The following is a 144,179-nucleotide window of genomic DNA, read 5'->3' on the forward strand; positions in this document are numbered from 1 at the left end:
TTGCGCCAATAATAAGTACTCAATTCCTGTAAATTCTTAACCAGCTTTTTATAATTGCTCTGCTAGATTTCCCGAAAAACCGATTTTTCCTGGGTGAAAATTCAAAAATTTTGTGTCAGTGAAGTATAGAAAACATGAAGAAATAGTGAAATATAACTAATAATTTTAACGATATTATAGATTTTTTTTGATTTTTAATAAAATCAAAAATCTGCGATAACTGATATTTTATAATTTATGTTTCGAAATAATGTGGTTTAATTTGTTTTTATATTATTTAATATTATTTATACATATAAATGATAATATTATGTACCTACGTACTTTTTGCATTTTAAAAATCTAGTCACCATTCCTTAATATGGCTTTATAGTGACAGATATTCATGAAAAAGTAGGTTATTTACCATCCGAAATTAACACGTGTTTGATTCGCGAGCAAATCCCGTTAAATTATTTCACGCTTCTCGCCAGCACCGCCCCAAATGTTTATTTTTTGAAAATCAAAAAAAAAAAAAATATTTTGCAAATTAGCACGTGATTAGCATGAAACGCACGACATATTCGGAAATTCGCACGTGTTTGGTTCGCGAGTAAACTTTTTCGTGTGTCTCATTAGCACCGTCAGCCATAGAAATTGTATAATTATTATTTTATAATATGTTGTAAAATACATGCTTTTTTTCTGATGGTGCTTAGAACCTGAGAAGGAACTATGTTGCCTATAAGAAGGAAATAATGTAAAATACATGCTATGTTGGATTATGCAATTTAACTGTAGGTTGAATAGTTATTAAATCGATCTAATAAATTATCAGTGGTGAACTTACATGGACCATAACTTAATCTTTACAGTATAAAATTTCACTTCTAAAAAAAAATTGTGACTAGATAAGTATTGATCATATTTTATTTCTGTAAGTAAAACTTATGAGAAACCTTGCATAACATTTTCAAACTATTTTACCATTAATAAATAATCATCAAAACTAACCCATATTTAAACAAATTTGAATTGATTACAATTTTGGTAAAAATACCTAAAAATTAAAAATTAAAAATTAATTTTATTTTATTTTAATTGCATCTAAAAATTTAAAATATAATATGAAAAAAAATCTGAATTGATAAGAAAAAACATGTTGAATTAAAAATCTAAAATTAAAAAATAAAAAGAATAACATCAATAATAACTTAGAATTGCAAGGATAATGGATATAATATTTTCCACAAACCTAACCTAACCTAACCTGTTATATTTATATTTTTTATTTTTGTATCTGTGTGAATTTTATAAAAATATGTAGATAAATATAGTGCTATCGCTCACCGTCACGCCGACTGCGCAAATATTATTTAACACAACCATCGTCCAGTAGTCTTTTCGCCAAAGTCCATAGAGTCGGTGTGTTCCATACAATCGTACAATATTATTACATTCTCAGAGCATATTATTTGTAGGCACTAATTGCCAAGTCATAAGTACTTTTTATATTTTATTTATTGTATTTTTATAAATTGTGAACACAAATTGCCACGTTTGTTAGAAATTATTCGCGATTCGCCACTTTTGTCCATTAAATATTATTACTATTAAAATATATTGTGATTTCTTATTTTTAACCTCTTCTTAACAATTCTTTTATTGTAATTTTCTATTGTGTGTGTGTGTGTACCGCGTTGTTTATTATTATATTTTACATTGTTGTGTTGACATGCACATACCTATATTATTTTGTTATTACAGATCTTATAGATGCCTTAAATTATTATTTTGTTGGCCATAAGAGCTGTGCAGTGTGCATATATACATATTACTTTTTATATCTTGTGTTGATATAATTTATTATATTTGTATTATTAACTATTATTTTAATCATCTATTATGTAGCAACTTAATCACGCCAAATTCGTGTTATCATTTATTTTAGCTTTAAGTCCACAAACCCACGCATATACGCACTTACATAGCCACTACACACTAGCAATATTTAGTTTTGCTCCCCGTCTAATACTATTGAGTCACCATACATACCTACACATTTACACAGGTCAATCAATGTGTGAGTGCAAACATATAAAGCATTTTGGTTATCAAGCATCACGGTCCATTATTGTTTGATACCGGCCCGTACGTATAAAATAAAATTACAGATAGTAAAATATACTTACCTAGTACCTACTATAGTTTAGAATAAATAAAAAAGTTTTAAATTATACTAAAAAGTAAAAACTTATTATATATTTTGACTTTTATAACTCTGTAAATTTCCCAATTCTAGTCCGAGTCCCCCAAAGAAGTTTCATATTTCACTTCCTGAACTCTAAATGAGACTTAAATTTCTCGACATACAACACTGGGTACTTCGAAATTTACATGATTATTTTGGTATAATAATGACGCACAGATTCAAAAAAGTTTGGGAAAGTAACGTATAAAAATTTACCTAAATAATATTATTAACTTTGGTTAAATATATTTACAATGTCATTATATTTGTACCATTTAAAACTTAAGTAATTTATTAAATTATCTTCGTTTTTATATGAGTTAAAATATTATGTAATTCAATTTATGTATTTTATACACTAAAAATAATAAAATTGCACAAGGTATATACATACAACGTTTAATATAATATATGGAGTATGGACGGTTCTTGATTTCTTTGTTTTTTTAAATTTTAGAATCTGAGAGATAGGTGTGTTGATTTTACAATGATGTGTTTTATTATCAGTATTTTTTGTATCTGTTTGCAAGTTTTGGGGTGGTAAAAATGCTTCGATTTTCAACTAGTAGCTTTTCTGATAGAAAATTGAATCTAATTGGCACTTTGAGTGTAACTGTTGTTTGTTTTCAAAAGTGGCAAGAAAAACAGGAATTTTTATGTAAAACCGAGTATTTTTAAAATATTTCAAATCTTTTTAAAGTTATTTATAGACATTTGAAGTTTTTTCTGTTAATTGCAATGCAATTTTATTCATTCACTAAAAAGCTCGAAATTAAATTTAAATTCAATACAAAGCTCATATTATATTCTTACAATGGTATTTAAAAAATAGTAACAGTTTTTAATAAGAATTTATTTTTTGAATTTTAAAAAATAAGTATTTAAAATTGAGATTTTTACAACATTGGATATTTTAATATTTACATGATTTCTCATATACTGATTTTCTTATTTTGTTGTACTTCAATAACGAATTAATGTAGAAACTTGAAATTTACGCCAAATTTTTATTTCATTAATTTCTATATATAATTTATAACATTTTCAAAATATTTATACAATATTTTAAATTATTTATAGAGATTTAAAATTGTCTGTTTTTTTTGTTTTTTATTTTATAAATGACAATGACAATTTATTCATTGGGTCAAAAAACTTTAAATTTAAATTAGTTATTAGTATTAAATTTAAATTAAATTACATACTAATAACCAAGAATAACAATTTTAATTATATTTTTGTGATTTAAAAACATTATTCGTAGATAATTGAAATTTCTAGAATATACTTTATATTCTAATTTTAATAGGAAATAGTTAATGTTGTTGATGACTTACAATTTATAATAATATGAATAATTTTGAATTTATTTTATAGGTACCTACTTGTTTTTTGAAATAATAACAATTTATTTAATATAGTATAAAATATTCTTGACTATCAGACGTCTCAGAATCGTTTGTTGTTTACAACGATATTATACCAATAAATTCGAATACCATCAATAACAGTAACACACTTGTAACCTAGCTAATACTTTACATCAGAGTGATATCCATGTACCCGCTTTTTCACTTTCAAAATACTATAAATAAAACATCTTAATAAATATTATCATGTATTCAACAAACAACTCTATTTTCGTTTAATTTATTGATTGGAAAATACAATGATAAATATTATTTTATATCAATAGAGCATTAGAGCGAATACTCACGACAGTGGTGTACCTAAAATGCCTATCCAGAACGCCGTTACACGTAACATTATTATAGTTATTCTTAGATAACTTCTTTACTTATAAAGTTATAATTCAGAGAAATTAAAAATAATATAAATAGGTTTATGTTATTTCAGTGCACTGAAGTTTAGTAGGTACACAAATTTTTATTTAAATTAAAAATATACATAAATATGAAAAAAAAAAATGTATTGTGTCATTGAATTTTGATTTTATCTTTTAGGTTGTTAAAACATAATATTGTATCATAATATGACATATAATTATTGTTTTAATCAAACTTCAGAAGTCTTGAATGTTGTAAAAAAGTTATATTAGATAAGGTTAAGTCAAGTAATATCTTTCACGAATTCAGGAATCTAGTAATCTACGAGTACGTATGGTAACTCCCACGGATTTGGAATTTTCAATCTTAATCTTGATTTATGTATCTTATCTACATTATTATAGGTATAAATTTAAATAAAGTATGAGCTAATACAAATTATCAATATCATATATACGTTTAGCATTAATTTTAATTTTAATATGGAGTTGTCAAATATAATTATAATTATTGTAACCTGCAGTCTACATATTTACTGTCGTAAATAGTTCATTTAAATTCAAAAAGTTGTACGATTACAAAATCGAAATTCATTATTTTCAAAAATTAATTCATTAACATACTATTTAGTATACTAATTAGTATGTTTTTACTTAACAGAAAATCATTTAATCCCTGGGGAAGAAAAATAATGTCTTGCTTGTTTGTAGGAAAAATATAAAAAATTTTATTTATCATCTGTATAATTAGGTTTTTTATGTTGAATTTAAAAAAAAAAACATTAATTTATCCTCCATATATCATCTCAAAATTTTATCTTTTAAATCTTTAATGATGTGTCATTAGTTTATATTATTCTATACTACTAATTTAAAATATTTTGATAATTTTTAAGGTATATTCTAACCATATGATCTTATCCACACTGTTACAGTGTTACATATGCGGTAAGTAGTTATTAACTTCTATTTAAAATATAACTATAATAAGTAAAAATGATTATAGAGATGTTTGTGACGAAATTATAACATAACTCTAATAACATAGTACTACTTTTAGTAATATAATTCTTAACATTCTAACACCAGAACGATATTGTCAGCGTTTAAATATATCTTACATTTCGTTTAAGCTATTTGCTTGTAATATGTAATGCCCTGGTTTCACAAGTGATTCTTTTGTTCAATACTCTCATACGTAATATTATTAGGTTTACAAATACTTTTTATCCCAACACAGAAGTAACTAATTTTGGAAGTTTTACTCACCTTAGTAGAATAATGTAAAAACAAAGACGAAAAATTGATTCATTTATTTCACCAAACTTTGATTAATTTAAAATATTTTATAATTTTATACTTGTTAATTCATATAACTATATGTATTTTATGCCGTGTGTATACATGTTTCTTAATTTTTTATTTATTTTTCACGAGTAATTTATTGTTATTATTATCTAATTTATGTGATTGTGCTAAACCTATTCAAAACATTAATAAATAAATGATTAAATAATCTACTTACAAATAGAGTCGTAAGAAAAAAAGTAAAGAACATTATTTATAGTATGGTAATTATCAATAACATTAGATAAGTAAATTTAAGTTAATTAATTAATACGTAACAAATAATATTATGCTTTTTAATTTTATTTAAAAATATTCCAGATACACAGAATGGAAGGATGCTAATAGATCTAAACAATTTTATATTCTTATTCGTCAGTTAAATAGGTTGATGTCTTCTACTGATTTAACATATATTGAATCCAAACCTTAAATTTTTTTCTGAAAAAACGTATACTTGTTTTTAATAACTTAACGAACAATATGATATTATTAAAAATTATTGTGATACCTAACATTGGATCCTAGTACTGATCAAAACGCTTTAACGCTTGATCGTGTCCAAAATAAATTTTTAAAATATGCCAGGCATGTAATTAAGATTGAATGTCCTCCTCATAATTATTTACCAGTACTTGAGCAGTGAGCACCTATCTCAAACTAGATTCGCTAGCGAATAGTAGGCGTGCTGCTAACCTCACATTTTTATCCAAGTTATTAAATGGACAAAATGACTCACCGCACCTCCTCTCTCTAATTCCTTTAAATGTCCCTCCACGCTTCACCCGCCAACACACCTCTTTCAATTTACCTACCGCCTCCACAAATTATGGTTTAAATGAACCACTTCGACGCTGTATGTCTATTGCTAATTCAGACCCCTTCTTTTCTATTTCATAACCTAACCAAGTATTTATGTATCTCTATATTTCACTGTTATCACATTATTGTAATTGTTATATTAATATTATATGAAATTGGACTCACGCTCGTATTGTATACTAAATAAATTAATTAAAATAAGAAAATAGAGAATAACAAATTCACTAAGATCTATCATAAGTTATTTTACAATAATTTTAGAAGAATAATAATAAAAAAATTTCTTTAAAATGTATTAGAAAAGATAATAATATCATAAACTATTGTTCTATGTTCTTTTATTTCGATTCTGTACATGCTTAAATTGAAAAAAATGTTACTTAAATAATATACAGGAATATTCTATATATTTAAAATGCACTTAACGTATCCAAAGATATTCTTTAATAGATTTGGATACCTTTAAAATCACTCTTCCACCATTTACGACAGATGTTCGTAAACTTAATTTTTTATGTAGATACTAAAAATCATGATGGAAACTGATATATTATTAAGTGTTTAAATTGTTTTTCTTAAATTTTAATACACGTTTAATTACGCTTAAGTTCAAGGATTTTCACAGTCTTAATTATTTCATACGCATAATGATGGGACTATAATTAGGGCTACATCTTAGTCCTGAAGACATTTTATGTGTTTATGATTTTATAATACTCTCTCTTTGTTGCAGCTCTATGATATAATGTTTGTATTACACTATTCATAATGTTTGTATTATACTATTCATAATGTTCATTATTATACTATTCATAATGTTCATACTCAAGGTAAATTATACGCAATACATATTAAAATCGTTTAGAAATGCCATAAACACGGACAGTGAGTCTATATAAATGGGGCCTTGACGGATAATCCCAATAATGACCATATTATGAGTCCGGTTTGTATTGTAACTCGTGAGTAAGACCTGCTACAGTATTACACCACAAGAGTTTATATGAACGCTGCTCTTTTTTTTCCGAAATCGTCTTTATAGCCGTTTTGTTTACAGTTCCGTGTTCAATATATGACTTTGGGATAAATCACTACAAGTAAGTTGTTTTATAATACTCTTATCTTCCTACATATGTCATTATATATACAGTAACATCAGTGGCGTAATTTGGCCATGTTTGGGGGGGGGGGGGGAGGATAAAATATTTTAAAATACCTATACGGCTATACCCCCCCTCCCATAAAAAAAAAATAAAAAGTATTTATTATAAGCACCTTTCAGAATTCAGAGTAATATATTTATGTACACATGAGACATGGAATAAATTCCGATTAAGTGTACAAATCGATAAGTTATTTTAGTTCAATAGGACTACGGAAAAATATTATTAGGATAGGATAAGATAGGACAGATATGACAATAGTCTTTCGATCGTCGTCGATCCACGATAAAATAATATTTTACTGCTCGGTAGTTTATTTTTGTACCACTACACAATGCATAAACAAACTCAATACATATTCATATTGCAATAGTGATACTTATAAACTTGCGTGGCTGCATTTAAAACGAACTAGGTACGAAGTATTTATGTACAACTAGCATAAAGGATTTGTTTTTTTTTTATTATTTCTATAAAGTATAAAATATAGGCTATTTATAATAATATTAATTCGCCGAAGTATTTGATTTCAATATATACATTACATTTATATATAAAAAAAAAATAATATTATTAGATAAAGAAGTACATAGGTATGTAGTTAATCAATCTTAAAAAAAAAGTCATGGGGGGATACGACACCCAAATCCCCCCCCCCCCCCCGTAATTACGCCACTGAGTAACATTCTGCTAGATGTAATCATTGCTTAATAGAATAAACTTCGTTTATAGGAATACAAAAAAAAAAAAAAACTATAACCAATATTATATAATACATATACTTGCAATGTCACATTTGCCTTTTTATTCGAATCATTAGCTAGTGGTCAATAAATTTAGTTGAATTATTTTTATCGATCTAATGACTTTGAATGGTAGTCAACGTTCAAGCTGATTATAATCAATATATAACTATAACCGGAAATCAGGTACATCATTAGGAAGTCTAACAAGTTAAATTTTATAAATACTTCAAAATAAAAAAGATGTCCATTTAGATTTTCACAAACAACATTATTAAAAATAAACAATAAATTTCTATTACAAAATTATTTTTACATTGAGTAAGTATTCAAATTGGAAAAATTGAAAAATTCTTTTGTTCTATAGAACATAAAACATTTTCGATTTAAATACTTAAGGTTTGTCATTTTTTATGCTAAGGTTTTCAAGTGGGGTTTTGATAAATACTTATAAAAATATGCATTAAGCTACATTTTACTATGTTCTATCAAAATTCATGAAAAGTTGATATTTAATATAATGTATATCAAATGATATTTGTTAATTTGTTGTAATTCTAAAAAACAAAACATTCCATTATTATCAACATTTTTAAATTCTATTGATTATATTATTATTATTTTATATTATAAATATTTATAACTTGACATTTTTAAATCTGTTTATTTTTATTTTTTCAGTATTATTGAGATTTGAAAACTAAAACTGTTAAATCATGTTCCTTAGAGTTCTCTTAACAGTATTTAAAAATATTAAAAATACATTTTTGGGTGACTATTTTAATTTTATAACGTTAGAATGTGTCAGAATCATTTATTCGTATTCAGTAGCTGGCCATATAAGTCAATCCTACAATTATTAAAATTTAAGATTTATAGTTTGCTTTTGCTTGTATCAAAATAATAGTTTATTCTCTATGACTTGTTAAAATATACAAATTGATAGTGATTAGCACTAGGTAGTTAGAGTTACTATTGGATTGAGGTTTGCATCCAGGATGTTTTATTCGAGTGTGTAATTATTTATGAAATACTTTGTATAAGGTTTTCAAAATGTAGTCTTGTTCATTAAATTTTTAATTACAAAATGATTTGAAAAATTTCGTGGATTTTGACGAATTTTGTAATATTTTTAAGTTAGAAATTTAAATAAAAACTTTCAAAGAACTTATTAAATTTGTTTTAGCACTAAATTTTGGGAATAATTTTAAATCTCTGGGGTTTTTTTTATTTTGAATTAGGAACAACAAAAAAACAAATCAAAGAAAGTATATATTTGGTGAAAATTCCAGTTTTCCCTAACTTGTTTAAGTTTAATTTTTTTTGTTTTTACAATTCTTAGATAAAAGTCTATCAAAAATCAAACTCAAAAATATAGATCGAAGACTTTCGCTATAAAACACGTACTCTAAAAATAAATTATAAATTTAATTTATTACAGAAAATGTATTGCCTTTTATAAGTCTTATATCTTAATATAATCTGTAATTACTGTTTGAGATTGAAGTACCAAATGAAACTATTTAAAACTTCGTTTATTTTAATGTGAATTCAGCTGTTAGTTTCAACTAACATTATAGGTATAAAACTATAATATAATATTGCCATATTACCTTTGCATACAGATTTCGTTAGATTTGACGCTTTCATGTTAGATCCAAAAACAATTTTAAGAAGTTTTGTAATAAATATGTATACATAATAATAAGTAATAATATGTTAGGCAAAAGGTTACAAATATACAAGATTGTATAATATAATTGAACGGGGTCTCTAATGACTATAATTCATAAATTTTATTTTAGGCTGTTTTCATTTTTTTTTAAATATTTTTTTTCCGATTTTTTTCTATCATTTAGGAAGTCAATTACGCTTAAGATGGTGTGGTGAGTTGTAAGAAAGTTTAAGGGAGGAGAGGTATGAGGTAAAATGATTTGAGTGGTAGAATGTGTTTTTATGAAATGGTATATAATAGTGGAAGTATATCGATTAAATAGTTGTGAACTTGAGGTTGGGATGATAGGAGATATTATTGACATACAAAGGGCCAAAGGGTCATTTGTAGAATGAAAAGAAGGCTAATTTTCTAGAACAATTGGAATATTTTAATATTTTAACCGTATGTTTGAATTCCGTAGGTCAGTGCTTCTCAGCCTTGGGGCCGTGGCTATATGGCTGGAGCGCCTTGAAATATTTAATTTATTTAAACTATATTCGGTTATTTAGTTGTATTATAACCGACCATATAATTAATCATTGAAAATAAATTCTAATTTTAGATTATTGTTATTAAATAATAATAAAATTGTAAGGAGGGCCTTGACAGTTTTATATTAAATTTAGGGGGCCCTATAAAAAAAAAAAGGTTGAGAAGCATTGCCGTAGGTCATCGATGGTTGATATTTTATTTGTAGATTAAAAGTTTGATATTGAAGAGGCTAGTTGATACAAAGTGTATATCTACTCTACTAATTATAATATACATGATTTCTCTCAAGAGGTTAAATTGTTTACCTAAATTTCCAATAATTTTATTTTGGCTGCTCATCTGTAAATATTGTTTTATCTCACGACCATAAGTAATCATCTCCAAAATAATTAGTAAACTGGTATCTACTAAAATACTAAAACTTTAATTACAGCACAGCGAGTTACCTAGTTCAATTAAATACTTATATAAAACTATCAGAATTTTATGTTAAAGTGATACACCAATAAGAAGTCAAAGCCTATTAAAATAAAAATAGTTTTATCTCTATATGTCTTTATGGAATTCCGATCTCTCATTCCTCTTTCCCAAAAATTTAACTACTTATGACTTATGAGATCGTATAACGTATTACTTAACCTGGGTTCATAACTAAATTTATTTTCCTTCGTTTAAATATCCAATTTCCTGGTCCAGATAAAATTCCTGAAATTGACCTTAAATCATGTAAATATGCTCTATCAATGCCAATGCGCATCGTTTTCTACTGGTCTCTACCTAGTGGATTATATCCTTTATCTTAGAAATGTAGTTACATTATGCCTGTACACAAGCCTGGCCCTAAAAATAATATATCTAATTTCAGACCGATCTCCAAATTTTCTTCCTCACCTAAACTCTTCGAAAAACTGTAAGAACCCATCTTATCCCTGTCATTTAAAAATCTATTCAGTTCTAATCAACATGGTTTTAGATCTGGATGGTCTACTGAGAATAATCTATTCTGATTTAGTTGGAAGGTTGAAAAAGGTCTTCAGGTTGACGTAATTACACTGACTTTCAGAAAGCATTTGACACTGTAAACCAAGAAATTCTAATACAAAAATTAAAACAAATTGGTCTTTTTGGAAACTGGAAATGGTTTGAATCTTATCTATTTAATCGTCATCAACAAATTAAAGTAAATGGTTATATATCATCTAAATGCAATGTAACTCCAGGTGTCCCTCAAGGTGGGCATTTATCCCCTTAGTTATTTTTAATATTCTTATTCGATATCGACACATATTTCAAATCTTGTCAACTTAAACTTTTTGCTAATGACTTGAAACTTTATCATAATAATATAGCCTGTGTAAATGGCTGTTTGACACTTCAAGAAGACTTAAATAGACTTCTTGATTGGTGTATTGTAAATAAATTAAAGGTCAATGTCTCTAAAATATGTTCAAAAATTACGTTTTGTCGCACAAAAAATAAAAATTAACTTTAATAAATTATTCAACCAATGAGGTTACACTACCTAATGTTACTACTATCCGTGATCATGGTATTACATTCCAATGTGACTTATTATTTTCCACCCATATTGACCAAATTTGTTTAAAAGTTCTAAAAACTCTTGGATTTGTAATTAGATCTACTTCATCTTTTACTGATATTTATTGTCTAAAAATCTTTTCTGTTCTCTGATCCAATCAATATTGGAGTAAGGGTCTATTGTGTGGTGACCATTCTCGACATGCTATATTAAAAAAAATCGAGCGGATTTAAAGAAGATTTTTGTGATTTATTTGTTTTAAAAAAATATTAAATAATGAAAATTACCATAATATAAATTATATTCAAAATATCCTTAATCTCAGTCCTTTATCTATACGTCGTAAAAATGCCGATATTTCCTTCCTCTCAAAATTAATTAATGGTAAAATTACATGACGTTCCTCTCTCCTAAAACGTATTTCTATAAATGTTTATCAATATTACTCTCGTAATTGCTCTACTTTCTATATTAAAACCCACCGTATGGATTATGGATATAATAATCCTTTAGAAAGAATTCCGAGGGTGGGAAATGAATCCGGAATTGATTTTTTTAGTTTGTAAGTATCCATCGAATATTTATAAGTTAACTTTTATCCAAATTCTTATTTATTATATCTTCTGAATTGTATTATAACTAATCCTATAATAAGTTACAATTTTTATAAGTTTGGAATGTATGTCATATCATGTTGTTGTATTTATTAATATTGATATGTTAATATATATATTACTTAAGCCATATTTGGCGTTTATTTATCCAAATAAATAAATAAATTTCGACGATTTAACAGAGGTGTTAAATTTATATATTGAGTGATCTTAAATTATTAAAACGTTATTTCGGGTTATTATACAACTTATTCTTCTGCTGCTTGATTCGAAATCACTGTTTGTAGATAACTTTAAATTACTTTTATTATTGTATGAAATCATGAACTGTTGTATTATGGTGTCTGAATTGTTTGAGAGAAACATTTAATTATTTAATGGTTGACTAAAAATTCAAAAAATAAAAAATACTTAATACTCTAAACATTCTAAGCTACGGTTTAACTTAAAGTTTAAATAAAACACATTTATCGATGAAATGTACTTTTCATTAATTTAAAAATAATCATTCAAAATTTCAAATTGTTTATCTATTTATTTATATATATATATATTAATCTCTCATTATTACATAATTATGCCAAGGTTTTAGAAAACATCAAGTTATAGAAGATTATATAATTTAAAAAACCCAATCTCAGCTACCTTATGTAAAATTTGCTAGAAGTACCTACTAATAGTAACAAAATTTAATAAAAAAAAAAAGTTATTAATTTGTTTAATAGGTACATCAAAGTTTCCTAACGCAAAACATTTGTTTAGTCAAATGTTATTGAATATTTTAAGCACATCATATTTTTAATACTCTCATGTTTCTAGTTTTACCAAGTTATTTATAGTTATATGAATTTTAATTATTATTTTATCGCAAAATGTGATTTATTTTTATGTTTTTTATAAATCTTGTAGATCATATAATATTTGAAAAAACAAATAATAAATAAATATATTATGTGAATAGATAATATCAATAATATCATATTATTAGTTAATCAATGTCCTCGTAAAGTTAATTTTTAATTTTTTTTTTTTACTAATTCATTAAATGAATTACTTTTATATAAAATTTTTTCAGCAAGGTATTTGTTAATTTTGTTCACACGTGTCTAACGTATTTTAAAAGACATTATTAACATATTTTTTTTTTTGTATATACTTTTATCGTAATAAAATCCGATGGCCATAATTTATAATATTGATATCAATGTGTAACTAGTAAATATTTGGATAAACATATCTACCAACATAAGGTTATGGAAATTATTTATGATTTTAATTTCTGCAATAAGACTTAATATAATATTACAAGCTAACAATATTTAGCTATACTAGTTTATTCAATTGTTTTGGAATGTTTATGTGTGGAAATACTCTGAAAAAATCTGATTTTAAATGATTTTGAGAAAAGACAATCTGATAGCCTATAATAATAATAATGTTAATAGATAAGTATATTTTATAATATTAATATTATTGTAAGTGTTAAGTAATTTATTTTACAGTTATTTCTACAGTAGGTTAATTAACTTTTGCCAGAAAATTTGTATATTTGAAGTATTTTAATATCATTTAGAAGTTTCAAAAACCCACGAATAATATTTTTAAATCATAATAAAATATTGAAAAACGTTTATTTTTATGTTTAAATATCTTATTTCGTCCAAATCCGAATTTGAAATGTCTAAATAAAAGACTGTGTTTATATATTACTTTAGCTATAATATGAACAACTTATGAGTAACTTTATTTTACTTTTTCAATACTTTCACAAATTAAATAAACAAATAATAATTAAACAAATCAAAAAAATCTTGATTAGGTATTTTTGTATTTTTCAGCCACTATTATAAAAACGTATGTGTCATATCGAACTATAATTTAAATTATTTTGTTCAACGAAAATTTTTTTATTCATATTCATAAAAAAACCATAAAAATTTAAAATGCCTATAAATAGTTCAGAACAAGTCATAATATTTTGAATATTTTATCATATTGTATAGGAAATGATAATATAAATAGGTACTTGTTTTGTTAACAATTTCAAATATATTATATGGTTATTTTTTTGAATTACAAAAAATTAAGAAAATCATTCTATGAGATATCAAGTGAATATTTAATTTCTCAAAAACTTTTACATGGATTCCACATACAAGTTAAATTGAATTTCCGTTGATATTTTTTTGTTTTTATATAAAAAGTTAGGATTATTTTAAAATATTTTATATTTTATTATTATTAGTTATATTATATTTATTATATAATATATTAATATTAATAAACATGATTGCTTATAAGTATAAGGAATCGTGTATTACATTTTGAAACCTTATAGTTAAATAAAATCATTTCTTATGAATTTCTAACTGTATATAATTCGCAAATTTTCAAATTTTCATTAAGCTCAACACTCATGTTTTGTTTTATACTCAAGAACTTGATTGAGGTGTGAATGGTGCAAACATGATTAATAGAATTTACATTAATGCAAGTACCTACACTAAAACATTCAAATTGAGATAAAATCAATGAAAATTTATCAATTTACTTATAAAAAAAATTAAATTGAAACATACTGAGTTATATAATTTTTACTATAGACAGCACTACACTTCAAAAACTAACTTCCTATATATATATATATATATCGATTTTAATTTAATTTATATTTTATAGTTGCAACAATTTTTATTTATTTTGCGTGTGTGTGCCTAATCATAATATTTTATCAATACGTTTATTTGTTCTTACAATATTAATTAAAAATGAATCTATAAAAAATACACTTATACATTTGTTTACTTTTACGATCTTTTATATATGACTATTGTATTAAGCTAAGTTCCAATCTCCTATAAAAAAGTCTACGGATGTACCTGCAAGAAAACCTAAAGGTAGTTATTTTTAAATATTAGTGAGGCTATTAACAGTGTACCTATATTAATTTACCAATTTACCATTTTACCATTTTACCATTTGCTAACATATTTATACTGTCAGAAGAACAAAAACACATGTAATAATGAACAAAATAGTCGTAAATTAAAAGCTAATAAGCATAGAAAACATTTTCTATTACTAGGACTAAATGCTAGATGAAAAAATCAAGCAAGAGATAACCAATACTACCACAGCCTTCCCCTCGATTTAAAAACCGAAATATTAGCTACAAAATACTATTTCTGATTTCCTTAAAAGCTATTAACACATCCAAACCTTTGAATTTCCACAATCGAGTAATATTTCATCCATGCAAATCCAATATACCGCTTGAAACGTCAATGTTTTATACTGAAGAGACTATTACTACAATAAAAATATAACAAAATAAAAATCCCGTTGGTTCATTTGTATTAGTGAGATGGGTTTCCTTCCTTCATCGTGTGTTTCTATAATGTGTTATTATTATTTGTACAATAGAATTATTTACTTATTGTGTTTGTAATACGGATTGTATATTTTATATTATGTATAATATTTTACATATTGCATTTTGCGTCATCGTTTGTGTAAAAAGTAAAATAATTGTTACGTAAATGTACTTGCATATGATGGAAAAAAGTCTATTGACATTAAACATAATAAGCTATTATAATAGTATTTATAATATACGCTAATGCACAACGGTAGGTGTAAGTACAGTTAAAGTCAAATTGTTGAAAACTGAATCTCATTAAGGTATTGTTCTATGACCGTATAGTAGGCACGAGTCACTATCAAGACAACAAGACAACCTTAAAAATTGAATACAGCACATTATTCATATATTGTGTACAGTTCGATTTGGTTTCGTACAATACCACTCAGCAGATCTCTGATCAACATGATAAGATGAAGATTGTTCGCTATGAAAAAAAAAAAAAAAAAAAACGATTGTCGCTAACTCGCTTACGATATGTAAACAATTGCCATTCAAAACACTCAGGCAGATAATGTCACGCCGCCTTCGACCATTGCCTCGGTGGTATTATATAAGGTTATACATATTATAGCTATGACAGCAACAGGTGTCGATGTCATCTTATTATATTATTATTATAGGTTAGGTTATGTCATTGTTTCCACTGATGCGGTGTTATACACGTGAGTTTATGATATGATGTTTTGCAACGGTATAACATAATAACTGATATAAAATGACAATTTTAAATAATTATATTATAATATACGCATTCGCATTCGCATACTCTGACTCGAGAACCAAACAACGCAATCACGCACGTACACGGAAAATCATATATTTTTTTTTTGTGGATGGAGGGGTTGATTGATCTACCGAATTCTCTTTTTCGTGTGTACGTGCTCGATCACAATAATCCATTTTCTCATAATTATACATGCCGAACAATCATCGTTAATTGTATTCCAATCAACTCAAATCAACCGTTATTTTTATTGCTGAAATATGGTAGCATAGCGCACACGAATCGTGTACAAATAATAACTGTGTTGAACATAATAATATCACAGTATAATTACTAAATTATTATTATAGTAAAGGATTTCTATGTCATTGAAATCGCGGAAATAAAGGATAGATGTCGGATGGATGACAATGCATAAGGCAAACCACAATTCCACTCGTATATTCATATTAAATACAACGCATATTGTACACAACTAATAGTACTTAAGATTATCACAATAATATTATATTATTATATATAACATTTAATATTAAACATTATACACAAATAAAATCTAAAATGTATTATAATAAATAGATAAATAATATTTGTTCTGTGCCTAAAACATCTTTGTAAACAAGTATAATGTTATAACCTTATAACCATACTACTACTAGTTACGAAGAAACAGTTGTCTGTTAATTTAAAAAAAGTCGTGCAGATTTGCAATCAACTATAAGGTATCTACTTTTTCTGCCAAATATAAGATAAGATATTTTAATAATATGCATAAGTACTAGGTAGGTAGGTATACTAATACTTAACTTATATGGAATTAATTTCATGTAAACACAATCTTTTAATATTATAATAATTTATTACCTAACAATAGTTTTACTAAAATTTTATTGTTGGCCAAAAAAAAGAATATTTTCGTACATGTCGATTTTTCACGTAATCAATGGCGTGCACGGTTCAGTTATAGAATTTTAATTGATTATCTATTTCGTATGACAAAAATGTGTACATAAATCCAAAAATCGTAAAATTACAATATATTATAACAAATCATTAATAGAATAGTGTGCTGAACGTTTAGAACTTGAATTTCTTTAAACATAAATCAGGTGTAATATTTTTTATCTTAAAATATGAATATGAAATATTTTTTTAAAACGATATTTTACATGAACCAAAAAAATAAAATTTATATATCATATTGAAATAAAAAATAAAATTTAATGAATATTTTTATTTTCAACAAAACATTGTTCCTTTAATCGGCTGTAGCCCATAAGCGCAAAAATAAATATTCCATAAGTGCAAAAAATATTACCTTTTTAACAACCCATAAGCACAAATTAATTTTATTAAAAAAAGTGTATTTTATTAAAATCATATAGTTAAAAACATATAATTAAAATCATACAGTTATTTCGTGATTATAAAATGTGTATTTAAATATAAAAATATATAAATAACTATAGCTATAATAGTTGTTTCTAAAAGCTAATAAAAAAAAAAAAAAAAAAACTATAAAAATTGTATTTAATTTAATAGCAACAACTAATAGATGTTTTGTTTAAGATCAATAAAAAAAAATAAATAAATAAATAAGTATCTTAATAATAAATTTGAAATTTGAAGCCCACAGTTTTTAAGTAATCTAATCTTCAAATATTTTTTATCGTAATTTGTTACGATAAAATTCGATAGTACTAAATACTAAATTAAACTGAAATAATACTATTATAATTTTAAAATGAAACCTAAAGTGTAATGGGTACAATATTGTATCAGGTAATACAGTTTTGTGCTTTTATACCATTACTAAGGTACAAAAGCACAAATTTGATTCGCGCTTTTGATTTATCGAAAAAATTTGACCTTTTGCGCTTTTGGGATTCACTGCTTTAATAATTTATAAATGGAATAATTCAATTGAAACTGGAACTGATTAATTTTTTACTGCAGATTATAATGAATGGTAATATATATATATATATATATATATATATATATATATATATATATATATATATGGAATAATTTTAATTTTGGTTTGAATTAATAGCTCTATTATATAAATTATTATCAACTATCACACAATATAAACTATTTATTTAACTTCATCGTATAACTATTTTTTTACTTTTTTAATTTTCAGTTTAAAAAAATGTATCCACAACTATTGCTATTGAATTAATTGAAATTATATTGACCTTTTGAAAGTAGCTATAAAAACTAAAGGATGAATTTGCGTCATATAAATTTGATCAAAACACCTTAGAAATATTAATTTTTGTAATGTATATTTTTATTAGTGTTATTCGTCCGTTTTATGCACGCCAAACATTTTTTTTTTTTTTTTAACACAGACGGGCTTTTCAATCTTAAATACATCAATATTTAAATATTAACATTATCGTATAATTAATAAAAATTAGTAAAAAAAATATATTATCTAGAGATGGACAACATTTTTGATATCAAAAGCCGAAAAATAAATAAAACATATTCACAGGCTGCAATCTAAATATAACTTATTTCATCTTAAATGAAAATGCATAATCTTATCAATCTTAGTTTATTTAAATTCATTACCAGGGCTAGGATTTGTATGCAACAGCATGTTTTTTTTGCGACTTCTGATTGTTGATTTTATCAGTAATGTCCACGAATCACCTCATGATGAGATAAATGGTGGTGTTTTTATTTTGCATGTTTTTGATTATCTTGGATAAAATGCATATATTGAATAAAATTAATATTATTGCATATTTCCATTATAAGAATGCGAAAAATGCGAAAAATGCATGTTTTTATAGTATATTATTTCGTAATTAATATTTATAATTTAATATTAACACTTCGTATTTAATTCTAGCTCAGCTGATTAAAGTATTAAACTTGATTTTTTTGTCAAACACAAATTTTATTTTTATAAATACAATCCTATGGTACAATAGGTATGCGATTAAAGATTGAAAAGTTTGACGGAGAAAGATAAACACAATTAATAAAAGTATGTCGGTCAATATAAAATCTAAGATAGAAATTAAAATGCATACTTTTGCATATTTTGGTAAATAAAATGCATATTTTACAATTTTTTATTGCATACAAATCGTAGCGTTGTTCATTACTATTAAGTTGTTCATAAATTTAATAAGATATCTAAAAACAAATAACTTTATAATCCGCAGATCCCAGTCTATACAATCTTAGTTTGTAATTTATATAAATTATAAATGTTAGTCACTGGTCCTAAACATTTTTATGAGCGGCAAAATTCGATCTGCGGCCCTTGAGGGCCTACCCTAGCACTAGTGTATTGTAAAGAATTCTATTTAACTATAAGAAACTATTTATGATTTAAAATAGTAAATTTTTTAGATTCTACACTACCTAATGTACTTAAAGTAAATTTCACAGTTTTCAATCATTTTTCATAATTTTCAAAAAAGGTTCAATAATGATAACCACTTAAAATACTACTCCTTTGTCCAATAGTTTTAAGCAGTAAAAAGAAGCAGATCTTGCGTAATTAATAGACTGTTGGAAAAGCAATAGCTCTACTTAGAATATAAAATACTAGTGGCAATTTAAATACTTGACAATGAAATTAATGTAAATATAATTATTTTTCTCATGAAAAACTAGCTTAATATTCTTAATCTAGTTAATTGAGTTTTTAACTTGAATTGATTAAAAAAATATATGAACACAAGAATTAATGTGTTTTTTTAATTACGATAGTTATTGGTAATTAATTTATAAAGTTAAAACGAGAGTAATTTTGAAATTGCAAGATTTTAAAATAACTCAATATTAACTTTATATTTTGGTTTAATAATCTCTGCATGTCATTCATAAATTTGAAACGATATTTGACCACACTTACCCACAAGTCTTATTCGTATTACATATTATATTATTAGCAACTTATAAGTAATGTTGATCTCCAATCTCCCATCTAGTAATTTAATACTCACATACTAAATAAATTGTGATATTAAAAAATTTCTACAAAAAGCATGTCTCGTTTTGAGGACAATCGTTGCAATCGACAAATATTGAAAAACGTTTTAAATGTAGGTAAGCAAATGGTTCGTCTTATAACTTTTTTACACGTTTTGTCCATCGATATCATATCGTAATCCAATCATGTCTTCAAAATTACAGCACTGCTCTCAGTTAATTAGCATTGTAAATAGGCTTTCCCATTGGTTAAGATTCACTAAATGCAACAACTCTGTAGTAAGCAACTATATATATTATATATTCAAATTCTGTAGATACCTATCAAAAGTAAATTATTTTAAAAACTATTTTTTTTTACTTATCAAATTTCAATTAAATGGAAACATTTAAATAGAATTGTAAAATATATAGTTAGTGGCATTATCTTAATCTTTGATTCAGTAAACTAACCTAATCTATACGAAAATAAATATTGTCATAGAACAGTAATTTATTCATTATTGCATATAAAAATTAAATTTTGAATAGGAGCGTATCAGTAATGAATCAATAATACAATCGATAAGAATAATTTAAACTATTTAAACATTAGGTGATTAACATTTAAATCAATATACGTATATTTATACCAAGAAATTAAACCAAGAGATCATTTGCACATGAAAATAAATTATTTAAATCAGTAGTGAAACTTTTTTTTATTTTTATTAAAAAATAAAGACTCTTCAACTCTGAAAATTGATTCGACAGAAGCTTAAGTTATTACTTTATTTTAGAATTCTATGCTGTTTAAAAAACAGACGCTTAAATATTTTTACCGATTGAAATGTGTGTACTTATCGTAAAATGAACTATACTTATACTTAGTCTTATATTCTAAAACTATTTATAGGATAAACCGTTTAAGTAAAATTGACTATGAAAAGAATCTAAAGAATATTACTCTACTCTGTAGAGTTAAACAGTATTAAGTTGTGATCGTATTTGATTTTTAAATAACAATTAATTATTGTTACATTAGAATTATAGAGTTTAAATATAAATTTAAATGATGCTTCATGTATCATATTCGACTTAACAGTATACTAAGATATGGCAAATTTAAAATATAAACGAATTTACGAAAGTAAACCAAAATATTTCAAATGGATTTCAGAATAAAAAACTCCCAAATACGACATTATTTCGTTATGTTACCGTTGTGCTCTTTAAAAAAAAAATAAAAACTAATTGTTTGTTCTGGGTGAGTTGTTGCAAAAATAATCCCTCCAAAAGGTCTACCCTATATCAATATTACTATCATTTAACGTTGTTGACATAGCAGAGCTGATTTTAGATTTTGATAGATACTTCATTTTTTCGACTTCAATTAAAACTAAAGAAAACCAAAAATAAAATAAAGCATACGTAATCTTAACACTATTAAACTGTCAACGTTCGTTTTTTGGCTCATCTTCTTGTAGTATCCACTTGAAAGCTTCGAAAAAAGACATACCATGATCAAGGTTCGAGTCATAATAACATTTACAAATTAATTTTGATAAACTTTATTTTAAAATTTAGGTAAAATAAGGTTCGAAATAAATTTTATTCATGAATCTCAAACATAAAATGTGAAAACTTAATGCAAATATTTTTTTTACATTTCATAAATAATCATACAAAACAATTGTTGACTTTTAGTTTAGCTAGTTTATTTACAAGGCTGGGCATTAAAAAATTGAAAATTTAAGTTACTTTTAACCAAGTAAGAATTACTTTATTTTACTTCTAGCGTAATTAATTTTTGTTCTTTACTTTATTAGCTAGTTAATTTTATTGTCACATTAATTTTTTTTCCTAAAATCAAATCAGAGGTTGTTTAAATTAATTTTACATAAAAAAATAATAATAATTAATATCGGAAAAATCGAATATTACTATTGGTTTCAAAATTTAATATTTAATACCTAACTAACAACATATAAAATTGGCTATCGTACATAAAATATATTGAAAATAATGTAAACAGAAAGGTGATAAAGGTAATTACGTCATTTAAAAAATAAAAATAAAATATTTACTCAGTATTTAAAAAATATGTTTGTTTACTCGTTAATTTAGTCGATGTAAATAGAAATATTTATTGCCTATTATTATATTTATATTCATTTGTAGAATAATATTTAATTTTATAAAATGTGTAGATAATTAGTTATAATTTAGTTTTTTTATGGTCATAAGTAGGTAAACAAACACATAAAAATAATTAATTTTTTTTGTATTCAGTAATTTAAGTATATTTACAGCAATTCATTTTTATACATGCATTTATTTAAAGCTATATGACCTCTATTAAATTATAATTGTATTTGTTAGAATCAAAAAAGGTTGAATTTTAAATTTTTGTATAAAATAATTTAACTGGTTTTTAACTAAGTTAAGTTACTTATACTTTCTAGTAGCTAACTAGTAACTTTTTAAAGTTAAGAAAAATAAAAGTTGAAATATAAACCTAACTTACATTTTTCTATATTAAATTAAACTTAATAAATTAAATTTAAAATAACTCGCCCTGTCTTGCCTTGCTTTTTTTTGTTTTGCATTTCAAATAAAATTTAAGACATTTTAATAAATAATTAGATAGAACTAAAAACAATAACAAATTGGAATTCATATTATGTTCATAATGTGTTTATTACTTCTAGTCGTAAATTTGTACGACATGTTATTTATATTCAATAATTAAATTTTTACTTTTCAAATTACAAACATAATATATTCCTATATAAATATTGTATTTCAAGTCTACTACAAAATTCTCGTATTTATTATTTAAATTGTCTCATATTTACTAAAAATAAAATTACTAAAAAAAATGTTACCAGGTATCTGTCATTATGCTTATTTTAATGGTTTTAAGACTGGTACAACATAAGCACTTAAAAATATGATTCCCGAACCCTGATCATAATACTTTTTGGCCATAGGTCTTATAACCGGCCAGACACGTTTGTCGTGTCTATTCCCTCAACAGTGGAGTTTTTGGTCTTCTCGCTGTAGCCATTTTAGTCGGCTTCGGTGTCGGCGGTGGCGCAAAGGCGACAAATAAAAAAAAAATAGATAAAATACAAAAAATACCACCAGACGACGATCCTGTACTGGACTGTCTGTCCAAATCGGTTTACGGCGCTCAGTTGAAATAAATCAGACTTTTCATTGCAAAAAACTTTTCACGCTGTACTGGGATACATGTACACAAGAAATATCAATAAGACGTTAGAGTTTTGACTGGAGAAAAAAAAATATTAAAAGTTAAGAATCGGTGTTGGATTATTTTTATTTTTTTGTCGTGCTGCTTTGTATTGAATATACATAAATAGAACATCACGAGATATTATATTATAGTTTATCGTCCACACAAAGCTAACGGAATCATTCTGACGTTGGTGCATAGAAATTAATTTACATGTGAATAATATAACAATTATTTATATTCCTCAATGGTGTCAATGTATACAAGTACAAGCGACGCGTCAGTTCGTAGTTTGATTAAAAAACCATTGATAGTAATGATAATGTTAGTGATTCTAAAATATTTTATCATAATACAAAATATTATGAGTGCTATACTCCTCGAGTCGAACGTTTCGGCGTTTAACTATTGTTATTTTATCATTCTTGAGTTTTTGTTATTTAATGATAATCGATTTTCTATATTAATGTAAGATCGTGTCATTATAATATAATAATAAGAATATTACCTATACTACTAAAAGCCAAGAGGTTACATATTTGGCGGTTGCCCTATAATAATAATGACGACAAACGAACAAGGCACAACCGCCAATGTGCGCTTGGAGTTAACCATTTGCAAACTTAAAGTTAAGGTAGGTAGACATAAAAGCTCGTAAATACAACTTTGAAGATTCACTCGACTCGACGAGTTGCTTGTATATCATATCATGTCACGGTTAATCGTGAACCGTTTGCGAAACTCTGCCGTTCGTCGTGCTCGATAAGCGATATAATATTAGTATCAATATTGGGACACGCCACGCTGGTCAGAAGTGCTATACTACGTGTCTACGCTATGACATTGTATTGTGCAGCTGTTGCACATTAAATTATAGTATTTAAGATTAAATCGAATGTATAGGCTTAGAATCAAAACAAATAAACATTTTGGTTTTCGGTAATAAAATTTTACATCGGTTCCATGTTGTTAGGCACATGGTATTTAAGCACAATGGAGAAAGCGCAAGTATTTTGGAGCCTTTTTCTGAGAAATTGCCGATATTTAAAATAATTATTAAGAGAAAATCGTGCGTCCTGATACATTCGTCCGACGATAAAATGCGTAAAATGCTTGAAAATCGATTTGATCACCTAAATCGAGCCAATGTACACAGGTAAGTAAAATTAGTAATTTATTAAGCATGCGTTTAATAAATATAGTCAGTGTTGAATGAATCATTAACTATATGCATGTAAGTCATAATAGTTGTATTTAACTCGCATTCTTGACAATTATTAGTATAATTATGATTGTAATCATCATCGAACAATATTGGTCCTCGCGTGTCGGAATTCACACCGGTCACGAGATTATATAATACTTAAGCTTAGATTTTCTCTGTATACGTGTGTATAAAATATTATTCTTATATTATGCATTATAAAACTGTAAAAATGACTCAACGAGTGTGTAGGTTAAAAAAGAACATCTTACCCATTGTAGAATATCCAAACGCTTATCACACAATATCAACTCCAGTGGTTTATTTTTGTTCATCTCAATGTATGCACCATTAAATAATCCTTTTTTGTAGTCCTTCATTGCTATACTCAAGGCGGCGATCAATGGCGGCCTGCTAAGACAATAAAACATATTGATACTATAATTATATGTTGCCTGCAATATTTGTTTACCACCAACAGTGGGTATATAATTGTTATTACAATTATAATCACTGCCAACGGTATAATGACATGTTTGTTTATTAGGCAAGTGTATAAAATCATATAAAAATCGAACTACCTATAATTTTTCCTGCTCAATGAGTACAGTTAAGTTACTAATTAATAAATCAGACATTATGAGCTGTAACAACTACCAAATACCTACTAATAATAATAATAATACAACTACTGAACTAAATCTGACCTGTTTAATGAATAATTATTGTCAAAAACTACTCAAACAGGTTTACTTATTCAAAAATAAAAATAATATTTATATATTATACTGACTTAAAACGATTGTATTTAAAATTTCGCTCAAATAAGTCTTATAAAGAAGAATTTTAATAGTATTTAAAAATACTACTCAAAATATTTAAAAAAAAAAAAAACTTTTTACAACATTGTTCCTGCTTCACCATACCTGATAGGTTAACGTATTAATTGATAATATTATTATTTTCACCTCCAATTGTTTAAACCAACTTCGATTTGTGCGATCACGCGTAACTAACTAAATTTTATCATAATTTTAAATAGTTGCAAGACAACGGATCAGAATTCTCTTTTTTCCAGTTAATTTAATTAAAGACTATATGAGTATCGGGTACGAGTCGCGAACATAATTATTATTTATAAGATTATTTGATTAAATAACTCATTTTAAACTTATAAAAACTTTTAACTATAAACACAAGACGTTAAACCCCTTCCTCTCCACTTGGACTCTCTGCTTTTATATTTTTATTAAATTTAATTTTGCTAATATTTTTTTCCCGCTATATAAACAGAGTACTCTTCTATATTCGTATACCACATGTACATATTTTAACTTCTCATTTTTCGTTAGAATATAAAGCTCGCCTCACTTTAATTTATATTGTTATTACTAAGTTAGATTTAATTTTATTATTTTCAGTTTGAAATACACTTAACAGTTCGGAAATGCCTCGGCAATACGCCCAATACCCATGTGGATAAAGAATAAGAGGTTAATGAAATAGCCGGAAATCCCGAGGATTAGATATTATGTGTAATATATTGAACAAAATAAAAAATTTGAAAATTAGAAATTTCAACACAAGAACCAACGTAATTTGTCTGACGCTCATGTTTTTTAATGTGATATCGACCCCCGGAAGGAAATCATTAGCCACAAATGTATAATGGATGTCTCAAATTTAAATTCAATGATGTTTCATTATTTTATTTAAGAAACTATTTTGAGGGGAGACAGTGTGTCATGTATCAGGTCGTCTTAAGATATTTTATATTATATTAAATATTGCTATTAGTACAAATCAATTAATATAGAATAGCAGTCATCAGGTACCTAATACTTATGTTATAATTATTTATTTTCTTATAGTTTCATATTATGATTAGGTAAATTTAAAAAGAGATAACGTTTTATATGAGAAAGTGCTTATTATGTATACGTACAAAATACCTAAATATATTTTCAACACTACACAAATTACGTTAAATGATTGTATGTTGCCTATACACTAAACCTTGCACACAAGATTATAAATTTTTTTAAATATATAACAAAAAAAAAACTGACAAGCCAATGTTGTGTGTATTTTTATTAATAATAACTTATTATAATACCATTCCGAATACGGTATGATAGATCATCGTGATAAAAAAAAAAAAAAAAAACCAACAATAATCAGTGGCTTTAATGTCTTCCTCCAAAATGGTTAATATTAATTTATTGATGCAATTTTATGATCATCATTCATCATATTACACGTTTCGAAGTGTTGCAATTTTCATTTTTTATATTCGATAATTTAATATCTTGAAAGCTTCAGTTAAATGTCTAAAGTACATTAATTATTTTTATAGGTTTTAAAAAATAAAACCATTGTTATGAATTTCTATAAAAACGTCACTGCACTAAACTCGTTGAACATGCTAATAGTCTCAGTACGAGCTTATCAAAAACAAAAGTTGATGAAAGTTTAACTATAACATGGGTAACATGGTTCTCAATGACCATATCATCGCATAACGATAAATTTTATGAAGGAATTATTATATAGATGAATTGTTTTTATATATAAAACTTGATTTGTCGATTATTAAGGCGTCGCAATTATTAGGTACTGCTAGGTATACTGCAGTTTGGTATCCAACGAGTTTTCAAAACTTGTGAAAATCAAAAAAAAAATTTAATTAATAACCGTCACGTTTTGTAATGATAAACATATTATGAATTTCCGCGAAAAAAATATAATTACCCACCAGCATAGTTATATAATAGACTTATAGTAAATATTTTTTTCTTGGTCTAGTCCTCATCGATACACGGATTGTAGTCTGTTAAAATTAATAATAATATTATTATGTATATTATAATATTACATTCAATGCTTGAATTTGAGTGAGACGTGAGAGGATAGTGTAATACTACTTTTAAAAATTGTTATTGATGAAACTCCTTAAAATTATATTCTAATCAAAAAAATAAAATAAAATGAAATAAAATTTGTGTACTTATTTTTATAGTTTTGTATCCCTTTTTTATTTTTATTTTATTCAAGTATATACTCGTATTACGGATACCAATGACATTATCTAACTGTCGAATAATATACCTCCTATATAGTATTCATTTGTGTATATTTGAACTTATTTTTATGTCTGATTTTTTAAATTTTTCATAAAATTACGTTATAATATATATACGAGGTACCAATGTTATATTTACGGGATTTCTAACAGTAGACGATGAGTGTTTCGACACGTCAAGCTTTACGAACTACCCGCTGAGTTGACTGATGTTTTGACCTTGAACTCTAAAATTCTTAATCTATATCTTATTTTATTTGGTTAGGTAAAAATCGGATAAATTAAATAATAATAAAATTATGTTTTTCATTTGTACACAATAATGAAGTCACACAACATAATACAATTTAAAACGGCGATTCTTCTCTCCTTAAATTTCTTCATATCTCTAAAGCTCTAGTCTAAACAATTTTTTTCCGTGATGCCAAAGTATATTTTAAATTCAACCCACAGTAAAAGAATTGTTGGAGACCATTTAATGTTCTAGATGAAAAGATTATTTAAACATTCTCGTCAAAAATAAAAAAATTATAGCTATACCTGAAAAACTGAAAATGGCAAAGAAAGCTTTTACCTAGCGGACGCGTCAATTTTGGTCTAAATCACAATAACACCACGACACTAGCTTTTTGGTCGGTTGAATGGAGCGAGACGAGTGACCGCGACGAAAACCGTGGCTAGAAGGCAGTGAGTTTCTGAGTTTTAAATTATGCGTTTTATTTCCATTTTCGTGTTATTAAAATAATAATATAACGTAGGTATCTCATATACTTATTTAACACTCTTCGTTACTTTCTACTCTGTCCCACATAATATTAATCCCCCCGAGTGACGGTAACTATGATAATAATAATAATAATATATTATAATGATTTAATAATATTATAGTATTATACTGAAAACTGACTCGATAAAGGCACGATATCGTTATTGTTGAGTTGTCAATCAGTTCATTTTCATTGTGTACAGGTATGATTTTTGAACGAGCGTAAAAGATTATGCTTATCATTAATATATATGCAGACGTAAAATCTTACTATTACTCATCTCAATATTTTTTTGCTTATTGCTGCATTCGAAAATTCGTATACGCGCGTTTGAATCGACTTAAACACTTAACGACATTTGAACGGGTTTCCAGAGGTTGAATAGCCCCAAGTTGAAAATGCCACCTCTACAAAGGTTTTTAGTTCTGTTTTTCAAAATATGTATTTTGTATTTATTTAAACATTATTATGTTATAATATATATTATGGTATTATACGTGTAGTATTGTAATATACTAATGTGTTAAAGTGTAGGTGTTCTTGATAAAAAAAAAGCTATTTATTTTTAAATTGTCATGGACCACCTCTCCCTCATCTATAAAAAATATATCTGAGGACACGCAAATGCATAGTTACCCACAGACCCACGTTGAGTCATATTATAAAAGTGTAAAACCGCATAAAATGTTTATCTTCAATACCCTATGTGCCATGTCATTCCTGACACGTATTTTGTCGTCACTAAATTTATGAATACTAATTGCAGCTAGCCGTATCATATATGATTTTATACTAATGACAGTATCAATGGGAATACGTTATTATACTTACGGTTTTACTCCAACCTCTTTAGAGAAGTTTAACGCTATATTTAATTTAGTCATTCTCGTGCAGTTTATCGAATTCTTTTGATAATAGCAATTTGGTTTTCCACTGCATGGAAATAAATCATAGATGGATGTCGAAAATACCGTTTTGGAGACACCATTATTGGTAACGCTGACTGTTAACTCTTGGCATGCATATGACACGATCTAAACAATATATATGCAAACAAAATAAGCATTGATTAAACATGGCATGTGATGCAGTACGCAACATCGTATGCGGCAGTAGAGGATTTGATGTAATTTCAAACGTGTACAGAAGCGACAAATGATAGTAAGAAGGAACCATAGAAAAAACAGTAAATAAAAAAACTGTTTTCTCCCTCCTACTAAAACTGTCATCCAAGCGCATTTATATTTATATCAGATGTAATTGATATTTCTTTAAAACTTTTTCAATATTTAGTGTCCATCATTATATTATCGTCATATTTAGGGGTTTTTTATTATTATTATTATTATTAATATTTACATTAAAAAAATAATGGCCTATGGCGGGGGGGGGGGGGGGCGTCGTATCGATTGTACATAGTCAGTTTAATAAATCGGTTAGTCACCAATTCTCTCGATTCGAGTGTTTGACATTTCCATGGTGATATTATGACAATAAAATAATAATATTGTTATGAAACGTCGTATAAGAAACAATAAATTATTTTAATTACGTGTCATAATACTTGGTGTGTTTACCTTATGACCTTATAGGAACCATTGCTACATTTATTTAGTATTTAGCTATGATCGGAACAAGGTACTAGTATACTTAGCATAATATGTAATGACTAATGACTGTGTTGTATAATTGGTGTTGTATAGAATCAACATTTTTTTTATTAGGCTATCCGTTATATAAATCTAAAAACTAATAGGTAAGCTTATTTGCTAATAATAAATAAAATAAAACAATGATATGAAAACAAAGTAGAGAAGCCACCCAATTGAGGTTTTTAACATTAAACATGCCAGGAGCATATAGCTATATTATATCATTATTGTTGTTGTGGTAAATACGTGAATATTGTTTTTGTAAAATTGCATCACATCAGTGCATTGCGCTGCATGGTTAACATGTTCGCTTTATTTCAGGGAAACACGATTTAAAACGAAATAGTTAACTATAGTCCACTAATCACTACTATTCCGCCATGAAGTGCTATTATCGAATAGCTTCTTCATTCATTCATAACCATGACCTATCATGTACCCCTCCATTATACTTATTGTAAATATTTCTTTTATAGATTGACAAATTAAATAAATATGTAAAAAAAAAAAAAAACGAAATAAAGGGCAAAGGGGTAAGTGGATTTGGCTCTACTGTTCAGTAGCTTACAAATGGGTGTTATTAAATATTTTTAATTCAATGATATAATATCATTGTATATTATACAAAAAACAATTCTGAGCAGAAACGATAGGTCAGTCTACGATATTTTATACTATATTAATTAAATTTAAAAAATATATATGTAATCTATGAAGGTATCTATAAAAAAATTCTAAATTAATCAAATCAGATTGATTATGTACCCGAATCACTCAAATATTAATGATATTAACTATTAAAATTGGAATATAAAGTACACTCTAGAACTTTCAAATATCCATGAATAATATTTTTAAATTACAAAAATATAGCTTTAATTATTATCCTTGGTTATTTAATATTTAATTTCATTCAAATTTGAACTTAAAATAACTATAAACAAAACTATATTTGTATAGTTTTTAGATTTTTTTTGCAGCAGAATTGACTAATTACATGGAACCAGGTTTTAAATTTTTCAATCCTCAGCTATTAAAGTTAACCATTTTATAAATTTTAACAGTTAAAAATTAAATTTTTAAATTTTAAATTAAATAAATTTTATCAAAATTTGAACTTTAAACGTTATAAAAAAAAAAACATGCTGTGTATTTTTAATATTTTCCAACTGCTATTAAATCAACTTATGGGGAATCTTTTATTAAATTTTCAAGTTTTTTGACCCAATAAATAAAATTGTATTGACATTAATAGAATAAAAAAACAAAAAAAATGCAAAATTTCAAATGTCTATAAATATTTTTTTTTTTAATTGGAATATTTTGAAAATTTTGAAATTTTACCAAGTATAGGAATTGGTAAAATAAACATTTGGTGTAAATTTCATATTTCTACAATTATTCGTTTTTGAATTACAACAAAATAGTAATAAAATGTATACTTAAAAGAATAAAAATACTAAAAATATATAAAAAAAAAATTATTTTACTAATGGCCTAGTTGTCGATGTACTTTGATCAATAAAAAAAATAAGAATATCGGTACAAGAGATATTGAGTGCACATCCAATGTTGTAATTCAAAAAATACTCATAAAAATTCCTGTTTTTCCTTAATTTCTGTTTTATTTTCCCTGGTGCTTTTGAAATCTACTGAGGATTTCAAAATTTGACCTCCCCAATGCACCAACTAGATTCAAAAGCTACTGAAATAAAAAATCGAAGCATTATTTCGACAACATATCGTGTACGCAGTCACAAAAAAAACACACACATTATACATTCAGAGCGCCACTCAGAATCTTATAGAGAAACACATCGTAATTACGGGTTAGACCGCGTCGGGTAATTATGGGTAGAACGTTTAAATAAAGATATAGAAAGACCATACGCCGTTTATACATTACGCAATACACGATTCATGTGGATATCGAACTAAATTTGAAAATCGGAACGGTTAGCGTATGTACTCTGCAAAATATTTTACGAGGATATTATTATGTAATTAACAAAATAGTAACGATTATTAAATTATTATTTATATATTATATACTAAATTATACCTAATAATATTATACAGGAAGTTTTTGATATTTTTTCCGTAGTTTGATTTTTTCTAGGATGGACTTTTTCACGGTGCCTATATTGTTGTTGTCATAAGTTATAGATTAATTAACTTATGTTTAGACGTTTAGTTATACATTTATTATGATATTATTATTGTTATTATTATTATCATGATTTTAATTAGAAATTTATTTTTTCTACATTATTTGATTATTTTTTTTCTTTCTTAACTTTTAAAAATGTGTGAAATTTATTTTTGAGAGTGACCCGAAAATCCACAATACAAGTCTGTGCTTGATTAAAATGAAAAATTCTGAGGACATAGAAAATATTACTATAATCGCAGTTATTATCTCTTTTTAATAATCCTCATGAGGCTAAAAATTTATCGCAAGCAGTAAAATAAAAACAAACACAAGTTCTTACCTTCATCATAACTATTATCAGGAAGAATATCAAACATATGATTTTGCATTGAAACCGATTGGCAACTACACTGTTTCTTTTTACTAAAATCATTTTGGATGACTGAAAAAAAAAGAAAATATTAATTATAGTAATAATAGATAAATTGATAATTTTTTTTTTTTATTTATTTATTTAGAAAACACCATCTTAAAACATTTTCAATGTATTTTAATATCACAAAAATCCATCGAGTGACAAATAATAATTATAATTTATTTAAAACATTCAACACAATATTATTAATTTACGAATTATTATGATAACGCTGTGTGATGTATACATCGGTTATATAATTCATTTGATATCCAAATCAATATTTTAATTATATACAATAATACAACTAATAATAACAATAATAATAAATTATCGTGATGTCAGATTATTGTTTCATAGCCGAACGGTTCGATCCGTTTATAGCGACGGTGTTCGGGCGTCGTCATCGGCTGTGACCGTCAACGACAATCGATGCCATAACGATTTAGGACTTTGAACTTGAACCGTGGTTTCTCGTGTACGCCTGACACGGATAATATATAATATCGTATTATATATTTCGCGCGTACTTTCACGGCCGACTTTCTTCAGGCGTCGATGACCGGCCCGTACAACGTTTTCTCCGTAACGTCGTTTACGTAAAGAGAGAGAGAGAGAGAGAGAATGAGAAATTATTGAAGAAAAAAACCGTCTGCGCCGGCGGTGAGTTCCGACAATATAATGTTTTATAATATTATGCGAACGAACGTGGCAAACTCAGGTCGACGAACCGGTAATAGATATCTAGTCCGCGAAATCAAATGATGACGCGCGTGATGGTCCCTCCGCGATCCGTACGCGCGCGTTATGAATGTAATGATATATATTGATGACGATGATGATGATGATGATGATGCAAACGAGTAATAACGCGATAATAATAATAATATGATAAATACTTATTATGCTAATGTGCGACATCTGTCGATATAATGTAATTATATCTACGAGAGACAGAGACCGTAATGAGAGTTAAAGTAACTGATGCATACGATATATTTTACGATTTTTCGGTCACTTAATAATATTATAAAATAAGATAATGATAATAATACACAACACAAAAGTATACTCCGTATACAGTCCGAGCGAGTGGCGATTATTATTTTCTGTCGTATTTCACACAATGCGATTGGGACGTAGGTACCTATTATACCTGGTTGTAATTTTGTGGACAACGATTATAATATAATATATGGTCGAGTCTCAATAGCATACATTTATTTCTTGTCTCTTGAATAGTTATTTCTTGTCGTCTTGTTATATCATGAGTTTTGGGTGTCAGATTCTCAAACGATTTTTAGATGTGTAGTGTGTTACGGTTTCAGGTCAATTTTGGTGCATGTAAAGCCCCAACTATGATAACATAATATCACGCATTTTTATAAATTATTGTCAAGTTTTAACAGGAATACTTCGCATGAGTCGAACGCAGAAAAAAATTCACTAACCCACAATGTTATTTGCACTCAATTTTGTCCAGTACGGAGGTGACAAGTAATAATGATTTAACCTACGAAATGGGTTCTACGCGCTGTTTACCGTTGATACGACGTGTTTATTTATATATAGGGTGTCCCGTGAGGATTTACCCATTGCGATATATCCCGAAATAATGGAGATTTCAAAATTCTCGTTTTGTTATAAGACTCGACGGGAAAAGAACTACAACTATTTAATTTGAATGTTTCTAGTTTTGAAGGAATAAAATATTATTAAAAAATATCACACTGAAATAATAAAATTCGCAATTTTTCTCGAAACTAAAAAAAAAAAAATCAAAAATCAGGAAATTAATGGAAATACAATTTTGAAACATCAATATTTTCAGAAAAATTAACTCTGCATAATGGCTGTAGTGATTTTTTTGGAAATATTTAAATAAAAAAATATATTTTTTAAAATTTTTTACTAAAGCATTAAATTAAATCAAAATGTGAAATGATCGCAGTTCTTATCCCGCTGTGTATCTTATTAAAAAACCAGAATTTTTAAATCTCCATTATTTCGAGAGATATCGCAATGGGTAAATCCTCGCTGGACACTCTGTATAATATGCATACCGAATACCGATTAACCACGTCATGTCATAACCTACATCATAATATCATTAGATCGTAATATTAATTATATTATAGTAAGTTAAAGCTGTTGGCAGAGAAAATTCGTCGCAAGGACTTAAAAATCGATTCAGAACCACATGGCGGCGACCGAATGATGATCCGTCTCCGATCCACGAAGGATGTGGCTGGTGTGTCGTAAACAGCACATTACACGTTTAGGGACATCGAGACGGTGTTTTACTGTATGCGCAAATACATGTGATAATGTGACGACAGCAACAATACACACATTGCCGTTTCCGACAGGTTGAAAACGGTCTCGTGTGGGATATAATATAACATAATAATAATATATAATATCTGCACATAATATTATGTGCATTGTTATAGTACCTACGCGAACGGAGCACAATTATGTGGCTCGCGTATTGTGTTCCGGTTGTGCATATTTTTTACCGCTTCTCTTCCTCCTTCTCATCATCTATTCCTCGTCGCTCTTTGACTTCCATTTCTTCCACTTCTACTTCTTCTCCTTCACCTTATTCTCTTCCTTCTCCTTCTCATCATCCTACTCCTCCTGGTCGTGTTTCTCGTTCTCCACCTCCCCAGGTACACGGCTTCTCTCCCCCGAAACGAGGTCAATCACGGTTCGGATCGGTTGCACGCCGCCCCGCCCGAGAGAAAGACGGTCAACGACCTTAACCGGGAACGGCGGTGAGTTCACGAAACGCTATTATTAGGTGTGTGTATGTGTGTGTGTGTGTGTGTGTGTTTTGTGTACTGGCCGCCGCCGCCGACAACGAGTATCGTAATACTTTCACCGGAGTAGGTGAAATTTCTTATATTCTATTTTTTTGCAGACAACTATTTTTTTTTTAAATCTTTATTTTCCTTAGGAACGAACGCGCACGTTACACTTTTACGTCCCCACCACCAACGCCGTGTTCGATGACGACAACAAAAATATATCGCAGAAATACGTAAAATATCTTTAACGACGAACCGTGTACTACACGAGAGATCATGTGTTATACCATTCTACTCGTACATACGTCATAACTCATAACCGGCGAAAACCAGTTCGTCGCGGTCACGAAAATATGTAAAATAATAATCATTACAATATTATTGTAATGTATTATTATATAGTGATAAATATTACTCTGCCGACGTTGTACGATTCACTTCCTGCTCGAGGTCGTGTTTTTTTTTTTTTTGAATTTTGGGTTTGGTTTTGTACCAGTATTTTTTTTTACTCGCTGTCGAATAGATACTTACATCAGCCAATTATTATGAGTGTAATGTACACGACATCGACGTGTCAAGGCGTAAATATTCCAAATTATTTGCGTTCTCGAAAACCTATAACGACCAGAATGCCGTTTCTGTCTGTGGGTTAGGTCGATGTCGGTGGTCAATTTATATGAAACGATTAAGAATAAAGTAATGACATAGTACGTATAGTCGTTTTCAAAGTTACATTATATTATATCATATTATATGGGTACCTAATAGTCATTAGTCAGTATAGGTACCGTTATTGGTGTATTATATATAGGTTATTAAATGTTTAGCAACCATGAAATTATACATGGGAAAAATATTGCTTTACACAAATGTTTACTCGATTTAATAACATCAAATACTTACATATATAACTCGATAGCTGCAGAGTCGGACAACATGAACAATTTATAGTTATTACAATCGGATAAAATAATAACTTGACCTACAGTCGAGGAATAAAAACTATAAAAATTAAATAATAATAGCTTATACCATGGTAAAATAACTTTTCGACACTTGAGTGAACTGACAGAATTCCTCGTATCTGTACTAATTATAATATATAGGCACATCATTAACTACCAGTCAGAAAACGTTATACGCAAATAATAATATATTAAACGTAACACACTATAAAATGCACACATAGTAAATCGCCCCGAGGACGAGGTTGTTAATAATCTGTTTATAAACTATTACAACGAGCCATCGGTCAATGTACTTAATCATTTCATTATTGTATTGAAGACTGGAATTTGACGCAATGTCATTTTATTTCTGGTATTTTAGAGCATTATTTATAGGTCCGTAAGCGGAAATGTTTTTAAGGTACTAAATACTGACAATTTACGTACAATTTTAATTTTGCATTTTTAAAAATGACATGTAAATAATATTGACCGAACATTAATTACAATATAATAATAGCATTATCAATGCATAGTACAACACGTTTACCGAGATTCCAGCTAATTCAAGGATTTACTTGCCGGAAAGTTAAACATGAACAACAACAAGACCAATCTATGTAATTGACACATTAGTATTATATAACTTATAATATATAGCACGGATCACAGGTACTATGTAGGACGTAGGTATTCTCTAATCATCGCGGTACAACATATTGTACTATAACACTATATACATTATAATAATCTGAGTAATCGCTTCGGTGTTCTAAATTTTTAAATTATAATGCTCTCGGAGGATTAAAAAGTAACGTCGTGGTACAGTTTCACAGATAGATTGTTTTGGCTCTGTTTTAAACAATGCACCATCGATATTATAGTTTATAAGGAGAACGAACACAAAATGTATACAAAACAATATATCGACGTATCATCAGTTGAGTTATTTTGACCTGCTCAATTATTTAGAACGCGTCGAAATTGATGGGACAATGCGGAAAAAAAACAACATATTATCTCGTATTATGCCCGACCAGAATATTCGGCTAACCGCCTTATGAGTTATGAGTCATAACTTATGACATTAGTGAATATTATATTTTGTAAACTCCGAATGAGTAGGTTTACTATCATAATCATCGTACAACGCATGGGATTACAAGATATAATAATAATATTTTAAATGGTAAATATTTTGTATCCAGAAAAATATTAATTTTTTAGAAATATTTTTTCTCGTAAAACGGAAGATAACATTACTAAACAACATTTTTAAAAATATGTTTTATTTTACTTTTTCCTTCATTGAACGCAGCATATGTTTTAAGTATACTGAGAATTCAATCAATATTAAAATGTATAAAAATCGAATTTCAAGCAAGTATAATTATTATAACTATATGTATGTAGACATAGGTAAGTAGACAATATATGGTTGGTCCATTATCACACTTCTCAAAACTTATGATACTGATTATAATCCATACCTAATATCTAGGATTTTAAATTAGATTTAATATTTGCTTCCCTCACGCAATAGTTCCATAGTTCCGACTCTCAGGCCAACCACATCATTTTTTTGTCCCTGGAACAAAACTAAATCCAGGCTGCTCTTAAATAACAATTAATTTTCAAACATTTTTCTAATATTTAATGAACTAATTATTTGCATGAACGACAACCCCTCTGTTACAATGTTAGGTTTTCTCTTGGTATTATTCTTATTATTTTGGTACTATTCCATCTCTTGACGACTTTAAACTCATTTTATGGTTTAAAAACAAGTTATTGTAAGTAACGGGTATTGAGTAATCATAATGTTAAATACCATTAAGAACCTACATAAGAGTTTATTTATAAAACGATGCTAAAAGTAGTTTAACTAAAATCGGGTAAGTTGTAAATGTGTTTTTGCTGTACAGTAGGTTACAAGTGGGTAACTGTAATGGATGGAATTAAATGTGAATCCAATGATATTATATCATTGTATACGAAAAACAATTCTGAGCGGAGACAGTTTATCTGTCTAGGATATATTATAGATTATTAAAAATGTTCAAATCTTAGATTTAAAAAAAAAAAAAAAACTGAAATATTTTGATATTTTTACCATGTCTAGGTAATGCTAATATAAGTAAACAACCCAAATTCAAAGTTTTTACGAATGTTTTTAACCGAATTACAACAAAAAAACTCCCAAAATTAAAATGTCTAAAAATAGCTCAAAAATTGTTAAAATTTACCGACCTTTAAACCGTAAGGAACAAAATCCAAAATACAATAAAAAAGATCACTTGTCATTTATTTTTCATTTAAAGTAATATTTCTTAATAAATATTTTTTATTCATATTTTATATTTGGTAAACAATAAACAATAATTAATAACCAACAAACGATTTATAACATTTATTAAATTAAATTACTGTGATAACATAAACTATACGTCAACATAATATTAACTATATTATAGGTACAACAAGAAAAAACTAAAATAAATGAAGAAATTTCAGTTTTGAGAAAAAAGATTTTAATATTGGTATATGTTAAATATATTACATTCTTTCTTAATTCAAAAAGATTCAAAGAATTTTACTGTCGGATTATTTAGGATGAGAATAAAATGTACTCCCCCCCTCCCCCCCCAAAAAAAAAAAATAAATAAATAAAAAATAAACCACTGATTATTGCTGTATGTCATAATAATAATAATTATTATTATTATTAATGATACTGTATAATATAATATTATTATTATTTTATTCGAATTATCGAATTATATTAAATAATATGTTTTATAATTCTTCGTGCGAATTGGCTTCGTGCCATAATAAATAATTAACAACTAACCAACTACCTATACTATTAATTTTTCAAAATTTGATTTTCAAATATTTAAATCGTCAAAAGATATTCTTTTTAGAATAGGAAATAAAATGTAGGTATATGCTGTTCAAGGTGATCAACGATGACGATAAATCAAACTATACAAATATAATAAATTTATTCAATAGTAGTTTAATAACGACTTCAAATTATGTAAAAAGTTTTTCCAAAAACGTAGCCTAAGAATGTTTGATAAAATTAGCGTTTAGTTTTAAAAGAATCACCTTGTATGAATATAATATGATACCACTGATACCAGTTATAGGTTTACTAAATTTATGACGTGTGCGTTCTGAATAATGTGGAATTAATGAGGTTATTGTCAAATAACGAAAATGTTTTGCACCCGAATCCCAAACACTCACGACGAGCGTTTCTGGGTCGAAGGTATGAACATAATATAAATATTATAATACTTGTTTACGAATCATTTACGATTTGTATACGAAACGTCATACTCAAACAATAATATTGTATTTGTATAGACATATAAAATTATGTATATAATATGAAATTGTTTGAGACATCCACGGATGACGTGAAGAAGCGCACTTAGCATCATTATTATTGCGCTCGTTTTCACAAAATTCTACGGATTATTTACAAAGTATTTTACAACAAAAGAATGTTAAGCTCTGAACTCTGAAATACCTGATCCTCAAAAGTTGTTCTGATGTTTACAAGTCCCGAGTATTATTGCAAAGAATTAGATCGGAATTTGCATTAGGACAGCGAACAATCGCATTGCGCTTTTCTCAACGCTATTTCGTACACATTTTTGAATTTTTCCGAATAATTGTGTCAAATAAAGGCTACGGGAATGCATACAAATAATTACTTAACGTTATAATATAAAATCCAACGGGTACGATTTACAATTTGAATTCTGACGTTTCATTTCATTAAATCTTACGATTTCAGCAAACAACATAGGAGACATCCACTTGCTTACCCACTTTTTTAAATTACATGACTGAAGATTATGGCTCTTATTTTATTATTAGACAAACAAAACAGTTTATCTGAGTTATTCGTGATTTGATTTATTAACTTCACTCAATCAGTTTAAAACTCCCTTGAAATTAATATAATACATTTAATAGCACACTTGATACTAATTTTAACGAAGTAAAATAATATTATGCTGCAAGTGTCTACCCTAAATCCTAATACCTGCCTAATTGTTTTACTAATTACACATTTAAATTATAAATATTGTATATAAATATATAACACTTATTAGTTATTAGGTAGTAGTTACTACGTAATTACACACTGGTGTTAAATAAAAATCACCAAATTTATTTTATTTTTAAGTACTTGATTAATCTCTATACACGTTTGTAGATAGACAATTTATTAAATTTTAAATTGTTTGTTTTTACAGTATTGTTCGTTTCATACAGTGTATTAATAGTTATGACTCGATTCTTGAGTTATATATATTGTATACATTACATCGTTATAATTATAACTAATAGATAGGTATACACTGTGATTGATTTGCTTGACAACCCGTTAACTCAAAACAAATGAATGTGATTGTGAAAATGAACTTGACTTATCAAAGGGGTAATTTTAACGACACTATTGTCAAAGTTTGACGTTTAACCCCATGACTATTGAAATTCTTTTATTCTAAAAAAACACTTGGCCCAAAAGCAATGTTAAAATATCTTTGCAATTGCGTGATATTTTTGATTTCTTATCAAATATTTATTTTTAGGCGTTCGAAATAGGCAAAATAACATCAGTTTCTACGTGTGACTTTTAAAATTATATTTACAAACCTTATTACCTCAAAATTTATTAAGCTAAGGCTCACTGCGATTACCTGATTAATGATTAGGTTTATGGGTACTGCACTCAAACGTGACATATTAACTGAGTTTATAGTTACTTAAATAATATTAATTAACTTATTGGATTCATAAAACAATAAATTAACACACAAAAAAAATCAGTATTTATCACTACAAATATTGTAACTAAAATAAATCTGGCAGACAAAAATTCATACAAATGATAAATCATATGTATATAATATTTTTTTTTTTTATTTAAAATTAAGCCACAACAACATAGATTATTGGCTGAATATGTATATAATATATTACATTATAATACGAGTATATTTGTTTTTTCTTTTCTTATATAAAATAACTAAAAATCTCAAAATCCACCACTGTTATAGACATCGAATATGAGAATAACAACTTTGAGATTTAGGTTGAATAACATAATAGCATATGTACCTAATCAAACATCGAAATCAAAATAATCAGATAAACTTAAGAAAATGCAAATAGGATAAATATCAAAAGCTGGACGGGCGTGATGGTGAATCACTCTGTATACAAACTCAACAAATAATCTAAGTTATAACACAGTTGTTTAATGATAAAATTAAAGCTGTTTTATATATATTACACTATTGTTTATCTAGTTTTATAGTTTTATAGATATACATTATATGGTAATTAAGAAAGAAAGAGGACGCTTGTGGTTTAGAATCGAAGACTTTTTAAAATGTACTATAATGGTCGTATCTACAATATTTTTGTTTCGTTTTGTTTTATTTATTAACGCCAAGTGGTGGTTTTCTTAGTAGATAGTAAATAACATAATTATTAATTAAACTTCAGATAATATAATTTAACAATTAAAGTGCAATTTTAAAGTTCCTATAACAATTTTACTAAAATAAATTGAATACATAATTAAATACCTAGTACGTTTATAGAACAAGTATTGTGCAAGGGCTCGTTATTAATGGAACGAGACATACGGTTATGACCATAATAACAAGTGAAATTTTGAGGATATAATTACATAAAAAAGGGAATCGCTTTTAGATTGATCGTGGAAGGAACACGCTACAATGTTCAATACAATATCGTAACTAGGTACATCCCACAAACCATTGAGCTCATGAAAGACAATAGTATAATATTATTGACATTGTGCACAAAATCGTTTTTGAGACGCATGATACGTTGGTATCGATTCTCGCTAAAAGTGTAAAACGTCGAGCAAAAATGTATGACGTATACACTAGCTGCTGCTACTGTGAGTATGGAATGTTCATAAATTTGGCGTTGTAGGTAAAAACACTAAAACTAAAATAGTTTATTGTTTAGTATAATATGATATCGCGGGTATTTGGCACTCGCTCGGTCACGCGAAAACATCAATAGGAGTGCTGTGAAATTCCGATATGCGCGATGGATGGAACGCGGGTTCAAACGATTCCGTTGCATAGAGCAAACAACACTGAAATAAAATGATAAATGCTTAAAAAAAAAAAGAAGTAATGGAATATTGTTTAAAAAAATCTAGTCACACCGGTGCACGAGTGAAGTCTGCAGCTGATTGTCTGTATAGTATTGAACACGTTAATGCGTGATTGACCGCTCGCGCCAAAGTGCCTATTTTTAAATCGCTTAGATAATATTAATAACATGAACGCACGCGTCACTTTAATACTTAGATATATTATTATATAAAGTAGGTATATTTATTATAATTTGAAGAAAGAACGAAAAAAATATATCGTCAGCAAACGATATAATACCTATGTCAATATGGGTACCTGGTGCTATTTACAATAATAAATTATTACAAGTATTACGATGATGCAATCCGATTGGAAGTTAAAAGAACATCGCACCCGTGCGTGTTGTCTCCACCTTTCACATATATACGACATACCGCCACATTTTCGTTCACCAGTTTTATTAGTGTGCAGCTGATATTGATATTAGAGTAAATTTACCAGCTATTATCAGAATTTTAGGCAATAAAATATCATGTTCCTCAGTTGGCTTTTTTACGATATTTTAATTTTTAAGTGAATTATGACCATTTTCAAATAATAATACCTCACATACTCATAACTCACTAAAAAATTTAAATATCTAAAAAAAACCAAAGATAAAACACTGATAATGTTTTCGTCTAAAATTTTGATATTAGGTTAATTCACTCTAATATCAAAACTAACTGCACACTATTAAAACTAGCGAATGGAAATTTACTGTCGTATGTGTGTAAAACGGAAATAACACATATGGATATGATGTCCTCTTCATATTTTAAGAAAAATCGTGATCTGTAATATGATTAATATTATTTTTATTATCATGTCCCAAAACATACGAATAATTGGCTGGTTTAATTTTTTTTTTTTTTGCAGTCAGCTGAACTGATGCCATTCATTTCGTTTTGAACAGTTTATTTTTTAATTTTATAAAATAAAAATTAACTTCAATCATAATACAATATAATAGTAGTATACAATAAAATATTACGCATTTTACTAATGTTGTATTACAAAAATTTAATACATAGATATTTCATCGTTCATTGTAAATAGGTAGGTATAAGTACTCATAATCAGAGATTATAATCATCAAATATATACCTATAACATAATATAAATTTTTTTTTAAAGTTTTTATCTCACGCTATTGATAGCCCTACCCTACTCTCTCAGTTATGTTTCAAAGTTCCAGCACGTCCGACTAGATCTTCTCCTCCATTTTTAATTCTATTTTCTTCTTCTAAATACTTAGGTAATTCACCTATAAACCGTCTTATGCGTATTGCTAATGAAGACCCCACTTTCAATTTTCCTTAAATACTGTTAAACTGGGTCTTTGTTAATACTATTTCAAATTCTATTAATTTTAATTTTCGTTGATTAATTGTTTATTTATTATATTTGTAATTCATTCATTTAATTTACTATATTTAATTACTATTATATTACTCTTTGTTTTGGGCTTAGGCCTGTACCTTAAAAATAAAATAAAATAAAATAAAAATAATATACAAAGTGAGTAGATTCTACTAAGTTTTAACTATCAAGAAATTGCATATAAATATTGACTACTGCAGCTAACACTTTAACTTTTCAAAATAATTAAACACATTTAGAGTTATTATAATAATTATTTTTAATTTAACAGATAAATATTTTTATCATGGCATTAATAATCTAAAGTAAAAATGGGTTTGATTAAAAATATAATATTAAATTTAACGTTTTAACAACGATAAAAATAAAATGTTCTAATAATTGAACAACTGTTTTGATAGATATGTTTAAGAGAATATAAAATAATAGCAATTAGTAGCTGATTTTATATATAATTTAAACAGATAAGGAACATGGTTTAGCGATAATTAAATTTTTAGTTTTTAATTATTATTATAATATTGTAATGAAAAAAACAGTAATATTAAAATTTATAACTTATGAACATAATATCTAACTTTTTTTTTTAATTCAATATAATTAAGAAATTCATTAATAAATTTAAATAATTTATAATATGTTTATAAACACCAGTCGTTGGTTTATGGCGGGCAATAAAATATTAAAATGACTTACATTATTTACATATAGTAAATAGATTAGAGCCCCGTGTTATTGAATCGTATACAATCGAATGTGCAGTCAGAAAAATGAAATAATGACGAAATATTGTCGAATTTTCAATAATACCAGTCAATTAAAATATAGTATAGAGTGATGACAATTATTTTATTCATGTTCGATTTTAAAAACAAACATCTTGTGATATTTGAATAGAATTCATATCAAAATCAAAGTGAATTATGAAATAATATTATGTTTATTATTATTTGATTTCACTTGGCCGTCAAAAGCTCAACTCTGAACTCTGCAGTAGCTGCAGCTTACGTCGTCAAAAATCATAATTAATTGAGATGTAAACACAATTTATCGAACTTTGGAGAGCGGAATAAAAGTAATTGATAAATTATTAATCGAAACCGATATTTAAATTAGAACCTTATTATCAAAAGATACATAATAATAATATATTACAGTATTATTATCAATCGGTTTCGTACATAATATTATAATATAATATGTACCAACACGTAACACGAATTTCAGTTGTTTACAATTGTTTCTTTTTATTTAAAAGAATAAACCACTATCTATATGCATTTTTATCTGTTATTTTTCAATTATTAGACTTGAAGGTTGAAATATATGTGATTTTGATTTGGACATGCTCAATATTTGAGATTCGAAATTGTGCCTAATCGTTTTGACTTTGAGCGATACCGATTATAATACCAGAGTGATGATAAGGTCGTCCGTGTAATGGCTCATCGTACCCTGGAATACTGCATACTAAAATTATGTATATTTTTAATTCCACTGAGCCCTGATACTAAACCCTCCAAACCGTGATGCGTGCACAGATGGTATCAAATATTATTGGTATACATACCAAGCTAACCTGTACAAACAAAGTCCGAGATGGGCAAATTTCTCGAGTACCATATTAATAATCCACGGACTGTTCGTGATTATATACTCATACAGTAGTAAGCAATATGTAAGTTCAGCAACAACAGTCACAGATGACCTCGTGCAATACGAAAACAAAATAACAGAGTCGTGTTGGCGATTTAAAACGCTGAGAAAGCTCTTCAGAATAAATTATATCATATTTTATTTTATATTATATTATATCGCAGTATGATATAAATATATATATATATAGTATAGTTATATATGTATAATAGGTATATTGTATTATATATTATATTTAAGTAGAATGCACGCATGATAGGTGTTATGGAAGAAAATAAATACGCAAAAAAAAACGTGATGCTCGAGATTTCGTCGAGTGGATTTTCGGTCATATATATTATATTACATTGTAGGTACACGTCATATAGAGAGACAATTACAACGACTCCGATACGAGCAGCCTTTATTGAAGCGTTATTATTATAAAGGTATTAGGTACGATGTGTACTATTATGATTATATTGTTATATTGTCATCGTCTCTTTACAATCATTATTTCACTTGTCTCGTGTTGTACTAGCACAAGGGCCGCCCGCGATTCAATTCATCTAGACGGTTGTGACAGTCAGGTCCACCATCACGTGCTCAATTAATACCCAATCGTGTTCCACATTATAATATAATATATACCTATATTAACGAATGAAACTTATAAACCTCAACACTTGTTTTTATGGTACCCATAAATTTTATAATACAGTGGAACCTCAATAACTCGAATTGGTTGGGGGCAAAAAATATTTGAGTAATCGAAAATCCAATTTACGGAAAACTTCGATAACATAATATATTGTATAAAAATAGAATTACAAATCAAAAAAGGGTATTTTTAAATATTCTTTTAAACTTTATTATATATAGGTATACATATAATATTCAGATTCATATATTAAACAAATTTAAGAACGAAGCCAATCGAAATAATTTCACAAATTGAGCATGGTAATAGTATATAATGTTTAAAATGCGATTTTACTCCGGAATTTCAGATTCTTAGCGTAGCGATAAATGCATTGATTTTACAATTTTATGTGTTTTTTATTTTTTTGTGTGCCTGTGACTGCCCTTTGTACACGATAAGTTGTCGAAATAATGCATCGATTTTCTACTTCAGTAGCTTCTCCGATTGGAAAGTGAATGTAGTTGGTGAATTGAGTATGTCAAATTATGAATTTCAGTAGTTTTAAAAAGCACCGGGAAAAACAGAAAATAATTAAGGAAAAATGGGAATTTTCATGTGAAATCAAATTTTGAGAAAATCGAATTTTTAAATCGATGTTACTCTAAAACAAATTACCGTAGACACATTCAATTTTCGCTGATTGTTAATACTGAAAATATTTCTATAATTGATAAAGTTTTCAAAATATTTCAAATCTTTTTAAGTTTTCTATAGACATTTGAAATTGTCCATCTTTTAGTTTATTTTTATAAATAATATTAAAATGTTATTCTTTTGGTAAAAAAAACTTCAAAATTTAATACAATGTTACAACGCAAGTCAAAAAATATTAAAGATACAGGCACAACTTTTTTTTTTAATAGTTCAAATTTTGCCAAAATACGTAAAAATCACGAAAATTATAAGTTCATAAAAATGTATCTTTTTAAATATTAGATTTGAAAATTCAATACAAGATTCTTCGTGAGTTTTTCTACTTTTTATCAAATAAGAAATGTCTACCGGAATGTCAAATTAAATTTTTATGAAAATTTGAATTACAACATTGGATATTCAACTTCTCTTATACTGATATTTTTAATTTGTTGTTATTCAAAAACGAATAACTGTATAGAAATTTGATATTCACACCAAATGTTTATTTCTTTAATTTCTATACTTGATAAATTTTTCAAAATTTCCAACAATTTTTAAGATATTTATAGATATTTGAAATTTTGCTATTTTTATTCTATAAATGTCAATATACAATTGTATTAATTGTGTCAAAAAATTTGAAAATTTAATACAAGATTCCCCATTAGATTATATAATAGCAGTTGAAAAATATTATAAATATTAAAAATTATTTCAGTTATACTGTTGTAATTTAAAAATATTATTTCTAAGAGTATATCTTATATTCTATTTTTAAAAGTTAATTTCGTTAATGACTTATATTAATACTATATAATAAGTTGTATTTATCTACTACGAATGGCTGAATAATTCTGGTATATAATGAATCGGATTCAATTAATTTGGAATTTATTCTATACACATTTTTTTTAAATAACAATATCTAATATTATTATAGTACAAAATATCCTAGTCTGACAAACTGTCTCCACTCTGTAACGAGAAATTGTTATATACTTCTGAATATAGCGGTTAGCATCGACCGCCTGTAAATATAGTCACGCGTTACTAGCGGTGTATCGCAGAGTTAACATTGTCGAGGAATGAAAAGATAACGCTCAGTGAACGCAACAGAGCGCGCTACCCGGCAACAGTATTAAAACCACGGTGTGGCCAGCGCGAATTATACGGTTTCAAGTCACGGAAAAGGACTTAATAATACATAATTCGTAACTAAACGAGGTCTATAATATCATACTAATGTCAACGGCACCATTAACAAAGACGGGCTATGAGAAAATCATAAAGATAACACGATGCACACTCCTGATTCTACAGAAACATTAGAGTCGAGAAGTACATAAGTACGGCTGGTCGGCGACTATTCAGACACACACCGCTCCTGCCGTGATATTGAATAGACGGTACAGTGGAATACAGGTTAACTGTATTAACGCCCTGTACCCGAGTCTACAAGATATCACGGTTAGTGACGAAACCACACCGTGCCACCAAGGACCGCGATCATAACCGAGTCGGCGAGGAACCGTCAATAGCAAGTACTTCCTACAACACCAGCGCCCAGTACAACGACGTCACTGAGGAATCATCAGCAGTATCTCCCGGAGGACCAGTGCCCAGGAAGTAGCAAACTGTAAGTTATATTGTGCACGGACTACGAGCTATCGTAGTAATACCGGCATAACTATATCCACTGTCCCTATCCTTTTATTGTGTACGGACTACGAGCTATCGTAGTAATACCGGCACAACTATATCCACTGTCCCTATCTTTTTATTGTGTACGGACTACGAGCTATCGTAGTAATACCGGCACAACTATATCCACTGTCCCTATCTTTTTATTGTGTACGGACTACGAGCTATCGTAGTAATACCGGCACAACTATATCCACTGTCCCTATTCTTTTATTGTACATGGACTACGAACTATCATAGTATCACTAATATAATTATATTGTACCCTTGGCCTGTGTTATTGTAAATATATTCATGTTTTACTTGTATGCTCCAAGAAGCAATTAATACCAATAATCTATGTAAAAGAAAGAAAATGTAATATATTATGAATACCTTAATAAAGTAAATGTATATGACAATATAAACTTGAGTGTATGTCATTACCGTTACAATTGGCGCCCAACTACAAGGCTCGATTTTAGAAACAGCCACACATCAAGAGACTACTTGCTTTTATGCAGAACTACATCTTCACAAAATGCCGCCAAAGAAGCCTATGGTTAGTGAAGAAGAATTTCGGCTTTTCCGAGGAGAGGTAGAAAGAAACAGTCAATACCTGGTTAATCAACTACTACAAAAGATTAATGAGAACGAACAGAAAATTGAAGATATCAGAGAAGATCACAGAAAAGAAATGGAGAAAATTTCGGAAAACTGTACCAAAATGATAAGAGAAATGGAACAACAACACCAGAATAGCATAGACAATCTGAAGAAAATATTCCTTGACCCAGATCAAAGTATAAAGAGTAACGACCATAGGAGTTCCAACATAGAAATATCTAAACCAACGTTCTATGGAAATCATAAAGATCAGCACCCCATTGATTTTCTGCAAAACGTAGAAGAATATTTTAAAGTCAAGCAAATTAATCGGGAAGAAAAACTAATAATTGTCCGGGATTGTCTAAAAAACGCTGCGAACAATTGGTTTTCAACAATTAAGTTTCAAATTAGAAACTATTCAGAATTCAGGGACGCATTCATTGACGAATATTGGTCCAGAGAGATACAAATTCAGATGTGGAGCAACTGTCTCAATACGTCTCAGGTACCAAGTAATATTACATACCGAGAACATTTTTCGCAATGGGCATCGAAACTACGTCATTTACAAGTTCCGCAGTTATCGGAAGAGGAAATTGTGAAAAACATAGCGAGCCATTATCCAGGGTATCTCCGAGCAATATTAATATCCTTACCAGAAAAGTCTATAGTCAATGCCATGAAAGTCCTCAGCACAGAAGAAGGCCGTAGAGAAAAAACTGAATCACCAATTAGTGATCATAGTATAAACAACCAATCACAAAGAAACAATAATTGGAACTTTCAGAACGTGAGAAGCAGCGGTCAAGCTAGTGATTGGCGAAGCAACCAACAAGATAATAATCGACAACACAATAATACGAATCAGAGGACAACTCGAAACAACAACCAACCTCAAAACAACCGATGGAACAATGGGCAAGATAACCAACAACAACCACGGGAGACCAACCAACAAAGCAATCAAGTCAATGTAGAAGTAGTTGAAGAAGCACCAGAAAAAACGAGTGAAGACAGTAATAAAGTAATGCATGCAGTAAATAACATACCAGTTAATGGTAAGACAATCAGTCCTTACATACAGTGTAAAATCGAAGGTGAGTCTGTGCAACTACTAGTAGATACAGGAGCCACAATCAGTGTGTTGACAAAAGAAATCATAGATAGAATCCTACAGAACAACAGCCGAGTTCCAGTATTACCGGTCCACGGAGTACAAATCAGCAACGCGGTGGGGAAAAAGATTTGTAAAGTATCAAAACAAATTTTCTGCGCATGCAGAATTGGTCCAGCAACAATATACGCAAATTTTGTGCAAGTGGAGAACTTGAATGAGAAAGGCATCATCGGAGCAGATGTTTTACAACAATATAATGCACAAATCAACTTTAATGATCGAACGATAATATGGAACATTGATAAAGTTATTTATACTACATCATTCACAGACACGGATCCGAAGATCACCACGGAAGACCAACAAATGCATAGAATACAACTAATGGATAATGAAGAAGAAGATGAACAACAGATGAACGAGCAGCAAAAACAAAGGTTCGCGAAACTTATAGAAAATTACAAACACATATTTTCAGATAACCCTGGAAGAATCAAAGGTTATCAATGTCAAATCCGAGTTAAAGAAGGGGACCCTATATACCAGAGGCCATACCCTGTACCGATATCACGTATAGCCAAAATGGACATGGAAATACAACGGATGTTGGACCTAGGAATCATTGAAAAATCCACATCGCCATGGTCCTCACCAATCGTGGGGGTTGAAAAAAAAAACGGAGACGTACGTATCTGTATTGACGCGAGAAAAATCAACCAGCGTATAATACCGGATCGCGAATGTCCAATGAACATCGAAGAAATCTTCATGAAATTTGAAGGGGCCCGATACCTCAGCTCAATCGACCTCACGGCTGGATACTGGCAGTGTCCGCTTCGCCAAGACTGCAGGGAGATCACAGCATTTTTATACCAGGGTAGGAATTATCAATACCAAGTATTACCATTTGGACTTGTAAATTCAGTTGCAGAATTTCAAAAAATACTCGACAAGGTTTTAGGACCGGACCTACTCAACGGTATTGCAATATATGTGGATGACATTCACATAATGTCAAAAACCTTCGAAGAACACATGCAACATTTAACACAAATCTTTCAGAGATTTAGTGATTATAATTTAACTATCAATATGTCAAAATCACACTTTTTTAGGTCACAAATATTATTTTTGGGACCTATCATATCTAGAGATGGTATAAAAATGGACCCAGAAAAGGTACAGGTGATACAAAACTTTCAACCACCTAAAAATCGCAAACAACTACAATCTTTTTTAGGATTTATAAACTTTTATCGAAAGCACATACGTGATCTATCAGGACGGACAGCAAAGCTAAGCCAATTATTGAAGAAGGGGACTACCTGGAGTTGGGAACAACAGCATCACATAGCATTCACCGAAATTAAACAACTATTTCTGGAAGACATAATAATCCGGTATCCGGACTTTCAAGAATGTTTTTATATAAACACGGATGCATCATGTACCGCAATCGGAGCAGAACTTTACCAGATCAATAAGGATGGAAAACACCAGACCTTAGGGTTTATAAGTAGAACACTGAGCGCCGCCGAAAGAAATTACAATACTACGGAGTTGGAGCTGTTAGCAATTGTATACGCATGTAAGAAATTTAGGAACTACATTTTGGGATACACTACCAAGGTGCTGACGGATCACAAAGCGCTTGTTTTCTTAAATCAATGTCAGCTATTGAATGCTCGGCTTACCCGATGGTCAATCACATTGCAAGAATACTCGCTCGAAGTAATCCACATTCCTGGCAAAGAAAACATTGTGGCCGACACACTCACCAGATATCCACAAACTGAACGGGATATTCCACAACAAAATCTAACGAACATTACTATTAATAAACTCATGTTAGACGAATATAGCAAAGACCTACGAAAACAGTTAACACAGTTGCAAAAGTTACAGTATCAAGATCCAAAATTAAACAAAATTATTAACAGAATACGGAGTGAGCCGAACAAATACTTCACAATATACGAAGGTCTATTGTTCTCCATTGACAGAGATAACGTTTACCGGGTTATGATTCCGGATGAAACAAGAGATCAGTTAATTAAAGAAACCCATGAAAATTTTGGACACGTTGGGGCTTACAAGACTTACCACGTACTCCGAAGTAATTACCGAATGAATGACATGTACCGAGCAATAAAGAGGTTCACACGATCTTGTGAACTTTGCCAAAAAAGCAAGGTTAACACACAAAGAGCAAGGGGACCAACGATATCGTCAGAACCCGAAGAACCGCAAGATACCATATCATTGGACCTTATGGGGCCGTTACCAAGGGGACAGTTAGGTATGAAATATATTCTCGCGCTCATTGATACCTTTTCAAAGTATATCAAAATCTATGCACTGCGCCGAGCAACTACAGATGCTATTCTTAACAAATTAATCAATGATTACTTACCAACGTACGGACCAATACGAAGAATATTGACCGACAACGGTACTCAGTTTGTCTGCCACAAATGGATCAACAAACTACAACTACTGGGCATCCAAGCCGTCTACACCACCACGTATCATCCAGAAAGTAACCCGGTGGAAAGGGCTAACAGGGAAATAGGACGCATCCTACGGACCTATTGTAACAAGAAACACACCACTTGGGTTAAATGGCTCGATAATATCGAGTTTTGGTTGAACAACACCACACACCAATCAACCGGATTCACCCCTGTACAAATCATGACGGGGAAGAAATGTAGTCTATCCATTGATAAATTAATTCCATTACCTATACAGACTCCAGGAAAAGATGTAGAAAGTATCATCGGATTGGCAAGAAGTCGACTCCGGAAACGAGCAAAACAAAGAACTCAGGCCAAGGACAAGGGAAAACGGTTTCCATCATACCAAGTCGGCCAACAGATATTAGTCCGGGAACATCGACTGTCATCGGCACCAGACAAGGAAATACACAAATTCTTTTTGCTATACCACGGACCATACACTATCAGGGAAGTTGGGAAAAACAACACGGTCGTGATCACAAATCGAGTTGGGGATCTAGTCACGCATAACTTCAAAAATATTAAACTCTACATCCCTCCTGATCCAGGCAAGAGTAGAGTAAAATTTGAAGAGTCGCAAAAATAACTAACCCTACTTGTTTCGTGTGGTGCCGGTGGTAGATCTAACTGTTAAAATCAACATGTGTTATCTGTATTTTATCAACATCTGTTTTAGAGCATAACAAATATGGACAATGATGACACTCCTCGCTCCAGCCGCACACCAACGAACACCCCAAAGTCAGGCCGTTGGCTCGACGAATTACTCGAAACTCGATATCGTGAGTTATTCGGTGCCGAATATATATATGAAGACATACGTGAACTACATACAGAGAAAGTTAACAGGCTCAACGTATCCCACATACCTATAAACATTCAGTACGAGAGGGCCATGGCCGAGTATAAACGGGAGATAGAGGCTGAAATAACTCAATATCGCACCGAGTCTACAGTTAGTTTCCCACCCACGATGCAGTGTATCAGAGCTCCAGATCCGGAGGAGGGCCTCGAAGTAAATATTGATCCTGCAGAGGTCACAGAAATTATAGGTACCAAGGATGCTATTGAAGTGGCCGAAAAAACCATTATGCAGATCAGCAACCGCAAACGCAAGAAGGAAGAATGGAAGACCCGCCGGAATATGGTCCGAATGAGGGCTCACCGTAGCAAATAGAGTAGAGAAAAAAAAAAATTAATTGTATGTTTCTTTTTTATTATGATTATTATCGTGGAGGAAGGACACCCCGCGCCAGTCAAGTCGACACACCATTTTGTTTCTTTCGATGTTTGATTTTATATTTATTTGTTTTATGTCATAATGTTCCACAAAACAAAAACTACAAAACCAAAAGGGGACAATGTAACGAGAAATTGTTATATACTTCTGAATATAGCGGTTAGCATCGACCGCCTGTAAATATAGTCACGCGTTACTAGCGGTGTATCGCAGAGTTAACATTGTCGAGGAATGAAAAGATAACGCTCAGTGAACGCAACAGAGCGCGCTACCCGGCAACAGTATTAAAACCACGGTGTGGCCAGCGCGAATTATACGGTTTCAAGTCACGGAAAAGGACTTAATAATACATAATTCGTAACTAAACGAGGTCTATAATATCATACTAATGTCAACGGCACCATTAACAAAGACGGGCTATGAGAAAATCATAAAGATAACACGATGCACACTCCTGATTCTACAGAAACATTAGAGTCGAGAAGTACATAAGTACGGCTGGTCGGCGACTATTCAGACACACACCGCTCCTGCCGTGATATTGAATAGACGGTACAGTGGAATACAGGTTAACTGTATTAACGCCCTGTACCCGAGTCTACAAGATATCACGGTTAGTGACGAAACCACACCGTGCCACCAAGGACCGCGATCATAACCGAGTCGGCGAGGAACCGTCAATAGCAAGTACTTCCTACAACACCAGCGCCCAGTACAACGACGTCACTGAGGAATCATCAGCAGTATCTCCCGGAGGACCAGTGCCCAGGAAGTAGCAAACTGTAAGTTATATTGTGCACGGACTACGAGCTATCGTAGTAATACCGGCATAACTATATCCACTGTCCCTATCCTTTTATTGTGTACGGACTACGAGCTATCGTAGTAATACCGGCACAACTATATCCACTGTCCCTATCTTTTTATTGTGTACGGACTACGAGCTATCGTAGTAATACCGGCACAACTATATCCACTGTCCCTATCTTTTTATTGTGTACGGACTACGAGCTATCGTAGTAATACCGGCACAACTATATCCACTGTCCCTATTCTTTTATTGTACATGGACTACGAACTATCATAGTATCACTAATATAATTATATTGTACCCTTGGCCTGTGTTATTGTAAATATATTCATGTTTTACTTGTATGCTCCAAGAAGCAATTAATACCAATAATCTATGTAAAAGAAAGAAAATGTAATGTATTATGAATACCTTAATAAAGTAAATGTATATGACAATATAAACTTGAGTGTATGTCATTACCGTTACAACTCAGAATCGCTATTCGTGTACAATGATTATAATATTATATTTGATTTTTTTTCTTTATTTGGATTATACAATCTGTACTTATGAGGCACAATGAGTACATGAAATGAGAGATACATACATATACAGTTAACATTAATACAAAATACTAACCTAAGCATACATTTACATGAATACTCGGGTTGTGAGAAACCATCCATCAATGACACTCAGTATGGGTATTTATTATATGTTTTTTGCTATTATTTTTTTTTTTATTATTATTTAAATTTGGATGGGGGGGGGGGGGTGAGAAGGGACACCAATTGCGTTTTAGACGCCTAGGAGGATTTCCAGGAATGGTCGGGACTGTGAGACGTGGATTACGGTTATGAAATTGTTTATAATGTACTTTAGCTTCCTGGAAAGTTTTCAATTTTAAGTCAAAGTGGATAGTACTATTCGAGACGTAAGGTGGAACATTGAGTAGTTTCCTGAGGGCTAAGTTTTGGAAGGTTTGGATTTTATTAAGGTTAGATTTTTTAGCATTACCCTACAGCTGAATGCCATATGTCCATACAGGCTTGATTAGGGATTTATAGATCAGTAGTTTTGTATTTAGGTTAGTGTGTGTGTTATAATTAATTAATGTTTTGAGCAAACGAAAACGAGCATTAAGATTTAGACGCTTAGATTTTATATGATGTGCTCAAGTTAACCTACGATCTAGGATTAGACCGAGGTATTTGACCGTTTGAGAATTGGGAATTCGGGAGACAACAGGCCAAGGTAAGAGTTTAAGAGTGAACGTAGTATGCACAGATTTTGTTTAATTTATTTTTAACCTCCATTTAGTGTACAAGTCTTCCATGAGAGATAGATGATTTTGTAGGTAGCTAGAAGCTGTGATGGGATCAGGACTTGTGGAAATAATTACCTTTTCATCAGCATAGTCAGTGACTTGAGTGATATTATATAAATTAATAAAAAAATTAAGGTTAAAATTGAATAACGTTACGATATCGAGTGTTTTCAGTCGTTGTGGGCACACTGTGAAATATTATAATATCGTAATATTTACTGCGTGAGGCATACCAAAACAATTTAAATTTTACAATAGAATATTTTAATATCCGTCGTCAAAATTTTAATTCCAAAAATGTTGTAATTTAGTGCACTCACGTTATTTAAAAAAATATAGATAGTAATTTAGTTACATTCAACGGATATGGAGTATTTTGGGTGAGTGTATGATATTTTCTAACTTAAAACTATGTCTATAAATAGTATAAATTGAGTTCAGTCATCGTTTACAAGATCCAATGTCATCTTGAATAGAAATTACCATGTTATTAATCAAAAGTCAGTATTTTGAAATATCTAAAAGGTTATAGGTATTGTAATACAGTGCCTGAAACATTATACTGACTTTAAGAACATCCTGAACACAAAGAGATCGCTGGCAACTTCTGTAAAATGATTATATTATTATATATGCTGAGTCTTCGAGTAAAAATAACTAAAATTAATTGAATATCAACAAAAGTTTATATTGAAGGCCAACTAGTATTTATGAGTACTTATAATATGGCAAATGGTATTATAATAACTGAATGTTTAAGCCATAAGGGAACTAAGGTATACATAATATAATCGTTTTTATAACATTTCAAAATACGAATAATTCGACATTGTTTTGTGAGTATCGTCATTGACATTGAAAAAGTTTTTGATATTATTACATGACGGTATTCGAAATAAATCGTGATACAAACTGATTTAAATAAAAAGGTAAATAAAATGTATAGTATTATGGTTCATTAATTATCACCATCAATCGTGATAATAAATAAATAATTTTTTTTTCAATAGCTACGATTTAGAATTCATAAGCAACCGCCTTGTAGTTATTGCTAACAGCACTGTACATACCATATATTTTCACACTGCATGAAAAATAAATGATTTATTAAAAATACCTAAGCCTTTTGACTGTCGATCGTTGTGTTCACGGGGCGCCAAACTGTGTTCTAAAAATATATTAAACGAGTTGTACAAAGACTTATTATTAAATAAGTCTTATTAAGAAACAGCTTTTCGCAATTTCCAAACTAATTTTGAAAATATATTTCGTTTTTTGTGGTTCTGATAAAAATGTATTTTCATTCGGTTTATATCAGCTTACAGCCATGTATATAATATTGTAGGTATCTACCCCTGATTAGCTACACGCGTATTACCAAAGAACAAATATATGAATTTAAAAGTAATGCGACACTGACAAAGTATTAGAGTAAACAAAAAAATATGTTGAAATGAAAACAAAACGAAATTAAATGTATAAAAAAAAAATACGTACCTGTCATCAAATTATATTTTATAAAAAGCTCCTCTCGCCGTATTTAAGAACAACCTACATGAAGTAAAGTAGATCCGCCACATATGAAATAAGCAACCGACAACATCCTCAAATGTAATGAAATAAAATGAAAAAATTGTCAAAGGTTGAGTTCTGTATGTATGTGAGTGTACACGATCGTGTCATAAACAATAACAGTAACAGTATTTAAAATAAAAACAGATGTAGTTTTGGGGAAGTTATTTTATATACTGGATGTTGAACTATACATTTCGAATTACTTTTCTAAATAAATTTAACTGCATTTTCCTTAATAATATTACTTTTTTTGAAAATTACTTTTGAGTTAAAAAAGTAACTTATTTACTAAGTTTGATTACAAAATTGTATTTTTATTTTCTAAAATATCACTGTTTAATAGCTTAATACTACGCATTTATTTATTATTCCGTCAATTCATTAACAAGTAATGACATTCAACACCATACAGTTATAAGACATATTTATTTATTAAATATCAATGATGACAATTTTAAGTGTAATTTGTTTAGCACATTTTAGTCTTAATTTTTGTAAATTTATTTTAAACAAAAATCCATTTTTAAATTTTTACTATTACAAACAAAACATTTTTTGTCAAATAGCTATGACAAAAATGTTATTCTCTGAAAATTGTATCTAATTATATGGTATATTAATATTTTAGTATAGTTTTATCAGTTTTTTCATAAAATGTATTAATAATAAACATAAAGTAACGAGTAATATATTGATTTTCCAGTAAAAAAGTTACGTTAATCAATTTGCTTACAACAAAATTTAATTAAATCACAGTCAAATAACGACTTAATAAGGAATTTTTGTACAGTTATACGCGGAACTTAGTTAAGTTACTTCCAAACACCATCTGCAGACGGTAAACGTGTATACAAAACTCTCGTGACCTATAACTATATACCTATCTAATATTGAAACAGTACTCAAAGCTTCCAGAAAAGCACGTTGTTTCCACGCGTGGATGCTCAAAACGGTTCAACTTTTGTGAAAAACACCCAAATAATGACGAATTTATTAGATTCTTAGCACGGAGCAAATAACAATAATATAATGTATTGGTTTTACGACGAAGACGCGGTCACGTTCCTTTTTCTATTTCTTCCAAACGAAAAACTCCTTTTTTTAGTCGAAATCGAAATTAAAATGTCAAAAAGATGTGTGCGCATTGAAAACTGACAATAGTTGACGACGCGCCAGTATTAAACATATAGTACCTAGCTATTATTATTGTCTTTGAGTGGACATTTTCTTCTCTCAGTGTCATCGTCAGATCTCGTGGGTCGTTTATTCTTGCAGTTTTTCCGAAGAAAATCGCTAATGCGACGTGACTTTGGACGTATTATAATATAAATAAGTCGCGTGTCTACCTCCAATATCCACCCATCTTCGACTTTTTAAGTGCCAATGGCTGGTACACACTTCTTTTCAATCGAAATTAAGTACCTTTAATCGTTTTTTTTCAATCTAACATCAAAATAATTACAAATTTATGATATTTAAAAAAAAATCGAATGGAAATGGTGTTCAAAAATTAATTGCTTTCGACGATTTGAAGTCGCATAGGTCGGCTACTTCAAAAGATAAACAAAATCCAATTTAAAGAGACAAAAAAAAAAACATCAAAAAAGCTGGTAAATACGTCAAAACGTTAAATAGATTACGTCATCTATAAAATTTCTGTTACTGAACAATAATTATTGTACACTCAGAATTTTGAAATCAAACACTTTGAATTAGGCATAGTTTACACCTACGTCCTACATGGTTGGTGTATATTATTATCATGGCGTATTTACCTATAGGTTATGATATTATTATGTGTAAACAGATCAGTGAAATCATTTGGTGTAAAACGTATTGCAAATTTTTACAGAATGGAAATAAAAAAAATATCGTAAATGTACGCGCGAGGCTAACCGCAGTAGTTAATCTGTTTCGAAACACGCGTATAATCATAAATGGCGATCGCAAATAATAATATTATTATATTAAACGCGTATCATGATAGTACCTACCTAACTTATAACATGATATTGCGGCTCGCGTTATAACAACGTGCAGCAGAAGAAAATATGACTATTATGTGATGATGATGATGTTATGAGTATCCATATCATCGTAATCAAACGCGGTGAGAAAAATCACGCTCGACTTATCCGTGTTTGAATTTTTCGCCAGACCTTTAATGATATTACATTGTAAAGAAATCCGTTCACCAGTGTGTTATTTATTTTTCATTTGTTACAATTTATATAATATAATGGAAACAATTTTTTTAGCCGATGAAACTGATGTACATAAATGTAATGATATTGCGGTGGATTAAGCAAGGCGAATATTAATTAAAGAATCCGTCAACAATAATTGTAATCAGTTGATTTTTATGAAAAACAGTTTATTATATTATTTTATATAATTATATATAATAATATACAGGGTGATTTTTTTATCATGAACCACTCATTATTTCAAAAAGTATCAATGTTTTTTAATATTTTTTATCCTTATAGTTTTTTAAGTTTTTTACTTTAATGAATCACAACCTAGAGTTTTTATTTCATATTCCAAAGCAGAATATTTTTATAAGTATTTTGATACGTAAAAATCTTGGGGGGTAACCCCGTAACACTTCACTCCGCCAATCTAAACTTTAAATACTTATAAAGTTATAACTCATAAACTACTCATTCAAAATTCGATTTTTACGTGTCAAAATACTTAGAAAAATATTCTGCTTTGGAATATGAAATTGAAACTCTAGGTTGTCATTCAAAAAAGTAAAAACTTAAAAAAATTATAAGAAAAAAAATATTAAAAAACATTATTTTTTTATTTTTTTAACAGCATGAAACTTTGTAAAAAAATATTTTCAAAAACATTGATACTTTTTGAAATAATGAGTGGTTCATGATAAAAAAATCACCCTGTATAGGTTGCCCATCGTCAAAATAATCTTAGTTGGCGAACGGTATTCGGCTCAGTTATATTCTGTATTAAATTTAAACATAGATACTCGCATAACCAGGACCCGGAACTTTATGCATTAAAAAACAATGAAATATGTGCATGAATTATACATAAGTACTTAGAAAATCATGAATTAGCAGTATAACGTGCAATTATTCTTATAAAATATGCCTTTAAATAAGGACGAACTTCAAAAAATGCATAATTGTAAAAAAAATAATATATAAAAAAAAAAACTATGAACCTACCTATTATTTTATTATGTTGTATTATATATAATTATATATAAAAAAAAAAGAAATTAGATAAATAAAAGTATGTACATTAAGACTAATTATTATTAAAATTGTTGTAAGATTAAAAATATAAATTACCATAGGAAAACATGAATAAGTTCTTAAAAAAAATTACTTTTATACTTGAAATTTTTAATATTTTTTTTATTCATTAACAAAATATGCGTTGAGATGTATAAATTCATAAACATTTTGAAATTCATTTAAATTTGATAAAATATGCAACACACATTTTTGGATGTAAGTTGTATGTATTTTGAAACGAACTTGTGTCAAATCAAGTTTTTTTTAATAATATGTAGCTTCCGAAGAAATATTAAAATGAATTTAAGTTCCAAGTTTTGACTTAAAATTTTTTAAGATAAGTTATCTCAATATCATAAGCTTTATGTTGTTTATCCGAAAAGTTTTGCCAAAATAAACCGATTTTACTATACGTATACCAAAGAGTCAAAAAATATAGATAGCTTATAGTTACACCTTCAGAATATTATATAGGTAGGTAATATATACATCGCTTGCTTCAGAATTGTGTGAGTTTACGTTATTATAAAATGTTACCAAGTAGTCCATTATAACTTTTAAAATACTGAACACGTATTTTAGGAAATATTAACTGTACTTATCATGATGTGTTCTCTGCGTTACAAAAATATTATATCTAATATTATATAAATATATACGATTTTCCAAATATTTGAAAACTATGAAAAAAAGCTATTTAAACGATGAATTTAAACTAAAACATATATTTATACATCAATCGATATTAAAAGTATTAAACCTGCTTTGGTATCAGAAAAACCAAAAATGTAAACATAAACGCATAGGTAGGTACTTATAAATTAGAATTTTTGATAAAAATGATAATATAGTAAAGTTGTATTATAATATTATTATTAATTGTTATCAGAAGAATGTGAAAATAATACATTTTAGAACTCTGGTTTGTTGATGGAAATTGATATAACATTAAACATGTTGTATTCGAATTATCTGCTATATACTGTATTATAATCTTTGTTGATGTAACTTTTCTCACACTGAAAACAAAGAACAAATCACGGAATTGATAATAATATTATACTTATGTCCAAGGAGAAGTTCATATAACCATATAATCTACCTATATGAGTAATAATAGTAATCGTAAATAATTTAACGGTAGGTCACACGTCGTTACATTTTACTTGTCCATTACAACTATTATACTGTTACCATAGCTCGTGTGCTAGTTAAATCTATTCTTGGATATTCTTGTAGTCTTTATAGCCAAAAATGCTATTTTTTTTTTTTATCGTCGACGAAAGCTGCTGCAACAGACTTTATGAAATTGGTTTTGTGTCATACCCAATCCCTGTATCATTGTCTAGAGAAATTTCGCACAGTATACACTGACCACGATGTTAATGTTTTTGTTTAATTAACCGAGAAAATGCGTCAATAACATAAACAACTGGTGCGATTTAATTTAAAAGTAAATTTTACGGTTTCGACATATTGCCATCGTATAATATTGTCACATATTTAACTATCTAGCAATGACCTACAACCCGACTTCACCCGGGAAAACTAAACAAGCTGTGCTTTATCGACGTGTATCGGTTTTAGTGTACCTACCTCTGGTCACTGGCAAATCGAAATCGGTGTACCTTTGGGAGTGTGGAGTGGAAATTCTACCAAGATGGTCAATTCATCCGTGATGGATTGGAAATATTACTCACAGTATATTTTTCAGCGAAGTTTGAACTATGCATTTTAAACTTTTCCGATAACTTTGAAAACAATGTTTAAAATTTTATTCAATGTTGGTTTGAGTCTATATAAACTACAAACCTACAGAAGTCACAAAACATTAATTTAACATTATTTTCTTAATTTTATTTCAGAAAAACCTCATTTAGGGTTGACTAGTCTATACCAAATTTTAACGAGTAAAAACTCTTCGATATAATTATCAGTTTGTGTACACATACTACCAAAATTCATTTAAAAATAATTACATTTTTAAAACATATTTAAAAATATTTACTGCAAAATTGCATATTATGAAAATATTCTCAAAAACTGAAGGTTTCGTCATTAACATCATACCAAGAAAGAGTGTGTAAATAATATATACCTACCTATATGAATCGGAACTTCAGACATTTTGGTTGAATTTCAAAATTTACGAAATAAATATTCGTAATTAAATTGGTTCAGCAATTCAGCATGAAAACAATTTCATGATTGTTTATTAGCTTATTGTCAGGAAGAAAACACACTCACGTCAGAAAATCAGAAATTGTAAGTTGACATGAAAAAAAACTTATCAAGAAAATAAAACAATGTAATTTAAAAATATGATTTTTGCCAAACTCAGTGCTCTGCAGTAGTGCACAAAAATTATTAATCTGAACACCGAAACTTAAATTTTCAGAACGAGAATTATTTAAAAAAAAAGTGTTTGAATTATATCACGTTAGGTTTGTTAGGTTTTTTAATCTATTTAAAATTTTATTTTGACGACTTAATAACAGTAAACATGACCGCATTATGACGGGTATTATTAATTATTAAATATTGTTCTCAGCATTGTTGTGTGTGTTTATTATTATAATTGTTATGCTGTCGTTTTAAGCTTATAAATTGTTCTGTTTGCAAAACTATTATACGCCTCTACAATGACATGTAATAAGAATAACAGTATAAGTGAATTGAGCGTTGGTGGCAAAAATAAATTCTTGCTTAAATCGTGAAAAAATTAACAATACAGTTATAAACTTTCAATTGTTAAATTATTCATACGCAATTATTACATTGTAACTATTTCTAATTAATATAGTATCTGCTCTAAATATTTAAAAAAATAAATAAAAAAGGTACCTAAAGAAAATTATAACAAGCCTTATCGAGTGATCGTTTTATTCACATCGAAGCATGGCAGGTAAGGCATACATATTATTTTATGGTTTTGCTAAGTTGGTCAAAAGTTGTAAGATTATATCCTCGAAATTTTCACAGGTTATAACCAGCTGGAAGTTCACTCTATGCATCACAGAAAAAATCTAAAATTATCTACTTAAAAAACGACCTAGGTGCTTCGTCTGCCCAATAAAACTGTTGTGAGATACCCATCTATTACTCGTACATTATTTTATACATAACTTTTTTCAGTAGGTATTTTAAAACAATACTCGATATTTCCCTATACATTATACTTATACATTATATGAGATAATATAAAAATCATAAATATGTTTATTTACTTTTAATAAATCACCATGAAAACCTTACGAAAAATTGGTCAAATATACAAAAAAAATTTTGTACACAACCCAAAAACATATTTTTATCCAGACGTAAAGGATAATTTCATAAAAATATATCTTATTTTATAAATTGGATATTTGAAATCCTTCAAAATGCTTATATTTTATTGGAACTATTTATTATTACTATTATTATTATTAGCTTATAGCGGATCATATATCTTTTTCTTTAAGTATACATCTCTGCAATAAAAACTCGGCCCATAAATGTTATAATACATTATTCTAAGTGTGTTTTATGACGATAGCTTTGCTCATATACATATTAAAATATCGAATTCAAATCGATATATCTTTTCCGTCTATATTATAAACATGTATAAGTAGATACCTAATTCAAATTTCTGAAGACACGTGTTCGTGTTCAACAAACTCATTAATACACAGTTTAATGAAACCACATGTTGCACGATTTTCGTATTATTAATTAATTGGGTACATAAATGAATGAATAAAATGAATTCAATTTTCAAGACTTCGTGATGTGTTTAATATTCCTCGTTTGGCAATAACATATCTACGAAGATTGCATTACCTCATACATCATAAATGTCATCTATACGTCGACTGTTTTGAACTTCAAATCCATAATACAGGTTTAAGAGGACGCTACACCCGCATGTGTTGTCTCCGTCTTACAAGTGCGTAACATTGCAAAAACTGTTTCGCGCGGGAAAGAACCAGGAAGGCTACAGTTATAACTAAGAAACGAAATTTTCACCACATAATAAGGAGAACATTTACTGTGCAACGTTGTTTTCAATTTTTCGATATCACAAATAGAAAAAAAAAGTTCTTATTGTTTCAAAATTCATTATTATTGCGTTTTTCAAAATCGAATAACTTTTTTTTCAGTTCTAATATCAAACAAATAAAAACAACGTTGCACAGTAAAAATTCCCTTTTATCTGTGGTGAGAATTTCGTTTCTTAGTTATGACTGTAGCCTTCTCGGTTCTTTCCCGCGCTAAACAGTTTTTGCAATGTTACGTACTTGTAAGACGGAGACAACACATGCGGGCGTAGCGTCCTCTTAACATTTAATAATAATAATCATGTTCTATAATATTACATTCAACTACCGATTACTGACACGAAAACGTTTTACAATCAGTGTTTGGCATGTTGCGTTTAAAAACGAATTATTTTCTATTCCTTTATGGTAATGATTTTTTAGTTGAAAAAAATAATTATGATAAATTAAATAATAGATACTTACGCAAATTCTCTAACCTTATATTTAATTTCTGGTTTTTGAGTAAACTACTTGGTAAAACAACATGTTTTAATTTTTAAGCTTCTTATAGCTGTTATAGATTTATCTTACTACAATGATAATTACAACAATTGAAAAAAATAGATATTAACTAGGATGTTTAAATGCATCAAGTATCGGAACTTAATTTTTAAATTTGACCTGATAATATAATATCTTGATCTATGATTATCCAAAAACATATTATAATTATTTTTATTTTTATCCTGCGATAAAAGAATTTTATCCCGTTTCTTTTTTTTTTGTATACAAATTAATTTATTTGACGTGCTGTGCAAATATTCTCTTAAAAGGAACTCATTCCTGCCAAAAAATGGCACCTAACTTATTAAGATGAACGCAGGCCAAACTAAAATGCAACGGACACACGTGCCACAATTAGTCTATATTTTATACTACATATATATTATTATATAAAAAAAAATTGTGAAAGTCTAATTTTCTGATGATGAAAAAAATGTTGATAGTGCAAAAGTGCAATGCATCGTCATTCATCACACGTAATTCGATGTTTGTCGTTTACGAAATATATATATATATAATATATATCATTAATATTATTGTGGTAGTTAGACATACGTCTTATTTTCTGAACTGAATAAATAAGTGTTTATCACAGATTTTTTTCTTAGTATCATCTAGTAGTGAATCGTCCAGCTAGATCCTCAGATAACAAACCACATTTCAAAATTATTGACTATTGAGTGCTACTCTGAATATCGAGTGACACTGAAGCTTTTAAACATTGATTTTATACCTAATCCATTTTAAAACATATAAATATATATACAAGTACATTGCACACCAGAATTGTGATAGATATGTTGTAGAGTGCGATTTCATTGTACGTACTGAGGAATTTTATCGTATATTGCAGTGTTATTATTATTATATTTCAGTGTCGTGTTATCGTTTTAGATTCTGAGTGGAACAATGAATATATTGATTTTACAATGTGTGTGTGTCTATTTGATTTAGTGTATCTATGGTTCAACACATTATATAGTAGAAAAATGCTTTAATATTCAAAATTGGGGGAGGTTTTTGTTAGAAAATTGGATCTAGTTATAACTTTTGAGAAATCGAAAATTCCAAATATTTATCAAAATTATCTCAAAAAAATAAATAGTCGAAATTACTTTAAAATACAGCCAAATGTTTAAATTAGCATTTTCTTCACATGATACGCATTTCTCAACATTTTTTGAAACTTTTTGAGCTATATTTGTAGAGACTTGAAATTTTGATTTTTTTTCTATAGATGTTGATAAACTTTTTTTAGTAAAAAAACCTTGAAAATCAAACATGTTCGAAACCTATAGGTTTCTTATAAATTTTAATTTTTGGAATGATAAAAAAATTATTTAGTCTAAACACAAAATTATTTCTTATGTGCGTCTTAAGTTTAAATATTGCAATGACATCATGGTCTTGAATCTTTTAACGTATATATTTATTATTATATATTTTATGCACACAATGAAAGTTTCAAATACAATGTTATCGGCAATAATTAATTAAAACTGCCGTATTCCTATTATTTTAAAATAAAATAACAATATTATCAAAAAATACATTTAGTTTACTTTGGCTAAAAAAGATTATCCACTCAGAATCGTTTTTTATGTAAATTGATACTATGATGCATATCGCATGTATAACATTGATCTCAAATTAAACACACCAATTACAGTGGCCTACTCAATTACAAAAAGTACTAGCTGAGATATCATGATGTGGCACGGAATTACTTCATAATATAGAATAATATCATTCAATATCGTCACATCGATACGCTCAAATGCACTCTCTGCATACGACATAACAGTGAATAATGTGCGAATTAGTTGCAACGTACCGAGGAATGCCGCCGTTTATTACATTATAGGAATACTGTATTTCAGTCTCGTGTCACCGTTTTTAGTTTTTTTTTTTGCATATTTTTAATTTATATTTTTTTTTTTTTTGCCTAAGTACAAAGTCGTTTTCACGTCGAATCAAATCCTGTTACACGAGACTGTTTTTTAGCTGCGTCGGAATCGCCTTCGAGTCCATTCGACCGGGACTAATCACCGTGTAACCACCAATAATGTGATATTATTATAACATTGTATACGACATACGTATTAAGTCAAACATAATATATTATTATTATTGTGTAATGTCTATACGAACGTTATGATAATATGTAAAATATAGTTGTTACGATCGATGGAAATTATTGCAATACACAAAATTTACTACATAACGAGGAAAAAATCAATGCCACCTTATATATTATTGTATTCGGATGTAAAAAATAAGTGATGTTGTAATATGATGGGATGTGATACAAAAACGGAAAGCGAACATTTAGCAAAATAATATAAACAATATATTATATATTTTATAAATTATCGGTGAATAATCATATCGATTGAATACAAAATATAGATTAAGAGTTGGAAGTACACAAAATTAACCGTAATCAACTGTACTCACCAATTGTCGGAAACGCAGCGGCCCAGCAGCAGAGAAAAGCTGATAATGAATTAGCTGAGTAGCTGACCAACTTCACGACAATATATAATAATATTGCAAGGACCAAATGTACAATAAATTCACCTGCAGACAAAAAAAAACATAGGTTTAAAAAAAAATCGTGACAATTGTTTTGGTCAAGGTGTAAATATATATATAATATATGTAAATAATAAAAATGTGTATTGTATAAACATAAAGCCAATGAGTTACACACATTCGTGACCATCATTATACAGCGGAAACTCTAACATTCGAATGAATAAGAATTACTATAGTTATTATGATTTTATTATACCGGAAAGTCGGCGTACATTGCGGAAGAGTGTAGGTACACACACGACTATGACGCATAATTAATTTGACGCTACTTCGTCTGTATAGAAAATTTATTATATAAAAAAATGCCGAAATACGAAACATTTTGTTTTTTCGCCAATAATTTCGATATTGCAGTGTTCTCGAAGGTCACATCGTTTTCTCTCACAAAGTACAACGTACAATATTTAAAGTGCCAACATAATCGATAGGTATGTGAACTAAACATTTGTTCTACATAAAAAAATATAAATAAAGAAACAGGCATTCTCTACCATAATACGACAAAACGAAAAAATATTTATTTATTTCAACTGTGTCACAGTGATAATACTGATAAGTTCGAATCGTGTTTAATATTTAAAAAAAAAATGAAATTTCTATACTAACATAATATTACGTTAAATATTTTACAATACTATTGGCTTATAAATAAATAATTATATATATATATATTATGTTGACAGACCATATATAATAAATATTATTTTATTATTAAATGATGATTACACTTCAAATACACGCATGAATGGCAAAGTTCACAATACCCAGTACGATCTGGACTTAAGGTGCCTACATATAATGTATAAATTATTTATTATATATGATCTGTCAACATGTATGTCGATTCGTTTCTAGCGAACGTTGGTCGTGCGCGCCCGTTTCAGTGAATTTTAAAATAACATTCGTGAAATCATAATAATATTATCATATTGTTTGACGCATGTCTTCTCCCTTACCAGTCGATAATTATGAAATGTTTAGTAGACACTTCACCCACAGTTACGAAAAATACCATAATATAATAATTAATAAATTATTATTATTTATTGTAATAATAACTTTAAACGTGTATAGGTATGATATAATATTATTATTATGTGTACAGTGTACAGTGTACACCATGTAAAATGTTGTGGCACTGGTTCCAAGTAGGTACAGGTTTTTTGTTTATATACAATACAATTTGCACATAATTAATAATTCGTGTTAACTTTTTACAAAATTGCAATAAATCCAAAGTAGACATGCGTTTGTCGAACGATAATCACTCGAACCGGTAGAGTATACTTTTGCAAGAACGCATCTATATAATTTTTTTGTCACAGCAATAAATTGCTTGTGATTTTGTTTTCATAAAACGTTAACCCATGTGATGTTTTAAACTAAAAATCTGAAACTGAACAGAGTCTTAAATGAAATCGCCGATAAAAAAAATGTGTTCAAAAAGAGTCAGAATGTTAGAGGTACCTAAGTTATATGACGTACAGACGATAAAGAGTTATTCGACAACCATGCCCCTCAGCTCTTTTCTTTCTAATAATGTGGTTTTTCAAAACAGATTTTCGAACCTTTTAAACATAAGTAGGTGCCGTCTTAAAAACCATGTTTTAAAGATTTTTTAGATGTTTTGTTCTTAAGGAGTGTCCTGAGAAGATACAAACTATTCTGGCTATATTTTAAAAGGAAACTCTTCTTTTTCTACTATCGATAAAAATGATCTATTTAATGGTTAATCTGAACAGTTTGACGCATCAAATTCAAATAACTTTTAAGCTAATTAATTTTATGTGTTTAGGATAATAGGCCCTTTTATAAAACGGGACTTGAAGATAATGAGTGGCCTATGGTGGTTTGAACGTTTTAGGGATTTTATTCATATTAATCAATCACTTTTTAATATAGTTCATCGACATTTTCAAAAATATTGTTCACTCAATTTATTGTGAAAAGTGCACTTTTGGTGGTCCACATTTAAAAAACAGATGGTTGCATCATATAAGTCACTTTAAATCACGTTATATGGATCAAATTCGAAAAATTGATTTCATTTATCAAACCTCAAAGTTATTTTACCTATATTCTAGATGATTTTCCCACTGTCCTCGTATACCTTCATAAGTACTATTGGCCAGTATCGGTAAGTAGATACGTATATAACGATTTAATGCAAAATCTAATATTATTATCGCTCTCCGTCATAATGAAGTGCACTACAGAAGTAATGCATGAAAATGAAAATTCGTCTAGTAACATGAAATTAAATTGCATTTTAAGGAATGAAACGCGTATTGCATTAAAAATCGTATAAAAAAAGTGCCGCAAAAGAAACTGAGCGTGACCAGCTGTGTACCACTAATTACAATTTGTATTATACACGCTTCGATTTAACATTACGAAATCGTTTCTGCACTAATACCGATAAAATACAAGTACAATATGTATATCATATAAGTATATTAAATTGATTTCACCCAAATCGGTGTAGGTCAGAATCAATGCTCATTGCTCAGACTTTAGATAGCACTGAAAAGAACTACAATAATTCATGGAATATGCGCTTTAATATTCCTTAAGAATACATATAAAATAGCAATAAAAAAGTCTTAATATAAAAATGACTCATGTGTCATGTTTAGGAATATTATTGATAAATTTAAATTTTTATCGTTACAAAAAATTAATAAATGAATAATTGATGTAGAAAGCAATACGAGTACTAACCCGAAGAACTTAATAAATGCTTAAATTAATTTGTGGTCTGTGAATTATTTTTGACTAGGTGCAAAACTTCCTGTATATATAAATCATATACAAAAAATGTCTGCGATTTAATAAAAAACATAAGATAAATATGAATTTAAACACAAATCAGAAAATGAAGACCAAAACTGGAAAAATGGCAATCAAATATAAGATGAGTAAAATGTGTAATAAAATATATATTATGCAATAACAGTGTATATATACGTATGTTCAGAATCCTTGATACATAGAACAAATATATAAATTGCTCTGGTACTTTTCCTCGTATTTTATAGTAAAAAGTAATAATGCTATAGACTCATAGTCCTGCAGGTCATATTATTACGATAAAACTACATTCTCAAAGGACGAAACTTTTTGCTTGAAAAGTTTCATGATATGACATAATTATACATAAAATATTAATATGTTTTCAAAAGGTCAGTCAGCAAACAATATTTGTTAGTTTTTCTATATACTATCATGGTTCTCGTTTGAAAATGTTTATTCCTGATGGACTACGTTTTCGAAAACTAATTATGTATAAGTTAAAAGTTTATTATAATGACTATGACTGTCAGCCCGCCCTCTTCCACTCAGAATATTCATGATATTTGATTCCCTTAAACATAAAACTACATTTTAATAATATTATGATGATATTTGTATATAAGTGGAAATCACGGTGGCTTGGTGTAATAAGTCTGCGCAATTGTTTCCCAAATCATATTAAAAATTATAATTAAAATAATTTTTATACTTTTTTTTCATGAATATCATACATGAACAAACATTATTTTCTTTGTAAACGTAATCATATTATTTACTATTATATATTATTATTATTATATTATATTATTTATTTTTTAATAAAAAAATATTCCTTAAATGCTTGCGTCAAGCGGCAACCGTTGTTTTTGTCTTAGAAATTTATTCCGAAAAAGAATATAAAACTATGTTGAATAACCATAATCGATTACCATTATAAAATAAGAATAGGTATACAATATTCATTCATTTAAGCATATTATATTATAAGATGCATCAATTAAAATTTTTAAAAAAAAAGTATTTTTTTAAACAACTATATTCTTCACTGTAATGAAAATTTAACAAAGTTATTGTGTATCATTGTTTTTTCAAGTTCATTGAGAATATCCGGTTACAGTATTATGTATTATAGGTAATATTGGTGATTTAAAATATTAGCCGCATCGAATAATAATTGCCATGATCGTTTTCAGTCTAATAAACTAAATCATTATATATATTGACTCGGAACAAACAAAACGTGATCTACAAAATGTACATTGTACAGTTATAACAATTAGTGTTTCTATTTGATTAACATTTAGCGGAACGATAAAATCCATATAGATTTGTAATTTTGTAAATAATTTCAGTGAATGCGATAACGTCGTATAAAATAATAATAAAAAAATACCCAAAACGTAATTTTATTACCATTGTGTAAAATTAGACAAAACTGACAAATAATCACAAACCATTTTAACATGAATATTATGATGATATCATATAACATAATTTAGTCCCCTTCAATATAATAATATAAAAACGTTAATTTAATGTAAGTATTTAGTTTTGTAGATATTATTTTTTCTCAGATGGATATTTTTACTGATTACAATAATTATCTATTGTTTTAGTTATCCGTCTTAGTGATGGATAGTTTTCGAATATAATATTATGATCGATCGTGCTGTTTAACATGATATCATAAAAGCCAGACAGGACCATAAAGATTCGTCTGATCGCTTCGACACTAGATGCGTCATAATATTCGGTCATTCAGTGTCTTATTATTATAATTATATCGAATTTTATCGCAATAATAAATCATGGCATTCGAAAAAAAAACGACTGAAAAACTATCTGGCAAGAATTTTATACTATGACTTTTTAAAATCGGATGTGCTTATAAAAATAATTTGAAATTTTCAAATGTACTCAATATTTTTATAAATAATATATGATTTGAACAACCTTGAAAATAAAATCTCAAGTACTAGGGGTATAACTAAAACCACAGAGTGCATTATAAATAAAAATTAAAAGAATTAAGCTAGATGATTTTTGTATGTTTTAAAATTATAAAAAAAATCTTTGACCAACAAAATAATTATATTGTATCAAAATTGTAGAAATTATTGCACTTACCAATATAAATCATTTATTATACACCACACCACTATATTATTAGGATGTATGGAGAAAAGTTTCGTTTTATGATTTAACTGGAAATATAAATTATTTTATCTTAATAAAGAATAGATCTTTAAATAGAATAAGATATTATACGATATTGAGTTGCATTTTTCAAAAAAAAATTATGTTATATACCTAGTGCCTATACTTATATTATATAGGTCATAATGGAAATACGAGAAGAATTTATTGTATTTTCATCCAATCATGATCATAGTTTCTGTAGTTGACACCCTCTTAAAATATTAAATAATAATATCATCATAATTATTTAATTTCTAACTGATACCGAAGAAAACATTCGAATCGTTCTTTTGACTTGTGTAGTGACACATTCGGTCCCCACATTGTACGATAAGCATAGGTATTATTGCGTTTTGAATAAAATGTATGATAATATTATAGAGAAATTAAAATTTGAGTTTAATAATAATAATATATATAATATATTACAAATAATGCTGTGTCGTGCATAAATAACATAACACACCGTTGTATGCAGAGAAAAAAATGTTTTTTAAAAGTTCACGGTATCACAAATTAATACTAAATGAATATCAACATTTTTTATAATGTATTACAATATCATATTGCATATTTATGTGTTCTAAATTAAGTTTAAAATATATTATATTATGATAGAACATCGATCATTTAGCACTTCCTACGTCTTACACCCCCTTCACCATGTGCTTTTAATCGTACAAACCTATAAATGTCTTGTGTGACTTAATGCCGTTTTTCTTTTCCTCTATTAACACCTGTAGTAAAACTGTCACGAAAAACCCATTATTGACAATTCCATATTTATAGATTTCATCGTTGAAATATGACTCGATGTAATATCATGTGTGTCCTATTTCGTGTAAAAATGCACAGCCAATCGAATAAAAAATCGAACGCGTTGTTCAAGTATCGAGTCCTTGTCGACACGGTTTTTGATTAAATTTCAGCTGACGTTTTATTCAATTATTTACTATCATTACTATTATTAGTATTACCTATTATTTCTAGTGCGTCGTCATAATATTATTGTACCTAATACCTACGCGGGCAGGTACACTTCGTCGTCGATGATTGACATTCGTATAATATATAAAAAACGTATATTATTACGAAAGTATATGTATAGCGCTGCGAATTGTTTTATACATCGACACGTGGACGTTTATTTCCACGACGATACATCTACACCGACAACAGTGCTGCCGCCAATAATGATAGCCATGCACGTACCAAAGAAATTATTATTTTTCAAACGTCTTTCGCTTGAAGACGATGAGTTCCGTCGATCTGCATCACGTAGATATTTCAGTGAACTCATTTTAAACCATTTGTAGAATTTAAACATAGGATTTAGAGAATCCGCCTACCGACCATCACATCGAACTGTCATTATACATTGCACGCGATACAGAAATAGAAAATTGATGGAGTTACTCTGCGACTTTTAAGCCCATCTGCAGGTGGAATATTAAAATATTGAGTTTCGAAAACGGATGATAATAATTTTTTTTTGAATCTCAGGGTCACCGCAGTGAGAGGGAAATGGCCTTTCGTAGATTTAATAATGGCCCACCTTGGAGCCTAATGAAATGAGTATCTCTGTATCACAAAACGGTAACAATGCTCACTCAAAAGTTAAAATGGATATGGCTCTCCTCCCCTGATTGAGTGATTGGGCAAACGTTTGTCTACGATACTGCTGAAATGCGATTTGTACATGTGTATGTATGATGTACATTTCACATTAAATTTCTAGCTTAAAATTACCTGTCATTTAAGACTGTAAGTATAAAAACATAAAAATGCCGATTTCGACAAAAAAGAACATATAGGTTAGGTTATTTTTACTCTTTGCCCACGATAATGTGATTCGGCACTGGCGTTCAAATGTATTTCAGTATTTCTAAATAATATTATGATCGTTAACAACATCGTCTACATAATCGTTAACAGTTAACGACATTGTGCTAAAGTCACTGTCAAGACTCAGTAACGTTCTTTAGCATGGGTTTTTTTTTATTATTATTATTAGTTTCTAGTGTAACTATATGATAGTTCAAAAATTATCAAAAGTTTAACATGTTTAAAACACTAAAAGAACTGAATGCAATGTTGTAATATTGGATTGTTAACATTTTGTATAACATCATTGGGCAAAAAATGTATAAACCGTTAATTATATTATATGATTAATAATTAATTTATGTTCAGGTGATTATTTAATACCGTTAGAAATTAATCATTTTTTAAATAATATTTTAATCATTTTATTCATCGCAATTTGTGACGTTATTCTAGTTTTTGAATGCTTTACAAATTTCATTTATATTCAAAAAATTAATATGCAGGTTTACATTGGTCTTGTTTTTTATTTTGTTACAAAAAATTAATTAATGGAATTTAAATATCGCTTTATCTCAACAATAACTATTCACAAGTTGCAATATCATTAATTCAAATAGCATTACTCAATACATGTTGTTTAATATTCACAGGAAACACATTGATGTTTAATTCGACAAAGGGAACACAAATATGTATTATATTACTCTATATTTATTTATATATTCGTTTGATGAAGGTACACCTACGTGAGCAATATGGTACAAAATGTTTACAATACATCATAGAAGCGAGAATAATTATTTATAAATGATAAAAAAATAAATAATTTGTTAGTATAATGCAATATGCTTAACATTGCTAAACGAATTAAAAAATAAGAAAATCTAAACAGTTTAATTCTGAAAAAGTTATTCATTGAACAACTAGCCAGTTTAATTTTGAGATGGGGAGGGGTGGTCACCTCTGGTATCAAATGTGTGACTTTGAAACCAATACGCGCTATTCAAACTACTTAAAGTATAGTTAGATGCATACACAAAAAATACAGAACAAAACCTTACCCGTCAATTAATATTGAAAATCCCAGTTGTGAATGGATCTTGAATTTTTGAACAACCGCAAGATGACCAAATTAGTCAACTAACATGATATGGTCAACTGAATCGAATGTTTTTCTTGAATCTGTAAAATTTAAATCAACTTATATATACCACCGGTAAATCAGTCAGAATCATATGAATAAAATAATGTTAAAGTTGTATCGCGTTACATCAGTGCGTTAGTGCGTGTGTCGTTTTAGATTTCTTCGAAATATTATTATTAATACGATACCGAAATTGTTTATGATAAAATTTGTATAAACGCGTATTAGATGACAGATTTTTTGGACTGAATTTAAACACAGACCATTTTTAGTTTAATAACCATTCAAATATTGTTCATTCAGTCATGATTTGAACAATATTATTCATCCAATTATTTTCTGATAGCGTATTCACCCGGGCCCCGGCTATGTAATGTATAATCCAACTATGAAACTATAAAAGTATAATATAACCAACTCAAAACAAACACAACGATCAAAATATTGGTATTATTTTGTTATTAACTGCAACAAAATTATAATGATTAAATTCAGTTACGTTCTATCTTTGATTGTTAGTGCCACTAAATCAAAAATTGTATTTGAACAAAAATCTATTAACATTAATTAACATCGTAATGAAAAAAAAAATAACCATCGAGTTGTTTAAGGGAACGTCAAGTTATAATTTAATAAAAAATATAGAAGTATATTATTTAACTCAAATATCTTAATCTTAATGATATATGTGGGGAATTATAAACTATATTACTCGGATTAAAATAAAACAATTATTATAATTGAATTACCACCTGGGTGGGACATAGGGATTATGCAATATTCAAAGTAACGAAAGAGTTCCCAATTAAAGATATTATTAAAAAATGTGTCTTCTTACTAATAGTTCGTATTGTTTATTCTGCACTTAGCAGTTTTAGAGGTTTAGGAAATTACACGTTAGTAGTTTAGTACTATTTAAATTATTTAACCAATAAATACTTTTTATTTTTAATTAAAATGTACCTATATAATATGTAATGTGTTTGACGTCATAATTAATTAACTAAACAAAACTATTCTTCAAATTGACTGGAAATAGATAATTTATTACAATAATGAATATTTTAGCTGTTGCTATGTAGATTAGAAAAAAAAACTAATTAGTGGGTAAAGTTATAATTTTTTATATAGATAATGAAATTTTTTAATCTAATGTTATCTTATGATAACTTATTATTGTAGTGTTCAAAATATAATATTATTAATTAATGTATTATGCAAGATGGAATCGACTAAGATGGGTTTTAATAGGGAATAGTCTTGTGTTGATTAATATTAGTGTAACACCACGACCAACGCTAGTGTATTTTAATTCATTCAAAAGTTTTAAAATGTATGAACATGTCCAATTACCTAATTGATGGTTTTCATTAAAGTAATGACTAGTGACTGATAATGATAAAACTAAAAGAATAGAACCGATGATTAAAAAATATAAATACGTATAGTACGTTAGTGTAATTTTTTATTAATTTTTTAGTAAATACTCCTAAAAATAACATGTAATCTTAATACAAACAAATTGATCTCTTTCCCGAAAACTCCTTACAAGCTTTAAAATATTTTATATAGTATGTCAATTGTTATTATTATTATTATTTGATTTGAAACCCACTTAGTACCAAACATGAGCATTTAACTCACATTTATAAAAAACTAACTAATTTAACCCAAAGCATTAATTTTAATTTTGCAATAATTGTATAAAAATAATATATTATTATAACATACAGTACGAGTATATATATATATATTTTTTTTTTTATTCAATGTACAGCTTCAACTGCTAAGGTTATTAGCCTTACAACAAAAGTGAAGGCATTTAATTAGGTACATAATATAAATTCTACAAAATATATTTCATAATTATCTAGGTACTTTTATATTAATTCAAACAAATTTTCCACTTCTCATATTGATCATAATAATCATAATAATTGGATAAATATTGTTGACTGAAATATTTGGCTTACAATAATTATTTTGTTTTGATTAAGATATTTTTTATTTCAATATGTTATCCACTCATGTCGTTTGATCTTTAATAACATTTTAATTGTAAAGAAAAACAAAACCAAAAACTGTTTGACGGGAACGAACAATAACATGATAATATTATATTTATAATTATAGGGTAAATTCTTTTATTTTTGATACAGTTATTCCAAACAAATAATTTGATATGATGCCAATGCGTATTTAACTATTGATAAAAAATATTGATTTTTGAAACGGGGAAAATTAAAATTTTAAAAAGTGGTCATTGTTTAAAAAATCCCAAGTACCGTTATTTGAACGAGATAAAATAAAATAACATATTTGTTTTGACACGAACATACGATTAACTATATAATTCACATGGTAATTTCTCTGATTACATAACCATGTAAGTCAAGATCTTATTTTTAATAATCGTTATCATGTCAATAAAAAAAAAAGAACAATTAAAAACAATGATGACTGAAATACAAATATTTAAATGACAACTTATCATGGTTTTATTTACCGATCGGATTCGAATTTGAGAATATTTATCCATCGCTATTTACTATCCCACGGATTCGATGTAAAAGAATTGGTCCATGCTGTGAATGCATGTTGTATGTAGTGCGGAATGCCAATTTGCTATTCATACTGTGAAGTGTATAAATTCTAATTTTTTTCAGCACAAGTCGCAAATGTTACCTAACTAACATTGTTACATTGGGTATCAATAAATTGTTATCCCATTTCAAGAAAATCTATAAAACTATATCGATTATTCACGACATTCGATTAATAATAATATTAAAACCAATATATTAATTTTCTCTACATAGTTATAAACCCTAAATCTAATCGATCGTCGGTATTCGGTTACACATATTGTAAATAAAATATATAACGAGTCTTGATGCGTAAAAATATAAATTTTCAGATGGATATAGATTATAGGATATTTCGGGTCAGTTTTAGTTAAGGTATTATCGGTTATCGATATATGTTTAAAAATATATTTATCTATATGATATCATATATTTTTGGTATTAAGTAGCAATAAATAATAATCCATATTGATTCTTGGCCTGTTTTGAAAAAAGAAAACATTAAAAATCAAGTTCTTACTGTTGATAATTCCAAACGCAAATAAAGTAAACGTGAACATTTATCGATAGATATAATAACAAAAAAAACTACGTAATGAATCATAATAAGTATTGTTATTACCTTCTACCATTATCAAAATATAACATTTTTCAAATTGAATCGCTACCGAATAATTAAAATAGTACCTAATTCAATGAATATTTTATAATATTATAAGTTATTTTCAATTCTCAATAAGACGTGATATTATGTTGTTATTAGATCATATACACTTTCGAGACTTCTCGCAGCAATGCAATGACAAAGATGGGAATAGACGAGTGTAATCAAAGAATTTTGAACGATTGAAATGACTCGAGTAGTAAGTTTTAATGTCAGCTCATTTTTTCTAATTTTCGGGGGTAAACTAAACTCGGGTTAGGACCGTGAATCATGAGTGAAGTAATAGAAGTAGTTTACTTAATTACGGAACCGGAGTGCAACTGATTGATTATGATAATATGTTGCGATTTGTAGTGTGTGAAAGACACTTAGTATAATATGTCTACTCAAATGTAAAAATTAAAAGAAGCGTCGACGTTATATGCATGTAAGTACTTATTCCCAAGCTCGTAAAAATCGATGAATTCTTCACGTTCGTGAACTTAGCAGCGCTCATGTAACAGATTTCATTAAAACCTATCCAACAATTTTGTAGGACGTTTGTTGGACATTGTTGGAAAGGTTTTACAATTTGTTGGACCGTAATTAAGAAGTTATAAACATTTTTCCAAAACCGCCGCTAAGTTCACACTAAAGGCCAACATTAAATCAAACACGTAACAAACTGTACAAAACAGTTCTCCACGGTTTGTTGGACGTTGATGGAAAGGTCCCGCCATTTGTCGGAACTCTGTTTATTTTATACGAATTTTTGAAAAAGTGCCCCTCAGCCAACTTTTTTTATAAGTTCAAAAAACAATCCAAAACTGTTGTAAACGGTTTGTTGGATGTTGTTGGAAAGGTCCCACCATTTGTTGGAACTCTGTTTGTTTTATACGAATTTTTGAAAAATGCCCCTCAGCCAACTTTTTTTAAAAGTTCAAAAAGCATCCAAAAAGCTTCTATATGGTTTGTTGGACGTTGTTGGAAAGGTCCCGCCATTTGTTGGAACTCTGTTTATTTAATACAATTTTTTGAAAAATGCCCCTCAGCCAACTTTTTTTAAAAGTTCAAAAAACTATCCAAAACTGTTGTAAACAGTTTGTTGGACGTTGTTGGAAAGGTCCCGCCATTTGTTGGAACTCTGTTTATTTTGCACGAATTTTTGAAAAAGTGCCCCCGGCCAACTTTTTTTTAAAGTTCCAAAAGCTATCCAAAACGGTTCTATATGGTTGGTTGGACGTTGTTTGAAAGGTCCCGCCATTTGTTGGAACTCTGTTTATATTATACAAATTTTTGAAAAATGCCCCTCAGCCAACTTTTTTTTAAAGTTCCAAAAACAATATAAAACGGTTCTATATGGTGCCATTCGGCCAACAATAAAGTTTATAAATAAAGAACGTTCAATTGGTTTTATAGAAATCGCATTTTATCTGTTATCTTTAAAATACCATGAGATACTCTCCAATATATACTCCTCTACACGCATTCTGACTAAACTTTTAATCTTACAACACAACTATATTATAAAGGTTAAATTGGTATTACTACTTTTAAAATGATACATTCAAATAATTTTTACAGAAAATCAGCTTCTTCTCAGTTGACTATCCACCGAATTAACAAACAAAAAGTTTGATATTGATTTTAAGTGAATTTAAAAGCATGGCTGGGCATTAACGAGTTAGGTTAATATTAACTAAAACCAAAGTTAAATATCTAGTTAATTTTTTTAAACTAAATTTTAACTTAATAAGTTAATTTGTTTACATATTCAATGTTTTAACTTCGAATTAAGTATACACAGATTTCTTAAAATTAAGTTACACGAAATTTTGTCAAAATTTGAACTTTAATTTCTTATAAAAAAAATTCATGTCTATGTATTTTCAATATTTTTCAGCTGCTATTCTATCAATATATCAGGAACCTTGTATTACATTTTCAGACCTTTTGACCACAAAATAAAATGTAATTGATAATTATAAAAATAAAACTAAAAAACGATTAGAATTAATTTTAAACTCATACCTTATTTGTTTGTATAATAAATAACTATATTATATTTAATTTGTTGAAATTTCTTAAACATGAGAATTATCGAAAAAAATCAACAAACAGCGGGACCTTTCCAACAACGTCCAAAAAACCGTTTACAACAGTTTTGGATTGTTTTTGAAACTTTAAAAAAAAGTTGGCTGAGGGGCATTTTTTAAAAAATTTGTATAAAACAAACAGAGTTCCAACAAATAGCGGGACCTTTCCAACAACGTCCAACAAACCATAAAGAACCTTTTTGGATTCTTTTTGAACTTTTAAAAAAAGTTGGCTGAGGGGCATTTTTCAAAAATTCGTATAAAACAGAGTTCCAACAAATGGTGGGACCTTTCCAACAACGTCCAACAAACCGTTTACAACAGTTTTGGATTGTTTTTTGAACTTTAAAAAAAAGTTGGCTGAGGGGCATTTTTTAAAAAATTTGTATAAAACAAACAGAGTTCCAACAAATAGCGGGACCTTTCCAACAACGTCCAACAAACCATAAAGAACCTTTTTGGATTCTTTTTGAACTTTTAAAAAAAGTTGGCTGAGGGGAATTTTTCAAAAATTCGTAAAAAACAGAGTTCCAACAAATGGTGGGACCTTTCCAACAACGTCCAACAAACCGTTTACAACAGTTTTGGATTGTTTTTTGAACTTTTAAAAAAAGTTGGCTGAAGGGCATTTTTTAAAAAATTTGTATAAAATAAACAGAGTTCCAACAAATGGCGGGACCTTTCCAACAAACCGTGGAGAACAGTTTTGTACAGTTTGTTATGTGTTTGATTTAATGTTGGCCGTTAGTGTGAACTTAGTGGCGGTTTTGGAAAAATGTTTTTAACTTCTTAATTACGTTCCAACCAATTGTAAAACCTTTCCAACAATGTCCAACAAACGTCCAACAAAATTTTTGGATAGGTTTTATAGAAATCTGTTACATGAGTGCCGCTAAGTTCACGAACGTGAATTCTTCTCTATATAGGTTACAATCGAATAACATAATGTTTTTCAAGTTTCTGAAACGATTTTATCTATTTTATTTCTTGATTATAGATACAAAACAAGTAATAACTGAAATTGATGTCGATAAAAAAATAAAGGAAACGCCCTCCAAAACTGATTATCCGCAATTAGCGTGATAACAATAAAAATGACAAAACTGTTTATCAGAAGTGATTATAACACAAAATGTTGTAATTCTTTGGGTATTTAAAATGAAAAATCGTGATAACAATTAACTGTATATATATATATATATATATATATATATATACAGCGTGGAGGGTGACCTATGTGGGGTTGAGCGGTCATTAGAACAAAAGTACTTTTCATTCAGCTAGTATGCATTATTTTTAATTTTATAGTCTTTTTCCATGGTATCGAGGACCAGAGCGGTAAAAGACCGATGCGGGGGAAAGGACCGGAGTGGGGTATAGACTTGAAATTACTCAAATGTACACAAGTACCAATTCAAAAAATTATTTAATGTAACGAAATCTGGAAAGGATGTGTAATTTTTTTGAATATTAGTGGGATATAGTTTTGGGCTTATCATTTATCTATCGATGAGTTAAAATCATATTTATACATATTATGAGTTTACTATTATCCACAACAATTAATAGGATTATACATAAATTAAAACTTGCCAATGAGGAAAACAGCCGTCTATGGTAATCTGATAAATAAAAATTCACATAACAGTATAGATACCTAGGTACCATTAACGAAATAAACATCAAAGTTTTAGATTAAATTCACGATTTTGAAAAAAAAAGTTCTAAATTGAACTTGCTGTTATAAATAATGCGCACATGTTCTATAGAATTAAAATATTTTAACGATGGCTGAGAGAGTAAAGCCGCAGTAGGTTCAATATTTCATAACTCGGCTCTTTATTGCCACTAAAAATGTGTGAAGTTATTATATTATCGTATTGATCAGAAAGCTTAACTGACCCGGCCCACCGCAGGACAATTGAAGGATGAGATCGGATGATGGACATTTCGAAGCTTGTTGAAACAAAAACACCGTCGACAACGGCGGTGGTTGATCGAGATTATTTATAATTGGGTTGTATTTGGTTTCGGATTTGACAGTTTGAATTATTTTCGACGTCATTGCGATCAAATGTTTAGCGGATTACTTCTGTGAATTGAACCGACGCTTATCCACCCATAAAGCCCGTTTAAGTCAAGTATTTTATTTCGTCCGAGATAATTGTAAGTGATGAGTCGTGATGTTGATGGATGTATTATAACGTCAATACAATATTTTGTAGTTCAGTTTGAAACCATCTCCAAACTCTTAAACTATTATACGTATATATATATATGTATATATTTATACGCGTATTTTACTTGCTTATAATATTATTTAAGCTTTCAGATTGTCGCTGTCGGGGTGTATTATGAAGATTATGAAGAATCGTGTTTGGATAAAGTGAAAAGTTTGTGACAACCTAGCTCCCTGATATAACTTTTCGTCAAAAACTTCATAAGTGGATTTTAAACCTCAAAATGTATTTGTATTTTTTTTTTTGTTTATTTCATTTGGACGTCATTGTATTTTTCATAGTACAACGTGTACATTGTATCATTAGGGATACATATAAAAACCTTTTTTTATCTTCTACTAAAAATATATTAACTGTCAAAATATCCAACACATTTGGAACGTCAAAATCGTATTAAATATAACTTTGAAAATAGCCAAATAATTAGAAAAATATCAATGATATTATTAACATTATTTTTATACATCGTAAATCATTATGATAAATTAATTCATTTATATACAAGTTGAAAACAAATTATTTGAAAATATATTTGATTTTCCAATATGGTTGCCAAATACTAGAAATAGTTTAAAAAAATATGGCCCGGAATTGTAAGCATTCGCATATTTTTATTTATTAAATTAAAAAGTAGCTAGGTAAGACACAAATTTGAATCCATATCTAATGTGTTGGAATTCAAAATTAAATGTTGCATATTTTTGCATATTTGGAACATTTTTAGCTGTTATGTATATTTATGAAAATTAGTATTAATTTATTATAATACTAAGACTGAACACTATGTCCTTTATATAACCTGTAAATGTGAAAAGAAAAAACTTTGCTAAAAATAGACGTGCATTTTTATTTGAAAATTTATCCAAGTCTTTAGTAGTTAACTGTAATTCTCCAAGTAACTTTGAAATATTGTATCATAAAAATATACTAAATTTGTTTTCAAATTTATATTTTATTTTTATTCACGAGTTTTTGTTTCTATGAACGAATGTTTAAAATTCAACATACAATTGAATACATAAAAAAATAATACAATCAAATTAAATCAACTAGGCATTTAATACATTTTGTGGTTTCATATTAATTATTTAATTAAAATTAATTTTTGTTCACATATTTATGCATATTTCGTACATTTTTAGACTTTTAGTGCTTATAATTCCGTGCCCTAGTTATAAATAATATTTGTTTAATAAATAGTTTTAATAAATAATAAGTTTTAAATAATAATCTATAACAGATGTTATTATAAACGTTTAACAATCATAGATATAGGTACTCAAACAATCAAATCATTTTAATTTTTTTTTTTTAACTGGTATTTTTTCTTCAATCCAATGATTTTTTAAGCCTAAATAATTATCCACCAAATTTATTCGCCTTGCATTTTTTATTCAATCTATGATATTTTAACCTGAATCATATTATTATATTTACTTACATAATATCTCTTTTCCTAAATATAAAATTTAAGAATCATAAATTCATAATTATACTGCGATTATTTAAAAAATATTATTTTGCAAATAAAATAAATTCTAAATTCATAAATGACTTGTACTATACAGGAATCATAATGTAATCGGAATGAGCACTCGTGAATTCACACCTACGAGAACAGTGAAGAATACGATAATAATATTATTATTGTACATGTCAGTCATCACGCAATTGTCGAAAATTCATATTATTATATTGTTATTTGTTATATGCGTTACGGTATGGACCATCATATTGGTATGTTGACCTTCAAAATTCATGGTAAGTCTATCGAAAAATCGATGAAAAAAAATATGTATAATAGTCACCTATTTACGGAATCATATCAAATTTGTACCGAAAGTGAGGACGTCTTTAAAACAACTTTAAAGTCACTATTATAGATCTTCGAATAACACACTTCAACACTGATTAATATTATATCGAATAAACGTTTTTTTTTTTTTTGTTAAAGAGCATAAACCCATATAGCTAGGAGATACGCGAGTATAATCATCCCCACTCGTCTTCACTCGTGTCAACTGGTCAACTTATGCGGGGAAAAAAATGTCGGAAATTAATTATTTACGCGGCCATTATTGCTCGTTATTAAACTGGGTTTTTTTTTTTTATCGACTGCGCTATTATTTTTATATTTTATTGGACACGGGTCGTTGGTTTTTAAACAAATTTGACGTATTTTATACCAATGTCTACAAGTGTCTCAATTACATCACTTTATAGCTTTTTACATATATTTTATGAGTGACCTTCAAAAGTCGATTAAAGTCTACAACGAAAAGTCGATTGTGAAAAAACGTAAAAACGTATTATTCAATTTACGCAGCAGGGAAATTTGTAGATAAACAAATATTATGGCAAGTTTATACAGAAAGTGTAGTAGTCGCATTATGACAAATTATGACAGCCACTTTATATTATTATATTCTACGGCTCACACATATTTTCAACCCCGCTTGTCGTTAGGTTATTATATTGGACACACGTTTTTTTTATATATATAAGACCCATATTTTAGGAAGTGCTTCTATATACTATATAAGTATAATAGTATAATCGACAGTTAGACAACTTTGTCTTATCTCGTAACAACTGCTAAATTATTCAGGATAAAAAAATGTCGTTATTTTTATACAAATTTGACGTGTTTTGCTCTATTATATATTTAAATTTTCGTTTCACACATAATATATACCCTAGTAACCTGTAAAAATCTAACCTAGGTACTAGCTGCGGTAAACGGATAATAGTTATATTATTGCATTATTATGTACACTTTTATTATATTATTTAAATCGTACTTACCGACAAGCAACAAAAACCTTTTTTTGTTTTTAATTTTTTCCCTTTTGTAAACAGCGAATATATAGGTACGAGATGTCAATAAACATTAAACAAATTTACGAATTTATGCATTTTAAAGAGTATAATGTGTGAATAATCTTGGTAATTTCACATGCGAATACTTATTTTATTTTACGACCGAAAATAATTGATAATTTCAATTTTCGTAAAAATGGCTAAGATACCACACAATTTGAATATTTTATGATAATATAAACATGGGTACATAGCGATACAATTAACCTCTATTTAAACTGTCGTATATCGGAAAATAATTGTCATTCCATCGTAATATTAGATGACGGATAGATATAATAATGATTTAAAAGGAATTTAGTAAAGTTTTGACCTGGATATAATGTTTTGAAATATAAATATTATAATAATAATGATGGTGTGTTGATAAAACATTATAATTTCAATGTTTTTAAGCAATAGAATTTTTTTTTACGTGAGTGATTATATTTAGATATTTCTCCTTATAATATTACATCGTAATTAATTTTTGCTATATTATGTTATAACAATAATGTTTGTTATTTTTTAAAAGCATGTCATTAGCAAGTTTAAACAAATTAAATAAATTATATTAAGTGTAAATCACCTCGTTGGAAACATTTTACGTAAATTTTTCACACATTCTTATATTTTTCTATTTTATAACAACCCTTAATGTAATGATGTAAGTATTATAAAAATCAAATATTGGTTTTGATTAAGTCAAAACAAGAATATTGTCATAGAACACATAAATATTTTATCGAAATATCATAGTTTTAATATTAGTAGTATATTATTAAGCTATTAACGTAAATTGCCACAAATCGGTGACATCTATAACCAAGTCAATAACAACTGATGAAATAAAATCTAAAATTATAACTATATTTACTCAGGTTTTTTTATTCTTGTGTAGTGAAATAATGTACAAAATATTTTACTTTTATTTTTAGATTGAAATTAAAATTGTAGTTTGAATATTTTGAATAATGAACATGTATTGCATTTGAAATCAGATGTTTTTTTTTTTTTTGTAATGCTATACTACTAAAATTTTTCAGAAAAAAAAGAGCTACTAATGTTAAAATATGGAAAAAATACAATCTTTACGTAAATTATTATTTTTACTTTTATAGTTTAAGATTTAAAAAATTAAACAGGTACCTATTACTTAAAAATATTCTTATGTATATACTGCGGTAATAGAGTACAAGTACTATTATTAGTGAAAATATCAATTAAAAATATTTTTCGAAACATTTTTATTAAGTTTTAATAGTGAAAACAATTTTTTTTTTTAATACCAAGTGGAATTTGGAACGTCACAATACTTAAACCAACACAGATCTATAAAATACGTAGAATTTTTGAAAATGTTTTAAATATTTCAAATACGTTTTTTAAGCAATCAATAATAATAAATCGTAATATTATGATATTAAGTAAGTATTTCTAACAAATTCAAATAATTTAAAAATTCGAATACAAAACTCAATGTTGTGTAAAAACTTAGCTAAATTTTTTTTATCACAATATTTTAACTGTTGAAATTTCGAACGAAACATTCTTGTAATATCATATTGTTTTATTTTTACTGAAAATACCTATCGTAAAAAAAAGAATTTATTTAAACTAGAATACCTGCTACTGAATTATAGTGAGTATTAGTATATTATTATGGAAATAATTTAAATTTAATAATATATACTATAATAAACATTCATACTATATATACCTACAACTACATCATACTCGAAATACAAATTCAAAAATCAAATATAATAAAATAAGTAATAAGTAATTTCCTAAGTGTATCATATTATAATAATAACGAGATAATATAATTAATTATTCTTAGGTATATTGTACATAGTTTTATTTTATTTTAAAAGTATTTTCAACTTAAGAATTAAATTCAACTACTGATAACTTATTTGTATAAAATGTTAAAATATCAATCATAGTATATTATATAATAGCAATTCATAAGTAAAGTTTATAAATAAGTCATATTACCATAATTTGTCGTCAAAGTTTCAACAGGTGGTGTGGACTGTTTGACGATGAGACAGCTTGATCGTCGTTTGTCGACTGTGAATTTCGGTGAAGCTGTGAACGACGACAACTTTTAGCGGACGGGCGTTAGTCGCTTCGTTGTCGCCCAGAAGCCCGGATGGTCCTATGAGAGCGCACGAGCTCTCGGCTGGCGGGTTGGGGTGGCCGCACCCTCTGTCCGCAGCACCCTGCGTGATCGCTACCTCCGATCCTCCGACCATACACCCACCGATTGTCTGTATGGTGCGCATGCACTCACCACCACCGCTGCCACCAGATTCCCGGGACTTACACCCATCTGCAGTCATCATCTACCCACCCCCACCCTAAGACAACCCTTTCCGCATCCACCACTGCTGCAGCCAACGAACAAAGGTACAATAATTTAACAATTTAATAAAAATGTGTATAGGTACTATATTATGCTTGCTGCAGTATATGTGAAAAGGTTTCTCTGAATTTTCAATAGGTTATTATAATACACACACACACACAAACACACACACACACACACACACACACACACACACACACACACACACACACACACACACACACACACACACACACACACACACACACACACACACACACACATCGTATGCACCTACTAACTTTATACTATACGGGTATTATTCGTTATTTCCACCAACAGAATTAAAAAAAAAACTCAATTTCCTTTCGTGGAATTTATTCCAACAATTTTACACTAAATCAATCATTATTTTACCAAAATTATAATACATCATAAAATATTGTAATCGTCATCAGGCGTACAGTTGGCCTGCAGCAAACTTGATTGGTCACTTTAGGATTTAATTTTGAGTGGAATGCAAAATATATTTAGCGATAGCCAGCCGCCGTTTAATAAGTATTTAAATAATTTGTGATATTTTAAATTCATTTCAAATATGTTTGGACAAATTTTTTTCAAATACTTTATAAAATTGTATATTTACAAATATTAATGACAAATAAATATGCAAAATATTAAATCCGTTAATATCAATGCATTATTAACCATTATTAATCATTTAGTATTAAATATTTTTGTATATATGTATTATGTGTTTCTAAATATTAAATAAAAAGTCTTAACAGTTGCGTATAAATCATAAAAATGTTAACCTTTTTTTATTTTATTTAAACCTAGACCTGAGAATAAATGGAAGGCGTGTTACTGCAGATAATATTAGTATATCACCAGGTTTAAATCAAACTTTATCATTTTTTTTTTCTCTGGCAACATTTGGTAGGCTTTCTTTGAGTGGTTGTACAGAAAAACTGAACATAACCGACATCTAACATAATATAACGGACACCTCTCTCAAGGAAAAAATGGTCAAGTCCGCGAAAAAATATAGATATTTCAATGTATTTTTACCCAGGGTTTGCGCTAATTTGCAGTACAACACAAATTGTGCAGTTCTAAATTAAAATGTGCAGTTCTAAAACGCTAATTGTGCAGTACTTACTGCTACCTACCTATTTTAGCATTGTAAAACAATAACTAATATACTATAGATAATAGTATAATATAGACCAAAACGATTTGTATTAAAGTTATAATAATTCATAATAATCAAATTATATTAAGAGACATTAGGATATAACCATGAACTAATGTGGATTGACGGATTGTAGTAATATGTTAAATGCATATAGTAGACCTTTTAAATTCCAGCTATTTTTATATTATTTGTACTCGATTTTCCAAGTAGGTAAGAATGTAAGATAACCAATTCATTATATTATTATAAATATATCATTATTAAACTATTATTAAAAATTATTATTCGAAAATAGCTCCATGTGGAGCTTCAATGATTATTTTCTTTTAGCCAATGAAATATTAATATTATAATATTATTTAGTTATAATATTATGTTGTATTTCTTGGAATGTCGTGTGTTGAATATTTATACAAAAATTTCCGCACATGGGCATCACTGAATTGTACCCATGCTGCAGTCAACGTGTTAAGACAGCGCGTGGAGTATTTATTTTTTAATATCATTAATATCCTACGGTCTAATTGTACGACAATCAATCACCGACCATCAAGCGTTTGGTCATAGACATAAGACATATCACATAATATCACGGCAAATTACAATGAATACTAACGTAGTTTTAATATTTCACTAATTTCTATGCAATTGCATATTTTTTTTTCCTTTTTACTGTTTTGTATCTTTGTCACAAAGCGTAATAATTTGAATCTTATGGTGAAATTTTATTCGTATATTTCTGTATATTTTTACAAAAATCGAAACATATTACATATTAAAATGAAAATTTTTTATTTAAGTACTCAGTTTAATTAAGTAATTAATTATTGTAAGTTGTTTAATTTGTGAATTTTATGTAAATAAAAAAAATGTTCTTGCATATTTGTTACATATTTTTTTTTTTTTTTAATGCATATTATAATAATAAATATTTATCTATGATTATCAAAAGATTAAAACTACGGTCATAAAATAATGCATACATTATGACGTATAATATAATATTATTATAATTATTATTTTTTTTTTTATGTTCGAGCGAAGAGATCATCAAATTTTTATACTTCTGTAATACAAACAGTATATTGTGCAGTTCTAATATTTCTTTAGCGCAAGCTCTGTTTTTACCTGTCTATAATGGACAGCAATATTTATCCACAACACCTTAAAAACCGACAACAATTTTAGTTTGAACTCAAATTAAATTGCATACGTATCATGCACGTTATACTACGCAACAGTGTCACCGGTCGCGACATCAAGGCACATAATAGAACGATTATTCCATGTATGATGTATGTATGTTTTGTATATTTTCATTTTTCCATAAAAGTACAATACTTTTATTAAATAGATACGAAGTCAGGTGGCCTAAAGTGGACCTATTAAATAATGACATATTCTTTCTACAGAGGATTATGTTTATCTTTCTTAACGGTCAAAATGTTAGAGGCCCAGCAAAAAATAAGAATTCAAATTACATAATATTTCAAAACGGACCCTTTCGGTTACGGACAGCAACAGTATACCTAATATTTCTTCCCGATATCTTCATTACGGAACACAATCGTAATTCAAACTCAAATTGAGTTGCGTACATTAAGACGTGAACTATGACCGATAACATATTCCTATAACACCGTAAACTTTTTAACCTCAATATCGCGTATATTTATAATTATATATTATGTACAATGTACATAATATGTTGGTTTTTTTTCATAAATGTATCATATTTTCGATAAACAGATACATAATATGTGAGTTCAACATAAATTATACTAAATCAACAGGTACCTGTTACCTATAATAATAAGGTCGTATCCCATTTCGCCGCCGTTTCATTTCGCCGCGGTACCATTTCGCTGCCAAAGTAATCCCATTTTGCCGCCGACCCATTTCGCCGCAAAAAATTATTTTTGTCTTAAAACATGGTTATGAATTTGAGATTTGAAAAATGATAAATAGACACAGAGAAATATTTATCGTTTGAAATTATCTAAGTGAAATACTATCTCAATTCTGAAGTTATCGATTGATAAATCCCCAATAATTTTATAAATAAAATAAAATGAATAGTGTGTCGTCGCAGCGATAACTGTAAAGTCAACAATTTACTGATTAATTTTTGAAAATTAATTACTAATTATTACTATTTTTACATAAATACATATTACATAAATATAACTAATTAGTATGTAATTTTTAATCTTAAGTTTACTTAAAAGAGCTACTTAAAAAATAAATTCGGCAAAATGGAACTGCGAAAAATTAAAGTCGGCGAAATGGTACCGCGGCAAAATGAAACGGCGGCGAAATGGGAGCTGACCAATAATAAGTACACCTTTGATGGTGATCTATCCTTTTTCTAGAAAACCACAGGTGGATCAATATATCTTACGAATCTATTGCTTTACTGCATGAATAATATTATTTCCTAAACGAATCTTAATATAACTATTTTTGTGAAGCCACGGCACAGAGGTTCAAAATTAAAAAAAGATGGTCATAAATGATTTTTCAAATTTTCAAAATTAAAAACCATTGTATAAAAATATTTTCTACTCCTTTTTAGGTATTTTAAAATTAAAAATGCACAAGTTTATCATATAAGTCACTTTTTTTACCCATCAAATTAATATTTGAATGAGAAAAAATTTATTTGTTTTCATTTAATAATTGTAATTTCAGTAATACTTTTGTACGCTATGAATTACTATAGAAATACAATTAAATCATTTTTTTTTTCTATAAATTGATTAATGTAGAGGCTATTACAATGTTTATCATCGTTATTGTAGAAGTATTATATCTATATAATTAATAACAGAAGCGATAACAAAATAATACTAGTTAGGTTATCTTACAGGCTGGATTTTAAACAGTGGAAGGTAGTATATATATATTATATTTTTTAATTAATTAAAAGATAAAAATTTTCATGTCCGTATGGTTATTTCAGGCTGGATAATAAAATTTAATTATGAAAAATATGAAAATTAATATACTGAATGAACTTCACGATAGGTTTGGTTTTAACAATTTTTGATTTTCCAAAACGAATTTGATATCGCTGCTGCAGTTTTTTTTTTTAACCAATATATATATCTGCAGACATGACTTCTGGTATCGAAAAAAATCTTATTACTCGTTTTCATATAATTTTCCATTGTTTATCTGGTGGTCACAATATTAATTTTAACAAATTTTCCATTTGGAAATATTTATTGAGATAATTGCAGAAATGTTCATTAATGCAATTAATTGACATTACACGCCACCTTCCATTTACAAAATGTGACGCTATAGAATCTTGACAGCTAATAATATTTTTTGATACTAATAGAACAACTTAGTGTAGAAGCACACGAGGCAAAAAATAAGGACATAATAAATTTTAATGAATATCATTCTCGTAGAACATCAAAAATTGATATTAATGCAGATATTTTTCATCGCCTACTATTCTCTTTTTCTAATTAAAAGCTTAAGGGAGGTTTTAAAAAAAGACGAAAGTTACTTCTGGATATTATATTAAAGAATTAATAAATTTAAAATAGTGATTTAATAATTTAAAAATAATTATTAAAATTTGTTTATTTTTATTTTTCGATAAAAACGTTTAGAATAAAAAAATTGGGCATAACCCATTCGGCTCCCGATTTTCCTAAACGGCTCCCGTTTTCAAAAAGGTCAATTCCCAAACGGCTTCTGTCGGAAAAGGTTTTACGAACAGATCAATACCCAAACGGCTCCCATCGAAAAAAGTTTTACTATCAGGTAAAATCCGGGTAGTAATCCTGTTTTTTACAACACAAATTACTTCCCACTTCATACTTAATTAATTTCGGTAGGTATACAAAAACTGTATACAGTTACAAAATGTAAAGAAAAAAATATAAAAATATTGTAAAATCGTGTGTCTTATTAAAATGTGCACGATTCCGTACGCTGATAAGGACCGTACGGAGTCGTGTTCTACCCCTTTTATCGACGGGAGCCGTTTGGGAATTTACCTGTTCGTAAAACCTTTTTCGACGGGAGCCGTTTGGGTATTGACCTGTTCGTAAAACCTTTTTTGACGGGAGCCGTATGGGAAAAATAAACAATAGACGGGAGCCGTTTGGGTATTGACGACAAAATTTTGAGTAAAAAATTGTTTAAATAAAAATAATTATTTTTATACATTGTTTTGAGAAATTGTATTACCACATTGAACTTAAACTTTTTTTATTTTCGATTTTGAACCACTGTGCGCTTCGCGCCGTGCCACAGGTAGTATCATAGTGTATTTTAGGAAATTATTTTCCATGGGTAAGCCGTAGTAATATTGATGAATACAAATAGCTAATAAATATTTCGATTTCATTTAAATAAGTCTCCCTTATAACGTTTTCAAACAACGACTGAATCACTGCGCTTATTTATATTGTAGATACTTTTAGGTAATTTACTTTTCAATTCCATGCTTTTAGCCGTATTAAATTGTAATTGCAGCTGCAAGTGCATGACCTACCGACTACTCCACAATAAATCCTAAATATTGATATATTGCAATGCATAACCTCATATTTACTCGTGTTGAAGTTCACTGCAGTTTAGACACTATAGGGTCTGGGATATTAATTATGATTTATACATATATAAACATGTACTTAATCAATAACTCATACGAATAAAATGTGTTATAGAGATTTATATTTATTGCTATATAATTTATGTAATTCATGAAAATGATTATATAATTGATGTCTGCTCATTATCTGGTACGCAGTCATAAAGTAGCCAGTAGGTATATTAATGTATTGAACGCATATTTTGATCATACTCGAACCATGTTATTTTTATCGTTACAGCATTCACCCGTCTTACGTATAATATTTTCGCGCCATTTTTATGTGCTAAGAACAGCCCAATCTGCGTCCGATATCCGGAGGTGTAGCCATGCACGCGAAAGGGTTATGTGACAGGTACATGAACGCCATTTTGTTGGCCGATTGAAAAACCTGTGGTCCTCAGCGTGGCAAGATATAAGCTTTAGTGTACACAGTCAGATCCAGAAAATGCATTATTTAATATATGTATTATTAGGTAATTAGATATGAATGTGGACAAATATTTTTCATCAAATAATTGATACTTAGGACCAAGTTAATGGAAAAATAAAGTGTCAACATTATTATGAATTATACTAATTTAATCATTGCGATAGTGTATGATACAATTAATATTTTTGGCTGTTCAAACTTTTATAATTTGACCGATTGTAAAAAAAAAATGGTATTTGATACTGTATGATGCATCTGAAATTATAATGTATTTATAGTAATACCACGTACTAACTATTTATCAGTTTATCGCACTATTAAATAACAAAACTCAGTACAAATTTTCACTTTTTTTATATCCAAGAAAAAACTTGGAATAAACTTAGTATAGTGTAAATAGCGAACAGTTAACATATTATTATTTAATTATCAAATCATTTACATGCATAACAATATTATCGTTTATATATATTTTTTTTAAATTAAGTTCCCGCGGTTACGGGTTATTTACTTATCTTACCTGTTTTTATCAAAAACCCATTCCTACTCTGTGTTAAATAATGATAAGATATACTTTCATTTTTTTTTCAATAATTAAATAATACGATGATACTTATTTGACTTTTGAAAGTTAAAATTGTAATAAACTATACCTCGTACTATTACAATATTATATGGTTAAATTTAAGTGAAAAAACCGTTTTTATGGTTATCATATCATTATTTATTTTTGTGTTCATATATTATATTAACCATGACTATCATAGGCACATAATTATGGAGTCTATTTGCAAAACATTCAAAACATTGAGATATCAGAGGTTCAAACACTATTTTCTTGAGCTAACTACAATAATATGAATTATTCGTTTAAAAATGTATTAGGGGAGATATTTTTTCATGATATTCATCTCTTCTAAAACATATTATTATATTATATAGACTTATTTACAATAAAATAGTTATCAAACTACATTGTCTACATTAGGTAGGTATATGATTATATTTTATAAAAAATATGTGACGTCATATAATTGTAACTGCATTACCTACGTGAAGCCAACGCATTATTATTTTCGATGAGGATTTAAGAAAATACTGATTTATATACAGGGTGATTCACCAAGCACCTCTATTTTTTCCTTTAATAATGAATTAATTAAAATTCAAATTTTTTGAATTTTCAAATATACCTACTCAAAGACCATATTTTAATATTCTTGAGATATTTTGTACTACTTAAGGATGAATGATGTCTTGTAGTGATACAAATTTTTGTTTTTCAAATGAGAACTCCCTTATTTTACTGGACATTATTTAGTAGATCAATTTTTTTTTTAATTATGATGTACCAAATTAAAAATTAGAATGAGTAGTTTCTTAGTTATTAAAATGTTTGTATTACCAAAGAAAATAGTCCTTAAAGATCGTTTTACAAATATACGTACTATTGGGACTATTATTTATGATACTTAGGTCGTTTTTACAAATTATCTATGTTGGTAGATCAATATCAATGACCAATATTTTAAAATTCATCATACACCCTATACCTTATAAACCTAAATCCGGGACTATTTATTCTTCGAACAAAATTAACAATTTAAAAACTACTCATTATAGAATTTTGATTTCAATACATCAAAATTATTCATTAAATAAATTACAGTAAAAAGGGAGAGTATACTGATTTGAAAAATAAAAGTTTGTATCGACATGGGGTACCTACTCCTTGAGTGGTACAAAAATTTTAAAATATGGTCTTCGGGTGTATTTAAGGATTCAAAATATCAGATTTCGAATAACTGCGTTATTAAAAAAAAATGGGGTGAAAATGCTTGATGAATCACCACGTATGTCATCATAATAGGTACCTGATCAATAAAGATGATTTGTTTAATTCAAAAAACTCGATTTTTACTCATTCATTATTAATATAAAATATTAATTATAATATTACAGTATTATGACGTCATGATGCATGTGGACATACGGCAAACCTCTACGTGCAACAATATCATCATGATTCCATATATTTTACGCCATCAAAGAATTTGTCGAAACGCATACGCGTAAGTAACTGCAGTTGTTATATTATACAGTCGTGTTATTCGGTGGGATTTTTTGTTTTCTCTCCAACCCGCTCACCATCGTCGTATTGCATCATCGACACGATATCAACACTGGGTTGGTCGTGAATAATCGCATACGACTATAATATTATTATTATAAGTTTTCAATAACACACAGCGGCATAGACGTATGCATAATGTAACATTATTAGAACGATATCGTAACGTAACACATTTTACAATGTTAAAATATGATAAATAATATTATGTATTGTAATAATAATAATCGGTAGGTAATATAATAGCCGACATTATACGTGCCGTATAATTATTAATACAAATATTATTATGCAACTCGAATGTTGGCGTTATTTTTTTTTTACCGGAAACTCGTGCAATATATTATAACAGTGTTGTAAAAAACGATACTCATTGCTTAATTAAAAAATCGGCTGCAGAGAAACACACCACAGAATGTTGCGTATATATATATATATATATATATACATATATAGTCAGCTGACGATTTGACGTAGTAGGTTCCTACGTAAACGTTCCTAGTTTTAGTTTTCAGACAGATTTTTGGCCTTATTTAAGATAGGCTATGTTGAGGTCTGTGGTAAATTTGTACCCAAAATTGACCTAAAATATAAAATATTACACAACCGTGCAATTCGCACCAAAAGTTTTGAAATGCGTTTGTAATTCGCGCCAAAATTAAGATCGAATATTTTTTCGATATTATACTTGCGTACGAGTTTCTATAATAGAATATAGGACATAGATACAATATATTAAGATAGGTATGAAAAACTAACAATAGCACCATAGAATGTTCCGATTTAAATTTTGAGCGATGATTTAATTTACCCATTTACACTGGCTCAATACGGTAGGTCCATCAGTATTTATTTAAGACCTAAAACAATGAAATGTTTGTCATAGATTGTCATAACTTAATTATTGCATTGTTTTAGACAAAAATATAATTTCATAACACTTAATGGTTTTAAATTATGTATATAAAATTTATATTTTTATAAAGAATGTGTATTATTAGTATATTCTTAACACAACTAATATAAAGCTTTTAGAGATTATTGTTACTGTGTATCTATAAAGTAAATAATAATAAATTATAACTATGTGTTTTCATGCTTCAAATCAAGTCTTGATATTATAAACAATAACTTACTGTCATTAAAATAGGTCAGCATAATGAATATCAAATTATAAAAAATATTCGAATACTCAGGTAATCATTTTGATGTAAATTACAAACACTATTTAGTATTTTCTGCTATCTACGATGTGCCATAATGCAAATACATACCCGTGATTTTGTACCAAATTACAAACAACGGAGTTATGAGGCTTACATTTTTTAAATTTAAAATTACTTAATTTTCTAATTAACTTAATAACTAAATAATGTACAATATAATCCTTTTGTAATAACTAATAACTTAGATTTTTGTCAATTCATTTTAAAGGTATATAATACCTAGTATATACGTTAGTCATATGTTATTTATATATTCATATCAACAAACTAAGTTTAAATTTATTTTTTTTATTTTTCATGATATTCACAAATGTTTAAATAAAATTCAATCTTTATTGTATATAATTTAATTGACACAAACGTTGAATTGCTTAAACTACAATAAGTAACAACTAAAGCGAGTGATTATAAAAAACAATAGGATGATTTTTTAATCTAAATATTACATTTGTATTAATTATATATAAAATTAACACAACCTCTTAATGTTACCCACGTGGTCATTTGAAAAAATTAATTCACTTTTTTTAACTAACAAGGTTGGATTACCTACTCAAGTTTTTTTTCCATTACGCTTAGTTAAAATTAGGTACAAAAATAAAACATCATACCTAACTATTAATCATTATTTTACTGAGAATAATAATTATTGTAATTTAATTTTAGATATCAGAGTGTTAGAGCGTATTGCAATTACACTACAACAGAGATCAAAATATTTAGTTCGTATATTTGAATTCAAAGTAAAACACAAAAATAAAATCAAAACCCAATACCCAAACTGATAGACAGCAATATTGGTTTGGACTCAAGGCTATACATATTATACTCACGTTAAGAAATAAGATGAAATAATTAATTATTAGCAGAGGTAAATTATTAGCAGAGTATTGTGCAAACAGATCCTTCTCTGCTGTCGGTTATAACAGGAAAAAAAAAGATGAAATAATTAGCAGTTACCCGTGACTTTGGCAGTACCTGCACCATTACTTACATACAATAGTACAATATTCACATTATGTCATAACTCATAATTTTATATTCAGAATTTGAAAAACAAAACTTATATTTAATGAAAAAATCACCAATCAGATTCTTTGCCTTTACTACGATATTGCATTTTATATTATTTCGATCGGTGCTGATTATAATATGAACATTTTTTAAACTTAAATGATCACCCGAGAGTACATATATTTAAATAGTTTATTAAAAAAGTTAATTATTATCTATGTAACAATCGCATATCAATTTTATTTATTTTTATAAAATGTAGGTTTTAAACGAATTTTATAGGATAACAATTAGGTATTAAGTCTAGTCTATATTATACTCTCTATAGGTAATTTATTGGTATTTTAAGATAGTTAAGGTTTTATGCATTTGAATCCTCAACATTTTATTGTTCAACACAGCTGATTGACGCTTTTGAGGTTGGCATTCGAGAACACCTCTATTCGCTTATTTCTTCACGAGTGTACCTACCTATTCTTCTAGGCGATGATCAAATGTTGTGTAAAATCATTTTAAACAGCAGAACATGTTTAAATTAAAAAAAAAAAGTTATCGTGTAATTCTTTTAACTTTTATTAATTTCTTAAAAATTGATGAACATTCACATAGATGGACGAGGATTAATAAGGTGAACTTTTTTATTTTTATTACAAATTGATGTGAGCGCCGATAACGATCAAAAAATGTATTATACAGAGTGTGGCAGAGCCGACTGACGAGTTTTGAAGGGTTATAAAAAACGAGCAGTAAAACTTAGAGTAAAAAACTTTTTTTTATTAAAATAAGTATTGAATCCCATTTTTAAAAATTATTGTTTGAAAATTATATCTCGAAGATGACGGCCATCAGCATCAATACACTGTTGTAGACGATCTCTGAAGCTCTCATATGATTTTATGTTGTGATGTTGGAAACTTATCTGCAGCATAGGTTGGAGGAAATGGCCGAAGACCATGATTTAGAGAATGTATGGTTTCAACAAGACCAGGGGCTACAGCACACACAGCTCGAATTTCACTTGGTGTCTTGCAACAAATGTTCCCTGGGCGGTTAGTCTTTCTAAGAGGAGACATAGGCTGGCCAGCACGGTCTCCAGATTTAAGCATGTGTGATTTTTTCCTCTGGGGCTACCTTAAGGATAAGGTTTTCAGACATCGCCCACATACCATAGAAGACCTTAAACAGAAAATCACCGAGGAAATCGAAGCCATACCAGTCGAAACGTGCCGAAAATCATATGAGAGCTTCAGAGATCGTCTACAACAGTGTATTGATGCTGACGGCCGCTATCTTCGAGATATAATTTTCAAACAATAATTTTTAAAAATGGGATTCAATACTTATTTTAATAAAAAAAAGTTTTTTTTCTCTAAGTTTTACTGTTCGTTTTTTATAACCCTTCAAAACTCGTCAGTCGGCTCTGACGCACCCTGTACATCTTAAGATGCCACAGTAACAACTTTGTAACCAAATTTGCAGATATAATTCATTTTTGTTGTAAAAAATATATTTGCTCTCATAAATTTTTGCAATTGTAATTAACAGCAATAAATAAATCAATAATAATAATAATGATAATAGTAGCCAATGTAATAATGTATAGTATCTAATAAACGTAAATAATAATAATATGAGTCTTAATTAAAGGGGAAAAATATCATCCAGTAATACAATTATTATAGTAAAACATTTTAAACTTTTACCAACACTTGTTTTTATCTTAGTAGATAGATCTCTATAGATTTTCCAAATATCGTTTGTGAACGTCAGAACTTCATAAAATATGCGGGGTTTGACCAAATTATTTTGCATATCTTCTATTTTAGCGAAAGAAATTGTAAATATCCGAATTTCAGAAAATTTACGACAGTAATTGGCAAAACCTAAAATTTACCGGTATTCGTGCTTTTACCATAACATATTATAATATTTTACATGAACAGATTATACTAATTACAAGTGTATAATTGAGTATATTATAATACAATTCATGATATATATCTTACTAGTACATAATATAAGTGATTTACAGTGCCTGCCTAAGCTACGATATTATGTAAATATCATAATATAATATGCGACATTTACGTCTGACCCTGCAGCTATCTGTAAAATTAATCTGCGTCGGTTAATATAACAGGTCTATAAGATCTTGATAGAGATATAAGATATATTGTGACAATAATATCATCTCCGGTGACACCCTGACACTGTGGCAGTGGGTCAATGGAACAGATATACTTGCAAATATGTATCAATCAAGATAAAAGGCTGTTGGTGTATATTTTCATATCTTTTAACACTAGAAATGCCAATGAAAAGCAAGTTTTTTTAGGAGACTTAAAACCTTAATGTTGGCAAAAGACTTTTGATATCTCTATAATATTATTATTATTTGCAGCGTTTAAAATCGCATTTGATAAAATAAATAAATATATAATTCCAATCGATGATATTATATTATCTAAAATGATATTGATGTACAATACTATTATTTTCAGTATTAAAAATCGTCCAAGAAATTTTTATGGAAATTAACTCGGTGGAAATGACGTTATAGGTAGGTATAAATATGTTACTGCAGTAATACGGAAAAAATTAATTTTAGAACTTTTCCGAAACCTTTTATCGTGAACATCATAAAAATATTTTAAACTGATTATAGATTTTGTCTACAGAGAATAAAACGTCATCTCTGAAAAACTTTTTTTAGACCAAGTTTCGTAATAATCTAATTTGTTGACACTAATTGAATTCAGTATTATATACGCGTGGCTCTCAAGAATAAAGCAATTAAAACAAGTCGGACGCTGTTGAAAAATCGTTTCAAGTTGTCGATACCCATATAAGTTACAACTACATTCTACTGGTAGTGAAATACTCTTCACCGTCGTTAGTAATTTGATTTTAATTAACTTAATGATGGAATTTCATTTATTCAATATACGTTTAGGTTAAAATAGCAAGATGCAGAAAAACCAATAAATCAAATACGAATGTTGATGTTTAATAAGAATATTATACTGAATAGCAATTTAGATAAAGTAAATATTAAGCACTGTATATTAATATTAGTACAGTATACTTTATATTATTCACAGACACATACAAAAAAATATCATTTGTAAGTTTTAATTTTGAATAAAGTAATTTCTAATTTATTTTTATTTGCGTCATGAAAAAGTATTTGTACCTTTTCCTGAAAAATAATCTAAATATTTAATTTGACACCAATTGTTTCAGTCCTTTTTTTTATCAGAATAAACATTTCAGACATTTAAAAAAAAGAATGAATGTTTTCATTTCATATTTTAAGAATATATTCGCCGTAAATAAATTATAAATGTATAGGTACCTATATCATAAAAAAAATAATTAATATGTGTAACTGATATCTGGTAAGTATATTGATCATCAAAGTACAACTTTTCTCATGTTATTTATAGAATTATTAATGTTTATAACCAGCATAAATTATTTATTAAATAATGAAGATTCTGGTAAGAAAATAATTTATTTTGAGAAATGATATCCTTATAACATAATATTGTTGTTGGTATAATATTAATAACCGATGCTATATAGCTTCATATTATGTACTGGACACTAGCTGGTGTACAGGGTGTCCCGTGAGGATTTACCCTTAGCAATATCTCCCGAAATAATGGTGATATCGAAATCCTGGTTTTGTAATAAGACTCACAGGGATAAGAATCACAATTATTTCATATTTTAATTGATTTTAATGTTTTGGTAAAATAGTTAAAAAAAAATATATATTTTTATTTAATTATTTCCAAAAAAATAAAGATAGCCATTTTGTAGAGTTTATTTTTCTGAAGATATTGACGTTTCAACATTTTATTTTCATTAATTTCCTGATTTTTAATATTTTTTTTAGTTTCGAGAAAAATTTCGAATTATTTAACACCGTAATGTTATCAAACATGTGACCCGCCACGCCGCCCTCATTCCCATACAACCGGCTTAATTATACCTTTCGTGTTCCTAATAGTTATAAATTATAATCATATTTTATTTCTTCAAAACTAGAAAAAATATTAAAAATCAAGGAATTAATAAAAATAAAATTTACTTCAAAAAATCTCCATCAAAGTCGATGATCAGAGAATTTAATGTAGATGCTAGAAAAAGTGTCTCCAGACACAAGAAACACACACATATATTATTCACTCCACTCACTATCTAAAATATGAAATTCTCATATTATACATGAGGTTACAAACTCAATCATATTGTCTGGATTTCAATTTTTATTTTTCGAAATCATTACTTGATTGAATTAAATAATTTTTTGACTAAAATGATAACGAATTATAATATAGACGACACGCTGAGATAAGATGGTAAACAACAGGATAAAAATATTATATCTAGATTTTTTTCCTAACAGCAACTAATAATAATAAGTTCATCGCACAGATTAACCATAGCGTGATAACATTAAACATAAGACATTTAAGGAAACACAGATATGCCCGACGACAGCAGTGAATGACAAAGGACGTGAACACATGGCAATAATAATCAGACGAACGTTTGAAAAATTATTATTATTATATAATATTTTATATACCACTCGAACGTCCAGAACTGAAACACGAGGTGAGCAAGAATGCCATAATATGATGTGCAACGGAGTTCGGTAAAACATAGTCATTCGAAAATAATCTCCGTACCTACCATTGTTATTTATGATAATAATGCTTAACGATATTTAATGCGTATAATTTATGTTGAAAAACGTTCTTGTCTATAACACATAACATAACCTATACTGTGTGTCTATATATATATACATCATACACCTACTATTATATTATACGAGTGACAAGTATCAATATGCAAAGCACTTGTCTCATAACTGTATCATGACATAATATTAATTTGACTGCAATCATAATCGTATACAAAAAAGTTTCAAACACTTTATTTATGAACCTAACCAACTGAGTGTAGGACTTTGGTTAGACAGATTTTAATTTTGAATACCGATCGTTCCGATTCATTCCTATTCAACTTAGACACTTAGTACATTATTGTGTTTTATTGTAATTGATTATCTTAAATATTTGGGTTTTCGCTTAATTATCAATACGCTCGTTAAAACGGTATTTATCATAGGAAACATTATAACATTAATGTTATATTAAACAATTTTTGGAATGTTAAAAATCGTTTCGATTAAAACACTGTGTTTCCAATACGATTACACGAAAGGGCTCGAGATCAAAGATCACTTAAATTTATAATAATATATAGGTAATATAATAATATTATATACCTATCATTCATCGAAGTAAAGAGGTGTTAGAAAAAAATGACCTCAACGCGTTCACTTTACTTGAACGATGATCACACATTATATATATTTTATTTTATAACACAATTAAAAAAATATGACTATAATAATTATGCCATTATAATAATAGTATTTGTAATAAGTATGCTTTTACGAAATAATACGGCAGATGTGTCTTCTAAAGTATAGGTACAATAATATTAATAATTAATACAAGAGTATAAAGAGAATCACGAGAATATTTACCGGTGTCTATATTTTTTTTTTTATTTTTGTATTTTTTGCATTTGTAACAAAGGTTACTTTAACAAAAGTATTATTTTTGTACACATTAAATTACATGTTATTGTACAACAATTTTTTTTTTTTTGGTGTAAAATTATGTTTTGATAGTTTAAAAATGGAGCAATAATTACTTCATACTTCATGTCAGTGATGTTGAAGTCTTTCCCCAGTTCGTTGAAGTTCAGTAGATGATGATATTATGTTTGATGGAGTAGTTTGTATTGCATATTAATAAGCGTAGGAGTGGATCTGTTTTTACCAAAGATTGTCCGTGCGGGAGTTTTATGAGGCCAATTCTAAGTCGATAAAAAATGTCCTCATTTTTTTCTGTTTACATCAGTGTATTTCGACCAGAGTTGAACAGAGAGCTTGATTTCTCTTAATTTATTTTCCGTGGACATTTTGTGTTCCAAAAATCAATGCAGTATTTGTTTATATTTCTTTTTATGCCTATAAGTGAAGAAAAGAGAAAAATTATTTATTTTACTGGTGTCTATATTATAAATTATGTTGGACATAAATTTTGTTGGCAAAGAGGTTAAACATCGCATAAAAAATAAATACATACAATTTTTCTCCGTATACTGCTCCCCCCCCCCCACCCCACCCAATAAAAAAAAAATAGTTTATTTGCTTCGAAATTTCTAGAAGTTTTCAGCAAATATATTATCAACAAAACTTTTAAAATTGTTGACTAGCAATTATTATTATCGAGTGAAGACAATAATAATATAATAATATGGAATAATTAACGTCAACAATGGAGAATAAAATAAATAACATACTTTATTGGTTATTCGTACTTACTACTTATATTTACAATTATACATACATTTTTTACACAATATACACAATGAACTTTCTGTACAAAGAAATTCCATTTGGCGAAATGCTTTTGAAAACCATAATTGAAAATTTGTTGACGAATTTCTCTACAGTACGAATTTTTTATTCTATTTTATTTATTTATTTATTTTTGTTAACCATGATAACTTGTGAAACTTAGCGGAAGTTTTGCTGATAATATATTATTATTATGCATGCAGAGGGAAAATACGATTACGAAGTAAATAGTATCATATAATATATAGGTAGAAATTTCAACGTATTGTAAATATAGATTTTGATTGCATTTATACCTTATACGTTATATTATTATAATTTATAATATGATTTGCGGTCGAATTGTATTCAAGCCAAGCGTAGTCATTCATTATATTATATATAATACAAACACGGTGGGAACCGTCGCAAAGTTAGGTATTGGAAAATAAATATTGCCCCTTACGTGGTATCGTCGAGTTCGGAAACTCTTGTGTCCTATATTAAGAGTTCGATGTTTGCAGATGACTCGCATTTACCAAACAGTAAAAAATAAAAAAGTTCACGAAAATGGTATTTATTTTGATAGAGAGCTGAATACAACTAATTTTGTGACGGGCCAGCCGATGCATGGAATCTGGTCCCGTCATTCATATAAATGATAAACCTGAAAGAGCACAGAAGGCTCTATATACATAATATAATATGAAACTTATGCGATTTGTGTGATCGGCAGCTGTCGAATCAATAATAATTCATAATGAAAAACCACGTCGGAATAATTATAAAGTTTTTCGACTGATAAATAAATCACCGATGACAACGTATTGCAATTCGCAAGTTGTCCGTAGTTCTCTTTTTATATTTAAAACCCAACAACCCTAAACGTATAATAATAATACTATTATAATGAAGGATAAATCCATAGGCTCAAATTCCAGGGGTGGTAAAGAGTGCTTAGCACCCCATACCCAAAATTAGAATCCAAATATTAAATATAATAATTTATATGTATAATATAACATAATATAATATATTATGTATTTATATCATTTTCAATACTTAAAATACTATATAATAAAATTCATTTATTTCTTTATATTTTGTATACTCATACAGACAAAAAAAGGTTTTTGTAATTGTATAATTTGTTTTAATTCACATTAATATTACATGATAATTTATAGAAAAAGTTCTTATTACATTATTTTCATAGTATTTTATTCAATAATAATTTACTTTTTTTATAATTATATTTGTATAAAAGATGTTGTAGTGTATATTTATGACTTTGAGAAGTATGAAGTGCGTAGCCTCTCACGGGTCTTTGATAAGTTCATTTTGGAGGGACTTGAGCACCCCCCGAGTACTTAGGATTTGCGTCTATGAGTAAATCATTCAACGGCTGCAAGTGCAATATATTATTAAATTCATGTAAATAACAATATTGTAAGATATGCGAATAAAAGGGTTTTTTTTAAGATCCCTGCAGTGCATCATCATCATCGCATCATACTCGTATTATAGGTACCTGGTATTAGAATAATCGCCAGTTTCGTATCATAACACCGACGGCAGAGCGTTAGGGTATATATTAATCTAGAATATTATGACGTTTATTAATTGCCCACGTATTAACGTAGTAATAATTATCAGCAATTATTATTTATAAGCTCCTTTACAAGTATAAAACTGTGCAGTATTAAGCCCTGATATTGATAAAAAACGCACCGGGGTGATATTAAACTCATCCCTCTAAGCTGGTTAAGAAACTCATACCATACAATTTGTAGGCCGTAGATATGCGTGTATGTCCAAAAAATTTTTTTATAATTTTCTATACATGCAATATGTATAGCTTAATTATTTATTTATATATATATAGTGAAATATTCGACATTGTTAATCTACATAAAAAATATTATACATTTATTAAAATTAAATAACATTTGTGAATAATGATTGGTTGTAGGACATTTAATGTAAAGCTTTTTTTTCTCGAAAAAAGTTAATGTATTATTCTTAATAATATTGTTGTTTATTATAAATATTTTTAAATTGAGTTCTATTATAGTTTAAAAAAATGGTTTATAAACAAATTATAAGTGTTTATATGGTAGATATGTATTTGTAAACAATATACTCTCATAATATCTGGGAAATAGCCAAATATGCACTTATGAAAAGGAAAAATGTGTAAGACATGGAAAATATAAACTCTCACGAGTATAATGAAAAATATTTGTGCATTACATGCTATCATTTGAAAGTAAAATATATGTATATATATATATATATATATATATATCTTCTAAAAGTCTCTAACTACACTATATCTATGTATACGTAACTACATAATACAAGGAAAGTAATTTTTTTTTAAATTGAACACACAATTTATCGATAATTCTTAAAGGTTTTGAAAAAAATTCTACTTATATATAATAAACTAATACGTACTTTTATACCTATAATGAATCATTAACATATTATACCTACGTTGCAAATTTTATTGATAAATCAGTTTTTACATTACAAATTATGAACTTTACAAACAGAGTGGATACTGTATTTTGACAAATTTTCCATAAAATTATTACTGAAAAATCGGAAAACAATGTAACCACCGTCCACCATAATATCTTATATACATATATAAATCTCGTGTCACACTGATTGTCCAGGATGAACTAATTGTTGTTCTATATTTTTTTATATTATTATATATTATTTATTATATAATATATATTTATTTATAATTTTATATTGTTCTATATTCTATATCAAATAGCTGTCCCGACACATGGCAATGCCCGCATTAATGTTAAACATTCAACGATTCAACATTAAACTAATGTTTGTTTTTTGGAATTTTCGTAGGCCGTGTATTTAACTAGTGTTATTGTGTAAGAGAAAATAGATTATTTTTTTTAATTTGTAGTTTGTTAGTGGTTTCAGAGATCATAGCGTATAGTAAACTATTGAGTATGTCAAATTAATATTCATATAATGTCATTAATAAAGATAAAATCATTTTGACCGATCTAATAACACTGGATCGCGGGATTAAGAATAGAACACAGTCTGCAATGAATGTGTAAATTAAAAAGTTAACCGGTTATTAAACGACGAATTAAACAAACATTTTGAATCATATAGAATTGGTATTTTTAACAAGCTACGAAGTGAACGGAAATCAGCTATATAAAAGAAAATAATAATAATAATAATAATAGTAATAATAATAATAATAGTTGTTATATATATATGTAATTAAATACCTTTCGTCGCAAAATCCTTTGGTATTCCACGCCGAGTTTTATATACATTTTAATATTTTGTAAGTGGTCGCACACGCTGTAATATTCATAACAAATAATATTTTTGCATAATCATCAAGCACATATTTTTTATGAGATTTTTTCCACGGTCTGTAGGTGATCGTTTTGAACAGTGGCTAGAAAGCGGATGCGCGGCGCTCCTCTCTGTCTCGATCATCGATGATGACCACTCTACCATATCATTTACGAATGATTTTACGATCTCGTGTAATTATTATTAATTATGAATGATGCTTACAGACGATTTTTGTCACCTGTTGACCTTCTCTTCTACTATGTTATGTACACTGCAGATATATTATATTAAATACTGATAAAATGGGTAAGTCGTCGATATCGCTCTGCTGTATAGTAGGTTACAAGTGGGTTACTGTAATAGATGGAACTAAATTTGAATCCAATGATATTATATCATTGTATAAGAAAAACGATTCTGAGCGGAGACAATTTATCTGTCTAGGATATATTATAGATTATTATAAATTTTCAAATCTTTGTTTTAAAAAGAAAATTTTTTATGTATTTCTAGCTTAAAATAATTTGTGAATTTTCGTTGTTTTTACATTATTGTTGTCAAAATTCAAGCTTTGAATACTTGTTAAAAAAAATTGTGACTATGTATTTATTTTATTTTTCAACTTCTATTGTAACAATATGTTAGGAGCCTTATATTACATTGTAAAGCTTTTCTACCCAACAAATAAATTTTTATCGATATTAATTTAAAAAAAACTAATAATGATCGAAAATTGCATATGCCTATAAATAGTTCAACTTAAGTCAAATTTTTTTGAAAATTGCATGGTAGATAGAATATACTTATACAAACATTTGGTGAAAATATTATGTATCTATGGTCATTTATTTTAATGTTACATCAAAACCAAAATAGATTTTGTCGAAAACTGATTGTGCGTAAAATTTCCCGTTTGTCCCTTAATTTTTAGTTTGTTTATCTCAATTATTTAGAAAAATATTAAGAATTTTTAATTTTTGATCCCCCCCCCACCAAAAAATAAATAAAAAATAAAAATACCAACTAGATTTTCTTTCTGATGGAACAAGGTACTAAAGTCGAAAATCGAAGCACTTTTACTGCCCCAAATCATGATGACAGACACAAAAAAAAACACACACATCATGGTATAATCAATACATTCCTCGCTCCGCTCAGAATATAAAATTTTAGTTAGCAATAAAAACAATAATATACCTTCATAATAGTTTGATATTCATTGGAAGGCGCGTCGAACTAAAACTTCCTGAGACATGCACTATACGAGATGTTAGAACCCACTCCCGAGACGACCAAAAGACTTTGTAATTTTATCAACTCAACAGAACTGAGTTAACTGATTTAAATTATTAGAACTTAAGGTCCAAATGTAGATACATATGTAAATATAGGTAATAAGTAGCAATTAAGTAATATCTGTAAGTAATGTAAATTCAGAAAAATGTAACGCTAGCTAATAACCTTGTTGTTGAAGCTGCAAACAATTAGTAATAATAAAAAAAATAAAAATAGTTTGATAGCTGCTGAGAAGTCGAACATAGGTTATAGGTTAGGTTATATTGTTTGCATCCATTTTTTTTTTATTATTATAAAGAGTCCATTAGTTGAATCAAGGTCAATTTTTTCATTTTGCAAAATATTATAAATCTTGAAACACAATATTTTCTAATTTAAGTATTGTGTTAATTTGTTTACTGAGACACCAGGTGACACTACGTATTTCTATTGTATAGTGCACGGTGTACACACATATCTAATGAATGTCCTAAAAAAATTAAATATAATAATAACCTCAAATGTTTCAAGTTCTCACTAATAATATTTAAAATTACAACAAAATAACTTAAATTGTATTCTTTGTTTAAATATCTCATTTCGTGCAAATTTTAGCTTAAAATGCGTAAAAGAAAAAATGTTTTTAGATTTTTGGTTAAAACACGAACTTATTAGAACCCTCGTATTGTATTTTCATTATCTTCTTTAGAATTCTTGGATTATATTATGACAATCAACGTGATTTTGAAAAAATCAAATTTCAAATGTTTAAATTTGTGTATCTTTATTATTTTTAAATTTTTATAAAAAAAACATATTATGATGAATCATGCATTACGTTTTCAAGCTTTTTAAATATTGATCCAGAAAAATTTGAAAAATTCAAAAATCTTAGAAATATTTTGAAAATTTTATCATGTAATGGATGTAATAAAATTGCTAATTTAAATATTTGGTTAAAATATCATGTATCTGCGTATAGGCAGATAATCCTTGCACTCCTATGTTCGAATTTATTTTTTATTTTTTAACCATTGTACTATACCTAATTTGTGCATCAAATTCAAAATTAATTGTACCTAAATATTTCCCCCGGAAAAAATCAATTTCTCCATTGAGGTGCCAGGGTGACGTAACACCAGCACCACCAAAACTGAATAATGCATTTTGTAAATTTTTTTTCAATAATATTGTACTATAATTTTAAATTTGTACTACCATTTTCAGAATTTGTACCTGAAACTTTCACCCAGAAAAATCAATTTTTCCGCTGTTATGACGAAATACCTAATTCCATAGTACCACCAAAGGTAAATAATGCATTTCAATGCACTGCAGAAAATTTTTAAGTTTAACAAACCTAGTAAAAAAATTGGAAAATATCAACTTCCCAAACGAAAATTACAAAATGTACACTAATGGTTTGACCATGGATATATAATATTATACAGTTTAATTGGTTTAAGTGAACTATACATAAAACTGATAATTATCTAAAATGTTGAAATAATAATTTATTAAAAGTGTACTCTATACCTTATGTAATATTGTTTATACTTTATAATTTTAAATGAATTATTACATTTTGATTTTAATAATTAAATGAACGAGTACCTGATTTAATATTTTGTAAACTATTAAAGTGTATTATTATAAAATATACATTTTGTATGATATATATATACTATAATGTCTGACAAACATTTTATGTAAGTGCTTGGACGTGAAAAACTAATCACAAATATTTAAATTTGAGGGTTCGCCATCATTTTAAAGTTGCCTACAAACGAATAATTTATTATTATATAATTATATTGGCATAACTAACTAAGAGAATATTATGCTAATAAGATGTGAATTCATTTTTAATTAATCACTTAAATTAAGGAACAACCTGTAGAACGGACAAAGAACAAAAACTAGGTAGGTATAATATTATGTCGTGGGAGCAATGGTCGTTTTAGACCATTAAAAATTGCATTCAAGTATCCGTGTCTATAGGAACGATGAGTGCACCGTTGATTTAATGTATTGTAACATAATATTTATAATAATATTTTGGTAGGCACCTACCTACAACTACCTATAGCAGTGAACAACGATAAAGACGTAGGTTTATTATTATTATTATTTATTTATCGGCGCAGCACGACCGCAAAAACGTGTTTGTAAAATTTGCGGGATTGCGAAAAGTCGTTTTAGCGCGGCGGCCACATTAATAATATAACGGGATATTTTCGCACAAAACGGCACCCCCTCCACTCCCAAAATCCCACGCCCGCTCAAGCGGTAAGACGAGACGCCGAAAATACATATAGCGGATTCGCCAAAACCGGCTGCTGAAAACCCGAGGCCACGCGAGATCGCAGTAAATCCTGAGCGAGACGACTTAAAGACAATAGTATAATTTGATATAGCGAGGGGAGACCAACACCCATCGCCATCGTATACTTGCTGTAAAATAATAATAAAAAAAGTAATATATATTTATATATTATTGCAGGGTAACATAATATAGCATACATTCGCAAATAAACAAATATTTAAGGGGGGGGGAGGTGCACAAATATTAAAGAATTACCAGAACCTCAGACTCTTAACATTATATTATTATCTATAGCTTTATAACTAAAATTTAAAAAAAAAAGAAACTAATTTAAAATCTCTATTTCTATGCTATATTTTAATATGAGTGAAACAGACCAAGAAAAAAAAATTGTCTCAATTATTTTAACGTGAGTTACTGCTAGTTCAGACTTTAAGAAATAATGTGATCCACCTCTCCTCCCTCTCATCAATTGCCCAAATCAATGATGATGGTATTATTTTTATATTCGGTTGAGTTTGGAAATCCGGCTGATTTATTGATCTAATAGAAGAACAGTTTGAAACTAGAAGATCTATATCATTAATATTTCTTTATTCTTATTAAGTATTTTTCGTTTAAAAAAAAAAATATTATTATCTAAAAATACAAGGGTACCTAGCTATACACTGATCATTTTATTTGTTTAATGTTAATAATTATTAGGGGATATTGGAAGTAACGTAAAATATTGAATTTTCATAAAATATTTAACCAACAGAAAACTGCCGTTAGGACCGTTAGGTACCCCAATATTCAAAGTTATTTCGTCAGATTTAGAAAATAATATTATCATTATTATTGTTTTTATACAAATAAGTAATAATTACGTATCCGTGATCTGTTCTATAAAACTTCAAATAGGTAAGCATACAATTGTTATTTGTATATTAGAAAACTTAGTATGTTATAACTTATAGTTGGGAATTTAATATCGATGTATACCAACCCATACTATCATATTATACTTATCGATATAAACTATACAAGTATACAGCGTAGGACTGTAGGACTACTTTTTGTATTTACTAATGACTTTTATTTCAAAACAATCATAAAATAATGTAGAAAAGTACGTATTTTTATTAATTTGTTTCTAATGTATAGACAATCACTTGGTTTTCGTTTAATAAATGTACCTATCTTCACGTGGATCCTATACATCGATGTAGCGGTCATCTATGGATCTACCTCTCCTCCATAACCAAAATCACCACCAAAGACCTGATAAACGAAGTTAAAAAACGTATCCTCGCATCATGGAAACACCACTGGGACGACACTCCAACTAGTAACAAATTAAGGAACATCAAAAAGACAGTCGTAAAATATGGTCATACCCTGAAAATGCATCTAGGAGAGAACAAATAATAATCAACAGAGCTAGAATAGGCCACACCAATATTACCCACTCCTATTCTTAATCACTAAGAAACCTAAACCATGCAACATCCCCTTTACAATCGAACACATAATCATAAAAATATACGCATAAAAACCAAATACGCGTCTTTACGTCATCTCCTCAAAAATTCTACAAGACTACAACATTCAAAGAAGCCCTCAATCAAACCAAAAGCGCTAATATTTTCAATTTTTTAAAATTAATTGGTTCAGATGATAAATTATAATACTACTGTATTATTTAATTCAATTTTTAATATTTTTATTTATTTTATTTAATTCAATTTAATATTCAATATATACATAATATGAATACTGGGCCCAACTGAGATGACTCGTGTGGGGGCCCAGGAGTTCAAAAAAATAAAATAAAAACATAATTACATAATAACATAATATAAATTACAAATATATAGTTAACAACAAAATAACAAAAATAAATAAGCGTATGAAGATTTAAGGTGTATACAATTTGAGTTATAGTATTAGAATTATAGTGTTATAAATTCAATTCATATAGGGAGAATCCGATAGCCACTGCAGAATAATTCTTTTAAATAAATTTAAAGGGAGGTTTGTTATATAAAATGGCATTTTGTTGAATAGTTTTGTGCCAATTGTTTCAAAATGTCTGCTTGTAGTGGTTTTTTAAGTTTTTTAAATGTAAAAATGGTTTTTTGCTTATCTAGTGTTGACTCCGTGCGTTATTGATTGCAATAAACTATGATTTTTTATGAATATAGCAGTTACTTATATATATATTTTTTTAATAGGAAGTACCTACGTTTAATTCAGTATATAAGCTTTTTGTTGGATACATACGGTCTTTATTGAGCAATATTCTAATAATTTGATTTTGGCAGATTTGTAGGGGACCTATGGTATTTTCGAAAGCGCCACCCCAGCCTATTATACCATATGAGATAATCGATTCAACCAACGCAAAACAAACCGGACGTATTTTCGGTAATTCTAGAACTTTATTTAAATTTCTTAATATATACATCATTTTTCGAAGTTTTTTTCTTAAATTATCGATTTGGGTTCTTCCATTTCATATTGCTACTGATTTTGAGGTTAGGTTTATTGATTCACAACAGCAATTATTGTCTAATTGTGTGCAGAGGTCATTATGAATTTTTATTTTTGTTTTAGTAGGTAACCTACGTAAAGTAACCTAACCTGTATACTTATAACATATGTTTCTTTTTCTATTTCTAAATATTGTATAAATACTTTTAGCTTGTAAATAACACTAGATTAATAATCTTTGTAATTGAAGCTTTTAATTAAAAAAAAAGTTTAGCCATATTTCTCTATAATACAATTGAGGCCAAAGTTGACCCATATCCAACTAATATAAAAATAAGTTAAAATGCTTGACTTTTTTGTTTTTGTAGATGTCATATTATTCAGTGGGATTTGACTATAAGTAGGTAGCCAGATTTTGCAATATTATCCAATCTGAGACATCGGCAGGTCATTGATTACATTTTGATGTAATAATCAAGGCTGGGCATTAACGAGTTAAAAAGTTAAAGTTAAGTTAAAAAGTTAAGTTACTTTTAACTAACTTATTTAACGAGTTACTTTTATTTTCAAAAGTAACTTCCAGCTTAACGAGTTTCTTTTTTTTTAAAACAACTTCTAACTTAACGAGTTAATTTATTAATTTGTCCTAATATAAATTTCATATATCTAAAATTATATTTTGATTTTTATAACTTATTGATATTATAATATATACATATATGTATATTATATATATATAAATAATAATTGTGGGAATAACCAAATACTTTACGATATGAATGTGAGTGTTTTGCATTATTTCTATATTTGAAATTTCAATAGATATTAGAATAACGTGTATAAGTACAACTATCTACCTATATAAAATTTGGGAAACGATTTACGAGTAATAATAATAGTATTAGATAATAATATTTTATTTTATTCTGCTTATTCGCAGAAAATATGTATATATATATATATTATTATAAAACAAAAATGTTATATATGTGTAATTTATCTAATTAAATCCTAATAACAAATTTAATAATTACAATTTACAAATTTAATGGGTATCAACAAGGAAAAAAATTTTTTAGTTAAGCCATCATTTTGGAAAACGTGTAGGTAAAAAAAATACATTGAAATAATTTATTTGTTTTGTTAGATTTTATAATTGATTGAAGTATGTAAGTAGTACTTACTATAAGTACCTACTGTAATTAATACAATTAAATATGTTTATTGAAAATAGTTAGACTTCCATTATATTGTGTTATTTGTTAAACTTTGATAAAAATGTATGATAATTTATTGTACATGAAAAAAGAAAATTAACTTATTTTTAACTAAGTTAAGTTACTTTTTTTTCAAATTAACTTTTAACGAGTTAGATAAATAAGAAAACTAACTTTAAACTTAACTTATATTTTTCTGTATTAACTTAACTTAACGAGTTAAAATAATTAGTTAACTTGCCCAGCCTTGGTAATAATAATTATTATTGTTAAAAATATAAAAGTAGGTACTTACCTGTTATATCTCCAACATTTTTATTTGCCAATAAGCTTATAGCAACTTGCATAGCAGCTTACGTGCAAGTGTATCATTACAATTCACGTTTAACATAATATGTCCATATTTTATTGAAAGAATTATAGATATAATTTCATTTAATAATAGATAGGAGGTGCGTGTAATAGTATTCAATATAAATTATTTATAAGCTTTTAGAATAGTTATTCATGTTTATTTATATTTTGAATGCCTACCTATATATTATGCCATTGTGGTAACATATTTTTTGATCGCAGACAATTGAATTCGGCCGACGAGTTTTATTTGCATATAATATAATATATTTTCGTAAAATAAAAAAGTTTTAATTTACATAATTTTTCTCAATTTCAAGACTTTTGCTATTTTTTTTTTTTAACCTTTTAAGCCGATTGGGAACATTCGTTTTAAGTACATTTTTGTCGTATCGTTTGAAACCAGTTAAATTCGTACGGTTAACTGTATAGTCGTCGGTCTGTAATATACTATATATTTTGTTTTTAATAGGCAATTATGTAGCACAATCTATTACGAACCAACAATGATGTCTCCGAACAGAACAACAACAATATTATATAGTTACTCGCGTGGATGGCGAAAAAAATTGATGCGGAAAGCTGTGAAAAAACCTAACCTAACCTGATCTATCAGCCCCTGACTTTAACATTATTATCACGCGTCGTATGACCAGATAGAGGTCGAGATTAAAAGGTCGCCTTAAGTGACCAATCGATCAATACAAGTACGCAGTTGTGCAGGATGATTCGCCGAGAAAACCCACACTTTTTTTCCCCATTTATATAATAATGCTGCGGTTTATCAAAACAGAATTTTTCGAATTTTAAATTATAGTTCATATACCTACACAAAAGTCGTTTTTTCAAATATTTGATATTTTTTAGCACCATTTACAGAGATTGAACAACACCAGTTTGCATTGAAAAAAGGCCACAAGACATTCGCTATTTAATAAGTGGTGCAAAGCATCCGAAAAAAACAATTGTCTTTAAGTAGGTTATATTTTGAAAATTCCAAAAATCAGATTTCGAATAACAGCATTAACATGCCCGGGATAAATAACGTGTGAACTTGTCTCTGTGCAGGGTCACTTCGTAAACTATTTATTATTTCAACAACAATAATATAATACGTTTAAGTTTTACATCACCCTTTATCGCCAATCCTATTTGAATTCGGCAGGCCGGTCATCTATACAATAGCCGAAGTGCCACGTTCAATAATAAGTAAAAATTGTCGGGAAAAATCATAATATTATTGGATGGTCGTAGTCTGTCATAATATCTAACACGAACGTCTGCTCACGACGATTGTCTCTTTATCGCTTAATAATCAACCTTTTTACCGACAATATCGGCAATTATTGTATGGTTGTGGTAAAACCTAATGAATCCTACACTCCTACAGATTTATCACGAAAAAAAATATAAATTCAAACTCTCCCAAGTATAATCAGTTAGTAGCCGGATGTGAATAAGTACGACGAAGCAGTACGTGTTCGTCCGTTAATCATATCATCACGCTTACATTATTTCTGACGGACATGGACATGTAGACGATACAGATGATGAGCAGTAACCCGTGTAAAAATTATTTTTATTACGCTAAGTACCTACCTACCTGATTTTTGGATTTATATTTTTATAATAGCAATTAATAAATAATAATATACTTTATGCGTTTTTTAAAAACAAAATGAAAAATTTGCTGCATATTTCAAAGGATATGTTGACGATTTTTACTGCATATTTCGTGTAAAAGAAGTCCCGAACCCTATTAACAGTACATATTATTATTATTCTGTGCAGCCGCGGATAACACGTGACACGTCTTATAAAAAAGTGCAAATATTATTGCATGCGAGGACCGCGTAGTAAAATCGTGTAGTAAAATGACGATAAAAAAAAAAACATCTATTTATTTATAGATAGATAGGTGCATATTATATTATTACATAGTGTCTTCCGACGATTTATTTTTATACGACTCGGGTCGAGGGGCGAACAAAACATGATAAAAAATTTAGAAGGAAAAAAAAAATACTGCGCTACTAGAAACAACGGCGATATTCGACGAGACCCGTTAAAACGGGTTTTTTTCTTACAATATTATGTTCGCGAGACTTTGTGTTTTATTATTACTTTGCTACGCGCGACAGTGTGGTGAGCGAACGTGCTGAACAAGTCGGTCGGCGTTGCTCGATGTAGGCGTGAGGGGGACGGGAGCAAATGGCGATGTCGAAAAACTGTACACTCGGTCGTATAAAATATGTATATTATATATATATATATAACATAAAAAATAATATGTATTTCATTTTTTTTTAATTTTTTTTTTTTTTACTCTCGCGCTGCACAGTGATACAAATCACGTTTGATGATAATAATATCATATAATAAAATACACATTGCGATATATTATATTATAATATATTTTGTATATTACAAGGATAGGTATAGATATTTTTTATAATATAATAATAATAATAATAATAATAATAATATATAATATATAATATAGTAGAAAACAATAACAATCTTATAATATTATGTAATAATAATTTTAATAATATGTACAGGTTGTTAAATCATAATAATATTATAAACGCATGTTAAATACCTACGTCATAACATTAAAAAAATATAAACTTTTGCATTGTACAAGCTTAAAAAATAAAAACTTACGATTATAAATAATTTATTACACAATAAAAGTTTCATGACGATGAATAATAATATCAATAAAAATCATAATAATAATATTATAGTGATCGTACAAATAAATTAATAAATAAATATATCACTACCTATATCGTAATATTCTTAGACAATAACAAGCGAGTTATTCGCGCAATATAATATTATTGTATATTATTAAGCATAATATTATGATATATTCGATATTTTAACGCAAACGCAAAACGATAAAGTAATGTTACAATATTGTATAATGTATTATACTTTCTTTCTCATTATTATATCTATTTTATTAATCATAATAATAATTACAATTTTACTATTTATAACAATATCAACTAATATTTTCTGTGTCGGCGTTTATCGACACGCGTAAAAATCCACCAAAAACACAAAAACCCAACAACGGCAATCGGTACGACGCAATCGAACGTTTATCACAGATATACCTATATTTCTATTAGGCTTCAAGTCCGCCACATGAATCACGGGGGCAGTGATTTCCGGACATTCGGAATTGAGGAGAGGGGGAGGGGTCTACTAGAGGAGTGTGTTTTTTTTTTAATCGTATTCAAAAATACAGAAAAAATAATTGTTTATTCCGGTGGGTCTGTCGTGGTTCGATTCCTATACGCGGTTACGAACTTCATCACGTCGACTCACTTCGATAATGGAAATTTGACTTTAAACTTCTCCTCGCCGATGACATGATGTAATAATATTTTAAGTTAGAACCGCGACGACTGGCGGAAAAAAAATTTTTGTTTTGTATGATTGCAGAATATATACCTACATATCTACCTATAACTATTAAATCGCGGTCGGTCGTATACGCATACGCAGCACACTTAACGCACACACACACACGTCCAAAGAAATAATAATGTTGTTTTATTACTTTTGATAGATAGCAACATCCTCGACTAAATTGCCCCCGTTCGTTAGAATATTTTTGGCGTGACGTTAATATTTAAAAAAAAAAAAAAACATATTATATACACTCACACACATACACCAATATAATATACATATATCATATATAGTGTACGTACAGGGCGATTCTCTCACAGTCGCGGTTCTCCGCTAGTAAGGCCCAAAATATGGAGTTCGTGTAGCCGTTACAAATCATCGTGGAAAACCGCCACTACGAGAACCGCCCCGTACGTATTTAATGCGTGTCATATTTTGTTACAAGTTTATTTACACTTTACAATATTCAATTATCTGACGAACGCCAGCACTGATGGACGGATGAAGGGAATATTCATCTTCAGATTTACGCAGCGTTTATGATTTTTATCAACCCCCCTAAAAAAAAAAAAAAAAAAAAACGACAAGTAATTCCCGCGCCCACGCAATTATATTGTTTGTGCCGGTTCGATCATCATCAAGTGCGCCCTCGTCGATCGGAAAGCAAACATAAAAAAAAAACCGCAATAATATTATTACTTCGAGTTACGATGTAACAATGGTAATAACATTATAATAATATCATCTATTTTATATATTACACACATATAGTATTATAATAAGACATTCGGTGGGCGACGAAAACGTGTTCGATAGATATATACGAAGCATCGTCAAAAATACCATAGCTTTTAATAATAATAATAATAATAATAATAATGATGATGATGATAATAATATTATTATAATAATAATTAAAATATTAATAAAAATTAAAATAATAACCATAAAAAAAAAAATAATAATAATAATAATAATAATTTACCTATGTATGGATTCGCGTGCGAACGTATAACAAACAAAATACCTGTGGATCGAAATAACGAATAACAATAATTTTTGTTGTATCCGTCGTCGTCGATTAGTTGACAGCGACGGTGGTGGACTGGGCCGGAGCCGCGGTGGACGACTTCCTGGACGACAGCATGTTCTTGAGGCTGGCCACCTCGGACGCTAGCCGGGCCACCTCGGACTTAAGTCTGGTGTCGTCGGCGGCGGCTGTCGGGGCGGTTGCGTGTACGGCGCCGTCAGCCGGTTCGCCACCCATCGTGACGGCGGCTGGCGACTGCATGGCGGCGGCTCGTGGCGCGGCCACCGGGGTGGCCGTCGGGCACACGGCGACCGATGCGGATGATGGCCGGACGCCCCATTCGACGCCCAGGCTGATGCCAGAGTCACGCTCATCGCTGCTTCCTTCCGCGTCCCACGGTGGACTGGCCCGGCTGCTTCCGGGTTCCTGCTTGATGGCCTGCAGCGAAAGCAACGCTGTGGCCGCCACGTCCTTGTCGCCCAAATGCGTCTTGTGACGGAGCTTGTGTGGCAGACAGTTGCCACCGCCGTTGCCTCCGCCGCCGTTGTTGACGATCGCTGCAATGTTGTTGCTGTTGATGCCTGCTACGTCGTTGTCATTTCCGTGGACCATATTGTTGTTGTTGTTATTGAGGACCGCGATTGGTATACCTCCGCCACCGCTACCGGTCATCATGGCCATCATGCCGTTTCCGTTAAAGTGGTGCCGGTGACGGTGCTGAAGGTGGTGATTGTTGTTGTTCTGGCTGTTGTTGTTGTTTCCAACCAACGAGCCGCCCGGTCCCACGACTCCGCCGGCCGCTGCGGCGGCAGCCGCGGCCACGAACGCCAGCGATATGGGCACGCAAGACGACGACGTGTCGTCACCACTGCCACTGCTCAGCTCGTATGGTGACGGTGGCCGGCGGCTGAGGTTCAGTACGCTGTTGGCGGCCGATTCGAACGACGGCGGCTGCAGTGGGGGCAGAACCGGTGCAAACGGGTACGGCGGGTACCCGGCTTGTGCCGCGGCGGCCACAGCTGCGGCGGCCACGGACATCGGCAGGCCATTGACGCCGTTCGAACGGTCGCCCTGCTGCTGCTGGTGTTGTTGTTGCTGCTGTTGTTGGTGTTGGTCGACAGAGCTGTCGCAATCGGACTGTGCGCCACCATAGTACGAGCCGTTCATTTTGGGCGTGGTAGACTGGACGGGCTGGTGGATGACCGACGTGGGTATAGGACCGGATCCGTTCTGCGAGTAACCTATCGACGAAGACGAAGACGACGTGGAAAGTTTTGGGCGTTTCGTGATGCTCAACACTTGTTCGTTTGTAGGTAAAGAAGCCATAACCTATAAGTGCGGGAAAAAGAAAAACCACTGTTAATACATAAAATCATTTTGGTCTATTTCTATTCGTAGGTAGTGGTTTGTTTTTTTTTTTGGCGGGGGGAGAGGGGTTGAAATCTATATTAAGATCGAATAATTATGGGTCATTTTTTGTAATCATTTGGCATATTCTTAATTGTGCGTGTTTTTCATAAATTATTGTATACATTTTTTTTTTAATGCAAACAGTTAATTACTCATTCAGTGTGAAACACAGGTGTTGGGTAATATGGTTTTTCGAAAAATGCAGTAAGACGAACACGATAGAAAGAACAATGCAAACACATCGCTATACATTGTAAACAATGAACTTACTGTTCAACACAGTTTTCTTGCGCCATCTTAATGAACTCGTACGTATAACATAATATTATTATGTATTATTATTCACAAAATAACTACTATTTAATGCGGTTAGTGTGCATAAACCCTTCATAAAACGATTTTGATTAACGAAAAGGACTTAACCTAGAATCCTATTGATATAAACCCTTGTGATTATGTTTGAATTATTACCTGTTCAACGCTAACCACAGCCTCGCCACTGATGCCGAACTTATCCTTGATAGCTGAGAGTTGGGCCTTGAGTACGTGGTTCTCCTTGCTGAGTTCAACCACCCGCTGTTCGAGGATCATGTCGTTGAACCTCCTCTTTTCGCGGGATCGTTTGGCTGCCTCGTTGTTTCGTCGCCTCCTGTCCCAATAGCTTTCATCTTTTTTGTTATCCGGTATAAATTCACGCTGCTTGCGCTGCGCAAAGAACTCCTTGTGCTGCAGATGCGCCGTCAAGTCAAACCCGGGTGGGTACGGTTCGCCGGGTCCTGGCGATTCTGGTCCTGGTGATACAGAATCGTCGTACCTCATGCTCCCAGGGCCGCCTGATTGTTCCATATCGCTACAATACTGTGGCATGTTTCCGCCACTGTTTTGATGCTGTTGTTGTTGTTGGCGTTGCAGATGGATTTGGTGAAGTTGCTGCTGCTGTTGCTGATGAAGTTGCTGCTGCTGTTGCTGGTGGACTTTCTGTTGTTGGTGCTGGTTTAGTTGCTGCGACTGCTGCTGCTGAGTTTTCTGTTGATGATGATAACTGCTGGCCGTGTCCGCTACCATTTCTCAACCTTTAACACAAAAATACGAACGTGGACATTAGTTTCATATCGTTAAATATAACTATAATACCGACGGCCATGCATTCACACGAATATACTGAATCGATAACAAGTCTTAGGGCCATTTTCTACACATTACACATAAGTGAGACACCAAAGGTATTTATTATATATTTATTATATCTGAAACGCTTTTCCGGTATTGCGCGAGGGTGACGGGCTCCTGTAATGATAGTTTGTTTAGTGAGTGTATGAGGCTAACTTCCCATTTGAATGTACGGGGTTCTCATATTATATTATATTACTTCCTATATCAACTGGACAAAAACTTTTTTTCGCCATTATTTAAGTACTCAGTATCTACCTCCATAACCTTGGCGACTCGCAATCCGTAAAAACCTTCAAACCAGCCATTTCTTTAGAATTCTTTGTGCTGCATTTCAGTATAGGGGATGGCGTTTAGTGTTGAAAAACCGAAAGAAGACGATGACGATGACGGTTCGGGAAAATCTATGACGCAGTGTACATGTATATCAGTTTGTGTTACACTAATGATGGTTGTGTAGGAACACGCGTATACGTGTCGGCAACCTTGAGCGAAACATCTTTAATACAGCGGCGGCGGTGGAATTCCGAAGCTACTTGCCACGTGCCATGGAAAAAAATACCACATAGGTACTCCCCTCCCTTCTATACACTTGACTACAAAAACGCTCGCGGGGAAGCGTCGGAAAAGGGTCCCCCCGATCGTTAGAATCTTATAAACGGACGGAATCGAAAAATTCGATGTCTGCAATAAATTCTTCTAATGCTATTATTACATACAATCGGGCAGTGATGTTACTGCGCCGTGCGCCGAGGTGGCCACATTCAGATTATCCGTAGATGTTACGCGTATTAATATGTCGCAGTGCTAACTTCTATACGGTCATGTTATAACACAATAATAATTAATAACACGTATATTATACATTATGTAATATAAATTGTAGAACCAGCCAAGGACGGTGAGATCGAGGAAATACAATAAAAATAATATAAACCGAGCAAGGTCACCCGTAACGATATCCGACGATGTCTTAACACTGGTTCCGTTCGGCGAATATTTTTTTCCTATATCTACACGATATCACGCAATTTATTACTATTATAAAACACAGTAAACGGTGTATCAATAAAAAGTAGGTATCTAGTAGATAGGTAGGTAGATAGTAGTATCTAGTCAGTCAAAGAGGTAACACTCTGTACCAGAATGCGAGCGGCCAACCCATTTGGTAAATGACGAACGGACCGCATTTACAATCGCCGTAGTTGTATGCGACATCATAATATTATATAATAATATTAATTTTATTAATTTGACCTTTTGAAAACACCGTCGAGGTGAATGCCAGCCACAACGTTGTGGCGCAAAAACGAGTTATCAAGCGACGGATATGAAACTCGTATCGATCACAATATAATAATAATAATAATATGAGATACCATGATACTATGGCATCATAATATTATTAAGTATCCGACAGGCACTGGTGTAGGATAGTTGCAGTGACCCGAGAATCAATAAAAATTAAACAATTAGCCGTTAGCTAACGCCTCGCCGTCAGCGTACCTATACACTCAACAGCATTTTCTGGCACGATTCTACTAGGACTTGCTGATCATTTTAATCATCCACGATATCGGAATAAATAGTTTTTAGTAGTTTTTCTACATCAATTATAGAACTATATAATACTATAAATATAATAGTAATAACATAAACACCGGACGTGATGCGATTCACGTATGATGACGCACAGTGTCGATCACGAACTTGAAAAGGGCACAGTGTTTTACGATAAGAGTTATAAGACAGTCGTTTATGAACAGATGGGAGTTCTATACCCCACTGATAATCTGAATTCCAAAAAAAATATTATTTTTTACATTACGGACATCAGTCGTTCAGTCGACATAGTATTGATTTCATGAGTGTGTTTTGTTACAATAAAATTATATAATATAATCTTTTCGAGACTATTGTGTTTTGTTTGCAATGTCGGTCTTATGCAATCATACAAATTATTAAATTAGCTCTTTTAAGTGCCTTCCTACATATTTTATTTTAATTTCGGTATAAAGATACGCATATTTTATCCATTACAAATAGATGAATATATTGACGAATTTTTCTTAAATTAACAACACTACCTAATCGTAGATCAAAAACACGTACAGGCACTGCTTTATACTGAACATATTAGAAAATGTAGTCGATTCCAGACGTAAAATTCAATGACCGCGGCCGTTTGATCGAACGAGACATTTCGTATAGAATATAGGTACCTGCAATGTCGAGATATGGACAACGCAGCTGCGTCTATATCAACGCATAATAATATCGACGACGACAAATTATTTAGTATAATAGTAACTAGTAATAAGTAATAGCTACAATAACAAACAATTATAAAATAACGCGATTGTTGGTACACGCCTACATTTTACATTACAATCAGTTGTAATCGTTCCGAGTAAGTAGTCAGTAGGTATATGGTGTAGTATAGGTACATCACAACATGATACGATATTATATTAAATATTTTATAACTTTATAGGCCTCGTCGGCAACCGTTGTACGACTCGTCAGTCACGTTCGCACACGATATTTTTATCATCGTAATTTGTTTGTACATAATAATAAATTAATAGCAAAGCGTCGGCAGTCGATGGAAATATGGTCGATTCAGTTGAGATCGGCGTCATTCAAGAGAGCCGTATGTTGTTGTCACCGTTTCGTAATATCATACAACGTCACAAAGATGTATAAATAAGTTATTATAATATTATAATTTCGCTTATGAGCTAGAATTTTTTTTTATTTTAATTCTCCTTTACCTCGTCTCCGTTTCACTCGCAAAGTTTTCGTTTCGGCCAGTGCGCGAGACTACGCATAACCGCGGGTTCATAAATAATCCAACCAAATTAATATATTATCAGCACACGCGATAATGATATTGACGAGTGTCTTGTCGCCTTTAATTATACCAAAGGACGATTTAAGCAAATAGGTTATTATTAATTGATCTAACCAATGGACTGGTAACTGAATTCACACTAATAAGGTAATCTGGTAATAACCGTACACGGACCTTATCGACAAGATAATATGGTCAAAGGTAATCCATACAAGCATAGGTTATAGGTCATTATGTTCTTCTAGAGTACCTTCTTGTGAAGGTACTATTTTATTTCAACTTTCAAGTTCGCTGTTCCAACAACTAATCAGAAGGAACCCTGATATAAAGTATTTTAACCACTATAATAATAATAATTGTAGGCAGTTAAAGTTGAGCCAGTAACTTTAACTGCCTTCGTACGATTGATAAAATGAACTCAAATGTATTAAATAAACATATTATATTACGATTACTAGCAGGTACACAATATATTACACGAAATAACTAAAAAATGTACTCCTATACCAAGGACATATTATAGGATATTATATAGTAATAATTATTTTTAACTGGTGTATTTTTTTTTCCGAATCAAACGTTAATTTATAATAAATTAACTATAATTATTTAAAATGATAAATATTACTTTTACTATTATTATGGTAGTATACCTGCATTTCATTAACACCTGATAATATAATATGTATATTGTACTACAATATATTGATAATCGTGTAACCTAAAAAACAAAAAAGTCAGCCGCCTGCGCACACGCTTATGAACCTATGGCAATCGCCAATTCGCGGCACAGAACTCGCAATTTACGCATATCATTATCGTTCCCGTTATAATTACAATATTACGTTATTACACATAAAAATGTATTAATGTACTATAACATCAGAATGATATTATTATTGTTTTAGTGCTATGATGATAATAATAATATCGACAACACATTAACAATGTTGTAACGAGCGTATGGACGTCGACCCCGCGGGGAACCTCTGGTTGCAGGTGTGCCTCATCACGTATAAATTATATTAATATATCATAATAAATTTATAAACAGCCGGGGATATCGTCTTGCGCAAAAGTATACATATTTTATTTTCCTTTTTAGTTCTCCACCTTTCCGATGACGATATTTCAATATGTTTAACGATCGTTATTGATTTTAATTTGTTTAATGTCAAACCAATGAAATCAACAGGTGCGTACGGTTGTTGTCGCGTGTGCCTCACAAGAAAACACACACGCGACACGCCGAGTACACCAGATATTTATGACAATAATAATGTTGTACGCGAAGTAATGACGTACCTGCGGCGTCTCATCAAGTCTGGCCAAATTTTTTATCATGGGCTTAGGTGTAACAGATTAACGATCATCGGGATAGGACCATCAGTAACGATAGTATCCACAGGATAACCATATAAGCCTCACCCCCCCCCCCCCCCCCAAAAAAAAAAAATAAAATAAAAATAAAAACAAAAATCGAACAGTTTTTTAATTGTATGGTAGGTAGCGAAGCTCATCCCCTCCAAGGCTGCTTACATTGATGTTAAAAATGTTTGACTTCCCTCAAATTCGAATGGATTTCCGATTATATGTACCAACCAAATGATAAATGGGATTTCAGGATTAAAAAAAAAAAAATCCAATTGCCACGGTGTCCAATGGGCACCGGGCGGGGTCAAATATTACGATACATAATATTATTACTATTATAAACACAATGAAATGCATTACGCGGGTTTATGTAATAATATCGTGCACGCACGCATTATTATGCTTGTAGTATACGTTTTGAAATCGTCCGATGACATTGTGCGCGAATTTTACGCGTCGTAAAAAACTCGACGGCCTTGGATGTGTTACACACGACTCGGGTTGAGCAAAAACGCACAGAGAGAGAGAGAGAGAGAGAGAGAGAAAATTAAATAAATAAACGAAATAAAATAAAATATACACTGCCAAACGCCGCTGCTGCCGATGCCGCCGACGTCAATGCAAGTACTCGGCACGTGTATATTACTATTATTATTATTATTATTTATTATGAGATAATCGTTGTCGTCGTGTTGGGCGTACTATTGTATGTGTGTTTTTCATCATTTCGCGCGCGCCGAAGATAATAACTAATAAGCGACCATATAATATAATATCATAATCATTGTGTGGGATCTTGTAGGCCAACTCGCTCCGACCGTCATGGCCTTCACCCTCAAGGTGAAGTTTATACATTATATTAATATATTATTATAATATTATAATATATTATTATGTTATACGAAATGATTTTCGTACAAAATGTTTTAACGTTGTGACGAAATCGATTTTGGATAGTTTTTTAAATTTTTTTATGTTCATCCTCGACGATTTTATCTTCGTTCGTTATTATTTTGTTATAATTATTATTATTATTATTACCTACGTATTTATTTGTTCTGCATAACGACGCGTCGCGTTCGGTATAATACGTCTGTGTCATAATATTATACGATGTGCGCGATTGTTATTTAACAGTGTGCAGTAACACCAAAGTCGTCGTCGTAGTTATTTATGTTTATCATATTAAACTATATATATAATATATATGTATACATGCATTTTTTTTTTTCATTTTTAGCTCGTCGAATATTTTTATGCGCCGGCCTTTGGCACGCTATCGTCCACTTGGCCCCCGAACTCGTGCATGTGTATGCACAGTTTCGCGTGAACGATTGTCTCCTTCTACCGGCACCGATCCCGACGACCGCGAATACCTGTTACGTGGTATAATAATAATTACAACATCTCGATATGGTCACGACCATTACTGGTAAAAATAATTTTAAGGAGCCTTTACGTTCTAGTGTGTGCTACTTCTACAATATTTTGTTGTATCGTTTGATCAGAATATTATCTTTGTATACAATACGAGTGTCATATAATTTAGAACCCGGTTAGAGGTTAGCGAGCGTTATAAATACGTTTGATCAGCAGTGTAGTCGATAACCATTTGACCACAGTAAAACCGCTCGACGACAAGTCGAATATTTTTCCACTTTGTGTCAACAAGCCAACACCTGGTAGCATGGTATATTTAAAAGATAACCACAGTGTGAAGCCACTGGAGTCTTAACATGACGTGTTAAATAATGCACGACGCGATAAAAAGTTGGTATGTTCCTTAGGACCGGTTGTAGTAGTGCAAAAAGGTTAACACCAGAGGCGGTTGTTCATCGACATTAGAAAAAAGAAATAAATCTTAGCGAAGGGTTAAAAAGATTACTAAAAATTCTCATTGAATATGATATGTGGTGGGTAGATTTTAGGTTGCTTATGGATTACTTTATGCTCGTTTTACCTCTGATCGACACAACAATAGGTAAATCGGTTTTTATGTAGATTTATTTTTAACATGATAACATAATATCACAATATTATTATCGGCGTTATGTAACGCATGGTCGCCGATATAAACATTGACCTTAAGCGCCGCGTTACGTAGATATTCTATTACAGTATAATAACAATAATAATAATAATATATAACCGTTCTGCCGTATACTGGTCAGGTCATGTTGTGCGTGGTATAATAATTGTGCGACCACGCGACGGTTATATGCGTAGCGGAGTTTACACAGTATACCATGTCGTGTAAAGAGTTGGATATTAAACGCACATTACCAAATATCAATATTTTGTTACCTACGTGTTTTAGATTGAGTACGGAACACGATACTAACGGTACTATCAGACTCTGGACACTCTAAAATGTTATCAATAATAATTCTATCGGAAGAAGATAATATATTACAATAATTCATATTATATTATATCATTGATTGACTTCGAGTATTTATAGCAATTGTTATCAATGGTTATAAATAATGTGTATAATCGTCATACTGATTTTCTCCATAAAAATGGCAAATTCATTTATCAGATTTCCCTATGCTTCTAGTATAATATATTTTATTCTATGATTCTATTCCGCTATCACCATGTGGTTCATGCTCAGAATTTTCTACGATTACAATAAAGCAATTAATAGCCACCACTTGGCCACTTAACACTTTTGGTATATGATACGGTAACGTGTTAACCCAGATGTTAACCCGTACGGTTTAAACGGAAAACGATTATGACATTGCAGTTATAATACTAACTTTAAGTATTGAGAACCTCGCATAATATTATACTCAAAGATCAATTTGTGCGACGACAAATATAATTTTACTATCATTTCGATCCCGTTATCGTCGTAGTATTATTCGTAATGTAGCACGAGCTCTCGATCCGCCGCCCGCCAGTTAAAGCGACCGTGGTTATAGACTATAACTTATAGTCATAATATTATTATGTTATTAAATCGAACGCTGCGGCAAGTGTGCATACCTATTATTTGCACTACAATAAGACGCCTATATAATATGATAGGTACATAATAGAGCGACTGGGAAAGACGAAAATAAATATTGAGAAGAGAACAAAACCGGAACGAGACGGCGGTCGTTCCGTTCTATTTCCGCGCTCCGATTCCCGACGTGCCCTACTATACTACATTTGACGTAGCTACATTGTTACATATAATACATCATCGGTCTGATTTAAGCGCCTGGTCGATCCGCCCAACTTCCGGTCTCGTCGTTCGGAAGTGATGCTGATCGTCACACACACACACACATCATACACACAAACCGGGCTTTCCGCCCAAATCGAGCCTCTCGTTCAGTGCACGTGAGTAGCACGAGGGGTGCTTCACTCAAAAGTGCAAGCCCACTCAACCCGAGCGCGCACACACACAAACTAGCACGCACGATTTTTGCAACCGGTTCGAGGTGGCAAAAACGAATCATTATTGCGGGAGGTTAGGTGCTTGTCTGTGTCGCTGACGAAATCGGCGGCTTGTGCAGCCAACTCAGTCATGAGGTGTAACTAATGCTCAACCGACGGATCTATTAATAGATGATATATTTACAATGGGCGAAACGATGTGAGTGACGTTTATTTATTTTTATCCATACCACCTGTTTTTTTTTTTAATTTTTCACACTTCGTAGTAGGTACATGTTCTACCAAGACGACTTACTTACACTGCGTACTTACGTCACAATGGTGATTTAACGTGTTATGGAAATTCTATACACGGCACTCGCGGGTTCTGTGAGATTATTCATATTTTTTATATCCACAGCCAGCTGTGAGAATTTCGTGCGATTTAAATCGAATGTTACCCGTCCTATAATGTGAATTCTATGTGTTTTTTTAAAATTTTGTTCGGGCTTATAGCGATTGATCGGCCGATCAGTTCAAAATTTCAACAACACCCATCACTCACACCTGTCTTAGCCAGTACCCAACGGCTCAGATAGAGACATGAACACAACCATAATCATCTAAAACTACGGGGTCACGAGGCGAAATGCATTTCGATTCTGAAAATGGGACAATATTGTATAGTCCGCAAAACAATTTTTAAACGTACCAGAGTATACGACAGTACTTAACCACGGGCGCTAGTCGCCCGATATCGATGTTGGGTTATTTTTTACACATTCGTTATTTCTTATCTACAATGTTATTTTTTGTTGTTGATTAGTTTACATGACGCGTCGATAAAAATATTGGGTAAGGAAACATTTAATCTTATTGATTTTTTTTATCACTCCTAATATTAGTAATATTATAATTACAATATTCATTATGTATTTTAAGAGAACGTTATACCCACTTGTGTTGTCTTCGTCTTGCAAGTGCTTATTAACAAAGCAAATTTTACGATTTGCAGATCACGTGTAGCTCTGTTAATTTAAAATTTAGAGTGAATTGACCTTTTATAAAAATTAAAGGTAACATTATCATCGAGTGCTTCTAATGGGCTTTTTATTATATTTTAATTTTAAAGCGAGTTATGAGTATTTTAAAATATACAAACAATTAAAAAATTTTTTAAATACTCATAACTACTTATAACTCAAAATTAATTAGAAGCACTCGATAATATCGTTACCTTTAAATTTTATAAGAGGTCAATTCACTCTAAATTTTAAACTAACAGAGCTACACGTGATCTGCTGAACGTAATTGCTTTGTTAAGCACTTGTAAGACGTAAACAACACAAGCGGGTATAACGTCCTCTTAAATAACCCAACATTAAAACTAATATTCTCTTTTTCTGTGAGATAATTTTAATAACTAACGAGTTGAGAGCAGCGATTGCGTTAAACATATTTTATTCCACGCCTATTATAATTAATAATATTATTATTAGTGTTATTATTTTTATTTTTTTTATATTCAATATTGTTCACGCTTGGAAGTGTGTTTGAATAAAATAGACTATTATAATTCTCTTTCTACGTGAATCCTATGATATTCATTAAATAATAAACATTGCCGGCTACAATGGTTACATGGCACAGCGAAATTATAATAATTACGTTTTATTGATCGTACAACATCGATCGGTAGAGAACTTTTCTCAGTAACCTTCAACGGGGTCTATAAAAACATAAAATAATGTATCCGAACATTACATACTCACCTGTACGGATATCATATTTATGTATAATATAGTTGTATATATTGCGTAAGCGTAATATATCATAATATTATAAACTATCGAGTATTCTATTTTCGTCACGGTATACTCGAACATGCGATAATTACGAAGGAATTTCACGACATAATTACATCGGAATAATAAATTGCGTAACGGTTTCCGAGTGGGATCGAAGAGATAAAAAAAAAATTAAAATAATAACAGTATTATACGGAAAACGGTCGGTACAAATAAAATCCCGTGGAGGCCGGCGCTCATAAGACTAATGTATTATTATAATAGGAAAGTCATAAATGTCTGTATATTTACTTTACAAACATAATATTATAATACGGTGGTAGACTTTTTCATTGTTTCGATACCTTGTAATCAGTTATTAACACCGTGTATCATGCGACTGGGTTAATATTATTGTTATAAAGATAAACAATATGGGAATAGAAGTTCATTGTCCATCGGCTACATAGTATGATGTATTGTGATAGGATTTTAAGAAGCTGAGGTGAAGAACAAATAAAAAAATAAAATCGAATAGGTAGGTTGTAGTAATGCGCGTAATTATTCGTAAAATATTTATTATTGTTATTATGACGTCGCGGGTTTACCTATTTGTAGCTACGCGGCGATGACCGACATAAAAATCGTTACGATAGCGCGTTATTACGATACGATCATATTATTATCGTTTCGCATTCAATATTATCAAAACGGGCGAAACGGCCCGGATTCGTGGTGTCTTACCGTGACGGGAATTGTGTTTTTTTTTTTCAGACGCAATCAACATCACTGTGTCAATACCGACCGACGGTGGCGTGTGCATATAATATATTGGTAATAATAATTTGTAATATATTTGATATTATGTTAGAACTTATAAACGTTATATCATATTATTACCTCTGCATTGTGTATTTGGAGCAACGTCGAGGCGGTTTTCGCCCTCGGGGGTAATGAACCGCAATATACTATATCATTATATCACTATTATTGCTATTATTATTATAGCTGGTACCTATGCACATATTGCACGCGTACGCCCTTCATAATAATGGTACCGCAAGTACAAACGCAATGGACAAATTATTGTTATATTATTATTATATTGTATAAACAATAAACGTAAGATGATACATTTAATAATATTATATATTTATAACGATGTGAGGTTTAGTATGATTCACCCTGCAAAACCAATACTGAAAATTCTACGAATTTATAGCAAGCGAATATAACGACATGATCGATAACGATCTATTGTAGTAGTTATCTAGATCTGATAGTACCCGTCATAGTCGTACCAACGATTTAAGATGGTATCTTATCGGCCGTATCAAACGTATCGATATTGAGGTTCGTTGACGAACAGTGGTGACAGTAAATAGGCCGCGGTATGAGTGTATGACTACGAGTTATTATTATGTTCTGGTTTTAGCGCGTATCGCGTATGTGTTATAATAATAAGCTACACATTTTTTCCATACACGTTTTAAATCATCTATTTTAACGATTGCACATTTAAATATTATGCATACGTGATGTATACTGTGGTATGACATTATATAAACATAAACCATTGACATAATATTATGATCAATATTTTCGTTTCGTGACTATTGGGAAGTTCAGAAAAAAAAAAAAAATCTATAATATTTTGTTTACTATTATGATGCTAATTTAAGTTGAGTATGTATTATGCATTTTTATTTTATACTGTTGACAAAAGCGTCATGCAACTGAATAATTACTAATACGTGTTTAGCAAAAAAAAATGTTCATCGTCCCAAGAGAACACCAACAAACGAGATAATCATTTCGGCGGAGTACACAATACATTCATGGCCTACCAACAATGAACCGTTTCTTTTTCAACTAACAGATAATATTTAAAAATAAAAACCATGCACTATTCTCAGGCATATTAAAATAAAATACTCACACGAGTGATGATCTGAAAAGGATTTATAATATAATAAATTATACCAAAATCACTGAGATCCAAAAAAATAATGATAGGTAGTCATTAGCGGTAGGCAGCGGCTAAATTAAAATTACGAATTCTCTTGGACAAAAAATATATATCAACTGCACTCATTAAATTAACATTAAAATATATGTTTTTGAGAATCTCGAACGTAATTATTATTTAACTATATCTTCAATTTAGCCAGAAAAGTATCTGACATTTGAATTGGTTAAAATTATAATACGATTATGGGCAATTATGGAAAAATATTTTTAATTAGCTTTATTTGTTGTATTAACAATTACAAACAACGGGAAAACGGATACAACAGTCGTTCTACAAATAATTCACTAATCGGTCAAATGCGCGATAACGATTTTTTTCGTTTTAATTGTGATTATTTAAGACGCGTGTATTTAATGTTTTATTAATGAATCATTTCTAATGTGTTTTCAGCTGCGTGTGAACTGTAATACAACAACAGTATTGTATTTTGTCCATAAAGTAGATCTAATATTTTATGCAGTCTATTATTTTTATACCCGAGAATACTTTGTTAATACGGAAACAATTTTAAATCCGTTCCGATAAGTATCTTTTATAGCAATTGTAAAATAAAAACAATAATAATGTTTTAGTGCTGTAACGAATTCGGCGAATTCTATAAGCGCTTAAAATCAAAACGATGTATAATATCTTATAATACATATTATTATAAAATGGTAGGTATATAAAATGTTCACTATTCATCTCGAGTATATTATGTGCTTCGAACGGATCGAACGTATTCAAGTCATCTCACCTATTAAAACTCAGATACTCGTAACATGCATAATATCAAGCATAATATTATATATACGGTAAAAATCTAAATTTTTAATATTCACGATGAAAGTGCATATTCATAAGCGATTATATTAAAACGATTATATTTTTATCATTGTATCACGAAAATTCCGAGGAACTTCAATGCTGAGGAAACAAATTCTCATGTACGCACGCCGATACTAGAGAAACGCAGAAAGACGAAATTAGCGGCCAACATATTGTTAGGTTCCTTGTAACGGGCGTGCATAATATATTTCGATTCATTGCGAAAACCGTTTTGGTCCACACGTTCATTAAAAACAAAGTACGCTGATTACTCCTTGGCAGCAACCTTGAACTATAATTGCATTATGACAAAAAGTACGATGAACCCAATCCACTGCAGATTTCGACTGTACACATAACATTAAATTTACGGTGGATTGGGAGTCGTAATATTTGCTACGGACCATATCTGTTGCGAAAATATTTTATACATTTTTCAAGTGCCTACTCGGGTACGTTATATTTACGTTATTACCTATCTATTTATAAAACATTTAATGCGATAAAAAAAATATATATATATAAAGCTGGTTTGAAGAATGAATTCGAATGAAGTGGACATTTTATTATTCGACGAGATTATGAAAAAAAAAACTATGTAAATCCATTGGTACACTAAATACACACTTATATTAGTTTATAGTTATATTTTATAAATAAATTGCCGCCGAGTGATTTACAATAGCATCATACAATACTATAAAATAAGAATAACTACTTAAGGTATAGGTAAAATTATATGATTTAATATAATGTTAAGAATTATGTGATAAACTTGCACAAAATTACCATATAATATTGTAGGTACCTACTACATTTATGGTTGAAAAATTTTATGGTGAAAATGTACGGACAATTGAAATCGCGTCTCTAGGGAGTTTTTTTTTAGTCACACTCGTTACTCAGGGATAGGTCGGGTGTGTGAAATAATAATATACTATAACCATTTATAATATACTAAAAAGCTTTCAAACGCCATCGTTTCATTTTATTTGGACGTATAATTTTTACTCAACTATTTTGATTTTATTACACGATACAAAGTTATTACTTTTTTTTCTACTGTAACTCACACGCAATTTAATAGAATAATAATATTAAACATGACTATGTGAGTAAGCGAAATATAATTGTTATTGATGGTGTTCTCATTTTACACGCGTTTCATAAACTCATAGTATAATAATGTAATAAATTATAATATATTAAATAACAACACCGACCCAGCCAGATCGCGAGTTGTTGCAACAACGACAAGATGCTAGTACTAAGTTGACAGTGTGTATTGGTTACTAACATCTCGCGTATTGTCTTGGGCGTGCGGAGATTTGAATGCTGGGAACGGGGCGCAGATGAATGGTATCGCGGTGGAGCTGAGGCGCCGATCGCGCGACGGGAAGAGGAATCGCGAAAAAAAAAATTATCTCTAAAGAACGTTATCGACGTCAACGACGCAAAGCGTCGTCGTCGGTTTGATGCAATTCGCCAACAATTTTTAGTACGGTAGTAGTACCGCAGTAAATAAAATAATATTAATATGGAAACTCACGATTGGTTTGTGTGCGGCGTGCGGGCTGTCTGCGGCGTTCAGGACGGAGCGTTATCCATGTGGCGCTCGCGTACGAGTTGTCGAAAAAAAAAAAAATCGTAAAAACGTCAAATTGTTGTTTTTCCACGACCTGCGAGTGAAACTGCCGTCGTCGTTGATTTTTTTTTTTTAAATAAAAATATGCTCGATGTCAATAATAACGAGTATTTAGTCGTCGCGTATCGGACGCGGAAAAATAAAAATAATATCGTTTGATAATAATATTTATAAACGTCGACCGGTGTGGCTATCAAGCGAGCTCGCGAACGCGAATGCAATCGCGTACGAATAATAAATACACACTGACGGACGACACCGCGCGAAACGGAGTGAGAAATAACAAAAATGAAAAACCAAATAGGTAGGTAACAGCGGTTAACGCCGTGTCGCGACAGTACTTGCTGGGCGGACGCGACGGAAGCGACTGCCGCCGGTTGCCGCGTCGCTGCCGTGCCGCTGCGATTATATTATTATTATTATTACTATTACTATTATTACTATTACCATATCACTATAATATTATTATTGCCATTACTATTACTATTACTTCTACTATAATATATTATTATTATTATCGTTGTTGTGGTATGACGCCGCCTCCGCGCGTACAGTACGATACACGTCGGTGGGGAGGCCAACGGGCTCTCCCGCCAAACTGCATCGCGGCCCCCACCGTCGCGCCGCACGACCGACGGCTACGTACGGCGGCGGCGGCGGCGGCCGGTAGACGCGTGTCCACGGCGGCAGTGCCCGCGCGGCGTCCGTTGGCTTGTTGATAACTACAGTTGCGCCGGTACGTCGTTTGTGTAGATATTATACCTACACCGTAATGTAGGTGCGATAATGTCATGCTATAAGGACATTTCGAAAAACCATCGGAACAATTACAATGATAATATAACGATGTACCCGTAGAGGTGGCGGGTTTCGAGCGACAGACCGCGGACGATTAGCATATTTTTATTTTTTTGGTCTGACGGTCAATAATATTATTATGTGGGGACGTGTGATGTCGGCCTCCACCCGCAACCATTCAAAAATCATAAGATTATATTGTATGATATTAAAATAATACATTTTTCAAAATCTATTCCATTATGACGTATCGATATGAAAAATACCAATTAATAATCAAATCAGTTTTCCAAGCGTGCGTATACACATCGTAAAGAAACCGATTCGTTTGTCGTTTCATATTATTTCTCTTAGTAAACCTAATCCCAAAATCCACAGGTGTCAGTCAGACTAGATTCGCAATTTGGTATCAGATTGTAGTTTAAAATAAGCCGACGGGACCTCCACGGCTCCACGGAATGAAATGTCGAGAGTAACGGCTTATACCCAATATGCACTAAGCCCTATAATATTCTATTTCGGAACATTGCAGCTGCTAATATGATCATCAACTGTGATATTATTATAGCTTATGATTTATAAGATTAACGTCAGATGAATTGATTCAATGATTAATTTAGATTTTCATATTATCTGTACAACTTATGCGACGTAGATATACGCGTATATACGACTATGTTAATATTTAAAAATGGACCGATTGTTTCATGTTATGTTATTATCTGGTCTATTCAAAATGTTGAAAGTAGACGAAATATTTTATCGAATATCGATAAATTTTAATAAAATATTGGTAATATCGATAGTAGGGTATAATGGGTATACGCCACGGAGCTTATATATATTATAATATTGTGTAAACAAGGTCATACCTGTGGGTCATATAAACTCATAACTACATGGATAAAACTATTGGTGCTGGAGTACCTATATAGGGAGTGGAAATATAAAAGATTATTAATTTTATCATTTCGTTATTAAAATATTATTCATTTTTTTATACCATCGTTTGGTAAGATAAGTAATTATGCGATGGTGATCCGCAGAAGACGGAAACTCCTAATAACATTCGATACAATATTATATTTTATAATATTTTGTATATTTTATTTAGTTATTGTAAATATATTTCCGGTTATATTACAAATTTATCATATTATGCGGAGCATGACTTGAGTAGTTTTTTGCTCTTGGAATATTCCAAAATTCATATTTTAATGCATAATATATAATATATAGGATAAGTCTATAGCATAATAAAGACGTTGCGCTCGCATTTGGTCTATTTTACGCGCTACACAATAATTGTATAATGCGACGCGTATATCCATGGGCTACAGCTAATTTCTATTCAGATAATAACCGTAATGTAGTCCACTAGGTGTGTTAAAGACGTTAGTGAGCTAGATTCTGTTGGTCTTAAAATTAATTACAATACATACATTATAGCTGTGATGAATAATAATTCATAGTAAACACGAATATAACAGCTAATATAAGCTAATATTAGTATACCATGGTACTACGGTGTAGGTTAGCATATTATTTTCTACACGTACTACAATATACCTATATTGTATAATATAATATAATATTACTATGATATTTAGGTTATAAAATAAATCTCTCCTTATACCTATCAATTATCATATAAGGATAGGTACAACTATAGTGCAATTTTATATTTAATTTTGGATTTAAGTAGGTTTATATTTTATTATAATTATTTCAGTTGTGTATTATGTGAAATATTTTTGAACAAATATCGAAATATCATACTCGAATAACGAGCAAAAATAATATTGTGTATGTTTTTATATTATACAATTGTTGTTAGGCAATACAAGTAATAATAACGCTCAAAAATAAAATGTTAAAACACGATGATTTTAATAACTACAAATTAAATATGTATACCTATAAATGCAATATTGTTTATATTAAATAATATAATATATCTTATGAAATATATCAATCCCTCTACTAATTAAATAGAGGTACCTATGTATGTATGGTGTATGGTACATTTATTAGCATTCGACTTCGAGCATCAGTCTATCAGTAAGTTTATCCAATGTTTGTATCTTCTGCAATCAATTCATGACAAATCATGATTCCATACCTATATCGAAATCACATTATATAATTTATATAATTATATAATAATCAGTCATGATTACTATAGTGTAGGCGTAATTTGGTCAAAACGATTAAAGTTTATATTTAATAACTCGCTATATGTTCAGCTGTATACTGCAGAAATTGTTTAAGTTCCTACACTAATCACCTACATAATATAATAATATATTATGGTATCCGAAACAGTATATAGTTCCAGCTCTACTGATTATTATAAATTTCATAGCGGTCCAACTTCACGCTTCACGCCAACCAAACATTCGAAAACAATATTTTATATATTATTACCATTTACCACTACAATAATAATACATGTCCTGTAGGTTAGGTTAGGTACCTACATGGCTATATGTGGAATGTAACGGTGCTACCATACAAACAGCTAAGTATTATACCAATACACCTATATTGATGTGTGATGGTGTGTAAAAGTTGGCCCGAGATTATAACTTAACTTTTGATAATTCTTTTTTAATCTGTGAACCTGCCAATGGCGTATAGTAAAACACCGTTTTAAAAATACCTAACTATATGCATAGAATGACCTGTTTTCCATAACCTCTTCACTAATTACTATGTTTTTGAAAATCTCGAATACTTCAGCAGTGTTAGTATTATAATAATTAGCATTCACGTTTATTGAATCGTATATGTTTTATAGGTACTTTTCTAAAATCGTATAATCGGAATGTAATCAATAATTGTTATCATGGAGTCATGGAGATAAACTGAATACACCAATTTAAAACGTTTTGTTTGTTTATTTATTGAATATTATGATAATGCACGTGTTTTGACATCACGGTTTTTAAATAAATACGTTCTATGTTATTACATTTAATTACTAAAATACCATCGAAATTTCAAAAGTGAATTTTTATAAGCGAAGAAATCTTACAGGTATGTATTATTTATCATTCAATAGCTAATTAAGTGTAATTTACATTTGTAGTTTGAATACATTAATTTATTAACTTAATGTTTGATATGAAGCTCGATAACTTTTAATAGTCATATCTTGTGGGGGGGAATCGTATGGTTGTATTATATTGTACGATTTTACTACATTGATTTTTTGACAATTTCTATGGTTAAATTTAAACGACTTAGTAGTACTAAAATGTTTTGTTTTTATTAGTATGGTTCGCAATTATATTCTAAAATCAAACCGACATTCGTGGTTGGAAGATGATTATGAAAGTTGCTATATTAGCTGTGGTGGAAGGAAGTATCACTTACGATGCAGCACTTCTATTCGTTACGAATCTTAACGTTAAAAGATAGAGTCAAAAAAGTTAAAGAAAGAAAATTAAATGTACAACAATATGGGTGAATGTACAGTGTGGATGAAAAGATACATTTAATTATTACACAATATTATGGTAATTTGTTTGATAGTTTTATTATTACAGATAATTTCTTATTAAGAAAACTATTTTTTTTTTTTTTTTTTTTTATATCAGATAACATATTTGGTGTTTATTATACAACCTGGACTTCACACTAGGCCCCAATCTTAAAAATAATTTAGATTTATTGAATTTTTTAGAACACTCTAAACTGTAGGTATAATCATATTCATATATATTTTTTTTAAATGTACATTCCATTTCATTTATAACCGATCTTTGTAAATATCGATGCAGGGGCGTACCCAAGGGAAGGGGTTTTCGGGTCTGGACCTCCCCATGGATTGACAGGATTTAAAATTCATATGGTGCAAACCACACATTGTATAATATGGTTGATAATTGATATTGTATATTTGCATTATTATTATCGGTCTCTCCCGTTCGGTTGACACCACCTACCAAATTATAAACACCATTTTTTTTTTTTTTTTTCCCCGTTTTAATCGACGACGCCACGGGATCTGCTTTCGCATTGCTTCCGCGGCGCCGCCATCGTTTATTGACAGTATCAAATATTAATACATACGTGGGAGGCAGACGGGACAGCTCCCCGACTTACCTCGTTCAAGCATTTCAAAGTTTTGATTTAACAATTTAATTTTACATTAACAAAGGTCAATCTGAATTTTATGCATTACAAGTTTTACTTGACTTCTTCCTGTCCTTCTCGGCCGACCGGAGTCCGCCGCCCTTGAATTCGCGTGCCTGTCATCCGATTGGCGAGCCGACCGGAGTCCACCACTCTGGATGTTTCGTTCTTCATCAGGGCGGTCGCACGGTATGCTTATTGCTTTTACCATTTAAAGAGTTTATGAATAAACATTTTTGTTGGACATTCAATGACATCATTTTTTATGCTTTTTACATGTTTTGATCAATTTGGACCCCCCACCTTTTGAAAAATTCTTGGATACGCCCCTGTATCGTTGTAAACACTTATTCACGCATATTTTTTAACTTTCTGTAACTAATGGCGTTTGGTGTCTATGTTTTTTTGTGAACAATAAACAAAAACATATTTGGTTATAAGGGGCTGAGGATTGCTTCTTGAAAAATTGTCAATTATGTGTTGAAATAATTATTTGCGATTAAAAGTGTGATTTGTAATAGGTTTGGGACTTTATCAAAAAGTATTTTCAAGTTGGTTAGGTTAAGTTTTTATTTATTTTAATAATTACATATTGTTTACTACATGTATGTGTTAGGCAGGCATAATGTTAAGTTTTGTTATTATTTTTTTGTTTTGAAACAGTTATAAAAAAGTTATTTTGGTATAATAATTTATATTTCTTATAAAAAATAAGATTTTGTTTTATTTTAATAATTTATTGTATTATTTTAACAATTATATAGGTACTTAGGTGAGTTGTATTTGTTGTACTACTGCCAACAGGAGAAGGTTTTATCGTATATTGTGTTGTGCTG

General features: G+C 29.4%; 2 protein-coding genes across 2 annotated transcripts; both read right to left on the reverse strand.

Moving 5' to 3' along the window:
- Positions 1 to 22,892: 22,892 nt before the first annotated feature.
- LOC149062485 (uncharacterized) lies at positions 22,893 to 89,230 on the reverse strand. Its single transcript, XM_089217113.1, has 6 exons — positions 89,093 to 89,230; positions 76,586 to 76,706; positions 68,565 to 68,687; positions 33,001 to 33,102; positions 29,688 to 29,890; positions 22,893 to 25,421 (listed from the first exon to the last, which is right to left on the reverse strand). Exons 4-6 carry the CDS (start codon positions 33,091 to 33,093, stop codon positions 25,217 to 25,219), a joined length of 501 nt encoding a protein of 166 aa, XP_089073239.1. The 5' UTR covers positions 33,094 to 33,102; positions 68,565 to 68,687; positions 76,586 to 76,706; positions 89,093 to 89,230; the 3' UTR covers positions 22,893 to 25,216.
- Positions 89,231 to 121,468: 32,238 nt separating this feature from the next.
- LOC107165794 (uncharacterized) lies at positions 121,469 to 138,767 on the reverse strand. Its single transcript, XM_015514191.2, has 3 exons — positions 138,310 to 138,767; positions 123,836 to 124,437; positions 121,469 to 123,283 (listed from the first exon to the last, which is right to left on the reverse strand). The coding sequence occupies exons 2-3, from the start codon at positions 124,427 to 124,429 to the stop codon at positions 122,006 to 122,008; spliced, it is 1,872 nt and encodes a 623-aa protein (XP_015369677.2). The 5' UTR covers positions 124,430 to 124,437; positions 138,310 to 138,767; the 3' UTR covers positions 121,469 to 122,005.
- Between the last annotated feature and the right edge of the window lie 5,412 nt (positions 138,768 to 144,179).

This window comes from Diuraphis noxia, unplaced genomic scaffold (genome assembly GCF_037042655.1).
Source record: "Diuraphis noxia isolate RWA-SAM2 unplaced genomic scaffold, SU_Dnox_SAM2 contig0001, whole genome shotgun sequence".
Classification (NCBI taxonomy): domain Eukaryota; kingdom Metazoa; phylum Arthropoda; class Insecta; order Hemiptera; family Aphididae; genus Diuraphis; species Diuraphis noxia.

Excerpts from the sequence above, each read along its gene's own strand:
- LOC149062485 (XM_089217113.1), bottom strand. The coding sequence starts at position 33,093 with ATGATTTTAGTAAAAAGAAACAGTGTAGTTGCCAATCGGTTTCAATGC. Across the intron at positions 29,891-33,000 it reads TGATAATAGTTATGATGAAG|ATCGTGTCATATGCATGCCA; the intron begins GTAAGAACTTGT and ends TATATTGTTTAG. Across the intron at positions 25,422-29,687 it reads AAAGAGGTTGGAGTAAAACC|CAGGCCGCCATTGATCGCCG; the intron begins GTAAGTATAATA and ends TTATTGTCTTAG.
- LOC107165794 (XM_015514191.2), bottom strand. The coding sequence starts at position 124,429 with ATGGTAGCGGACACGGCCAGCAGTTATCATCATCAACAGAAAACTCAG. Across the intron at positions 123,284-123,835 it reads CTGTGGTTAGCGTTGAACAG|GTTATGGCTTCTTTACCTAC; the intron begins GTAATAATTCAA and ends CCGCACTTATAG.